Source organism: Rhododendron vialii, chromosome 5a, assembly GCF_030253575.1.
Source record: "Rhododendron vialii isolate Sample 1 chromosome 5a, ASM3025357v1".
Taxonomy (NCBI): Eukaryota; Viridiplantae; Streptophyta; class Magnoliopsida; order Ericales; family Ericaceae; genus Rhododendron; species Rhododendron vialii.
The window spans coordinates 26,930,711-27,074,889 of NC_080561.1; the positions used below are offsets into that span (position 1 = coordinate 26,930,711).

Sequence of the window (144,179 nt, forward strand, 5' to 3'; positions counted from 1 at the left end):
ATGTAGTGATGTGTTTAGATTTACTGGACTTATATTTACTCTAATATGTGGAATAGAGCTCAATTCTTGGATTGGTATTTTGACTAATAATTTGGTATTTTGTGATTGAAGAGTGAGTAGATAATCAAATTAGCACATATTATGCAGCTTGTTAACAAGATAATTTGCAGGATTGACAAGTTCTGAATCTATGTAGGGAAGAAGCTTTTATATTTGATTAAAGCTAACATGTTTTAAATCGAAATTCGTAAGTCTTAGTTGGTAAAAGAGGACATCATGGCATAGATATTAACAAAGATACTTAGAACGCACTCTAGGATTTAGACTCCGTTGTTGTGGTAGGATCCATATGATTTGATTTCACTCCAGCTGCTAGATAAACAACATTAGATATGTAGAAATCAGAACTATTTTGCTTTAATTTCTTACCAACCAAATGGAAGTTTAGTTTTTGGATACACTTTCTTATTTCTCCGCTTTCCAGTCTAAAGTGGGTCAAGCCTATTGGATTTTTGTAGTTTATTGAGTGATTTTGAAAGTTGAAGCTGAAGTGGAGCTCCGAAGTTTTTTGGAAGGATTTTGGGTATGTTTTCTGTTCACTTTTCCAGGTTTCGAAAGAAAATTTATTAAATATTAGCCATGATCTTTATTAAGTGTTTTTTTGGAATCCTGGTTATTATGAATCACTAAGCATATTAAAAAGTTATTAGCCCCATTTGGACATAATCGCATTTTGTTGGGTTACTTAGTAGGAATGGTTGATGGTGTTGATTATCCCTTATTAGTTCAATACATTCTCGTCGGTATCATTCCTTTTGCAAGGCTGATTAGGAACTCATGAGTTGTCGTCATGAGATCCATCCGTTGTTTGGTGTGACTGATTGTAAGCATGTATTCCCTAATTCCTTCTTAGAATTTGGAGTAGGAGATGCTTGCTTTTGAGTTTTGACTGGTTGTACGAAATTTTTACTTGGTGTATGTGTTTTGGTTGAATTTGAATTCTTATAATGTGATTGGTGACGGGGTTTTCCTTGCAAAGATGGGTTTTTGAACTGCATTGTCAATTTCGGATTGTATCTCTGTTGATGTACCAGTTTCTCAAGAAAGTATGAAGCCAACAATGGCTCATTTTCTGGGGACACACATTGATACAACTACTTCCAATGGGCCTTTTTAAAAAAAGTTTTACTCATTAGTTGGGTTAATCTTTATCATGTCTATTCTTTCTGTTTCTTTGAAAGATATGTTCATTGTGCAGTGATCAATAGGATTAATGGGAATATTGAATTGTGGAATTGAAACTCCATTCTAGAATGAGAAGATCTATGCATTTACGGAGATTATAGTGCTTGAATAGACTGAATGAAAACTATTTCCAACCTTGCAGGTACCTATAGTGTTGTCAACCTATAGTGTCGTCAACTGTGCACATGTGATTGGCACTGTAAGTTCCATTAATTAACGAACTTAAATTGCTTATAGTAATGATCAGTTTTATGGGGAAGATTACTCATAGTTTATTAGTGATGTTCTTCTAAAAAGAAGAAAATTTTGTTGGACAATGATCTGTAATTGTATGGTTTTGCAAGGGTTAGAGTCTGATGTATCATCAGTTTTGTAGATACATGGGTGTCTTATCCTTTACCTTTAAACATCAATTCTCATCTTGATCCATCAGACTCTAACCCTTCTACTAATATATTTTATAGAAATGTATCTAATGCATGTCTTGCTCATTTATTTCATGAATCTCTTCTTGCTAGCAACCTACTTTTGGAAATCTAGAAACATGTGTCTTTTAAAAGAGACTAATATTTTGGATTTGGAATATCCCAAAATGGAAAATGAGGCTAATAATAAGCGGAAGGTGTACAAGAATGATATCATAATCCTCTCTGGCTTTTGAAGATTGAAGTTAGTTGCATTCTTCTATAGTCATTGATATTTTCAGTCATTTTCAATCTCAACTAGGTACTCAACAATGCTAGCAGAAAACCTGGTGAACTCTCCATTACTTGCAAGTTGATAAATTCATGCATAGCAGCTGCTCAGGAACAATTGAGTACTCAGCATGGAGAAGATGAAAATAGTACATGTATTTCTGTTGGGTTAGAAGTCGAAAAGCATAAACTGCAGTTTCTTAACCCAAAATATTTTTTTCCTTTGACACGAAGAACTTGCAATCCAAAGACTTTTTCTCTGTCTAACTTGCACAAACTCTACTTTGATGCTAGCCCTTTTGCATTTGTATAGATAAACCTCAGACTAGGACTGATTGGTGTTAACTTGGATCCCACGGGCCAGCTGGGCTTTATTCCCACTGGCCCTGTGTGAGAAGTTGGTGTTCATATGCATTATTTGCTTAGTTTTTTTTTTTTTTTTTTGCAATAAAAATTAAGTCTGTAGTTGAGCCCTCATATACAAACTAGGGATCAATTTTTTTAGTTTCATTTTCATATTTGGATGTGATTGAGATGCGGCTAGAATGTGCTCATCTTTTCTACAGTTTGCATTGTTTAACCTTAGGCAATATGTAGCGCTTCTGTTGGGGTTAGATTACGCCATATTTGGATGACTTCTAAAGATTTGAGCTTGCTAATGTAGTTTGGAATGGTCAAAGTTGCTAACTCTGCATATTGGTGATGGTATGTGGGCAAGATATTCCTGTGTTTATTGGAATCAAGTAAAGTAACATGGGTGCATCTATAGTCTGGTTGCTCCATGTTGGACGCATCCATTAATCTAGGTTATTGACAATCGTAAGCAAACAACAGCAAGTTCAATAACAAGATTAAAAGATGTGGTTGTGGTGCTACCCTTTCACGCCGATCTTTGTTGTATGATTATAACAACTATTGAATTTCTACATTGTGCACCTGAAGGGGAGTATGCTTTGTCCGTGTTGTACATATTTTTTCCCGGTTGTTAACTCATGATGTGGAAATGTAATGTTTTAGGATTTCCATTGATGTTGGTTGTGTGTATCTCTCTGAAGGTTAGTCAAGGGCTTTGTTAGGAGTGTACATAGCATTGTTGTAAGCTTAATATAGGCAATTGTACTTTTAGTAATCTAAGCCAGATTGATACTTATGAACACTATGTTTGGAGGAAATAGACAGAAAGTTGTCTTGGTTTCTTCTTGATTCTCTATTTCTTGATATTTATGCACCATAGATACATTATACAGGGGATTATTTCAGTTTTCCCATTCCTTTTCTTTCTTGTATTTGGAATTTAGACTCATGTTTGCAATCCAAAGACTTATGCTTTGTCTAACTTGCACAAACTCTACTTTGATGCTAGCCAAAGTCGTGCAGTTAGTCATAAATCGTAGCTACTTATGTAGAACAAAACTATTGCAAACAGTTAGTTATGATCAAACCCATGATCAAACTTATGCGCACAACTTTTGTCATGCTCATACACATCTAAAATTGCTATGCTCATACACGTCTAAAATTTCAGAAACAATCAAAACCAATCTTCACAACAGGCATGACAAACGTGCCTTGCACGTAGCAAAGCACCTAGTATTCATCAAGAAAATAATCTCACCTCTCCGCCTCCGCAGCGCCACCACCAGTTCACGTAGGATCAGGCTCCAGGTCAGTTTTCATATCTCTCTCCAGTGCCCTCCTCAATCATTTCGATACTCCTATGTCCTTCATTCTCTCAAAATCCTTGTGCATAATCGAAAGTTTAAGCTTCAATCTCTCTTTAATTGCATTTTTCGCTTTACAATATACGGTTATTTCGTCAGTGGCTCATAATTGATTTCGTTAGAACTGTCTCGAATTGCATCTAATCTCGACTTTCTCGGTTTAGATGCAAGCGATTTTTCGAGTTGAGACTGTTACTGAATTTTCCGGTGTTTCGTGCTCTCATCAAATAGCATCAAAACCAAATGGAATTTTCTGGTATTTCTAGATTTTTTGGTTGAAGAAATAGTCGATGTATCAAAAAATCCATTTCATCAGCCGATTATTTGATTTGTTATGAATTTGTTAGTATGTTATGCGTAACTGCCTAACGTGTATGTCTATAATGTTCAAATTTCCACGTATGTTATGTATATTGGTTGTATCCAAACTACCCCGCACAATTTTCTTATGAAAGCTATATTTTTCACTTGATCGTCCCCATAGCTGTCAAAATCCATAGTTCTCCCAACACAAATCAACCTTAACTCTTGCTCTTTGTTAGGCTAAACTGTGGATGTTTGATCAGGTTAGCTAAACACAGCTCAAACTTAGAATAGAACCAGGTATATACCACCCTTTAAATGTAGATTGGAGAATGGAGAGGTGTTGGTTGCCGATGAAGGGGAGGTAGGGAGCTGGGGCAGTGGAGTGGGAATTAGGATGGTGGGCATAGGAAGGAACTTTTTCTTTTTTTTCCTAATGGTGTACATTTATGTTGTGTGTGGCAATAGGGACTAAGCCCAAGCTGGAAATTATAGCTCATTCATGTGCCCCGATCACTATCCATCCCCTAGCATACTTCCTGTATGTCGTGTACAAATTCTTACCTCCTCAATTGTCTCTCTCGGTGTTAGGGTCAACCATGGCAGGAGGGAAGATCAAGAAAGAGAAGCCCCATCGTGGTGGTAGTGGCACTGCCGCCTCGGCAAACCCGCACTACCAAGGGGGCATACCGTTCCACAAGTCAAAGGGTCAGCACATCCTTAAAAACCCCCTGTTGATCGACACAATCATCGAGAAATCCGGAATCAAGAGCACAGATATTATCCTTGAGATCGGTCCTGGTACCGGAAACCTGACAAAGAAGCTTCTGAAAGCCGGAAAATCTGTCATTGCAGTTGAGCTTGACCCCCGTATGGTCCTCGAGCTCCAGCGCCGCTTCCAGGGCACTGCCTTCTCCAACCGCCTCAAGGTAAGTTTTGCTATGTTTAGATTTTGAGCTTTGTTTGTTGTTTTGATGTGTGTGTATATGTATGCTTGCATAGTTGAGGTGTGGATTTCTTTAGTCCCATTTAGTTCTGTTTCTGCAATGGCTCTTATATAATTATATCACACTGGAGGATGTGTGCACACATATGCAGGGAATGTTGCATCTCTGTTATTCCTGATTCTTCCCTTATTTACTGTGTTTCCTATTTGTTGCCGCCCTCCTCATTTTTTTTAAATAAAAGTGAAAATTTGCAAGTAGTTAGCAGAAATTCTAAAAGTGGAAGTAGTTTGGGCAAAATTTGGAATAAAAGAATCGTTGATTACCTTAAAAAAGGTTGGAACGCCAAATTGTTAACGAAATACAGCTATTTTGTTACCAAATAGCTTCCAAATTCTAAAAGTGGAGCTTTTTTTTTTTTTTTTTTTTTCCCTTCAAGTTATTGTTTGTTTACTAAATTGTAAACCGCATTCTCGGCTGATTTTGGTTTGCTTCCGTTCCACTAATTGCTCGTTTTTGTTATTTGGTGAATAGTTTCTTTGTTTGCTTTGCGGATTTGGGATATATATTTGCTCTAGTAATATCAACAAGAATTGAAAACTGGTTGCTCTAGACCATGTTGGGTCTTGGGGGAGGATTTTGTTTGGCTGATCTACGAGTGGCACTGGTAATATGATTTGCAAAGTGTGAATTTTTTTTGAAATTGAAATTTTGGTATCTATTCTGAATCTATAGGCTGCATATCTTGTGGTTGGATTGTATTTAGTATCTTAATTTGTGAAGCAATCTGACAGACATAGCATTCACTCACATCAGTGGCGACTCTAGGAAATAGTCTTCGCGGGTCATTCATGAACTCAAATTGCAGGTGTTCTACAAAAATCGTTCTTTTACACTCAGTTTATGTATCGTAGATTCGCACGTCGGTATGTATGGTGTGCCGTTAAGGTATACAGTAGAAGGAGTTAATGTAATGTAAAGCAGTAATTTTACCCAATTGAATGTGCCAATTTATATTTCATGTACTAGAAATATAGTTTATGATACAAAATTACCTCTCCTGTTTCCATCCCCCGGTGAGAAGGCAGAGAGCAAAACCAACCCAGCAAACCACTATTATGATGCCCCTACATGGAGTCGTGGACTTCTTGCAAAGCTTGCTAAGCTTCTTCATGTGACAGACATTGCAAAAGTAGCCCTTTACATCTTCAATCATATAACATGGTCTGGTAACAAAATCGCATATGAAACCATGGATCTTCGGGTGTTGCAAGCATATTTAGTCAATGCATAAGATATAGTTAGAGTTACGTTTTGATTTTACCTTTAAACATGCCGAATTGTATTACCTCCGTCCCAAAATGTTTGTCCAGTCTGCAAAACGAGGACTAAAAAATAATGCATTTCTTTCAAGAAAAAATTCAAACTTTTTTCATAAATTAAAAGAACTCATCGATATCTAGTAAATTGTTGAAAAAAATTTAGGTTTTTCTTGCAAAATTTGTATTATTTTTACGTCATTGTTTTGCGGACTGGACAAACATTATGGGACGGAGGGAGTAATATATGTATTGCATTGCATGTGTATCACAGTGTTCTAAAAGGCAGCCTAGGCGGCGGGTTGCCTCCACGATTTTTCCTAGGCGGTTTGTTGAGGTGCTCGGCTGGCGTAGGCGGATAGGCACTCGGTGGGCGCCTAGGGTTTGGACTCTCCCAAAAAAAAAAAAAAAAACCCTTAATTGCAAGGCAGCCTAGGCGCTAGGCAGTGGGTTGCCGCCCGACTAGCGCCTAGTGCCTTTTAGAACACTGGCGTATCGTAAGTTTTTTGACGCATAAGTTGTGTTTAGAGATATTTATCAACTTTAGTCTTTAGCCCTAAACGCACTGAATCGTGGAATACCTATCATAAAACCCAAGATTTTGACGACACTGTTAATTACTACTACTAATCTAGTTTCAACAAATTGTAAACTGAGAGTTAAAAAGTCCCTACCTAAAAAGTGGTATGTGATTGAGAAGTCAGAGCACATACTTCTCCAAATCATATGTTCGCCATTAATGTCATAAAGCCTTGTTTTTTTTTTTAATAGTTGTGATCCTAAATCAATATCTATCTTTGATCCTGATTGATACTTCTTTGAAGTAGACATAATACTTTGTGCCATAGCTATAGCTATGTTACTTGGAACGCGGATCGTACCGGTACGAGGAATGGGAACGTGGTACGCCACATATCTAAATTGTGGAACGCTAGGGATAGGCTTATGTAGATATCAAATTCAAAACTTACCCTTCCAAGGGATAAAACATTTAGTGAAATAAGTATCATTTTCCAAATTATTAGTGCAAAATATATTTCTAGGAACATAGTGACCGAATTTGGCCATTTCTCTCACCAAAATTCCAGCCTCTCTAGATTTTCCACATTAATAAGTTAATTCTTTTAGAAAAAAATTTGGGGATCGCTTTGGGTCGCTATATTTACTGTTTTGGAACGGAAGTGTACCATGTTTCTGGATGTTCATATTGGTATGCAATTTGCTAGGGTAGTACCCAGGTAACATAGTGCCATAGTATCTTGCAAGAGAGCGACAGGAGAGGTGCAAGGGCGGCTGTTTCTTCTTAGACTGAGACTGTAGAATGAGAGAAGTTCGTGAATTGTGAAATACGTTTTGGAGGAAAATTTATTTGGTGCTACTGCTTCATGTGATGGGGTCGTACTTTTTTTTTTTTTCATTGTGTCAATTATTGCAAGAAGAGAATGGGACAACAATAACAAAATCCATCTCATCCCCAATTATTTGGGGTATGGTCAGAGGAGGATTGGAGACATGCCTAACCTTTAGCAATATATGCACAAAGTGGTTGCTCTCAGAATACCACTGGAACAATGGCTCCCCTATACCTCCAAGTACAAAGGAGCTAAAGGGATGTTTTGTTGTAGAACGATGCCAGTATCAGATGCCAGAATCAAAGTCAAAAGGCATCAAAGAGGGCAGGCCTAGAGACTCAAATCAATTTTTGTGTGCATTTTCTTCTCCATGGGGTCAAATGACCCCACTTCTTCACAAGTGGTGCTGCCCCTGATTCACACTTAAACATTGTTTAGTTTTTCATCACATTCTCTCATATCCTATTGAAGTACATCATTTTGATAATCTTCGTTCTAGTAAGATATCTGGGCATTCTATGAAGCTTGTTCATTTCAGTGGCACTTTAAGAATGGTGGAGATGAGTATATATATTTATACACACACACACACACACACATATATATATTTGTGTGCATGTGTGTGCGTGCATATTCATTGTGTCTCACAACGACAATGTGATGCAGGTTATCCAAGGAGATGTGCTCAAGTGTGATCTCCCGTACTTCGATATCTGTGTGGCAAACATACCTTACCAAATATCCTCTCCTCTCACTTTCAAATTGTTAGCCCATCGACCATTATTCAGGTGCGCGGTTATAATGTTCCAGAGGGAATTCGCCATGAGACTTGTTGCCAAGCCTGGCGACACTCTCTACTGCCGCCTTTCAGTGAACACCCAACTCTTGTCTCGCGTTTCCCATTTGCTAAAAGTAGGAAGGAACAACTTCCGGCCTCCACCAAAGGTTGATTCTTTTGTAGTTAGAATCGAGCCAAGAAAACCGCAGCCTTCAGTCAGTTTCAAAGAATGGGATGGTTTAGTCCGCATTTGCTTCAACCGGAAGAACAAGACCCTAGGTTCCATATTTAGACAGAAATCAGTATTGTCAATTCTAGAGAAGAACTATAAAACGTTGCAAGCATTGCAACTCTCTCAGAATGGATCATTGGAGGATACAGAGATTGCAGTAGATGTATCCACTTTGGCAGACACGGCTGAGGATTTAAGTATGGAGATTGATGATGAAAGAGATGACGATGATATGGAGGTAGAGGTGGGGGACACGAGGGCGTCTGATTTTAAGGACAAGATTCTGGGTTTGTTGAAGCGAGGAGGTTTTGAAGATAAGAGGTCATCAAAGCTCTCACAAGAAGATTTCATGCACCTGCTCTCTGTGTTTAACAAAGCTGGAATACATTTCTCTTGATTGCATTGGTAACTAGTTACTTATCCTTGTTTTTGTTTTTGTGTGTGTGTGTGTGTGGCTAATTTAGTTATTTTTGTTGAGTTTTTTTTTTTATCCAATTTTGTGTAACGGTGGAAGGATACTAAGATACAGTGATGAGGCTTTCGAGTTACCTGTCGAAGAATACTCGTGTGTTTGTGCACATGAGTTGTCTCTGTTATTGATTTGCAATTCGATATTGTTCTTGTGGAGCAAATGCATACTAATCACATTTCTGGAGTATTTTCCTCATAAGGGTTTTGTTCTTAAGTTAAGCCACGCAATGAACTTGCATGTTGTGATCTAAAAAACACTAATAATCAGGGATATCAACATGAATTATGACTCGTGGGGGTGTAACAACATGTTAGGCTTGCACTGAGTTTATGATAGTTTCCTGAGATTTTGTTTGCACAATGCCAATCTTTAACAAACTTCTTGACTGTCAAGGCACTCATTTCTGAAACTCTGCTATATCATTTCTCAAGTTGCGCATAAGAGAACAAGAACTTCTACAGCCCCAGAAGGAAGAAAGGGCAGCACAATGTATGAAGTCTGAACTCAGCTGCACAAATATGCTTCTGCAGCTGGCCACCTAAGTAGCAGATTTATTTTCAGAATTGATGGAAAATAGTAGAGAGCATTTGACCAATTTGAACTCTAGGATCCTCAACAAATTGGCTCAGGCCAGGATTGCTATTGCAGGATCAAATAAAGTTACAGAAACTTCCACAATTGGCTTGCTATTTTGTACTCCAGTCAACACACTCGAGTGGGTCTCACACTCTCACGCTCTGTTAAATACGGTAGTGTATTTGAAACAACAAATACACAATTTTGTTACTCATTAAACTAATAGTACATAATTATCGAGTAAAAATTATGTTAGAATTTACTCCAAGGGGTTAACTAAGTGATAGCCATGATTAGAGCATGTACACCAGTGTGGAGGTAAATTACCTATGAACAGTTGACAATATTAGTTTAGCTATTAACTTTTTTATTCATAACTACACCAACATTATCGATTTTACCTAACCTCAATTAAAATATTTTTTTTTCTCACTTCACCCCTTCTACGGTCCCTCCTCTTTCCCGTCCCCGAAAACCCACCGCTCCATGGCCATGGGCCGCTCCCTCCACACCATCCGCTCCAACCACTACCACACCCACTCCTTCCCGGCGACCAACCACCCCTTAATCAACCAGTTTCTATCTCGAAATCGAGTTTGTTCGTGATTTTAGGAGCCCAATCGAGTGTGTTCAAGTTCAATTTGTTGCTGCGAGCTTCGATTTGTCGATTGTTGTTGTTGGGTGTTGTTTGTATCTACCTGAAATCAAACCCAATAATTACACCCCGCAAATGATCAATCATCAAACAAGAACTTGAAAACCCAGAACCAAAAAAGAGCAAATAAAAAAAACTCACAACTTACTTTAACCTGGTACCGAATGATTCTTGAAAACCCTTGAGCTTTTCGTTGAAAACATTATGGGTTTTGAGCGATTTCTTCATACTCAACTTCAGCAGGAGGATAAGATTTCTTGTATTCGTGATTGGAGGAGTTGGGTTGCCCGCAAATGAAAGAGAGAAGTGAAGAACGGGAGAGAGAGGAGGAGAGAGAATCAATAATTGTTTAAAGGATGGCTAGCTATGAACAGTTCCTCGGTAATAATACCGAACCATTCTATCAAAGCTATTTTACCTTCGGTTTTTGCTATTCTGCTGCAAGTCACTTTTGTAGCTTTCATTCTCTATTTTACCTAATATGCCCCATATAATTAGATTGGTGTACATGCTCTTAGTGCCGAAGTGCTTGGGTCTCAGGTTTTAGACTCCTCGGGATTATTTATAAGGTAAGTTCATAGGGGACTTTATCTTGACTCTAACCAGCTCCTCTCTAGTGGACGGTAAGATGCTCTCCCCTTCAGGTTTGGTACATTAAATTTGATGTAATTGATGCAAGAAACAAAGAAGTGAGTTGAGTCGAATAAGCACTCGTAAAATGTAAGTCATGAGTTCAATTCTCGCAAAATGAATCAGACAACCACTTTGGAACCCCTTTTGAGACTTATGTCTGGCCATTACCCTGTAATTTGTTTAGGGCGGCCAATGAATCAAGCTACTTGGTGAGCTCAGTTTGGCTCGACCTAGTTTGATTCGTTGAGTTAACAAACAAGTTCGAATCAGAATTTCAAGCTTGTTTGGTAAAGGAGTTGAGCTCAAGTAAGCCGAAGCTCGACTCGGCACGGCACAATAAGAACTCGATAAAAGGCTCTATAATGGATTAAGGGGTTACCAAGGGCTCGAATTACTAGAATTATTGTATCGATGTACAATCTTAGAAAAAATTATTAAACTTTATGAATTTCTCTACAACATAGACTTCTTTTAATAACATGTGTAGGAATAAAATTATATTTACATAAGGAAAACATTATTTGTATCTCTAGACCCGTTTGCAAGCATAATTGTATAATTTGTTTTTACTTGTGAACAAGTTCGACTTGTCAAATTTTCACTGGAAATGACTCGAGCTCGCAATATGCTTAATAAACAAGTTTGAACATGATAAAACAAGCTCGGCTCATTTGTTGTCCTAATTCCTAAAGTTGTTCTGCATTCGCTCACACAAAAAAGTAAAACATACACATTAGTGGAAAATAAAAAGAAGTAAAAGCAATAAAATTAGGTCCAATTTGGATTTAAGTCGTTCACTTCCAATGCAACGACCGGAGTTCGAGTTGAGCAAGGTGCTGAGTGAATTTACATAAATTTTTACCTTTCACATGTGCTCTCAATTCTCATTCTATGTTTCCGCTCTCACTAATTTTAGTACTCGTTTAAGATGTTTCGGACGTCGTTTTAATGCTCCAAAAATGCTAGCACCACAAACACACTCGCATATACTGTGAATGTGTTTGCATATGTAATTGTGTAAGTTTTTTGTGATTCTAGAATAATTATTAATTGAAAATGATATAGGTACAAATCACCGCCGTAGGGAAATCGTACCAACGGCCGCGCCGGGCCGTCTCCGGCTACCGGACGGCCGATCCGAGCTGTCCAAAAATTTTATAAAAAAAAACCGAGGGGCCTTCGCGGGTATCAACGGCATTTGATATGTGTAGGGTGCTTGATCTAAACACTTTATTTTTCGTATATATATGTACAACGGATAGGCCGTCAGGTGGCCGGAGACGGCCCGGCGTGGCCGTCGGTATGATTTCCCTACGGCGGTTGTCGGTACTCATAGCAATTATTAATGCTGGCGAACCCGCTTCCACCCCTGCTCGCCCTCACGAACGCGCATTATGTAACTAAGGTGACGTGAGCTTCTGACTTCGGAGGCTTCAAATCTCTCGGGCTCGATGGGTTCAAGATGCAACTGCTAGAGACTCTCAAGGATTGAATGACTATATTGCCCCCCACCTTCCATTTCCCCTCGGCACTTCTTCGCTTCCCTTCTCCTTCCCTCTTCACAAACCCTATGTTTATCTCCATGGCGGCCCAAACTCACTGCGATTCTCAGGAAACCAATCTCCCAAACGCCCCTAATTGTACGATAAATTACCCAGTGCCACTGTCCCCGCCGCTGCCGGCCATCTCCAAGCAAATGGAGCTGGCCAGAGCCATGTCGGCTTCTTCCAAATCGAGCTTATTTTCTCTCTCTAGAACTGACGTGGTCTTCGAGGACGATTGGCTCATTGCTGTGAATAAGCCCCGGGGTGTGTATTGTGAAAGCGTCTTGTCTTCGATCCCCAGTCTGCTCAACGATTCAAATGACTCAGTTGAACTCGGTGAGGCTTATTTTTAGTCTTAGTGTTCAGTTTATGCACCCAATTAGCTCATTTTTGCTGTTTCATGGGTATATTCGATTGTTTGCTTTTAAAGATTGGTTTTTTTTTTTTGGGTTGGTCCCACTTGAAGGGCGATACATACAAGTAAGCTTTAGTCATGTAAACTCAAAACATGAAACTTAGAAAGGTATTAAAGCATCAAATTCAATACCATTTGGCATTGGCAAGTTGGCAACGACCACGAGTAGAGAGGTTGTCCAGGCTGATTTACGAATTTTTTTCGAACATGGCTCAGGTACCAATTTTGGAGGTGATAGTTAACTAATTGCAGATGAGCTCTAAAACGCCCCGCATGTGTGACTCTTTACTTGAAGGCGAAGAGGTAAACAAACGGATCTTATATCATATGGATCACAGTTACTTAAGACACGAATAACAAGGCAATTATCCAAGATAGTCTTGTCCAAAAGTTGTAATAAGCAAGTTGTGATCAGTGCCGGCCCCGATATTTGAGTTGCCTAAGCACAATCTCATGCTTTGTTGCCCATCTACTATTAAGTCATACAACTACAAAAAAAACAAACATCAATACATGTTGTTCCTTTAGCTTGAATAATATAAACAAAATCAACATCAAAATATAACCTTGTTATAGTGCTTTATAATTAGGATGATTCGATACAAATAAAATAATTTTTCCTTGCATTTTTTAAAGCAAAATTTTTCAATTGAGTCATCGTATTTTATTTATCCAAGAACTCGGGGTCCATTCATCTAACTTTTGATTATTTGAATTTTTGTGCTTTTTAGTTAATATATGTGACAAGAATGGTCTGTCTCGAAAAACATAAAAAGTTTAAAAGTCCCAAAATGCTTTTAATGGAATGATGCCTCAAATTATTTTTTTTAACGGCAAAGAAAATTTTTTTAACCGGAGGTTAAAGGGATAGAAAGTACAACCATCATAATGACGCCTCAATTCAATTGAGATCATAGCTAATCTATTTAATCTCTCTTGTGAAATGGTAGTTCGAAGGTAAAAAAAAATCGTCTTAACTCTCTTGATTTTATTTTAACTATGACTTTTGTTTTTAATCAAATTTAAGAACCTATCACATATACATTACTCCACTATTGTGTTTGTTAAGTTGAAAATTTCCAAAAAAGTAATTTAGTATATTGTTTTTTGTAAAATTGTGGGTTGGGAGAAAAACAAAAAGAGGTAGAACAAAAATGGAAAAATAATTCGTGGATTGGGAGAAAAACAAAGAATAAAGGGAAAAAAGGGGAAGGAGATGACGCGCCAAGGGATCGAACGTGGATCACTAGAACTCTTATTAGAGTGCGGTGCCATAACGCAGTTGCCTTGCGCCAGATATGGGAAACTTGTTAATATTTATATCTAACTTAAGTTTTTTTATTTTTTGGGATGCCCTAGCCCAGGGGTTGCCCAAGTCCGAGGGCTTACCCCGGGGCCGGCCCTGGCTGTGATGTCATGTTAAAGTATCCAACTCAAAACCAATTGGAGATGAGTGGAGAGGCCGTCCTGCGTCTATACTATTCTTGGAGGGGATGATTAACCAATGTCAGACAAGCTCTAGCAAAGTCGTAGTATTAATTTTCTGATAGATACAACATAGTTAAAATCGTGTGATTGAGTGGAGACTACAATGAGAAGGGTGTGATACAAGAAATGAAGAACTAGAGATGGGTTGGGTTGCTATTTGGAAGGTTTGATAATGTAGAGTGCATGGGTATTGAAGCCTTGAAGAAGTTATTGCACATAATGCTATATTGGAAATTGAGGTTGCCTGCTCAGAGTCTTGAGTTGCTTCGTAAGAGCTTTGTGAATGCATATCCTGTGGTTTACCAGCTACCAGATTTCATTTTTGTCATTTTGTGTAATTTGCTTTTTGTAGCAATATGTTTTACCATGTGATAATAAGGCGTACTTCCCTTGAGTTGAGGTCTATGTTACCTAGAACGTAGATCGTTCCGGTATGAGGAACGGGAATGGGAACGCAGTACGCCACATGCTTAAATTGTGGTATGCTAGGGGTAGGCTTCTATAGATAACAAATTCCAAGCGATAAACATCTAGTGAAACTAAATATTGTTTGTCAAATTATTCATACAAAACACATTTCTAGGAGCATAACGACTAAACTTTTTACAATATCTCCCACCGAAATTCCATTTTCTCTCTGTTGACCATAATAAGTGGACATTTCGGGGAAAACTAAGGGGATCACTTCGGGTCGCTAAATTTACCGTTTTGGAAAGGTAGTGAACCATGTTTTGGAACGTTCGTACCAAAACGTAATTCGCTAGGGTAGTACCGTTTTTTGGTAACATAGGTTGAGGTGATTGATATGGAGCTTCTCCTCTTTTTGGCTACGCGTTCAAGTTGTCCTTCCCTGTAGTTTGCTCTTAATTTGTGAAGTTTTCCTTGTGATAGTTTAATGGCAATCTACCAGTGAACTGGTTATGAAAATAAGAAATGAATTTTAACACTGCTAAACCAACGACTAATTTCCTTCAATCAGCATCTTACGGTAGGTGGATTGTGTGTTAGGTTGACTTTCTGCTTCAGGTTTATGCCGTTTAGCTTCTAACTCAATGTAAAAGTAAAAAAAAAAATCTCGTGAACCAATTACTTTTCCTTCAGGGTATTAGGTTTCATTATTTGTTTTTTGCTTTGCTGATACGGGACATCAGAAACGGAGGAGTGAATTTTGAAGTTTGCCAATCTTAAAGTTCACTTGATGTATGGGTTTCTTCATAGTTGTAGTTGTGACTGATGAACATGTGTGACATGGCCTAGACAAATCCCCTTGGCATAACAGTTGTTAGTTGCGAAGAAGAAATATGAACAACTTAATTTATCCGTGGTAGGAAGGAATGCTTTTTTTATTTTGTGTTATTTGTTCTTGTTGATCTGTGCGCGCGTGTGTGTTTTCAAGTGGGGGTGGGGTGGCTTCAGTGGTATATTTGTAGTTCTCCTTGGATTAGTGAAACTTCATTTATATGGGTTGGAGTCTTATTTCTTGAAAGCCTAAGCCATGTGATGCTTGATCTACTATTTACCACAATTTTTGACGGTGTTGAACCACTCTCCAACAGATTTTTTATGCAGATACTGTAGTAAGTTGGCTGAATTAATGTATTCTGAATCTCAGGAACCCAAGTTGACCTCCCAGAGCTCCATCTCGCTAACAGACTCGATCGCGACACCAGTGGGGTAATGTTAATCACTAAATCACACAAAGTGGCTGCTAAGTTAGTGAGGGCTTTTACAGACCACAAGGTTAGGAAAACATACATTGCCTTTTGTGTTGGCCAAGCTCCAGAATGGAGACAAATCACAATTAAGTCAGGTCATGGTCGATCAAAGTTTGGAGCATGGCGCGTTTACGCTGCGTCAGATGTTGGTCGAAAATTACCAGGCGGATCAGTTGTTAGAGATATGCGAACTCTTTTTGAAGTATTATCAGTGAATGGGCATGGGTGCTCCAAAGAGTTATCTGCTGAAGAAAAAATTGTCGTTAATGAGGAAAAATCTGTAGTGGATACTAAAAATGTGGAGGACGAGATTTTGGTGCGAGCGTATCCGCAAAGTGGAAGAACTCATCAAATTCGCTTGCACTGCCAGTATCTTGGAATTCCCATAAGAGGAGATGTGAAATATGAGGGTGTCTATGAGTGGAAAGGGATAAAATATGACGGCCATGAACTTCACGCAGAGAGCTTGTCCTTTGAGCACCCTATTACAGGGCTTCCAGTTGTGTTAGATGCACCTTTGCCGATGTGGGCAATCCAAGCGCTGCAGCCGTTACCGTGTTAAGCGGAGTTCACTTATCATCTATCCCAATGTTGGACGCTTCTTCTCACGAACATGGTAAGAGAACACGTGCTTTTTTTTTGTTCTTTTGTGTAAAAATTGCAATTGTATTCGCATTTCTTTCTAGCTTTTTTTGTGCAAAAAGGACATTTTTAACAACACAACGGAATTTGTCAAAAACTCTTTGGTTATCAACAGAAATAGAATTCCTAAGTGATTATTTGCATCCATCTGATACACGACGTCGCGACCATTTAGCTATCAAAAAAAAAAAACTCTAATACATGACCAGTTTCTAAAGTGATGCATTACTAATTTGTTGCACATAAGTTGCAACAAAATTTCATGCCTTCTGTGCATTTTTCTGTAGTTGAGTGGTCGCATTATAGTTTTTTTTGTAATTACCTCTTGCTGGAGGCTTCGTCGTAATTAATTCTGTTATGACTAAAACGTCTCATAGCTACAGTCTTTTCGTCTTTCAAACATCACATGGTTTTGTGGTTTTCAAGTTATATATGTGTTTTTGTATATGTATTTTATGACATGCTTGATTAGGTACTAATACTTTTATGGGGGACTACCATGTGTCTTTCAAGAGTAAGTGATGTGAATGCCCACTCTTGAAGATGTTAGCTTGTATAACATGTACTTGTAAGATGACCTATGGCACTCTTAATTTAGTTTTATAAATTACATACTGAATCATTAAGCTATAACTTATTTGAAGGATCAACATAAGAAAGGATACAGTTTTTTACCCCCTTTTCTATTCCCCCTCTTGAAATGAAAATTTCGCGAGGGTAAGTCCCATTACCTACCACGAGGTTCCTTCATAGATGTAGTGACCACATCTTAGGTTTTTGAAATTCTGTCTCTCTCGTAGTCTCATCGACTAATTCTTACATTGATGGAGCTCAGTGTTGAAAGATACGATGCCCAAATCTCTACCCCCAAGTGTAGCTCTATACAAAATTTGGTAGTTGTTTGCAATATGATTTAAACGTCTTCTCTTCCTTCCATCCCACTAGTGCCCAACGGTTTAATGATGTAGGTGGCAAGAATTTTCTGGTAATATTTACTTGTGGTAAGAATGTAGAAGGCATTTGAAAAACTTGCCCATGAGGGTGTCATAAATTCTTCAGGCCAGCTCATAAATTTGAGAATTCGTTAGAGACAGGCAAACCATAATGGAGTGCAACGTAGATTCGAAAGGCTTATGACAGATCATAAAGGTTTGCTCCCTCCTAAGGTCTCAGGTTCGGAATCTCTCAAGTGCTATCAATTCCTTTGGGGCTAGTCCATATGAAGCTTTGCTCTGGTTTTAAATGGGGCCCCCGCTAATAGACGGTGGGATTGGTCTTTCAAGATTAGTCTAGATGCGCGTAAGTTGGCCTGGACACCTACTTATTAGAAAGGGAAAAAAGGGTCATAGTAATGATTCAGAATATTCTGAGCTGTATATAATTTACCCATTTTTTTTGCTGCTGATTAATATTTGGCTTGAGTGGCTTCAATCTTTTTAAGGAATTACCATCACAAATTGAATGCAGAATACATTGTTTTAGTTTCGGAATATGCAGATGGCTAGAAAATATTATTTCTCTTGAAACATATTTCAGTAGACTTTTAGTGACAATTTTTTTAAGGAAAATCTTATGAGGTGTCTCATTGGCAGAATATAGTTGGATATTTAAATCCACCTATCTATTAAGGTTAGCTAGTGGATGGTGAATTGGTCCCCTAAGGTGAGTCGTAGTGGGTGTAAGCTAGCCCGGACATCTGAGTTATCAAAAAAAGAAAATCTAGGAAGGTTAGCCGCTTGCCGAAAAAGAAGACTGATTGGTTCATTTTATTTTGCCTGCCTTTTCTTTTTCCACAGGTTGGTTGACACAGCTTTCCTTGAGCTAGCTACTGGAATTTTTTTAAGTGACCTCTCAAGTAAAGATACCCATCCAAAAGTTGTTATGCTGATTCTAGATATTGAGCTTAGCGTTTGAAGTCAAGGAGCAAGGAATTTTTATGAGTAGAGGTCCCCTGCCCTCCCGAGTGGTGAAATTGGAGTCGTGTAAAAGTATCCTGTAGTGAGGCACGCTTGACCTCAGGGGAGTTTAATTGACCCATGCCCCAATCAGCACGTGAGTACCCAAGAAAGTGTGCGACCCGAGAAAGTACTCAAACCAGCAGATAAGAATGCCAGGAAGTGAGCCAGCAACTCCGGCTACACATTAGCAAGCGTGATGTGCCAGACTGAGCCAGCACGTTTTCTCTCCGCTAACGTAACATTGCACAAACAATACAAGTGGTTTCAGTACCGAGTTCGCATCGACTGTTTTTTAACCAGGGGAATCAATTGGCTTGAAGTTGTTCCCTTCAGTAAATTCCTGTCAAGAGACCCTGGAATTATTTCAGCTGGCCGGATTTTTGAAGCAAACTACTGGGTAAGCAAAGTACTAGTAGTCACCTCCTTTACAGGAAAACCTCCGTCAGCTGGTATGTTTACAACACATCCACATGTGACAACCAATCATCAGTTATGTCTCTGATGATTGCTGGCAACCAACCGATCGAGTTTCTGAAATGTTTTCTTAATGCCCATGAGCAAGACGTGGGGATTTAGGCATTGACTTTCAATGATATCGATAACAGCCGTTTGCCCGTAGATGCTTGGCCGTAGCAGCATGGTTCCAATCCACCACATCGTGAGACCATGACCACCTTCATGTTTTGGGCTGCCAATAATATTCCAAATATTCGCTCTCTTTTTGGGTTTTTTAAAAAATAAATAAATTTGAGTTTCGATCATAGTTTATTACCTTCCCGATTCCTCTCGTTGAGGAGAATCGATAATTCACAAAATTTAACGCCAAACCAACAAACGCGAACAAAATTTGAATAAAGACAAAAACAAAAAGCCAAGTTTATTTTTTCAGGAAAACTTCCCCTCAGTATCGGTCTCTTTTTAAGCCTTTCCGTGAGCCCATGTTGTTGTAAATTGACTAAAATTCAGTAAAACCCCTCAAAACTTATGGTACTATTTATTAAGCATGGTTTTAGTGTCAATGGGACCAATCTGCCGTAAATACGGATTTGATTTTGGTTTTCCCTGAAAATATTATTAGTATTGGACCCCGCATGGTGATGGACGGTGGTGGTGACCCGGAAACACTGAATAATTTCTCCCAATATAACCTGGCGCGATAGGTTTTGACCCCAATTTGAGGTACTTTAGAGCATCTCCAATACACCCTCCATTCCTCTATTTCTCCATTTGAGAGGATCATTTTTGGAGGAAATACCATTCCAACCCATCCTCTATTTTCTCCTCCATTTGAGAGGATCAAGTTTGGTACTCCAAATATGGAGGATGGAGAAAAAAATGGAAGATGTCTTTCATTTCACTATTCACCCTCACCAAATCCCATTTTGTTCATCAAATTAGTTTTGATACACTAATTCTTTATAAAATTGGTACCAATCAAAAGACATGTACAATATCTTCAAAATAAGACCCATATTGAGTATTTTTTTAATGAAGTTAGAAAAATGAAAATTTGAGTTTTGGAGGGAAAGTGAGAAAGTTTGAGACTTGGGATGAGTTTTTAAAGAAATAGAAGTAGAAATAGAGTATTGGGTTGGAGTTAGATTTCCTCCAAAATCACTTTTCCAATAAAATATATTATTTTGATACTCTCAAATGAAGAAATGAAGGCAAAAATGGAGTATTGGATTGGAGATGCTCAGCCGAAGGAACCTTTGCTTGTATATTGTAATAGTGAGTACGATATTGAGAATCTTGTTTGTTAAGAAAAGAATGAGCACTTAAACAAATTCGAGTATGCCGAAATCGTCAATTTCTTTGTTTTTTTTTATTAAGTAACGGTTCAAAGAATCTATATTTACGGGCTTTTTTCACAAAGATTTTTGGATTTTTTTGAACGTTATCTTAGATATTTTCAAAAATATTTCGGTACACGTAATTTTTTACTTTTTTGATTTTTCTTGGCGAGACGAATTAATAATCCATAAAAATTAAGCGCAAAACTAGCTAACGCGATAAAAATTTAAATAAAAACAAAATAAAAATAAAAAACTCAAAAATCTCGAAGAAAAGCCTTAGCGGAACTTTAACTTAAAAAATAGCAACTATCATGTGGACCATAAATTCTCGAAGTTTTGTGTCCAACTACTACCGTACCACTACCACAAATCCACAATTACTTCCTCCATATCAGTGGGTGACCCGATACAACGAACTGTTATTAAAAATATAATTTTCCCGAAGACTCTGCTTCGTTCACTTGGGTTCCCAGAACCCACCCCTCTCTCTCTCTCTCTCTCTCTCTCTCTCTCTTTCAAAACATGATTTTTAATAAAAAAAAAATCATTTATTACTTTCATCTTTCTCTTAGAACACGATTTTCAATAAATTCTCTACTTATTTTTCTTCATATATTACCTCAAAAACCTCACGCGGAACCTTTACCAAATGGACTAATTGAATGTAGATCTGTAGTTCTTGGGAGCTCATTGGTGTATTCATAATTGGTTGGAGTGTATCCATTGTCTAGGTATTTGATGTCTTTTGTAATTTTGTACTTTTTTCTTGTTTGAGACTTCTAATTGGATGTTAGGCAATTTTTTTTTTTTTTTTGCCACGGCGATATACATCAGCGGGGGTTAGTGGGGGTGTTAGAGTTAGCACGGGGAGACCAGAAGCTATCCATAGCCTTGGTCCCCTAAAGGGCCTGCCTTTTGTGGGGCTCGAACCCAAGACCTTCCACGAAGGAGAGGCAATGACTGACCAACTGCACTAAGCAGTGGTTGTCGATGTTAGGCAATTTAAAAGTGTCATTATTGTGTCAGGCCATGCTTGGTTTATGATGATAGAGATCTGATTTACTCATTTTGTCTTTGTTAAAGTTTTTTTTTTGTAATGATTTCTTTTTTGTAAGTGTCGCTGGGTGTTTATTAATACAATCTTCTCACTTTTGAAAAAAAAAATGTAGAATAGCCAAGCAAAAAGGGTTTTTATTACTTGTATTTTGATTACTCAACAAACAAAAATGAAATTCCACCAGCCTCAACCAAAGACTAATTTCTTTAGCATTGGTACAGTAACTCACTAAATTTTTGTTTAGTCACAATTCACTAGGCATCCATATTAAAATGAGAAAATCTTGTTTACAGAGTATTAACAAATATTTACGGAGCTTAAAAACTATTTGCGCGAATAGTTTTTTTTAAAATTCGGACCATCGATTGCTGAAACAGACGGCTGATATTACACGGCTCCGTAAATAGACTGTTTGCGGCTGCTCCGGAAATAAATTTCTCTCTATAAAAATATGTCTTCGTTACAAAAAGTAACTTCTTAAAGGAGAATAAATTCTTTACACCGCCGGTGTAAACATTTGTTTCCTCCAAATCAATTGCATCGCGACACGTGTCAAAACAGTGGTCCCAATTAATAAAACATGGCGACGTGGCGCAATGCAATTGATTTGAAGGAAACAAATATTTACACCGGCGGTGTAAAGAATTTATTCTCTTCTTAAAGTTCTCTGTCCTCACTTTGACATGCATGCATACATACGTACATATAATTAAATTGCTAGTCAAAAGACTACTTAAAATAAAGAAAATTACAATTTCATTAGCAATTATTTAATTAGGTGTTGCCGATCAAAAAAATTTTAAATTCGGTGGTATTGTAAGCCCGCCATCGGCCATACTTTATGGCTCAAACACCAATAACAGTTGAAAGAGAAAAAATATTAATTATTTGACTTTGCCTTATTTCTTGTGTGCTAAGGAATGGCCTTCAAGGGCAGTTCTCTCTCATTTTGATTAGAGTTTAATTATTTGACTTTGCCTTATTTCTTGTGTGCTAAGGAATGGCCTTCAAGGGCAGTTCTCTCTCATTTTGATTAGAGTTTACTACTACTCTATTGGATCAACTTTTTACACTCGCGTTGCTTTAGGCTTTTTCACTATTTATTTACTCCATTTATTTTCCTTTTAGCCTTTAACTGTTGGAAAAGAAAGATACACTCAATAAATCCTACAGTATTATTATTAAAATAAAACATGTTGGATTTTACCTAAAACAAGGGATAGAAAATCATAAGAGTTTAATTATGAAAACAAAAACAGATTCTGACAACATATCTCCGTTCCGTTAAGGTTCTTATTTTTTAACTATTTATTTTTCTTTTTACGAGACAAGTCCTTCCTTCACAATACATGACCTTTAATTCAAAAAATAAGTACTTATTTTCTTTAGCGGAACGAACTTATTTATTTACTGCAATCTTCGTATGCTCCATAATGTTTATTTACTTGGGTTTATGATTGCAAGACCTGAAATCAAGAAAGGTACATCCACTATATTTTGTCACTATTTCTCCACACAATTTCTTGCTTGAAATGAAAAAGAGGCTGGAACATATGGTTAGTAAATTTAAGGGGAAAAAAAGACAAATGAAATCGGGTTCACTTTAATTAATTGGTGATCAAACAAAAGAAACTGAAATTTATTGAGATATGCGTATTGGTAATCTTCTAATTTTCTTATTATAACAAAAATCTAAAAATCTTCTGTCCAACAATTGATTTTGGTTTCAGTTTTCCTTTCTTGAACAAAATCCTAAAATAAATCTAATTAAGATCGAGTTGCCGTCTTCATTATTATTAATTGCATGTAATGGTAGCTACTTTTTTATGAGTATATTAAAAAAAACCATTAAAGCCTTATATGCAATAAATCTTCATTAAATAGTAGGAAAATTTGTGATATCATGAAAAGGAATATTGTAGGACCACATTAATTCAATATTGAGAATGACCAAAGCGAATTGGAATTTTTTTTTTAGCAGAGAATTTACACTAGTTAGTAATTGTCAATCAATCTATTAAACTGAAAGGTCCCCTTTGGTGTAAACGGTGGGACCAAAACTCATCCAAGTCTCACAATCTTGATTTCAATGAACTTAGGATTGTTTTTTTTTTTTCCCAAAATGTTAGGAGTTTCCATTGATAGGAGAAACAGTACATCAAGAAGAACAAGATCCCCATAGCACAACGGGCAAATCAAGCCACAAGGGAGAGGCCAGCAAGAAAACACCTCACTCCCACACACAAACCTTCTAGGCACAACATTTGCCGCAGAAAAAACACAACCAAACCAAAGGAAAACTCTGAAGGGGAGGAAACGGCCCCATCAGGGGTAGGAAACCAAAAAAAACAAATGCAACAGAGAAAAATAAGTCAAAACCTACAGAAACAGATCTACACTCCTAAATCCGGTCACCGGGATCGCAGATCACCGCAGCAACCACACCCCACCATTCAGCAACACCAACAACTATCTCTGTCCCACAACAACAACCTTGTCAGGGCTCCAACAAGCGACACCCAAACGATAAGGCCGAGCTGGTCTGATAACGCCGATAAAACTCGCACGGTGAGGAAGATTGGAAAAGAGAGCATATAGGCGGATTGCACGCCGTAATCATGTCACCGGACAAACCGCCGCTTCGATTCCGGAGGCTTATTCGCCGGAGGATCTCACCAAGTACTCAAAATTATCTGAAAGATGAGATAAACTCTGTTGAATATGAAAAATATCTTATTTTTTTATGACAAAAAGTGATGCAGTTTTTTTTAAAAAGTGCAAAAAAATATGAGGTACTTTATTAAACTATGTAAATAAAAGGAAATGGTTTTGATAAAAAAAAATCGAAGAAATGGTTGTGTTTTTTCAGGTGTCCGGCCCAGGTTACGCATATTTTGACTAATTTTGGAGAACTAATCTCATCGTCGATCGACTGGTGGGAGCCCCAATAAAAGCTTTGCTACAAGAGAGTTTGAACTTGAGATTTGTAAGAGGAAGCAAACCCTAAAGTCCTAGATTTTGATCACTAGGCTAACCCGGTTGAAGAAATGGTTGTGTTGATAAACAAAAAGTCCTGCAAGACCAGCTTATGAGGGAGATTTTTCTTTTCTCAATTGTCAAAACCTGCAGTATGTTGAAAAAGTCAGTTTCCATTCTAACAATTAATTTTCTCTATTTCTCTGCCAAAAGAAATATATATAGGAGTAACTATTAACCTGTTCGTGTGGCTGGATCGGCTGTTCGGTACCGCTGCTAAAGATGGCATCTCTCCCATTCCCCCGTTTTTCAGGAAACAAAAGAAAAATAACCAAAGACAACACACTAAATTTCCTTTGGTCAACTAGCTGCCACCTCTTTAGCTGAAGCTCCATGTGTGTCCATTACTTCGACGTTAAGTTGTAAAACTGGAAAGGTCTCACGTTCGAAACCTCCTCGGTGTTATTAACTCCTTTGGGGTCTGTTCAAGCTGAGCTTTGCTTCGACTTTAATTAGCCTCGTCGATCACATGTAGCCGTAGGCAGGGAGATTAAGCTCTCAAGCTAGATTAGTCGAGACACAACTATACTGATCCGAACACCTGATCAATTGTTGAAAAAATTGTAAGATTGGATCATATATAGGTAAGAGATTTTCAATGTTGGATTCTCCTTCTTGTCTTTTTAGTCTTTGTACCATCTTCAAAGATTAATGAAATTTCTTTTTTGCCATTCGATAAAAAGAAATTGTTTGACATTCAGAAAATGAAACTTGCTTTCAATCATAGTCTAGAGAACTAAGTCTCAACAGCCAGCCGAGGAAATTAAGACACGGAATTTAATCATTAGTTGATTGATGGTTTATAAAGTGGTGAGATCCACATTCTTACATTTCTCCTATAGCTTTTATTTTCTCTCAACACTTTTTCTACGATAATCAGATATTCGGGCCAATTTGTGCGCACCTCAACTTAATTCGAGATTATGAGGTTAACGACCTGGCAAATCCTCCAGTAGCTCTAAGATTTGAAATATTTAGCCTCCATGAATTTTTTTTTCTTCCTCTTAAAACTTAAAAAAGAGAAACATGGAAGGATGTTGCGGCCGGAATCTCAATTCAGAATTGTACAACCGTGATAAAAAGAAGCAGCAAATGAATGGAATTTAATTATTCGATCTGAAAATAAAAAATCATCACAACAAATGCAAACTCTCATTTAAATTAAGGTGCCGTTCCGCTATGGTTCTTATTTTTTAAGTACTTATTTTCTGCTTTACAAGACAAATTATTTTTCTCACAATACATTACCATTTGTTCAAAAAATAAGTAATTATTTTAGTATAGTGGAACGGACCCTTAATCCGCTCTAAATGACACCTCATTCTCAAGTGGATAAATACAAAATGGCTATCTGATAATCAAACCTACCAGGAAAAATAGAATAAACTAATATTTCCCCCCATCCGTCAATCAAACCAACCTTCCTTAGCAAATTCCTATAAACCCATGCAAAGGAAAGCCACTAATCATATATACATTTGGGATATTTAGATAAATATAGTCCTCTGCTCTGTGGTCTGCAGTTTCAGATCCTATATATCTAACCTGTTAGTATTATGTGGTAGATTTGCCAAAAAAAGATAAGAAACAGAATTGTAAAAGAGAAATAGATTTGTGAGTGCTCTTTCTCTCTCTCTCTCTCTGAAATGGCTGTAATGGATGAGGGGCTTACACAGGCTCTGATACCTCTGGCTGCTTTGGTGGGAATTGGGTTTGCTTTGTTTCAGTGGTTTTTGGTGTCAAGGGTGAAGGTTTCAGGTTGGCATGGTTTGGACAATGGGTACAAGGACAAGTTGATTGAAGATGCTGTTGAGCCAGAGGTGGGGCTTGACTCTGATGAAGCTATTGCCAAGTGTGCTGAGATCCAAAATGCCATATCTGTTGGTGATTACTCTCTCTCTCTCTCTCTCTCTCTCTCTCTCTCTCTCTCTCTCTCTCCTATGTTCATGTTGGTATCTTCTTTGTTAGTATGCCATTGCATTGTGATCATTGGCAACAACGGTCTGGTGATTCGGCTTTGAATTTGCCACTTTGCCGACCACGTCGGGCTCGATGTAATTTGTGTTCTCCTTCTCATTCAATATACTCAGGAAAGTGAATGAAACTGGTATGAGCGGTGGGTGTACCTAATTACACAACTGAGAACCACATAAAAATCTCCGTGTCATTTCTTCTGTTATTTGTGGATCCTTTTTTTCGGGTAGAAGGGCTTTCAATTTGGGATACTTATATCAACTTGGAAATTTTCACATATTGCATAAATGGGAAAAAATAACAATACACACCACCAAATACGAATTTTGAGGCTAATCATTTTTACAAGTTTTTGTGGCTCGCTTTATGAGTTTTTGTGGCTCATTTTACGAAAGTGTGTACGGTACACCCTTATGAATTTTGTGCTTACTTTTATGAATTTTTGTGGCCCAATATATGAGATTTTATGGTTGTTTATAAATGAATTTTTGTGGTGTTGTATATGAATTTGTGTGGTGTTGGAAATGAATTATTTTGGTGTTCTATATGAATTTTTGGTCAAAAATGGCGGCTCAAATATATGAGGATTTGTGGTATTGTTTATGAGATTTGGTGGTGTTATTTACGAATTTTTGTGGTGGTGTTTATGAATTTTGTGGTTCAACATACGAATTTTTTTGTAATCAATAATGAGATTTTGTGGTGATATATGAGTTTTTGTGGCTCAAAATACAAATTGCATATCTTATGCTATTTTTTAGGGGTGTTTATTGCAGTCGTTCTCACTTCTCATGTTCTTTTACCAAAGAGATACTAGCTAGTTTTTTAAACCTATTGTTTGTTGCCATTTTTTTTTTATTGGAAAAAGATTTTTTGTTTCTCTAACAATGACTGTTTTCCCATGCTTTTGTTTTGTTGTTCTTGGTTTACATGTATGAATATCTTTTGGGTCTTTTCTTCTGGAGAATCTCTTTGTAAAGAAATTTCATTTGTAGGTCCATTGAAAATAAAGAGAGAATTTTCAACACTAGAAGTTTGTTGTCACTGAGTTTCATCATTCTTTCCCTTTTGTTGCATAATTTTGTCTCCTTTGCTAGCAGAAGGTATATAGGATTAACTACCAGGATGCCTTTTATGTAACAAGTGTTTATGTGTCAACATAGATACTTTTACTGATGATGTGTTTTTTCGTCTTTTCGATCTACCGATTTTTGCTTGATCTGATTCTTATTAGGTCCCCCTGTAACTAATTTGTTCATAACTCAACCTCTGAAAATTATCAAGGTTTCCTTTCCTTTCTTAACTCAATCAATTCTACAAAAAAATATATATATATGATGGTCAATATTGTAGAATGTAGAGAAGGTAAAACCATTGACTACAGATCTTCAATTGCTAAGATGCCTTAATCTGTTTTCGTACTTTTACACATTTCCCTGTTTGATTGAAAGATTTGGAAAGAAAAGGGCGAGAAAATGAGGAAACGGGAAAATGGAGACAAAGAAACAGTAAAATCTACGGATCCTTGCTAGTTATCGGCATATTTTAATTTTTGGAATCAAAGTCTAATTCACAAGTGCTTCTTATGGGGATTAACAAAAGACTGTTAATTGTTCGTTACATTTCAGTTTCTACGTTCAGATGCCATTTTGAACATTTTTCTTTGGTACTGATCCTTTTTTGTAATTCCTATCTCTTCTTTCTATTAATATATATGAATTCCTTTTGCCGATCAAAAACAAAAAAAATGCTCTTAGAAACATCAAGATAGTTACATAGGCATGTACCTTTAAGTGTGCAAGTATGTGCTATTAGACACTTTTCTGCATATCAGCATAAACAATTTTGCGATTGGAATTTTCTGTTTCCGTAAAATCAACTTCTTCTTTGAATGAAATGGATGATTGGTGATGCGTAAAAAGCACTGTTATCTTACTTAGACTGATTTGACGCGTCACAATTTCCCAGGGGCAACATCGTTTCTGTTTACCGAATACAAGTACCTTGGCATCTTCACACTTGCATTTGGCGCTATCATTTTCCTTTTCCTCGGATCAGTTAACGGCTTCAGCACCAAAAGCCAACCGTGCACGTACGACAAGGGTAACCAATGCAAACCAGCCCTAGCCAATGCCTTCTTTACCACAGTAGCCTTCTTTCTTGGCTCTCTTACTTCAGTTCTCTCTGGTTTTCTTGGGATGAAAATCGCAACCTATGCCAATGCCAGAACAACTCTAGAAGCAAGAAAGGGTGTCGGAAAGGCATTTATAGCAGCTTTTCGATCTGGCGCTGTGATGGGGTTTCTTCTAGCTGCCAATGGCCTTTTGGTGCTGTATGTGTCTATTAATGTGTTTAAGTCATACTATGGGGATGATTGGGAGGGACTTTATGAATCTATTACTGGTTATGGTCTTGGGGGTTCTTCCATGGCATTATTTGGAAGAGTTGGAGGGGGTATATACACGAAAGCAGCTGATGTTGGTGCTGATCTTGTCGGAAAAGTTGAACGGAATATTCCAGAGGATGATCCCCGTAACCCAGCTGTAAGTTTTTTTTTATGGATAATCACCCAGCTATAAGTTGTTGAAACTTGAAACCATGGTGGTGAATTGTATTGAGAACCTTAATTTATAAGCTACATATACTCTCCTAAATGTATTAAGTACCTGTATCAGATATGTGACATGAGTAACCGAACTTTCAAATCAATCATGGTATATGTGTGACATGGGTGGTTTGACATCCGCCCATAACAGATTTCCAGCGATTTGAGGTAATCCAATATCTATGCATAGAACTTGCACATTATCCATGAATGCACTTTTTCACCATTGTTTACTCTATAGATAAAAATCGCATGTACAAATGAATATTTTGCTGCTTCCACGTGCCTCTAGATGGGATTAGATGACTCTGTACCACGTCCAATAAACATAGCTTAAATATATCATTTTTTTTTGGTATCATTTCATCCTAATGGGTTGCTGTAAATGTTATCGTACTTTTGCAGGTTATTGCAGATAACGTGGGAGACAACGTAGGAGACATTGCTGGAATGGGTTCAGATCTTTTCGGCTCTTATGCTGAATCATCATGTGCCGCGCTCTTTGTTGCTTCAATATCGTCCATTGGTATCAGTCATGATTACTCAGCCATGTCTTATCCTCTCCTTATAAGCTCAATGGGAATTGTCGTTTGCTTGATAACAACCCTTTTTGCAACCGATTTCTTTAAGATCAAGAATGTGACTCATATCGAACCCACTTTGAAGCGACAACTTGTTATCTCAACCATTCTGATGACTGCTGGGATTGCCATGGTCAGCTTTTTTGCTTTGCCATCAGAGTTTACCCTATACAACTTTGGGACCGAGAAAGCTGTAAAGAACTGGTATATATACCCGTGGTTTATCCCTGATCCCAGTGTTGCTTTTTTTGGGAAATTATGTGATGTTGACTTAAAGATTCTAATGCAGGCACCTCTTTTTCTGCGTGTCCATTGGGTTGTGGGCTGGCCTTGTCATTGGATATACAACTGAGTATTATACCAGCAATGCTTATAGGTGAGTTAGCATCAATCTTTTGACAAATGCCCTTTCTTATGGACCATCGTATGATGTGGTTGGAAATCAAATAGTGTCTTCCTCACAGCAATATATTGATGGTCTGCAGCCCACAAGATTGAGAGACTTGTCTATAAAACAACCAGATCAAAAGGGATTAGGATTTTGGTTCAGCGATAAGTTACAATGTTTTCCTGTTTCTACATTCAGGGAAAAACATAACGTAGTAGTTTGGGAACGTGAAATACGGATTTTAATAACATGATTTTTTGACAGATGAGGTTCTTGTCTCAAATTTGAGCAAAATCAAAAGGTAAAATGACTCATACTTTTATGGACATATCCTGATGACGATAACTTCTTGGTGAATAAAATTGAAGTCTAGTTGTTTATGTGATAAGTTACGCCTTATATTTCTTTCTACTGTATGTGTGTCGCCAAATAAGTTTGACGTGGATCATGAATATTGCATTTGCTAGCATTTTATGAAACCTTTAGATTTATACCCCATAGAGGATACACAGTGGGTACAAACACGAAGTAGGATAGGATCACAAAAGAGAGAGAATATTATTAACTTGCACTATCATGTGACTAACTTGGTTTACAACGGAGAGAGGCCTGGCTATTTATAGGCAGCCAAGACATCTACTTACATCACTACGTGCATCAGCATACAGTATTACAACATAGTTGGCAAATACTATTTAAGCCAGGAAAGTAAAAACCTATAAAGCTAAACCTAAAAAGCCTACAGCAAACATACGGACAATAAAGTAAGATTACACTATTACACCATTGACAAGTAAACATAAATACAAACATCTGCATAGTAAACACTAATAATTTCACCCTTGCCGAAAAAGGCTGAAACTTTATTGTACGCAAAGGGACAGCTGGCTTGAACACATTGGTGTTATTCTGATTCACTCTTTCCAGAAGAGTCTTCAGTCCTGTCTGTGAGGTGATACTGATCTAAAAGATAGCGGATATTTTGGCGCCATTCTTCCGGATAAGTGTCATTGAATTTCCAATTTGCAGACTCATAATGGAGAAGAGATGAGGGGACCTCTATTAGTGCCAATCCATTAAGAGAACACATTGTTTGGGTCATGACAAGATAATTTCCACTGTTGATCCACAATCCTTGAGTCACTGGATATGTTGAAAGAAATATAGTGTGATACTCCTTTCGCCAAGTGATAGAACCATCTGGATTAGGATGACTCCTGTTGTTACGACTTGTCCAGAAAGCAAACTGGAGATCTTCATCTGGATTGCAGGGGGTGCTTCTGAATTTCTGTTGCCAGAATGATATGCTTCCAAAGAGCAGGAGAAATTTCAGGAAGTAATCTTCAGGAGGACGGATCTGACTGAACGCTGCATGTGCCAAGTATACCAAGACGGCTGACTTATTAAAACAGACGCTTATAGTATAGACATCAACTAAGTACCATAAGAGAAGATACGCTTCTTTCTTAAAATGAAAGACATTATGGTAAGAGATCTCAAACGGGGTAAGGAAAGGATAGACGGGATGAAAAGGTAGACCTTTTATGGGACACTCATCAAGACCATATTTAAATATACATAGATGTTGAAGGTTTTGACACATTTGGACACAACGAGAAAGAAGGGTTAACTCTAAAAGATAACACTGGAGGTGGACAGGAAAATTTACTGGATGGAAACAGGAAATCATGGGAAAACAACCAGGGACAAAGAAATGTGATTTTGATTTTGAAAACTGGTTGATTTCTTTTTTGAGTCTAGACAAAAAGTCTGGGAGGACATTTGTTTTTCCTTTTATGTGAATAGCATCAAAACTCCAATTGGAAAACCAATTTGCCCATCTGAGTAACTGTGCCTTTGGAAGGTGTTTCTGTTTGAACTTGAGCATGTTGGGAAAGCTCATCATATCAGTCTCAATGAGGAAATGATGACCGATTAGATGAAACTCAAACTTTTCAATACTCTTCTTGATTGCCAGAATTTCTTTGTAAGTGGAGTGGTAATGAAGTTCTGCTGTGGAGAAAGCACCACTCTTGTAACCACAAATTCTGCGCTTTTGTTCTGTATCTTCTTCCAAAAGAATTGCTCCCCAATACAGATCAGAGGCATCTGTCTGAAGTACTCTCTTCCCATTTGAAGGTATAGTTAATGGTGGAAGGGTTTTGGCTAAGGTTTTGAGGTCTTTGATGGCTTTAGTGCAGTGGGTTGACCAGGGAGGAGGAATTTTCTTTAGTAGAGCTGAGAGTGGGGTACGGTATTGAGCAAGGTTGGGGATGAAATCAGCCATATAGTGAACAATTCCTAGAAATTGCTGAACCTGTTTGACTGTGAGGTTTTCATCTGAAAAGTGGTCAAGCTGGGAGGCTATATGAGGTTGGAGAGTATATTGACCTTTAGAGATATGCATCCCTAAAAAATCAATTTCTGGTTGGGCCAAAAGCATCTTCTTTTCTGAGAGCATAATGCCATGGGTTTGGACAAGGGAATGGAAAGTTTGTAGTAGGACAGCATGGGATTCAATATCTGGGGAAAAGAGTAAGATATCATCAATGTAGACAAGAGCTGTGGATAATATAGGAGCAAATACCCGAATCATGGCCTTTTGAAATAAAGATGGAGCTGTTTTAAGACCAAAGGGCATGACTGTCCACTGAAAGTGGTGATCTGGAATGCAAAATCCAGTTTTGGGACGATCATCGGGATGAATGCCAAGTTGCCAAAAACCTGCTTTCAAATCAAATTTTGAGAAAATCTGAGCTTTAGGCAAGTTTGCAAAAAGAACACTTCTTCGAGGAAGAGGGAACTTATTATCCTACAAAAAATGATTAAGAGGCTGGTAATTGATAACCAGTCGGAGTTTTCCTCTTATCTGCTCTGTCCTTTTGTTTACATAGAATGCTTCACATGCCCACTGAGAGGTTGTGGGTTCAATCAAACTTTCTGACTGAAGTTGCTGGAGCTCCTGAAGAGCAAGTTGGTAATGTTCTGGGTTCATTCCATGATGTGTGGCCTTGGTGGGGTTAATATCTTCATTTTTCTTGAAAGGAAGGGAAATGAAGAAATCTGGGTTTTTCCAAAGCGGGTTGGAACATTTGGTAAGGAACTGGGAATGGGTTTCAGCACAAGAGGTTTGGATTATGGCTTCTTTTATGGAGGAAAAGGTTTTTATGCTGAAAAGGTTTGGTTGAGTGGTCCAAGGTAACAAGTAGTTTTTGTATTTCAATCCTTTTTTGAGCCATGAAACTTTGCTGAGATTTTGGAGGATATCAAAGCCTAACAGTAAATCTTTTCCTGGGAGATCAGAACCATAGACTTGGTGTTTTATGGTGTATCCAGGGAAAAGTTGAATGATAATAGGCTTACTGATTAGAGAGATGACAAAAGTTTCTCCATTGGCTGCTGTAAAGGGTCGGAAACATGACTGCCAGTAGGACCTGGGAAGAATTGCTGGGTTGAGGATAGAGGCTGCTGCACCAGTATCAAAGAAAGCGATAACTGGTATGGGTTTTTCATATTTTCCAAGTAAGATCTGGACCTTGGCTAAAGGTTGAGCTAGCATGATATTTGGAAAACAGAGTGTTTGGATTTCATAGGGGAAGGAATCAGACTCATCAGGGAGATCATCTGATTCTGAAGAGGAATCATCAAAAGTGAATGCCAGGACGGCATCATCTGTTGCTTCATCTTCAATGGAAAATAGGGACTCGACATCAGCATCTTCGAGATCACCATTAATGAGAGCCAAAGAGTTCATCATCTTGTCTCTAGCTGCTTTGTTGGGACACTGTTTCGCATAGTGCCCTTTCTTTCCACATATGTAGCAGCGATCAGACTTTCGCTGTCCTCTGAACTTTTTCTTCTTAAAGAATTTCCATTTCTTCTTTCGTGAGAACTTACGGGACTTGAAAGACTTGGGGAACCTGCCAAGAGATTGAAACTTCCATTTCTGAAAGTGTTTAGACTTCCGGTGTGAAGGACGGCAAGTGCACTTCTTGTCTTTACACTTTATGGATAAGTCTGGCCGATCACAAGCTTTGCCAAGAAGTTTTCCTTGTTCTTCAAGAGTTCTGAGGAATTTCTGATGATTGCACAGTTTCTCTAAAGCAATCAAAGAGTGTTGATAAATACCGCCAAGAGAAATTGAGTTTAGCGTTAATCCTTTTGTCTGGAGGAGCCTTGTTGTCTCATTTCCCAATGGTTCAGGAAGGGAATTGAGAAAAGCTTGCTTGAGATTAACATCATCCATTCCGTTGAGAAGATAAAATCTCTGAGACATACGGTCATAGTGAGTCTCAAGATCTTTCCGTTTGAATGAACAGCATCTCATGCTGAGGTATTCTTCTCGAACGAATTCCTTGGTGTTGTTGTGGTCTCCAAGAAACTCAGTATGGAGGACTGAAATGAATTGGTCAAGTGTTGGCAGCTGCTTGAGTTGTAGTTGTCGGTATTCACCGAGAGCTAAAAACCATTGACGGAGACGGCCAAGAAATTTTGCTGTACACTTAGTAATGACATTACTTAGTGTAGCATTTGGAGAAAGCATAGCTGCAGTACACCAGGCATGAATCTCATAGAGTTTATCCAACCATTTTGAGGGGGGAATGGTATCAAAAGAGAAACCTTGGGTATGGATATTGGCATGGGAGAAGGAATCAAAGGTTGGAATTTCTGGAGGTGTTTCAAACTCAGGATCCTCTTCAATGATAGGAGGGTCCTCAACATCCTCTTCTGGGTTTTCAGGATTCATCATGAAAACATGAGGAGTCGGTATAGAATCAGTAGATTCAATATCTGAATCAGATTCGATGGTTGGTTCGGGAGATGGGGTTTCAGGCATGGTGGCTAAGGTATGTAGCAAGGTGGAGATTGGATTGTTAGAAGGACTAACAACCGGCTGGACCATTAATTGAGGTGCTTTGGAATTTGGGTTAGATGGTGGATCTGTTGGTCTAGAAGAAGTGGAGGTAACCGGTGCTGTAGTAGAGGTGGATGGTGGAGATATGACAACTGGAGGTTGGGTAGGTTTTATCTGGGGCTTTGGGAAAGGAAGTTTTGGTGGAGATGGTCTTTTTGGTGGAGGAAGGAAAGCCGACGGGCTTCCAAAGAGACTGGAGCTTGAATCACCAAATATTGAGGTAGGGTTTAAAGGTAAGGGTTGAGACATTTGAGGATACCCAGAGAAACTTTGTTGGGGATAAGTTGAGAACATATCAAATGGATTTTTCTGTTGAGAATACTGCTGAGCCTGGAGTGAGTGAAGCTGGTTCTTGAGATGCTTCATTTCAGCATCCTTTTGGGAAAAAGCTGCTGAAAATGCTTGGTTGGCATAAGCCATCTGAAGGAGTTCCTGGTGAACATGTTGGATTTTCTGCTGCAAATCTCTGATAAGAAGTTCTAATGTTGACAACTTCTTATGGACAACATTTTCCAAATTTTGCTGAGAGTTAGCAATTCTTTGGAGAATTTGATTTTGTGCTAGAGAATTTGCTGATTGCCAATTTATGGCTGCTTCTGCTGCTGATACTGCTTTGGTACTACCATCAGGGTGAATGGTAGTTGAATCAAGAATCTTATGACGGTGAGTGGTTCTTTCTTGAGGGTTATGATATTCCAATGGAGGAAAGTCTGCATCAGTGAAAGATGGGGATGGGGTGAACATGAAACAACCACTGGGTTGAGCTGAAGGGTCATTTTTGGATGGTAACTTTGGAAAAGGTGGAGATTTACAAGGTATAGGAGTTGATTGGGGTGACTGAGGACAAATGGGACAAGGATTGTCAGACTCATCATCGTCATCTAGAAAACTTTCTTCGGAACATTCATCACAGTTACAGGCATCAAAGTAACAATGACCTGTTTCTGGGTGCTTGAAATAGAAGACTGGAAGACCACTAGATTGAAAATATTTAATTGGAGGTTCTGGTTTAGAACCATCAACAAACATGTCAATCCTTGAGGGAAAGATGACTGGATGGGTTGCAGGTGAGGCAGACGCTTCTCTTGGGAAAGAAATTTCTACCGTGCCATCGGGTTTGGTTTCAAAAAGTGGGTTTGAAGATTGGACAGGTATGGGCTGGTGTTGGTTATTCTCAAAAGCTGTAACCCATTTTTCTGGGAGAAGCTTAAGAAGTTCAGATCTGGAAATTTGTCGGGGTACATGAACACACGAAGCTTGGTGAGGTGCGTTGACAGTTAGGAAAAGGGCTTCATCTGTAGAGGAGGGTAAGGACATGTCAAAGGCATGGTTTTGAAGTCGGTAGGCCATTTGGTAGTGAAGGGTTGCAGCATATGTAGTGGAGATTTGGGAGGCACTACCAATTTGGACTTGAACTTTTAGAGCTGAGAGCAGATGAGGATCTGCTAGTGGCATGTTGAAGTTGGGGTAAAAGGTAAAGATGACAGTTCCAGCATTTAAAGTGGTTTGGACCGTGGCAATACACGCATGCTGATACTTCATAAACCTAGTATCAACCAGAGCAATTCTGGAAGTAATAGGTAAACCTTTTCTGCCATGGAAAGTAACGGCCAATCTGATTGCTCCAAAGTGAAGATGGGTAAATCCTTGTTGTTGCCAAATGCGAGGCAAATCAACTGGGATTTCTAGGGGTAAAAGTTGTTCAGCTTCTGTAGCTGCTATGAAGCACTGATCAAACTTAGAGGCTTGGACATACTCTTTTACTGAGGTTGGACGCTTTGTAGAGAAGAGTTGGGTGACTGTCTTTTTTACAGAGGTTTGTGGACGGACAAAAGCATTATATGGGTTGAGGAAAGGAAGATCAGTAAGAGGAACCTTACTGTCGTCAGGGAGATACTCAAACTCATAGAGGTACTCAAGATTAGAAGAAGAAGTAGAATTTCTACTGGTAGATGAACTTGAAGAGACTAGAGAAGATGTGGTAGGGGAATTGGGTGAAAGCCAACGGTTCATTTAAGATAAAGGCTCTGGGTCCTTCACTTCCGCATACAATAAATTTTTTCTTTTAACTGTAAAATCTTCAACTAATTTTGATTAACAAAATTTCTGTATACTAGGGTAGATAAACCGAGACAAACTGCTTTCTCTGAAGCCAAACGTCTCAAGGTACTTTAACCCACTGATACAAGAATTCTTTCAATCAAAACAGTTAGTGAAGTTTCTGGTGTGGAAGATCCTTAGAAGGCAACCACAGAGCATACGCTTCAATTTCTTTTTTAGGAAAAATTTACCGTAGTATTGGAAAAGAAGTTCCCAGAGGAGGGGGTTTAAGCTAGAATGAAAGACATGGCTCTGATACCAAGTTTTCAGACACACAGTGGGTACAAACACGAAGTAGGATAGGATCACAAAAGAGAGAGAATATTATTAACTTGCACTATCATGTGACTAACTTGGTTTACAACGGAGAGAGGCCTGGCTATTTATAGGCAGCCAAGACATCTACTTACATCACTACGTGCATCAGCATACAGTATTACAACATAGTTGGCAAATACTATTTAAGCCAGGAAAGTAAAAACCTATAAAGCTAAACCTAAAAAGCCTACAGCAAACATACGGACAATAAAGTAAGATTACACTATTACACCATTGACAAGTAAACATAAATACAAACATCTGCATAGTAAACACTAATAATTTGACCTAATCATGCAGTCCAGTGCAAGATGTGGCGGATTCTTGCAGGACTGGAGCCGCAACGAATGTGATATTTGGTTTGGCACTGGGATACAAATCAGTCATCATTCCCATATTTGCTATAGCCGTAGCTATCTATGTGAGCTTCAGTTTGGCTGCTATGTATGGAATTGCAGTGGCCGCTCTTGGGATGCTCAGCACCATTGCTACCGGCCTGGCAATTGATGCTTATGGCCCCATTAGTGATAATGCTGGTGGTATTGCTGAAATGGCCGGAATGAGCCACAAAATACGAAAAATAACAGATGCTTTGGATGCTGCTGGAAATACCACTGCTGCCATTGGCAAGGTAGGCTGCTATTTATATTTAGTTTTCATGAACATGATGTGGCAGTTTCCTTTATTGAGGAAATTAAAGTGTGCTTTGGTGCAATATCGGAGGTGCTAGAAGTATTATTTTTCTGGTGTGTTGGTCATTCATTGTGGCTGGATTTAACAAGGGAAAGGAAAATAACATGGAACCAAATAGATTTAGCTTCTCTAATCCAGTGTCTTCGTATGTGTTCCTAATACATTTCCTTTTCCTCCACAAATACCACTACAAATCCATGATCCAAACATGGCCTTGAAGTATGCATTGGTTATGATGACCTTGGTGTAGGTCGGAACCACCGAGGATTTTGTAAATCAACCTATCCTAGATACCCTACAAAGTTGGTATGATGAGTTAAAAACTAAAATGGCAGTTTTTGGTTCACTGGAAGCTGGAATAGAATGGTCATTTCCTTGGGACGCTCACTCTGACGTTCTGTTATATAGAACAGCTGTAAACAAGAGATGGAATTATCATTCACCCATTAGGTGAATGGCCATTCCATTCCTCTCCAAAATCATTCAGCAAATCAAACACTGTCTAACTGTGGAATTCTAATGAAACTTTTCTCATCTAACCTATATATATAATCTTTGAGGCTACTGATTTATCCGGGAATATAGATAGGTTGCATTTACAAACCATAATTGCTCTCCTGTTGTTCCTTTCTGGTGGTTGACTGAAAGTTCACTCGGATGCACAAATTTACATTCACACAGAGGTTAAGCTGTGATGTGTAATTAGAAATCTCGAAACTTAGAATACAATTTTCACAGTGAGCAACAAATTGCTGATATGTTGACCCTGTTCTTCTCAGGGATTTGCAATTGGATCAGCTGCTCTCGTTTCTCTTGCTTTGTTCGGTGCTTTTGTGAGCAGAGCAGGAATCAATTCCGTTGATGTGTTGACTCCAAAGGTCTTCATCGGGTTGCTTGTCGGTGCAATGCTTCCATACTGGTTTTCAGCAATGACGATGAAGAGTGTGGGAAGTGCAGCCTTGAAAATGGTTGAAGAGGTTCGCCGACAATTCAATGATATTCCAGGGCTTATGGAAGGAACAGCGAAGCCGGACTATGCATCTTGTGTCAAAATTTCAACCGATGCTTCACTCAAGGCAATGATCCCACCTGGTGCTTTGGTTATGCTTACCCCTCTGATAACTGGAACCTTTTTTGGGGTGGAAACACTCGCTGGTGTGCTTGCTGGCTCCCTTGTTTCTGGTGTGCAGGTAGATTTTTGGTTGAAGATCCTTATTTTTGGTATTTTTATCTGGAGTCATTCTTCCATTTCCAATTTTTTATGATTTTTTTTTTCCAGAAATTCTGCTTTGGTTTTTCATATTTTTTGTTGAAATCCATCAACAAAAAAGTTGAGAAATTCTTCTCTGTTTTTCATAAATTTTTCTTTTGGGTTTTTGCTGAAATCCCATCAAGCAACCTATTTTTTTGGTTGATGTTGTAGCTCTGAGGTGATTCTCAAACATTTCCATGATTCCTTTATATTCTCAAGCTTGTTTTTAATTTGCATATCAGTACATGTATTCCATAGTGATGCTCAAAATGATTCTTTGATCAATGGTGAACCTTAAACTTTTCTTTTTCCCTCTCTCTAGGTTGCTATCTCAGCTTCTAACACTGGCGGGGCATGGGATAATGCAAAGAAGTACATCGAGGTATCGTTTTTCTTTTTGGTAATTGATTCATTTCATAGCAACAAAACCAGGCCGACGGCATACAACTCAAAGGGTAGGACTGCACTCCGGCACACCCTAATACAACAAAAGCAACCCAACCTACTAAACCAAAAGAACTAGAAATAAAAACAGTCACAGCAATGAATCATTAGATTTTCCTAAATGCTATCTACTCTTGCAAATGCTACGGATACCAAATTTATATACTTCATAAAGTACCGAATAGACAGCAATAGTCGTGGATCCACTATGTCTATCAGATACTCTATGCTGTATCCAAACCCGGCACCTGTTGTAATGCCATTAGTTTTTTTAGTGCCACTTATTCCATAATTCGAGTTCTCCATTTCGTTCTTGCTTTTGAGTTGAAACCCTCCATTTTTCTTTTCCCTATCTGTAAAATTGAATTGTGATTTTGCTATTTTGATGCGATTCCTCCAGGCTGGTGCTACTGAACATGCTCGTACGCTAGGACCCAAGGGGTCAGACGCTCATAAAGCTGCTGTTATTGGTGACACGGTTGGAGACCCCCTCAAGGACACTTCTGGTCCATCCCTCAATATCCTTATCAAGCTCATGGCAGTTGAATCACTGGTGTTCGCTCCGTTCTTTGCTGCACACGGGGGATTGCTGTTCAAGCTGTTCTAAGATAATGAAGGCACATTGCCTGTTAACTTTGTGGAGACAGTGCCAATAACTGAGCTTGCCCTGTATATGGTAGTTGAAAACGGATTAATTAATTTTTGGTGTAATTCAGGAATAAATGTTACGGCCTTCTGATGTAAATTTAGTTTTGTAATTTTCGGATGTTTGTATCAAATGTGCTGGTTTTCTGATGTTTATTGCGGAAGCAAGGTGTAATCAAATGTTATAAAAACGAAAAAGCTCACTAGTTTGGCGTTCTTGGTTCTATCTAGCCCATGAAGAATATTGTAGATTGGTGCTCATGCCTTGTCAGTAGCGGCTCAAGATATATTTTTCTTTTTCTATTTTTATACGAATGGCCAAATATCTAGAACAAGTATAATGTTTTGAGTTGACACGTAGAGGTCACGGAGCCATGCCCCGTCATGGGTGACATGTGGGCTCAAACGTAAGACATGTCTCCACCCCTCGTCGAAGAACCTTTTTCTTGACCTTGGCATCGAGGACGCAGGCATCCTCGATCCAAATGGCACCTCGATATCTCAAGATAGAAGATGGCCCTCGGAATACTGGGGTAAACTCAAGGGCATAGTACCCGGTTTTGGGCTAACAATTAGGGCCGTAGCACCCTGTGTGAGACATCCGGAGGGTATGTGCATAGGTGACTTCCCCTCCTCGAGGCGGATTCCCTTGATTTGACTACCTAGAAACTGAGACAAAGATACAAGACGACCAGAACGAACAGATTCTATCACCGAAATCAGGTCAGATCATAGCCTAGCCGTGCAGGGTGACCATCATAGGGCCTCGGAGTGGTGTTGCCGCTGTACATCCGTAAACAACGATCTCCTCTAAGTGGAACTAAACTACCCCTTTTCGTGTTTCAAACACAAACATTCTATAGATTTTTGTCTTTGCTTACCTATTAAAACTTCTATACGATGTTTATTTGGTCGGAATACGAATGGTATGTTCAATGATGGTATGCACGAGTGATTCAACTGAACTTATGCCGAAGCTTAATTTGTAATACCACACTTTTCAAGTTATGGGCAGAGGGGAAGGAACCTTGGGTCGAAATCCTATTAATTGCAGCTTTCTTAAGACATTCTTAAGACATTCGGGAAAAGCATGAAAAAATAAGGCTCAAATGGTACGACTCCTCTTTCATCCCAAAATAAAATGGTGATCTCGTAGTTCTTGACACGCGAAAGATGTCTTTGTAGGTGCTCCATTTTTTTCCATTGAGGCCAAGGCATTTCACAATTTTAACCTATTATCACAAATTTGACCCCTTAAAATTCTTAAATTCTCCGTAATACCCCTCTAAAATTGGGTACCATCCACGTATTTTCTGCAGAAATTATTCTTTCATTCGGTCTTTCTTTACCCTGACCCCCACCATGCCAAAATCCCCTCCCCGAAGTTGTTCATTGTCTAATGTTTTGTGACCTACTATGGCTATGTAATACGCCGAACAACTATCCTTCTCTCTTTTCTTTTTTCTTTTTTTCCAATTGGTAGCTTTCTTTATTCGTTGAACAACTATCCTTCAAATGCCGGTATTGTAACAAGATCTGGTCCGACTGAATTTATAATCTAATCTCCTGTCTAATCTAATAATTCGAACAAGCTGTCTATCAGCTCAATTTCTCCTTATCAGAATGCCCTCATATCCTTCCTTCTGCAAATTATAGGCAGGCTGAGTGATCATTACGTACCCTTTATTTAAATTATGAGTTTTCAACAGCTTCCAAACCAAGCATCCAAAAAACAAAAAAACACAATGAGTGCCGGCCCACTACCAAGTTGAGTATATTTTATGCTATCGATTCTTCTCTGCATTTATTTGCCTTTAGTTTATTAAGTTTCCACTATGAGAAATTGTTTACAACCCATTTGTAAGAGTATGTATACCCACAGTCAACGATTCTTCCTCCTCTTTTTTTTTTTTGCCCCATTTGTGCCAATTAAGCAATATTATTTTGCCTTCATCATGTAAAAAGCTGCGGGTACCGACAGCTATTGCACAATCGGTAATCATCCATCGGTGGCTGTAGAAAGACTCTTACTACAAGGAGCTTTGAACTTCTTTTTTGTCACCGTATCACCGGGTTAAGGGTGCTCCTTTCCTAACGAACTCACCCATTACATTAAGCACAAACGTTCCGGTACTCAAGGGGTGGCTGCATTCAAATTGGATATGGCAAAAGCATACGATCGAATAGAGTGGAGCTATTTGGAGATGGTGATGACACAGTTAGGTTTCTATCAAAAATGGATTGGATGGGTTATGGAGTGTGTGAAGGCGGTCTCTTTTTCCATCACAGTTAATGGGGAAGCAGGGGATACTTTCTATCCAAGCCGAGGGATCCGCCAAGGGTGCCCTCTCTCCATATTTATTCCTCATGTGTAGAGAAGGCTTCACAGCCCTGTTTCACGACTTTTTTAGCAGAAGACTTATGCATGGATTCGGATTAATAGCCATTGTCCTATTATCTCTCATTTATTATTTGTGGATGATTCTATTGTATTTTGTCGTGCCACAGATCAGGATTTCGAGGCTTTGTCTCAGATCCTTGGTTCCTATGAAGCTGCCTCCAGTCAAAAAGTAAACAAAGAAAAATCTTCAGTGTTTTTCAGTCCTAACACTCCTATCCAGTCTCGGTATCTTTTATCAGCAAAGGTGGGCATATCGATGGAGGCATACGGGGCAAAACACTTGGGACTTCCAGTGTTCCTTGGGAGCTCTAAGCGCGATCTCTTTCAATACATCAAAGATAGAACAATAAAGCGTCTGCGGAGCTACAAGGAGTCCAAGGTTAATCAAGCGGGGCGTGAAGTTTTGTTGAAATCAGTTCTTTTGACGCACCCTAATTATGCTATGTCGTGCTTTCGGTTGCCTAAAACTCTCTTGCAGCAAATTTCATCCAAAATAGCGAGATTCTGGTGGGGTTCTAAGGAGGGAGAATGGAAAATTCACTGGTTCAAGTGGGAAAAACTGAGTAGGTGTAAAGGTGATGGCGGCTTGGGGCTACGAGATTTGGAGACTTTTAATCAAGCTCTGTTAGCTAAACAAGGTTGGAGACTAATTTCTGGTGCATCCTCTCTATTTAGAATTTTTTTTAAAGGAAGGTATTTACCCCATACATCATTCTGGCATGCCAATGCTAGTAACACTGCTTCATGGGCTTGGAAGAGCATAGTCTGGGCTCTGGAATTGATTGACAAGGGATGGAGATGGCAAGTGCGTTCCGGGAAAGATATACATGTTTGGGAGGACTCTTGGTTATCCAAGAATACATAGTTCAGAATTGATAGAACCACACCAAGAAGAAAGGGCATTGAGAAAGTTGCAGATCTTATTGATCCTGATACAAAGTCTTGGAAGGTTTTTCTGATACGTGAGACCTTCAATCATGAGGATGCATATGTGATTCTTTCCATCCCTATCAGTTATACCAGCCAGCGAGACCGTAAAATTTGGCACCCATCCCGGAATGGAACTTTCTCAGTCAAGACAGCTTACTGTTTAACAAAAGAAGGTTTTTCTGATACGTGAGACCTTCAATCATGAGGATGCATATGCGATTCTTTCCATCTCTATCAGTTATACCAGCCAGCGAGACCGTAAAATTTGGCACCCATCCCGGAATGGAACTTTCTCAGTCAAGACAGCTTACTGTTTAGCAAAAGAAGGCTTAAGTTCTCGTCGCGACCTTCAAGTAGGGCAAACAAGCTCTTCGAATGTATTACCTACAGTATGGAAGAAGCTATGGGGACTATCACTCCACCCAAAGGTGAAGATGTTTATCTGGAAGTGTTTTAATAATGCGGTGGCAACAAATTCAGCACTGGTGACACACAAAATCAGACTTCACCCAATTTGTCCTCGTTGTGGTATAGTGGAAGAATCAATTGTGCATGTCCTTTAGTGTGAGGCTGCAATCAAAGTATGGATTCACTCTCCATTTTGGCTAAGACCTGAGGAGCTACTCGAGTGCAGGCACATGGTTGATTGGTGGGAATGCATCTACGATCATATCACATAGTTTTGTCTGCCTTCTCCTTTTTTAGGTATGGCTTTACTTTACTGTGGGTGGATTTGGCGAGCAAGGAACGACTTTATTTTCAATGGAAAAATTTGGGCAACGGATGCTGTTAGTAGGAAAGCGCAAGGGGATTTTTATGAATTCAAGGACGCAAATATTAGGGTCCCCCATCCTCCTTCGAGTCCCTTACCCCTGGGAACCTTGGTATGGTAGCGACCTGAGAGGAATGTGCTGAAGATAAACGTCGATGCGGCGGTTTGCAGGAGCTCAAGTACTATTGGCATAGGGGCAGTGGCTCGAAGAGACGATGGTCGAGTTATTGGTATTTTTCTAGCTCTTCATGCTGGGATCAACTCGTCCAGAATTGCGGAGGCTTTGGCCATTCAGGATGGGTTGAATTTGGGGATTGCTCTAAAATGTCCTAAGGTGCTTATTGAATCGGACGCAGAGGCGATTGTGAGGAAATGCGATGATGATCAAGACCGTCCCTCCGATATTGCAGTAGTTATTCATGATTGCTTAGTCTTAAAGAACTCATTCAGTTCATGAGATTTTGGTTTTGTTAAACGTGATTGTAACAGGGCTGCACATTGTTGTGCTCAGAAAGCCCTTTCCAATGGCATGTCCGGTCTGTGGACGTCCATTTTACCCTCATGGGCTTTGCATCTCTCTGATGTTTAGGCTTTGCCTATCAAATGAATAAAATTCTTCTCACCTTTTGTCAAAAAAAAAAAGGGTGCTCATTCCCACTAGGTTAAACGTACCAAACTCGGGTTTTATATTTTTGAATCATAGAAAGTATAAGAATCATATTGTTACCAAAATATACAAGTAATCTCTACCTACTAATTTCTTTCACCAATAGTCGAGTATTTTTTTTTTTTGATAACCAGGTGTTCGAACCAGCTTACGCTCACTTCGTCGAGTGGTTTTAAGAATAATTATTTCTTATGTATCAAAATTGCTATTTTTATTGTAAAATAGTTTTCATAGTACTTTGACCCTCCTCAGAGCATTGTAGGTTGGGGTTCTGCGTGAGGGGTGCTTACGTGTAAATCTACGAGAGATGAAGAGGTGCGATTGGTTGATGATTAGAGGAAGGAATAGAGAAGTGATCCAGTGGGGTGAAGGAAGGAACAGGAGGACAGAAGAGACAAAGGCAGTAAGTCCCTCATCTTTCCGCGGTAGGCAGTGATTAACTTTCTCTAAATAGACCGGATGAGATCACCTTTTCTTTGGGGAAGAATGTTCTATTTCCTCAAATTTAGTGCTCACCACTTTCTCTCTCTAGGAAAAGTTAGTTTTGTCAAATCAGGGGGAATGTCAGGGGTATTTATAAGGCACCTGGGCTTAGGTAAGACCCATGATGGCGCTCCTATAAAATCCTGACACGTGTCCCTCTGTACCTCCAGGTTGTGGGGGGGTCACTGCAAACGAGCGAGGTCGTAACCCACGACGATCGTTTTGTCTCTGGGTTCTTCGGGGTCCTACCTTTTGACCTAGAAGGGAACCCTTGACTATCTAATAACAACATCTTTCCATCTGTCTTTGAAGGGTCCACGACCCGACCACAATGGCTTTTGTGGGTTATTTAGTGACAATGTTCTCCTTCTACAGCGGGACCTCGCGTGCTTCCCGCGTGGCCCGGCTCGCATGGGTCCCTGCGCCGCGTGGCTTTCTACCACATGGACTCTTATGATTGCCCATTCAACAAGTTTTCTCCTAAGTCAACGGGTCAAATGGTCAACCCTTTGCCCCCAAGTCCCTGCCACGTGTCGGTCAATGGTAGGCCGGTCAATCAGTCTTCTCAGGTCAACGATGGATGATTTGACTGCACCTACAAGCATCCACAGTGGAATAACCAAAATCATAGAGTTGCTAAAGTTAGCAATGTTTTTTCAAAAAAGTGCTCACATTGACACAGTGGCATAACCAAATTTCACAATCTTTTAGCAACTCATCAAATTTGGCTCTTGAATAATCAAAACTAAAAACTTTTTGACATTAACCAAACCTTCCATGTAACGACCCAAATTTTCACGTCAATTTTTTTTTAAACATTTTATTATAATTCTTTTACTAAAAACCATTTTAACATTTATTAAATTGATTATATTATAATTTAACCTTAGGAGCTAGCCATTAAAAACCCTTCGATATCATAGGATTTTTATTTTTATTCTTTTCATATCTTGAACCTTGATATTCTTGTACCCAACTATTATAGAACCCTAGCTCTACTTCATAATCCTAAAAAATCTGGGATAAGATTAGATTGGATTTTATTAGATATGATTAAGATAAGATTTTATTGGATTTTATTAGATATTATATATATTTTGTTGGATATTAGATGGATTTTGTTGGATATTATAAGATTATATAAGATTTGATTAGATATTATTAGATAATGGTAGATTTCTTTGAATATGATCAAGATACACCAAGATTTTATTAGCCTCCTATAAATAAGTCTTTCCCCCACTCTACACACCGCACCTCACTTCACTTCTCTTCTCATTCCAATGGTTAGCTTAGAGAGAGAGAGAAAGAGAAGAGGAAAAAAAATAGCTTGAGAGTTTAGTTTATAAATAGTTAGTGATGTTTTGAATGGTGGATATTGGCAGGCTAGTGGTGAATATTTTAAGGCATTGATTCATAGATAAAACGGCCAGGCATATTTGAGGTAATCCGAGGAGTATACGATATGCTTTCTACTTCCGGAATCCTTTCTTCACTCTCATCTTTGTACTCCTTTTGATTATCTCGTGGTTTTTATTCAATCCTATGGAATATTGTTGAAAGTGGAATAATTGGTTTCGAATATGATGTTGTTGAATGAGTACTATAGAATTGTTTAGTACAGGGATCGAGTGAACTCATGCACCAATAGCCTATCCAATAGCCAGAATGGGTCGAGGATGACTCGGTGAGAAATGTATTGGGGGAGTGTCACTGGTCATGTACTAAGGAGGACATGGTATGAGGTCCCTTGTGATTGTTGCTTGGACACGGTGGTCGATTATCGTTTTTTGATTCCACTTATGAGCTTTGCTATTATGTTGTATCGTATACTTCCCGGATAATTTCTTTTTCAGGTGTGGAGCTAGATTAGTGGAAATTAAATCGGAGCATATAAGAATTAATTTGGAGAGGTATTGGAAGAGTTGATATATTTGGAGCATCTAGAAGATTATTTAGAAGGCGGCTTAAGTTTATTTTTGGTGATGTCATTTACTTATGGAGAAAATAGGGGCCTAGAAGTGTTTGAAATACAATATATTTTGGAGTTTATTTTTAGAAAATAACGGGGCGTTACATTCTCTCTCTTCATCTCTCTCTCTCTCTCTCTCTCATATTTTTAATCTCTCTCATATTTTTAAAAGAAGTTTTTTTTTGCAAAAACTGTAAAATTATTTTTTATTAGATTTTTTTTTAAAACTGTATTTTTTTCAAAAACTTTTATTTAAAAAAATGCATTTTTTTCAAAAACTATTTTTTAAAACTATTTTCTAAAAGTATTTTTTTCAAAATAAAAGTTTTAAAAAATTATTTTCTATTTCTAATAACCTGTTTTTATTTGTTTGAAAACTATTTAAATTTTTTTTTTTTGCGTTTTATATGGTGACAATTTTTAAATTTTTATAGGCTAAAAATGTTGCGTGACAAGTTTTGATTATTCAATTTTGATTATGCTATTGTGGACATCTACATTGCTAACCTTAGCAACCTTTTAAATGGATAATCAAAAGATGATGTGACAACTTTTGATTATTCCACTATGGATGCTCTTAGAGCATCTGCATGTGCCTCGCTACTGTCCTCGTGCCACTAGAGTAGCGAGTAATTGTGCAAGAATCCTTCATGCTTCAGCCTCGCTGTTCATTGGATCAAATTACAAAAGCTACAGTCACTTGTTTGTAGAGACGAGGCACTGTTCAAGGGTTAAACTAGTATTTTATTAATTTTTTACACCAAATCCATTCCCAACAGCACTCTGCCAAAGGCCCTGTTTGAACCACAACAAATGGGCAATAAATTGATAATATTTGCGGAACTCATTTGTGGGCTATATGCTCGGCAAAATTCCCCGTCTGTATTTTTTTATTTTTAGTTTACAGAAAGGGGAAAAATGGTTGGTTCATTTGAGAGTCGCCACCCGGATTTTGAAAAGGATTAACCCTGAGAAACCGTTTATTTGAAAAAATGTAACTCTTTTGCCCTTTGAAAAGGTTTTGGTCGAAAAACAGAGAGTTTTGGGTTCGGGAGCCAGGTTACGAGGGGGGAAGGTTTTGTTTGGAAAAGCACCCCCCTTGCCCGATAAAATCGGTCTCTACTAATATTTGTGGGATTTTGAAAATCATTTTATTGCCCAACTTTTAATGCCACATAAAGCAATTTATAGCACGTAAGCAATTTAATTGCAGAAGCATAAACAAGCAGTAAATATAAACAGATAGGCAGGCACGTTAGGAATATGCTAATAAGAGAGAGCTAATAGGCATACTTTGAATCAAAATATTTAATTACAGAAAATAACTAAGACAACATTCTATACCACAAAAAACTCCACCGCACGGTAGAAGTAGGTGTCGTACGGTACTAATCTTTGTGGCCAATTTTGCACTCAAATCAATTACAGCATGTGAAAGTTTTTAACAGATAGAAATACTAATAAGCAGGCTTTAATTGATCACATAACAGCAAAAAGCAAATAACGACTTTGTTCCACATGATACACCACCGTACGATAGATGTATGAACCGTACGGTACATGCTCTTGTGGCCAGCAGCTTAAAGCGAACTACAGGGCATTTAGAGACCTAAACAGGCATGTAAGCACATGCATGAAGTAAACTATACTCACGTTGAAAACATGGCATGTGACTGATTCATTCCATGAATTTAACTAGCATGACACGTGTTGCTTTAAACAAAACATGAAATAGCATGGCATATTATACTAAAACAGAAGAATGAAAGAAGCTGCAAATGAAACTGTTCCCCTGAAAACCCTCCACCGTGCGGCAGTCATGTGTGCCGTACGGTAGAGATAGGTGGGATACCAACTTTGATTTTCATGCAGTATTTGAACCATTCAAACCCGAGGCTGGTATAAGGAACCAATTAAGGCCATTTGGTCCCACTTAGAATACAAAAACAAAAAGTTTATACCTTCGGAATGAAAACCTTCCTTCGGAGAGTTGCGATTGATGTGGTGGCCCTTCTTGTGAATTTGGATGAGCGGGGGAAGCTTAGGTACACCGTAGTGACAAGGTATGAGACTTGGCTTTCGATTTGGTCACTTTTGAAGCGGCTTTGGACTTGGCTTTGAGGTTTTTCGGTGTTTTTGAAAGTGAAAAGGAGTAAAAATGACTTGTGCTCCGAAATGGGAATAGGCAAGGGTATTTATAGAGTGAAAATGGCTTGAAAAGGAAGCAAACTTGGTCTGCACGCATTTTTAACCGACTTTATGTCCACCGTACGGCACATAAACTCTACCGTACGGCACTACGCTTCCACCGTACGGCACATCCCAACCGACTTAAGTTTAGGCGGTTAAAAACTCTACCGTACGGTAGAAATATGTCCACCGTACGGCACAATTGACCGCCGTACGGTACAGTTGATTGCTCAACAGGCCGAACTTCAAATGGCCGCCCCGGACACTCTCGAACTCGGTTTTGGGTGTTCTTCGAAGCGTTGGAAAGCTTGTCAAGTCTACTTTCTAACCCAAGTAGTTTGGATCAAAGAAAATTTGTACATCAAAAGATATGACGATTCTACCCTCAGGTGGTCAAAAAAGAAGTCGTTTATGCAAAATCCTTGTATCTCCCTCATTTCAAATCAAATTAAGGCTTATTATATATCGATAAAGAGGGTTTTGAATGTACTAGAAGATGGTGGAATCCAAACATAAAAATAAGGAAGTTTGGTTTATGAAAAATGGGCTGAAAGCAGACTAAACCGAAGACCGTTGGTGCCACGATGGCCAAAACACGTACTCACTCATTTTTAGTGTTACTTGGCACTCTCATACCAACTTATAAGGTGTTTTCTCACTCCTTTGAGTACAAAGAGCATTGTTTAAAACTTTCAAGGCACGTTTTAATCATTGGAAAGCATATCGGCCACTTGTCTACGGTTTTCGAAAGGTAGCGCTCCAAAAGGTTTAGATCAATCCAAAGGTTTAAATCATGCTATGTTTATCATCATCGGGGACTTAAAAGATATTCGGAATTTCCAAATTGGGGTGTCTACATCATTATGGATTCTACAAAAATAATTCAAACTGCAAGTCATCCTTGAAATGTTTTTTCATGGGTTCCTAAAAAAAAAAAATAGCTCAATCCAATATCGGTAGGAGCTATTTCTGAATTCGTAGAGCGTCCTACGAATTCGCCCTACGAATTTTGAAATACTGTATCTCTTACCAATATCGGATTGAGCTAATTGTTTTTAGGAACCCATAAAAAAACATTTCAGGAATGATTTGCGGTTTGTATCATCTTTATAAAATTCGTAACAGGCTCCGCAAAATTTTTACCCATTTGTCGTGCCCCAAACAGGGCCATTGGCAAGAAATATTTAATTGAGAAGAAAGTGAGAGTAAATAATATTTTTAATGAGATAACTTTAATATAAAGAGTCTGATGCAGTAGACATTTTAAAAGTGAGTAGCTAAAGTAATAAGGTGGGCTTTTGAGGTGTAATTTGGTCCAAACTCTAAAGAGCCTAATGCGGATGCTCTTAAAAGAGAAAGACGAAGGGGCTGTTTGATAAAACTGAAAAATTAAAATTGAAAGCTGAAAAATTAAGTACTAAACACTGAATGCTGAATTTTTTGAGCTAAAAAAGCTTGATAAACATATTAAACATTGAATTAAAAAAATGATGAATTAATTTTAGTTCTGTTTCTCTCTTAATTTACTAACGATCACAGTGTATTTATAGTAGTGGTGGAGTGGTGGTGATGGAACGAAGGTGGTGGTGGTGGTGGTAGTGGAGTGGTGAGGGTGGGGATGGAGTGAGAGTGGTGGTGGTGTTGAAGTGGTGGCGGTGTAATGGTGGAGTGGCGATGGAGTGATGGTGGTGTATTGGTGGCGGTGGAGTGATAGTTGTGCAATGGTGGCGTTATGGTGGTGGTGATGGAGTGGTGGTTGTGCAATGGTGGCGTTGTGGTGGTGATGGCGGCGGTGGCGTGGTAGTGGTGGTGGAGGTGGTGGTGAGTGGTGGCGATGGAGTGGTGGTTGTGCAATGGTGGCATTGGGGTGGTGGCGGCGGCAATAGCGTAGTAGTGGTGGTGGTGGCGGTATGGTCGTTGAATGCAAGTAAACAAAAATTCAGCCATAATTAAATAACACTTATTTCTTAATTGATTCAATTTTAAGTATTGAATTTAGGTTATCAAACTAGCCCAAAGTTAAATCTGAAAGGCTTAAATAAGATTTTGTAAATCATTTCCCAAATTGATTGCCCTTTTTTAGCTGGCATAGGGCTGGTTTGGCAAAAAAGTAAAAACTTTATATATATATATATATATATATATATATATATATATATATATATATATGGGCGGATCCGTAGACAACCAAACAAACACCCCATCTCAGCCCTCCATTTCAAGGGCTGAGATTAAATCTCAACCCATCCTTAAAACAAATTACACGCTCCCCCTTCTCCTCCCATATCTCACGTTCTGAAATTCCACCATCCCGGCAGCCCCTCCAGGGCCTCCACCTCCCTCCACTCCGACTCCACCTCCCTTCACTCCGACCGACGAGCTCAGCCCCCGCCGCCGACGACCCTTTCTCTCCACCAACGACCCACCACCAAACTGCCGTAGACCCACCTGCCGATTTACATTTAAACTGGGACACACCAAGGTTTCTCTCTCTCTCTCTCTTTGACGACGACGACGACAACAACAACAACAACAACCGAAATCAATACAAGAAGCAGAAACCACAACAGAAATCAACCTTCTTGCCGAGAACCGGAAGTATCTTCTCGCTGGACTAATCTTTCAGGTTCTTAATTTGCCCTAGATTCTCCATCTTCAAACCCCAAAAAATTAGGGTTTCAAAATTTGGGGAAATTGCAGATTTTTCGCATTCAATTTGATTGCTAGTTGAACTTGTTTCACGTGGGTTGCAAAATCCATCTTTGGAATGGCGTGGTGAATTGGGAATGGGATCTTTGGAAAATCAACAGTGCTATTTAAATTGTTTTTGGTATATATATCTAGTGGTAAGATCCAATTCCTGAATTGGTGCTATGTCTGCATTTGCCTGTATAATTCACAGTGTATCATATTTATGAGTTGCTGATTAATAAAGAGTAGCCTATGCTTAGTTAGGTTTCTGAATCCTTAGGTGAAAGGTTGATGAAACAGAAAACGTGAACCACCAGAAGGAAAAGATCATTCTTTTTCTTCTTTTTCTTTTGTAGATTTGATTTTTGCTTTGGTCTTCATCTATTTAACCTAGTGGTGGGAGCAAGAGACTCTAATCAATGAGCTACACCAAGGGTATGAGCTAACAAAGCAGCTCAAATGCCCCATTGACATCCCTCGAATCGTGTGAATTTCTGGTTGACAAGATAATCTCCACTTATGACAAAGCCCTTTCTTTTTTCCTGTTGATTGCAGTTTGTGATTCTAGTTACCTATTTAACCACACTGTATACACCATGAGTTTCTTGTTGTTAATTGTGTTTGGCCTGCAATAAGAATGAGATAAGAATGCTAACAACTTTACTGTTTTGCAGCTTTGTTTAGATGGGGTGTGGCATTGCAGCAAAGATCACGACAACGACCAAGAAATGGTAAAGAGAATGTGAAGTTACTGCAGCAAGCAAAGAGGCTATTCGGGTTAAAAAAAGAGAGCAAAGAGGCTGTTTAAAGATGCAGCAACCAAAGAGGACTGCCTGTTGTTTTGGGATTTTTTTAATTTTTTTTTGTAATCTGGATAGATAGAGCTGTCTGAATTGGATTTGGATGGAGCTAGTTTTTTGTTGGGGCTTATAATAGAGCTATGTCTTTTGTTGGCTGTATTTTGTAGCCTTAATTTGAATAGAAGCTCCAGTTGAACTAATTTAAACATTTGACAAGCTTATAGTAGTGGGCAATGGATTATTTTTTGATCAATGTGTTTCGATTGTTATACCATAGCTTGTGCAAATTGAATGGTTGAGACATGGCTGCTTGATAACTTGGCAATGGATTTTATGGTTTTTGTTGTGAAAGGTGATTAACCACTTATGAGAAATGCTCGGCATGGACTTATGCGTAACTTGATGCTATTCCTCCTGTTTTTATTGTACTGATTGAGACGCAAGACGTCGGGCTAGGACCAAAAACAAGGGAAACTCTGCCAAAATTTTTCATGAATGCATTGCTATAAAATTAAAACCATGAAACTACCAGCTGTGCAGCAGCAAGCATGGTCCAACAACAAACATGATTAATGAAATTCCCATGGCTCATCACCAGTTGTGCAACAACAAGCTACCAATGCAGCAGCAGACCAGAATCTAGAGAAGCCAGAGAAATCACAGCTTTGGAAATACAACCTGGAAAAAGAGGAAATACAACCTGGAAAAAGAGACTCACAAATCCAATTCACCCAAATGAAGCAAAACAGCACAAATGTAATTGAAATAGCTACAACAATTGAACTACCAAGTAATAGCCAAAACAAGGACTTCACATATGACTTCCAACGCATACAAATGCCCAACATAAAATGGCAAAAGTTTCAGAAAAACAGATGAATTACTGCCCAGAGTATAGGGATACTATGATTGAGCAGTTAAGTATGTTCAAGCACAGATTCAAGAACTGGTCCATAAAAAGAACTTTCTTACAATTGACCTAAAAACTGGTCCATCCCATTACATTCAATTTCAAATTGAAAGCACAATTACTACATTAGTATTCTATAAAGAACTTTCACTTAACCTGATCCATACAATTACTACATTAGTATCATTCGGAGCAATCTTTCTTGCATTCAATTACATCCCAAAAACTGATCCATACAAAGAACTTTCACTTAACCTAAGAATAGATCATTACAAAACAAAGCCAACAAGCCAAAATATTCCAAGATCATTCGGAGCAATCTGAGCCGTCCTCGCCGTCCTCTTGGTCACTATCTGAGCCTTCCGCATCCTCTTCAAAGCCTATTGAATAAAATTGACAATTAAAAAAATAAGATTAATAAATAAGAAAATCTATGTCAATAAGAAGAATATGATTACTAATTGAGTTACCTTTGTTAGTTTTACTCGTTGGATTTGAAGGACAAGTTCTCTTATCATGTCCAAATTGAAAGCACATGTGACACTTTCTTTTCTTCTTATTTAATGACATCTCAATACCGCTTTTCAATCTTTCGGATTGTGTAGAAGCGGCTTTGCCCTTGACATCCTTTTTTCTACCCTTGCAAATTGAGATATTCGGATCCAAAAGCAATATCTGAGACGGCGACGGCTCGGTAAATTTCTCATTATCTTTTTCAGCACAAATTTCAATTGGAGACACCTTAGAAACTTCTTGGATCTTCTCGAATAAATCATTCATACCTTCAATAAAAATTGTGTATGCCTCATTTGATGGGGCGGCCAAACAAGCCAATTTTGTAGCTTCTTGACACATATGACTAAGCCTTAACGCCTCAGATTCTTCTTTGCCGTCGTCATGCACCAATCCTTGGGAATCAATTATCCTAAATTTGTTGGCCTTTTGCCTCTATCGTGGAAGAATAAAGTGTTCTGGTATTTCATCAATGTCTAGTCGGACAAACACTTTCAAAATGTGCGCACACAATATCCCAACAAACTCAAATTGTTGGCATTCACACTTACCCTCATAGGTTTGCGAATCCAATGTCACCTCAAACTTTTCAAGTTCATCATCTTTTGACTTCACTACGAAAGATTGAAAACCATTGCCATTTCTCACATTTTCAACTTTGTAGTTAAAGACTTGACTCCATGATTCCTTGAACTTGTTGAAGACGTTTCTAGTATACACTTTTCCCGCATGCTTCAACAAAAATTCATGGTCATTAACAATCCGAAACTTATGTTCGGACTCAAAATCTTCATCATTTTCCCTTTTCACAATCCTATTCAAGGCTTTCTCATACTTTACCACAAATTCTTTGAGATTTGATGCGTGAGTTACAAAACCATCAAAAAATGAGTTGATACCCTCACTATGTCCGGTTGTATTCATACCGGCAAAGAATGTACCACGATTATAAACAGGTACCCATGATTCACGAATTTCAAACAACCCTTGAAGCCATTTGTTGCTTTCTAACTCGTTTTCCTTCATCAATAACATCCATCTCCATTCAAAGTCCTCTTTCTTGTATGTCTCCTTAATACATTTTTTCATATCCTTCTTGAATTTCGATCTCTTGTAGTACACTTGAGACAACTTTTCAACAAATTTCTTCTTAATATGCCAAAGACAGAGACGATGACGGGTGTTGGGAAAGACTGTTGCAATAGCTCCTTTCATTCCCAAGTCTTGGTCAGTGATGATAGAAGTTGGAGGACGTCCACCCATAGCGTCAAGCCATGTCCGAAACAACCATTCAAATGTCACCTCTGTCTCGTCTTGTAAAAGTGCACATCCAAACTGTATCGATTGCATGTGATGGTTTACTCCCGTAAATGGTGCAAAAGGCATATCATACTTATTTGTTCGATATGTTGTGTCAAATGTGACCACATGTCCAAAATAATGGTACGCCATGCGAGATCGAGAATCCACCCAAAAAAAATTAACTGCCCTCCCACTTTCATCACATTGAATCGCATAAAAAAATTGTGGATTCTGTGCTTGTTTGTTCTTAAAGTAGTCAAGAACTAATTGTGCATCCCCACAATCTAGGTCTCTATGCCTCACATTTCTTAAGTGATTGTAGTAGTCCCTATTATCAAAGCCAATGTACTCCCCACCAAAAATTGAAGGAACTTTTGAAATTCCTATATTTTCTTTATGAAATACCTCAGTCAAATCCTTAACTGCATTGGGCATGTTTCGATTTGACTTCATTTTCATCCTCTTAGATGGAGTCACTAGTTGGTGGTTGTGACGTTCATCGAAACCTGTTACTTTCCATTTGTAATTCCATTTGTAATTCCATTTGTCAAGCATAATCCGCATATGAGCCTCGCATCCACATTTAACGGTTGAACAACTTTTAATTCTTTTCTTTGATATCACTTTCCCTTCTCTGACTGTCTCATCATTCACCTCCACGATACCCTCCTGCTGTTTTCTTGCAACATACTTTCCTTCTTTTCCACAAACAAATAGCACCTTAGTGACTTCATTTGACTGGTTTCGTCCTTTGCCTGAAGCCCGAGTACGAATCCAAAACCCATTTTCTTGACCATAACGTTCATAATATTTTCGTGCTTCTTCAATTGTCTCAAAATACATCCCAATTGTCGGTGTTGCTAAACCTTCCACAATATTATCTACAGTCTCGGTATCATCTACTTCGACATCATCTAAACCCATTAACTCCATTGTTCAACCTTTAGTTGCCTGCAAGAAAAATAAAAGAGATCCATAGCTATTGTGCAATAGTTTGGCAAGTCAAATTCACAAAATTATATCTCCAAGTAGTGCTAAGCAAATGAAAACTGGGAAAACATAAAATAAAATAAAAACCCAATTGGATCCATTACACAAATTATCTTCACCCAAATATTTACAAGGCAGATGATACTTTTTTGCTTCTTTGTAAAGTAATTAAGATGTGTATTGTTTCTTTTAAGGTCTCACGTTCGATACCTCTCATGTATCATCAACTCTTATGAGTTCATCTATACAGGGCATTGACCTAATTTTAAACGGGCTATGTGTCAACGAACGGTGAAATTGAGTCCCTAGAAAATAGTCAATGTATGCATAAACTAGCACGAATACACTTAGTTATTGAAAAAAGGTACAGTAGTGTATTGTTTTAACAAATGAATTGTTTAATACTCTGCCGTTGGATACAAGTGGGGTCATAAACAATCTTTAATGGGTTCAATCTTCGTTAATTTAATAGACATTTTTGGTATAATTGCAGTAGCATTTTAATTTCTCCCCATGGGGTCGACCCCATTAATTTTGCTGTAGCGTCGCCAGTGTACCCTACGAAAGTGCATAATTCGCTAAAACATTATAATAGAAAAGTGCACCCTAAAACCCCTATGAAAATGCGTAAACCTAAACCATAGGGTACCCTAAACCCTAAAAATAAAAAATGCTACAGTACGGGTCCACCCATGGGCCCAAAAACCCAGCTTGGCCTGGTTCGAAAGAGGCAGCTGTCAAGGAAAAAGTTGGGCCCATGTTCATATATAGCCAGTTAGTTGATAGATTTTCCTTCAGAAGGTTCGTCTTCCACATTTGAAGGAAGATGCATGCAATTTATGGAAACGGTAAATAAATAGTTGCAGGTCATTTAATTTTGGCCCATTCATCATATCAAATAAAGGGAGAGACCTTGGTGCGTCCTGATTTGAATGCCAAACGACAGGTGGGTTTGCGGGCAACGTGGTGGTGGGTCGTCGGTGGAGAGAGAGGGTCGTCGGCGGCGGGGGCTGAGCTCGCCGGTCGGAGTGGAGGGAGGTGGAGTCGGAGTGGAGGGAGGTGGAGGGGCTGCCGGGATGGTGGAATTTCAGAAGACGTGAGAGATGGAAGGAGAAGGGGGAGCGTGTAATTTGTTTTAAGGATGGGTTAAGATTTAATCTCAGCCCTTGAAATAGAGGGCTGAGATGAGGTGTTTGTTTGGGTGTTTGTTTGATTGTCTACGGATCCGCCCCGTATATATGTATATATATATATATATATATATATATATATATATATATATATATATATATATATATATTTGTCTATATTCAATTTTTTTTTCAAACTTGTAAGTTTTGCGTTAAATTTGTATGAATTATTGTACGTTTGGATAAGAGAAATTGAAAAAGTAAAAATTATGATTTGAACTCAAATTTTTTTTAGCTTAATTTTGTCTTTATTCAAATAATTATGAGTTTTGATTATAATATTTTAATTTTTCGATTTCTCTTGTCGAGATATTATCATTTTTTAATTTTCTGATTTCTCTCGTCGAAATTAATCAATAATCAACGAAAATTTGAAATAAACCTAAAAAATATGAAAAAAGACTTGAATAAAGACAGAAAAAAATCAAAATAGCTTATTTTACTAATCCAGTCCATAGTAACATGTATTTGATTGATTATTTAAGATTCACATAGAAAAGCAGTGCCATTGTTTTAGGGCGCCGCTGTTCGCAGCCCATTTCCTGCTATCCGCAGTCGATTAAAACTTTTACCAATTACGGACAAAAATGTCATCGTGTAGTTTGACCATTATACCCCTAAGACCTCATGTTATTTGACCATTTTACCCCCTAACAATATTACATACAACCACATACTCCTCATTTCCCTGATTTTCCCTCATTTTAAGGATGTCTCCTCCCTCCCCCCCAGTCAAACTCCTCCATTTTCATCCCTACCCAGCTCCCACCACTCACCAGCAGCCAACCTGCCTGTCTTCCTCCCCTCCTCTTCCTCCTAAATTGTCAATGGAAAGCTCAATTGTTTCATCTCCCTCCATTGATAAACAAGAAATAGTTGACCCATCAATACACTACGATTTGGAGTTGGAAGATCACACAATGGAAATTGAGAAACAAGTTGATAGCACAGATGTTGAAGTGACAAAGCAAAAACTACTGCAAAATGTAAGCCCGCCCTCCATTTTCAATTTCAGAAGCCCGACCGCCATTTTCAATTTCAGTTCTGGCCTGACACAATCGGACACACAATGCTGAAACTTTATTAACTTTTCGGACTCTAATGTCTGAATTATGTACAACTATTCAGATATTAATATCTGAATATTGTCAACATTTTCGGACTCTTATATCCGAATTTGGTGCCAGTTTTCAAATATTAATATCCGAATGAAACTGTAGAGAATCCTGCACTTACCTGGTTTGTCTTTGGGTGTTACAGGGTGACACTTCAACACTTGGTAGTTATGTTGGGTCATCGACTATACCTACTTTCACTCGTCTTCCATACGATTATACAGAGCATTTTACAACGGAGACGGTGGGTGTTTTTTGATGGAGTATTTATCATGTGCAATCTTATATTACAGGCTATAATTTATTTTTTTATGTGTGTATAGGTTTTTCCATCCGATGGAGCGTTGATAGATTGGATAAGATGCACTGGTAAACAACACGGGTTTATCATTGTGATTAGGGGTTTTGAGAAATGTATTAAGAACTGCACACCTAGGATGAGGTTTTCATGTGAAAGGAGCGGTAAATATAGGCTGTTTGTGAAGAAGGTTGATGGGAAGGAGGTAGCTGTGAAGAAGAGAGTGCGGTTCACGAGCACCAAAAACTGTGAATGCTCATTCGAATTGAAAGCTGTAAAGGGCAATGATGGTTGGACTGTCTTTGTCCATAATGGTACCCACAACCATCCTCCAACGATGTACTTGGATCGGTTAGAAAAGTACAAGTACGTTCATTGGACTCGTGGGAACGAGACTGAGAATGTCACAGATTTGTTTTGGTCTCCCCCATCTGCCGAGGAGATGTTACGTGTTTTTTCTCGAGTGTTAATGATGGATTGCACATGCAAGACAAATAAGTACAAGTTTCCTTTACTTCAAATTGTTGGTGTAACATCGACGGAGATGACTTATTGTGCAGCGTTTGCTTTCATGGAGTGTGAAAAACGGAAAACTAAACTTGGGTCTTGGAGAAGCTAAAAGGCATGATGGATTCCAATGTGCTTACGTCCGTTATTGTCACGGATAGGGAGTTAGCGCTTATGAATGCCATCACAAATGTTTTTCCTCATGCTACCAACCTCCTATGTAGGTGGCATAATGGCACGAACGTATTAGCCAAGTGTAGAAAGATGTTTGATGACAAGATGTGGGAGGAGTTTATTTGCAGTTGGGGCCTAGTCGTCCTTTCAACGAATGTTGCACAGTACGAGGAGCGCCTTTTGTGTTTTCAAGTGTGATTTTGAAATGGTTCCTGCAGCACTTGAGTACGTCGAGAAAAATTAGTTGGTACCCTACAAAGAGAGGTTTGTATGAGCTTGGACGGACAAAGTCACGCATTTCGGAAACCTAACAAGTAACAGGTAAACGCTTCATTCGCAACTCCGCTTTCCTTAATATTCATGTTATTCATGCATTTTTTAAAAAAATTCATATATTCATGTTATTTGCTATGGCTAATATCTTGCCATACATATTCGTAAGGCGGAGAGTTCACATTCGAAGTTTAAAATTCATATTGAAAACTCGCAATGCAATTTTGATACTATATGGGAGAAGATTCACAGATTAATGTTGTTACAAGTTACTGAAGTCAAAGCTTCTTTTGAGAAGAGCCTTAATTCTGTGCAACATGATTTTAGGACAACTCTATTTGATAGGCTAAGGGGAGCTGTTTCGTCGAATGCCATGACAGTTGTTTTAGCGGCTTCCCATCAAGTTGAATGGTTTGTGGAATCGAAGCGTGAGTGCGAGTGTTCTTTGTGGCACACCGATGGTTTACCTTGCACTCATGAGATTGCTTTACAAGATGGCAAATATACCCCTATCGATTGAGTTAATCTACAACCATTGGAAGAGGCTTTCTTTGCTTCCACCCTAGAATGAGGGTTCGATGGAAGAGGCGCTTTCAGCTTACTTTGATTGTTTTTACAATAAGTTCTTGAATGAAGATCAATATGATGTAAAGGTAAATTATGTTAAGAAGCTGCAAAAGCTTACTCATCCGAAAAGAAGTACCCTCCTTGAACCCAAAGTGAATGCAGAACCACGCTGTTAGAAAGTCAATGAAAGAAAAAAATATAGCCAAAGAACAAAATTTGATGCGTAGGGATCCCTCGGAGTTTGAGCACGTTCTGGTCTCCCTTCAAACCTCTAAGCCCATCAAAGAGAAACCGTGGCGCAATCTGAAAGGGAAAGCAAAAGTTCTAGCGCAACTTTCGATATGCCCCTTCATCAATCAATTCCCGGAAGCAATAAAACCTTATATAGAATTGATCAAGGATGTTGAAGATGATGGGAATTGTGGGTTTCGGACAGTGTTGGGCTTCATGAAAGACGACGTTCATGAGTGGTTAATGGTAAGAAGTGATTTGCTTAGGGAGTTGAAAACACATTTACACCTTTACGAACAAGTGGTAGGGGGGACCCAGAGGGTTCGGGAATTACTTCACATCTTGTCATGGTATGAAAGTCTAGCACCCCAGGAATATTGGATGACAATGCCAGACATGAGTCACATCATAGCATCTGCTTATAATTGTGTCCTTGTCCATTTCATATAATGTTGCTTGAAAGAAACAACATAATTTCAATACTGCTGCTTGACTTGGTGATTAATTCGTCAACTTGGGGATTAACTGGTTCATTGAACTGTCAAGCTCAACAACGGACGAACCATTGATTCATTCTGCAGCTCTTGTATCTTTATTTTACTGGCATAGATCTGAAGGGGAATCAGGGACAAACAAAATTATTCAGCTTCCAACCCATGTTTTTTGCAGGTAGAACTCTCTAATTGGTGTGTTGTCCATGTTCTTCTTGATCTAACCAAATTAAACAAAGGGGGTGTGTCCTCTCGATAAGGGAAAATCCTAAACCTCATGAAGACCAGACTCATCCTCGAGTAATGTAGGATTAACAATAAAAACATACTAGCTAGGACGAGGGCAGAGGCTTAAGATATTAACATTCGAATAGAGGGGATATAATCAGACTTTAATATCCGAAAATTTGTCAATCATTCCTGGACAACGTCAATGGTTCGTGTCATTGTCTAATCGGTTCACATTATATGATGAAAACGTCTAAAGTGGGAAATTTATAGAGACCCATCAAATAATTGGGGTAAAATACATACACGACTGGGGTAAAATTTAATGTGCGAATGGGGTCAACTATTTCGAATATTATAATTCGAATGAGGCAAAAAATTTCATATATTACATTTCGAATGAGCTATGCTAACAAATTCAACAGCTGTTGTAGTACATAGGGGCCAATCGGATACTAAAATCTGAATGATGTAATAAATTTCAAATCTTAAAATCTGAATAGGGGCAAATAATCAGACTTTAATATCTAAAATTGTGTCAAACAATCGAACTCTGATGTTTGATTATATTCGAAATACATGAAATAGATACATGAAATAACAGTATGCTCGTGGGTTTCCCAAGAAAAAAATCAAACAAAACCGCTGATGAACGCGTAAATGTTCACATTAACGCCTCCTAATTTATCATTGTTAAGTCTTTTTATTTTATTACTTGGTGTTTTAATGCTTCATTTTTGTGTCGTAGGTATTTGAAGAATTTGATAAAAAATTATGCAAAATAAAAATATTAAACGGTGTTTGATACTCGGCCATTCAGATCAATCAAGTGGAATTGTTGTACGAAGTAACGATTCACAAGTCAAATTGGCCGTGGGATTAGACCTTCACTGAAGGTGAAAATATGAGTTTGACTTGTCCTTATATCTTTTATGAGGGCCCAAGGATTCACAATTAGATGGACCAAAGGTGGGGCCCATGGTCTCTACATTTGGCATAACTAGGCCATTTGGGTTTTTATTATTAGGAAGAGGCAGCAGCTTATGAAAGGAAGAAAAGAAAGGACAGGGGCGGTAGCATTATTGTTTTCAACAAGTTTTATAAGAACGGACCAAGAAAAGTACGGAGGTCTACCGTTCTTTGACTCAAATATTGTTTAGCTTCTTTCAAGTTCTTCTTTCCTTCAAGTTATTTAAAGTTTCGTTCCACTACTCGCACTCCGGTAACTCATTTTAATTTTTTGTTTTTAATAAAAGTTATTTGCTGATATTTGATTAGTTGATATTTATTGTTTATTTTTCATTTCGCGTAATAAAAGTATGTTTCAAATTAGGGTTTCTTTCAATTTTGCTTGATAATGAATGAGTAGTTGTATAGGTAGGGTCGCGGGGTGATTAGCACGCCGTGACCGGTTCGGATGAGTTCTGCTCCTATTTTGAAATAAAAAATGTAAGAAAAAATAATTCAGATTGATAAAATACTTCTCGTACACGAACTTGAGCATTGTTGAAGCCCATGTGAACGGGGGAATGGGGGTCCAAAACTCATTCTCCGCTACGCATGGGTAAACGACGACCATAAGAGTTCGCATCTTGCGGGGTATCTTTTTCAGTCTAAAATCAAACGTTTTAAAGAACACCGATTGGAGTAGATAAGTTCGGGCCAGTTGCGAGTGCTATGAATCTTACGACCGAAGTACAATTAATTTTTAGGTTTTAGTTAATCTTAATCAATCGACAAGGGGTGGCTCTCTAAGAGCCAGTTTAATCGGTAACACCCAGAGTTTTTAGTCAGCACACGTCATTGTCTCTGTGGATTTGACTCTGGACTTACCGGATATTATGCTACGTCGGTCTCCACCCTACGCTTGGGGCAATCCATTAATTTAGGACTAGGAAATCGTCAAGCAATCGCGTAACAAGTGTAAATTTTTTACCGATGTTGAACTTCGAAATCATTGGTGATACCGGCGTGTTGTGCTCTTCTCTTACATCTCCTTCGCCTCAAAGCTATGCTGCTGTTGTGGTGTGGTGGGAGTGATGTTGTGGTGGTGACTAGGGAGAAGAAGAAATGGGAGAAGACAAAGAGAGAGAGACGGGGTGGGTTTGGTGCTAGGAGTGATGACTAGTGAGAGGGGGTGGGTTTGGTGTGGTGGGTGGTGGCGGTAATGAGGGCTAGTGGCAGACTGATGAATGGCAGAGAGAGAGGGCCTGAGGTAGAGAAAAACGGGGGGGGGGGAAGGAGGGTTTGTAGGTATAGAAGTGTTGTGGGGTGTATATATTTCGTGGGTTGTAGGTATAGAAGGGTAAAATGGGAAGATTAGGGATATTTTGTTGGTTGTAGGTAGCAAATTCTTATAAGGTAATAGGTTGTAAGTAGCAATCAACTGTGGATAGTAAGGGCTGCGAATAGCAATGACTTTGTTTTATGATGGAAAAAAAAATCCCACGGCCAAATGACGTGAAATCCCCAACCAAGCCAGGCCAGATGTCGTGCAGTACGAATCCCTCCAATTCGAGCATTCATCCAATTAACCTCCGCCACGTCAAATCCATGACACTCAAACACACGTGTCATTTTCTGATTCGTATATTCTCAGCACTATAGATGCACTGTTAAAAAAATCCCCACGCAAAAACGGATCTTCCTATATATTAGCACAGTCTCCTCTCTCTCTCTCTCTCACTCCAACAGTTCTCTCTCTCTCTCTCTAGAGCCATGGCGACGGAGAGACGAAACCCTACTCTTCTCTCTCTCATTGCCCTCTCTCTCCTAGCGATCGCGTCGGCCGAAGTCTTCTTCGAAGAACGTTTTACCGGTACTCTCTCTTTCTCTAAATCATGTTTTTATCCTTGCTTGCTTATTTTCTTTCACTTGCATTTCTATTGTATAGATGTTGAGTTCGATCTTCCTTGTTGATGATCGGCATTGTAGTTACATTCATCTTGTGGATCTGATTAGGTCGAATTGGTAACTTGCAATTCGTGTGATAGATCTGTTTTTAATTCAGGATATACTCGCGGTTCCGAATGAGATGTTTCTGTTGTGTATTTCGTGATGCAAATTACGTGGAAGTTATAGAAATCACTTGTAGACAATCTTTATTCATTTTTGTTCCTTTTGACTTGTGGGCATGTGTAATTGATTAATGGAGTGCTTGGTTATTTGTTCTAATCTGGGTGTTTAAACAGCGAGGAACCCAGTGCAGTGTAGTGTAGGCATCTCCAGACGTTATGTAGTAGTAATTCCAATTTGGACGTCGCTCCCGTCAGTTGCAGTATCCAGAGTGTTTTTAGATTAGCCAAATTTTGGGTGGAAATTGGAATGTTTTTTGAGAATATGAAAAATATTTGTGATGGTTTCTGCAAAAGAGATTTGGAAACAAGTATTGAAACCCATGAACCAAATAAGATTTCCTTGTTTTCTGGAAAATGAATTTCGGAAAGAGAATTGAAGAACTGAAATAATTAAACGTAATTGTGGATTTTGTTCACTTATCTTTGTAAGTGACGGACTGCTTAGTCCTCTGTATTTATGTACCTGAATAACTGTACAAGTAAGAAATCCACAGCTGTGTGGACTACACTTATTGGAATGCTATTTTAAACTCTAAACAATTTCATTCCATCTAGTTTCTTTTGGCTTGTAGGATTAGACTGTGATCTAGGTGTGCATATGCTCTCTAAGCACCCCAATAACAATATGTATACTTGTGTGTACGCATTTACTGATATCGCCCAGCTGATATCGACACATATCGATATACGAGAAAAGTGCGATCAATAACCAAAAAGTTCATCATGCAGAAACAGGAGATAGGTTCTTGTAGCCTTTCGCTTTTACGGTTGAGTTACTTTCTTCTTCTTTTTTCTTTTGGGGTAAATTAGCTTGAAATATAAAAAAGAGGTTAAACGAATGTAGTTGTTTACAAGAGGCATATCCCAGGAAACAAAGAAGGAAAAGAAAATAAGAAAAGAAAAGTGCGTGCTCCCCTGCACAACTGATGGGATAATGAGGAAAACCGTGCACAACCCGCATGGCAAGGTATAGTAAAGCAGTATGCCTTGCACAACCCGCAAAGCTAGGAAGCATATCAACAGAAGTATCATATAAGTAGAACAAATGTCTCCCGTAACACAACGTAAATAGTGCAAAACATCAAAAGATAAAGTGGAGGAGATAATTTCTTTGAACGATCCTTTTTTCTGCCCATTCTTTCTTTGAAACTAGTGTTTACTGTCAGATGCTAAATAGTTATTTGTTGCTGCTATGTGATAATTACTCTCTGGTTTACTGTCAAGATGGTTGGGAAAGTCGGTGGGTGAAATCTGACTGGAAGAAAGATGAGAACATTGCTGGGGAGTGGAACTACACTTCTGGTAAATGGCATGGAGATGCTGATGATAAAGGTACCTTCTAACTTGTAGTAATCTCTCTGTCACACTGTAGAAATCTTTTTATGGTCGTTTTATAAAGAGAGGCGGGTCTCTCTCTCTCTCTCTCTCTCTCTCTCTCTCTCTCTCTCTCTCTCTCTCTCTCTCTCTCTCTCTCTGAGTTTCAGATGTTTACTTGATTTGTCTCTTCAATTCCTGATGCAGGCATCCAGACCAGTGAAGACTACAGGTTCTACGCTATATCTGCTGAGTACCCTGAATTCAGTAACAAGGATAAGACCTTAGTTTTCCAGTTTTCTGTTAAGCATGAACAGAAGCTTGACTGCGGTGGTGGCTACATGAAGTTGATTAGCAGTGGAATTGATCAAAAGAAATTCGGTGGTGATACCCCATATAGGTAACACACTTTTTCAGTTTACTTTCTAGAATATTGTTATCTCTGTTAAATGTCTGACTTCTTATATCATACGGTTGTATGCAGCATCATGTTTGGTCCAGATATCTGTGGCTACAGCACCAAGAAAGTCCATGCCATTCTTACGTACAATGAAACAAATCACTTGATCAAGAAGGATGTTCCTTGTGAGACAGACCAGCTGACTCATGTCTATACATTTATCCTCCGCCCGGATGCCACCTACAGCATCCTTATTGACAATGAGGAGAAGCGAACTGGTAGCTTATACTCTGATTGGGACCTTCTACCGCCAAAGGAAATCAAGGACCCAGAGGCCAAGAAGGTAATTTGTTACGCCTGGATACTTGTGAGTTTAACATTTTATAAATTCAATGTTTTTTTATTTGCCACATCTTTAATGATGGCAGCCTGAAGATTGGGATGACAAGGAATATATTCCTGATCCTGAAGATACGAAGCCAGAGGTAATAAACAATTTAATACCAGCTCGTCCTTGTTTATCCCTAAGTTTATTTGACAGCTTAGAAACTTAGTTGTACTGTTTTATTGTCTTCACAGGGATACGATGACATCCCAAAGGAGATACCAGATCCTGATGCCAAAAAGGTATGTGTTTACAATTTCCTGTCGAATATTATATACCAGGAATTAGGAAAATTTTACTGAGTGGACATGGCTTGCAATTTCAGCCTGAGGACTGGGATGATGAGGAAGATGGCGAGTGGACAGCCCCCACAATGGCTAATCCTGAGTACAAGGGTCCATGGAAACAAAAGGTTTGTCGAGTTCTTGATTTAAGTAATTTCATATGATTGAGTACCCATCTTATGTCAATTTCATTTTTGCAGAAAATTAAGAATCCCAACTACAAGGGAAAGTGGAAGGCACCTATGATTGCCAACCCAGGTGGTTGTCTGTCTTTTGAAGGCTTTCCATGTTATCTCAACTCTCATCTTTATGTTTCGTGTTAACTGACTTCTGCAATTACTGCGACATGCAGATTTTAAGGATGATCCTAATATCTACGTTTTCCCAAGCTTGAAATATGTGGGCATTGAGTTGTGGCAGGTATTTCGATTTTTGCCCTTCCAAGTTTTATTTGTATAGGAAAATTTGGACTATGGCTGAGTAAGGTGCATGTTCTTTTGTCAGGTTAAATCTGGAACCTTGTTTGACAATGTCTTGATTTGTGATGATCCGGAATATGCCAAAACACTGGCAGAGGAAACATGGGGCAAACACAAGGATGTATGTTGACCTTTTTTCCCTTAAAAGCACATTTTTGAAAGTTCCCCCTATATGTCAGTTTTTGAGATTATTATATTATTCTGCAGGCCGAGAAGACGGCATTTGATGAGGCAGAGAAGAAGAACGAGGCAGAGGTACATTTTTTTGGTTGTACATGACTAATATTCATGATATTTGAGGGCCAATTTCCCCAAAAAAAAAAACCTTACTTTTTGGACATTTTGGGATTTTCTTGGATTCTTTCAAAAAGAAATTGGGTACAAGTCATAATTTTTTACTTTTCTGATTCCTCTAATCGAGATAAACCAATAATCCACAAAAGTTTGACACAAAAATAACAAATGCGATTTTTTTTTTAATAAGGACTAAACAAAAAGCCAATTTGGCTTTTTTTGGGAAACTGGCCCCGAGAAATGGTAATGCTCATTGGTAGTGTTTGGTTTGGTGGAATGATTTTTTAGGGTCATTCCTTGGCCTCCCAATGGGATGGGTATTCACCTAAAATTGGTGAATGGTTAGCAAATGGTTAGCAAATCTAAGGTGGACTTCCAAGGGAATGACCTTTGGATCTTCATTCTAGTGAACGAGACACTGCCCTAATATATTTTGGTTACAAAATGGAATGATTTTAGAAAGGCTATTCCTTGGCATCCTAGTGGAATGGGCATACCACTAAATTGGTGAATGGGTGATTCTATTTGCAATATAGAGCTTTGTAAATATTTTTAGCATGTCAAAGGTCAGAATGATCCAGTGGACCAAACACTACCCTAGTATTTCGAGGTCTGAAGATGCATTACTGCATATTCAAGATGTAGTACCTGAGGGGAAATATAACTAGCTTATATGAGTCTGAACATTTTACTGGGTGAATATTAATTCTGCATTTTCTGTCTTTTGTTTACTTCTGGATTTGATTTTCTCAGGAATCGAAGGATGACCCTATAGATTCTGATGTAAGCTTATGGACTTGTCACCTTAGTGTATCTTTTTTAATTTGTTTGTTTCAATGCTTATTATGTGGTAAACTGTTTTCCAGGCTGAGGATGCCGATGATGACGCCGATGCCGATGACGATGATGATGTCGATGACACAAAGGATGCCGATGAGGCTGCACATGTAAGGATTCTCTCTACTTTAAGTTGTTTTGATTCAATTCTGTATTAAAGATCAATCATTTTAATTTTTCTCATTCTGTCCGGTTTGTATTTCCAGGATGAACTGTAGGGAGAGGTACAATGTTCCGGTGACAAATCGGCGTTTGAATTTTTGTTTTTCTCTTGTTTGTTTGCAGTTGTAGTTTTTTATCTTTAGGGAAAAGACAGTAGAGGCCTGCTTGCAAAAAAACTGCGGCTAATTATAAATCCCATTCGCTCCCGATTATCAGAATAATAGAGAGATGCACATTCATGATGGTAGTTTGGATTTGGAAATCATGTATAATGGCCCCTTTTGGCATTCTTGGTTAGGGAATGGCTGCACCACTTTCCATTTTGTTACTATTTCGTGATTACCTAGATTTCTGGATTTCTATACCAAGAGTTGTTATTTAGCTCATCGCTTATCTGAAGGTACCATGGAATTTCTGGGTCAACATAGATGTGTTTTTTTGGTAGACCTTGTTGAGACTTTTTAATTATGTAAAAGCATGATTGATTTGACTATTTTGTTATTAATTTTTACAAAATGAATAATTTTGATCATCAAAGGTGGACAAGAATTAGCACACAAATGCAAAACTGGCCCAATTAGTTATTTCTCTCAATGCTCTTGGGGCACCACTTGGTGGTTCTCTAAGCTTCTTCCCACCACACATTTTTGGGGTACATACATTTAGGAGATCGAGATAGAGTCATTTAGCAAATCAGAATAGAATAGTATCTTTTTGTGAGAGTACGGATTTCATTTGGCGGTTCCCTAAACTTCTTTCCATCACACATTTTTGGGGTTACATACATTTAGTCGAGGATAGAGAGAGATAGAGAGACTCATTCAGTAAATCAGAACAAAATAGTATCTTTTGTGAGAATATGGATCTCTTTTTTTTTTTTTGAACTGTTTGCCATTCTCATTAACTCAAAGCCTCAACAGAGGCATCTTCTTTACAAATAACGGAAAGAGCAAAAGGAAAAATTGAGACCTAGTCTAAGCGGATAAAACCCTTGAAAGCGTGGGAGGCAACCCAGTGAGAAGCCTTGTTACAGGCCCTAGGCACCCAAGAAAACTTCCTAGCAAAATTAGAAGAAAGTAGTCGAATATACCTAACCAAAGCAGCGCACTCCCGGGGGGGAACATTTTCTGTAGAACATAACTTGATGACCATTTTGTTGTCGCTTTCAATGATAGCTTGGGGAATCTGATTCGATGTGATAAGATGACGAGCTAACCGAATTGCTAAAGCCTCTCCTTGGATGGCTGAGGAGGCATTCACCAAGGAGGAACAGCCATCCAGCACTGCGCCTTTACACTTCCTAAGCACCACTGCAATTGCTGCCTTGGGAGATCCCTTCTTCAGAGCCACATCGCAATTTGCCATAACCCACCCCTCCTCTGGGCACTCCCAATGTGTGACAGTAGAAGCTTGCTCCATATGCTGCCTTGTGATCTATTGATTCCCCAAACTTCCTTGGAATTCGGACCATCCGAAATTTGCTCTAGCCATGGTTTCCCATGGATCTATTGGTACATGATTAAAGACCCAGTCATTCCGCGATTTCCATAATTGCCATGCCGGAAAAATGATTTTACCCATGCAAGTAGGCCCATCTATAGTTGAATCCAAGTGGTCCATGACAGAGATAGTCCACTTCATGACAGACAAGATTGCCAAAGAATCCACTTTGTAATTTAAGCTGCTTCCAAACCAAACTGCATTGGTCCAGTCGCACTAGAAAAGAAGGTGCTCAGCGCTCTCAGGCTCCCGAAGACAAATTGGGTAAATTGGGGAGGGATTGCATCTTCTCCTGTGTAAGTTTTCCTTCGTAGCCAAGAAGTTACAGCAAGCTTTCCACCAAAAATGCTTGAGTTTTGGAGGGATATTCAGATTCCAAATAAACTTCCAAACTTTGTCAGGTGGTTGGAATGAGGTGGACAGTCTATTAGAGCACTGTCTTGTGTCGGCTTCCATAGCAATATGATACCCAGTCTTAACAGAATAGGACCCTTTTGAGTTGTAATGCCATACCAGAGAGTCAATGTTGCCCAATTGAGAAATAGGAATGCTCAGGATTAAATCTGCCTCCTCCCTCTAGACCAGAGACCGAATCCCATCTTCCTTCCAAGCCTTTGTGTTGCTGTCAATCAGATCACCAACCACTTCCACAATACAGTCAGGAGGTCTGGTAGAGTGAATATTGAAATCCTTCTCCATATGAATCCAATTATCATTCCAGAAGGAAATATTTGACCCATTTCCCACCTGCCACCTGATTCCCTTATGGAGGAATTCCCTACCTTGGATAAGACTGGACCAAGCCCAGGAGGCACGCTTCCCTTTTGAGGCATGTAAGAAGTCAGTGTTTGGGAAATACAGTGTAGAGACCCGTATTTTTGGAAATCGTTGAAAGGTTTTATAATGTTAGAATTTGGAATAAATGGGGGATTTATTGAATTATTTGATTTGGGATCAATGTGAGAAGGTTGTTTGTAGAGGGTTACATATGCAATTTGTGATTGTATGAGTATATATATGTGTGGTTGTGTGTGTAGGGGAGAAAAATTCCCCAATCCCCTCTCTCTCATCTCCCAACCTCTCTCTCGGCTCCCTCTCGGCTCTCTCTCACTCTCTCGCTCTATCACCCAAAATTCCACTAGGAAAACCACCAAGATCCACCTCCATTCCACCCCTCAATCGTAGTCTTGAGCTTCAATTTCGTGGGTTTTGCTCAGAGGAGGAGTATTCGGTTGGTTTTGAAGTTTGGAGAACTAGGGCTTGCTAAAATCGCGTGGGTTTCGATCCTCGACTTGAGGTAGGGATTTCTTGCTCTTGTTATGAGTTTATATGATGATTAAGTGCCTAAATCGTGCTTTAGTTCATTAGGTTTCGACTTTGTGCTCATTCTCGATTTTCTGCAAAATTGCCCACTGTAATGTAGTGGTACTGATACCACTTTTTTGAGGTACTGGTACCTTTGGTACCGATACCTACTTTTTAAGGTATCGATACCTTGACTCTGATTGCTCACTGGATTGGTCTGGTACCGATACCTACTTTTTGAGGTATTGGTACCAATGGCTCAGAAAATTGTTTTGAACTTTGTTGATTATTCGTCGACTGTATTGACCCCCAATCACTTCTAACACACTCTAAACATTGTTAAACCATCCCTAAACTTGATTATTTGGGTTCCAATGATTCGTTGATCGTTCCCATCTCTCGATACTTGTTAAGCGTAATCTTAGCACCGTTGTATTTGGAAAATATACCGTAAGGATGTTTAGGTGAACTATAGGTTATACGAGGCGTTGTGGTGAGTATGATGGGTAGTCGTGAGTTTGGCTAGTGATCCGAAATGTACCGTTGTAACTCGTATCCTTGTGATTCATCCCGTAGATCTTCCTAAACTTCTTGGGCTCTCGTTTTATGAGGTACTAGTATAGAGGCTAGTGGTTAGAGTGTCGTAAAGTTACTTATGAGTTCAGTATGCTGTGTAGGGTGTGGCGATATACACAGGGGAAATGTGTATACTTATCTACTAGTTGATTCTATGGTATGGTTGATTGTTTCGGAGTGCTTTGAAACATTAATGATCAATTGGTAAGTGGATATAATGAGATCATGTGCCATGTTGTATGGATGATATCGATTGGTTATAAGTTGAGAATGAGGTCATTCAGGAATATGAAATGGGAAACAAGAAACAGAACAACACCACGAATATGAAGAAAGCCACGGATCCACTGAATGGTGCAATGCCGGAATGAACATGGGACACACGGGGTCCCAAACGCCCGGACAAGAATGAAAGGTTTCTAGTGGACGCACGGGGTCCCAAACGCCTGGACAAGAATGAAAGGATTCTAGTGGACGCACGGGGTCCCAAATGCCCGGACAAGAATGAAAGGTTTTTAGTGGACGCATGGGGTCCCAAATGCCCTTAATTGTACTGAAACAGAAAATGGCTAATACTTGAGAAATACAAGACAAATTGATTATGTTCAAAAAGGGAATTTAGTGAATGTTCGTACTATTCTGCCGAGAGGTGTACTCGTTGTCATTAACATCTTGGTATTCGTCGTACACATATATTGTTGTTCACATATTACTGTTGGTGTGTGATCATTACATATACATATAGATAGAGGCAGAATGGAGTATTTGTGTAGCCATGGACAAGTGACGGGTGGGGACAAATTGTGGTCTAATTAGGGTAATTTGAATCAGCTTATGCTTCTAGTTTGGCGTATGAGATGTTAGGAATACCCCTATGAAATCATGATCCACTGGTTGTAGTATGCTCGTTTGTGACAGAAGTCTCATGTTTCTTTGTGGTATCTTGTCGTATTCACTCACTCTAGGTGCATGACTCATTATATTTTCTTATAACTTGCGTATAGATTTCTCTACTGGGCTAGTGTAGCTCAACCTATCATTTTCAGGTACATCACAGGGGTGCAGTCATGGAAAGTATGGAGTGCATGCAGACATCATAGACTAAAGTTATTTTCGAAAGTATTTGTCTATCTTCGTAAAATAAATTGCATTGTATTATTTTCTCTGTTTTTTGGGAATACTGTATCGATTGGACAAACTTGTGGATTCAGACACTGTAATGTATTTTGGGGGTATTGTATGTACTATTGTGAGGATTTGTATTTAAAATGGTATTGTTACTTATGTTAAAAATCGAGGGCGTGACATATAGCCCCTTCATCATCCTACCCAAGAAAGAATAAGGGTTGATGGTAAGTCTCCAGCCCTGTTTTGCTAACATAGCCATATTGAAAGCTCGAAAATCATGAAATCCAAGGCCTCCCTTTAGTTTGGACTCGGTAGCTCGAGTCCAACTTGCCCAATGCACTCCTTTACTCTCTGGATTACCACCCCACCAGAAATTAGCAATGTACGAGTTTGGCTTAGCACAAAACTTTTTGGGTAGGACAAAGCAAGCCATGGCATAGGCTGGAATGGCTTGGACCACATGCTTTATCATAACCTCCTTCCCTGCCACTGTAAGTTGCTTTTGTTTCCATCCTTGGAGCTTAAGCAGGACATGCACTAACAGGAAATCATATGCTTCTGCTTTTGGTCTTCCCTAGAAAGCTGGAAGACCTAGATACTTAGCATTTTTTCTCAACTGAGGCGTGGATCAGATTACAAATTTCTTCTTTTAACGCAATGGGGGAGTTGGTCGAGAAAGTAACCCCAGATTTGTCGAAGTTGACCAGCTGCCCAGAGGCCACATTGTATAGGTCCAAGATGGCCAAAATTTTTGCACATTCATCCTTATCGGCTTTGAGGAAAAGAATTGCATCATCCCCAATGAAAAGATGGGAAAGAATAGGGTAGGTTGATTTCAACTTGATTCCAGCTAGTCTGTGGTTAGAAATTCCTAGGTTCAGCATCTTTGAAAGCACATCAATAACACGGAGAAATAAATAAGGGGATAGGGGATCCCCCAGCCTAAGTCCCTTGGATGGTGTCACAGAACCTCTCTTTTCCCCATTGGCAAAAATAGAAAACTGTGGAAACACACTGCATAACCCAATGGATCCAGATTTTGTCAAAGCCCATCCTCTCCATAACGAGTTCAAGGAAGTCTCATTCCACTCTATCATAGGCTTTGTTGAAATCCAAGCTGATGGCCATACTAAAATTTTTCCCTTTTCGGTTAATTTTTTATTGGTGAAAGGCTTCATGGGCTAAAATGATGTTGTCCTGAATCAGATGCCCAGGAACGAAGGCTGATTGCTGGGGAGAGATGATTTGGTTGAGGAAAAGTTTCATTCTGTTTGCAAGGATTTTGGTAATGATCTTTAGGCTTAGATTTCACAGAGAGATGGGGCGAAATTGGGTGAGCTTTTCAGGAGCAGGAATTTTTGGTATGAGGATCAGGTTAGGAAGATTCAGCTCTTTCAGGATATAGCCATTGTTGAAAAAACTCTTGACTGCCGAAAAGGTGGTTTCATTGACAGTACCCAATAGGTTTGATAGAAAAACCCGGATATCCATCAGTGCCAGGAGCCTTTAGGGCCCCTAACTGCCCTAACTGGAACATAGTCCTCTTAATTTCCCCATCTGTAATCGCTACAGTAAGGGAAGAGTTCATGGAAGGGGAGATCACTTGAGGGATGGTGGAGAGAACATCCTCCATGTTCCTGCTGCCTTTACCCTGGAAAAGATTGTTGAAATACTCTTGGAGAAGTAGGTTGATATCCCCCTCAGAAGTAGCCCAGTCCCCATTATCATCCTTTAATCTCAGAAGTTGGTTGCGTTACCTCCTTCGGATTACAGAAGCATGGAAAAAGGAAGTATTCCTATCTCCATATCTTAGCCAGTTAACTCGTGATCTCTGGTGATAATACATCTCCTCCCTATCAAGGAGAGTTTCAATCTCCTTGATCTGGTGCATATCCCCCATGTAAAATCATAAGGGTAGCCAGCTTGGATAACTGTTAGCTGGGATTTGATAGCCTCAAGTTTGCATTTATTATTACCAAATTCCTTCGCACTCCAGTCCTTCAGGCTTTGATTGCAGTTACGAAGCTTTTGGGCGAGTCTAAATATAGAGGACCCATGAACATGTGAATTCCAAGATTCAGAAATGACTCCTTCACAGGAGCGGTGGGTGGACCACATGGATTCAAACTTGAAAAGTTTAGGGACTCTTATTAGAGGAAGGGTGCAATTTAGAATCAGGGGGTAATGGTCAGAACACAAAACCACTTCATGGAAAACCCGCGCTTTAGGAAAATGTTGTCTCTACTCAACATTGGCCATAGCTCTATCAATCCTTTCACAAATGTTAGCCTCCCCCATTTGATTGTTCATCCAAGTAAAAACATTCCCCTTGAATTCTAAATCCATAAGGGCACATTCAGACATAGTGGCCTAAAAATTCTCCACACGGTTGCCATGCCCCAGAGTAGCCCCCTTTTCTCCCCAACTGGCTCCAATTTCATTAAAGTCACCAACACATAACCAAGGAAAGAACTTTTTTTGCCCATTTTCACAAATTCTTTCCAGAACAAAGTCATGTCACTCCGTTTAGGAGGAGCATAAATAAAAGTAGAAACAAAAGAAAAATTATGGGATAAACAAGTAACGACAGCCCTAATAATGTTTTTTAATTTTTTGCGAACATCTAAATCTACCTCATTTGTCCACCATAAGGCTAGTCCCCCAGATGTGCCCTTCGGATCAACGTAGCATTTATTCTGGAAATGAGGCTCCTCCAAAAAATTTCAAGTAGAGCTTGCTTATTCTTTGTTTCCATGATAAAGACCACCATGGGACGATGGGTAGAGCACAACCCTCGTAAGATCTGGAACGTCAGCGGTCGCCCCAACCCCTGCACATTCCAATTGATCATCAACATTGAGTTGGTGGCTGCTTTGGGTCAGCCACTACAACCCTTTCTGTTGATGGGTTGCAGTGAGGCACCGACGGAGCTTCCGATTCCATATCCGAGACTCTAGAAACTAGGACTTCAACCAGCATCGAATCAAGATCAGCCATGCCTTTATTCTTGAAACCGCTAGGACTTTTGCGGCTCCTCGACCAGGTAATGTAGCGATTGCTATTTTGGGAAGGCCTGCAGGGGAAGAAGGGTTGGGGGCATTGTAGGGATGAGAAGGTTTTGGGTCAATCTCTGGGTTTGGAGCACAGAGGCGAAGTAACTTTGGGTGAGAAGGATCGTCTAGGTTAGAGGTTGGTTGTCTTTTAAGGGAGAGAGAGTTTGAAAATTGAGAAAATGGGTACATCAAAATTGGGGGGCCTCGAAGATTTGGGTCGGATAAGGTTCGGGTTGGGCAGTGTGAGTTGGGGAGTTTGAGAAGGTTTAAAGACAGTTGGGCCAGCATGAGAGCATTTTGGGCTGTCAGAAGGCTCCGTAACAAAGTAAGGTTTGTTAGATGGGCTGGATGGTGAAGAGTCTGGGCCGGGAAAAGAGGTGGTGATAGGTTTGGTTAAAATGGTAATTTTGGGACTCCTAATTAAATCAATGGGTCTAGCACCGGGAGATAACAGTCACGGAAATCCCAAGGGAGTGTATGTGGATATAGACGACAAAGGTATTGAGGTTGTTGTACACGGAATACCTTGCGGCACGCAGGGCTGGCCCAAGGATTTTTAGTGCCCAAGACCAATAAAAAAAATGTGCACTTAAAGAGTTAATACTTAACATTTTTTATAGATACAATCACGAGAAAGCCAAATCAATATAAAGTTCTACTAATCATTATATACAAACACAAAATACACTAATCGGTAATCAGATAAATCAGATATTTTTAAATTTAAGCACACCAACCAATGTCAACTAAATCAGCACAAAACTAAGCACCACCAGCTAGGGTTCTGCATTTAACAAAAGTACAAATCTAAGCACCACCAACCAAGACTCTGCATATTTAGAGAATACTTACGGATTTGAAGCCTCGCAAGTCACAAGCGAATGGGAGAGAGATACTCTAAGACTCTGGAGTGTGTAGTATACTAATATTGTGGGCTCCCCGGCCTGGCGTGATTGAAGAGTCGCCACCCGGATTTTTGAGATGGATGATCCGAGAAACCGAGAGTTTGTTTGAGAGAAAAAGGCTTTTGATCTAGCGAAAACATTAAGACTTTGGGTTCGAAAACCACGTTACGAACGGGGAAGGTTTTGTTGAAAAGTACCCCGCTCGCCCGGTAAAGACCGGTCTCTACTAAACATTTTTAATGGGGGATTTAATATCGTTTGAAAAACTTAACTTTGATTAAAACACGTACGGGAAAGGGACATGGGATTTAATATAACACATTGACGTGTTTGTGGTGTGAACTGTACAGTATGAAATAGATGAGTAATGTACAAAAAATGAAATAACAACATTACAGCAGTCTGCCAATATCATATGGAATACCGCGCGACGGACCGGATATATCGCACGGTGTGACTAAACCACTGTGCGGTGTACCTGTCAACGCTTTTCAGAATCAGTTCGCTTTTACATGACAAAACAAACATAGGTCCGCAAAATACTTTTTTATACTTTTTTTTTGAATCTCTGAAAAATGATTTACGAGGCCATTTTGTTCATCTTATCATGTAAAACAATGTTAAAAGCTTTTTGAAATGTTGAAAGATTTAATAAAACAAAAAAGATGACTTTTAACATGAAACTTGATTCTGGAATGTACTCGCATAGAAAAGCAGTAAACGGAATAACATAAGAAGGAATATGTACAAGAAATAAAATATTGCACGGTGTAACACACTACACCGTGCGGAGTTGTAAAACGCCGCACGGTGCAACATATCCAGTACAGAAACTATTTTTTTTTATTTTTTAAATATAAAGCTTGTTTGAGACCAAAACTCAGTATAGAAAGACCGAGAAGGGCCCGATCGGCTCCCCCACAAAGCTAAACGTGGTTTAACTCAAGGAATTTGTTTATACTTTTTGATCGAAGCTTGGATGTGCTTGAAGATAGAGAAATGAAAGTTGATTTGGACTTGAAATACTTGAATGAGGATTGAAGGATGTGAGGTTGTTTGGATGCTTTGAGGTGGAGGTCCTCCTAAGTCAGTAGTTTACTGAACTTAAGAGGAGAAGAAGAATAAGGGTATTTTGAGAGAGAGAGAGAGTGTGTGAGAGTCTAGAAAATGGCAGAGTAACTTTATTTGGAGTTGAAGGGGGTGTCCTTCTCAACTAGAGGGGGGGTGTATTTATAGGCAAAAATATGCTTGGAGTGCACCCAAAGGCAAACAAATGTGAAAAATATACTCTGGCCAAGCGCTTTTTCAATTATTGCATCTGCAGGCGTGGCCGACAACTTTTTGCAACTGTTAGAACTTTTTCCCGAAACGCGGCGCGACATAAAGAGAAATGTCGTGCTGTATATTGAAATCTCGTGCAGTGGAGTGATTTTTTTGAAATTTTTTGAAATGCCGCGTGGCATTTCTGAAATGCCGCGCAACGCTTTGAAACGTCGCACGGTATTGTGTGTTAGCACAGCACACCAAACTTCGCGGGGGCGCCCTAGACACTCCAAAACTCGGATTTGAGCACTATTTGAAGCGTTGGAAAGCTTGTTGAGTTCTCTTTCTAACCCAATTGGGTTTACTCAAAGACGTTTTATACATTGAAATGTGTGCCCATTTTACCATCAGTGTATTATAGAAAAAAGTTGTTTTTGACTAAGCAAACACATTTTTCTCTTTGCAATTGTACCGGGGGCCACCCTACATGTTTAGAAAAGAGGTTTTCTTGAGGTTTAGAGAAGGAGTAATAAAGGAGCAACAATCCAAGTCTTGAAGGTACATTTTTTCTTATTTCATCATTGGGAAACTTAAAGATTATTTGGAGGCTCGAATTGAGGTGTCTACAAATATATACTGGTCTTGCATTTCAATTTCCAATAAGCTTAAACATAAATCAAGTGGAGAATAAAAAAAGCCCTAATATCACTATCACTACTCAACTGAACTTAGAAATAAAAAAGAAGCCTATAAAATTATTAATTAAAGAGAGTCTCACATGGTATTAAATTATAGACTTCAACATTTAAGCAACATAAAATCACCAACAGACCAACTGTTGAAAGCTCTGAATCCTCCGATCAAAAAAAAAAAAACCCTCAAATACAACAAGCTGCAGATACAAACATAGATTAATAGATACGTACGTGTGTGTGTGTGTGTGTGTGTATATATAATACGTAAACAGTTAGTGATGATCCAGTCCCCTGCTTCGAAGCTGTTGATTCCCATCAAGCCTGTAGGGCGAAGGAAGATTGGCTGCTAGAGGAATGCAAACAAAAGATTAATTGGAGTTAGAGATTATTTCGAATCTTTCGTTCTTTGTTCTTCTTTTCTTCGTTTTTATTTTTTGTTTTGGGCAAAATGTCTTATGTAAGAAGAAGCTGAGAAGGGTTTGAATGAAATGGACCATTCAGATATCTTAATTACAAAAATGCCACCGTGTGTTTTTTGGGCCTCATTGGATTTGTGTGGGTCACAACAAGTTTTTAAGTTGGAATGGGCCCTTCTTCTTCTTTTTCTTCTTTTGGGTCAAAAAAGACTTCTACTCAAGCCCAAATAAAAAAATTAGTAGAGTGCCCCTAAAATTTGACCTTTTTGGGATGCCCAAGGCCCAAGCCTCTTGGGCCTTGGGGTTGGGTTGGCCCTGGCGGCACGGTCTATCCGCCACCTGGCATAATCAAGACTCCAGCTCGGTCAAGGGAATGTGGCTGTCTCAAATCCTCCACCTCAGTATGGATATTCTCTTTAGCTATACTTGGCATGCGTTCATTCCGATCAGCAGTTCCATGTGCCTCCACAGAGTGAAACACAGGGCGGTGATGGAGAAGCTCATCCACCTTCAATGCAGCATCATCGACTTGCTGTTTTAGGGGTGCTCTAGGGAGAAAGGGTTTCCTGTCTCTACTCGTTCTCATTTTAGGGCCGTAGCCTGACTGAGCTACTTCTTCGTGAGAAACAAACTTGCAAACTTTGTTCTCATGGCCAATCCTCCCACAGGCGTAACAAAAGTCAAAGAGTTTTTCTTATTTATACGAGATCCACTGATCCAAGCTGGCTACCGACGTACGGTGAAGCCAAAACCCCCTCAGAAGAGGTAGAGATAGGTTTACCTCCACTCTAACTCGAAGGAAGCTCCTATTCAGCAGTAGCTCACCCTAGCCAGCCTCCACACCCAAGAGGGATCCAAAACGGCGCTTCAGAAGTTCTGCAGTAGAATGGGTCATCTTCTCGATCAGTAACCCATGAACCTGAACCTAGAACGGATACTTTGAGAACTCCAAAATCGAAACCGCCATTCTTTCTTCCAGAGGTTGAAGAACCAGAAGACTGTTCATAACCGACCAGGGGCTGTCTAAGAGAATAGTATTCTTATCCTCTGGGTCTTCAAAACGGAAGAGAAAGAGGTTATTGGGGGTATTGCTCTAGGGTACGATGGAAAACTTAGATCTCATTTTCCAAGCAATTTTGAGGATATTGGAGACAACAGAAATATTTAGGGCTTTTGGGTGGAGGATTTTTCCAGCAAGACAGAGCTGGTGGAGATCGTCAGTACCCCCAAAGCCCTCTTTAAGGTCGAAAATTTCTTGTTCCGCCATAAGACAAGAAATTAGGCAAACAGGGGAGACGAAGCCCGGTGATAAAAAAGAGAGGGGAAAAGGTTAGGGCAGGATGAGGAGAGAGAAGTGAGATGAGGAGAATGGTAGGAAGAAGGAGATGAGGATAAGGTAGAGAGAGGAGAAAAGAGGATAAGGGTGGGAGACGGAAGGGGTAGCAGAGAGGTGGAATTAAGAGACACGGAGGCCAGGCTCCCACAAGGGAATAGAGACTCTCATTTTAGAGAGAGAGAAAAAAATGTTTGTCAAATATGGATCTCATTTGCTTCTTGGGAACCTTCTGCCTGTTGAATGGTCATTCATTGTTGCTAAGACAAAAAGGGTATGAGAGCGTTCATCTCTAGGTGTAATAATCTACAATCCCGACTCGTGGTGGCTAATGCTGAAAAAACCATTGCAACTACTGCTCCACCCGAGACCCGATAGGCAGGAATCGGAAGACAGGCAGTGGCGGAGGCATATGAGGCCCAGTGGGGGCACAGGCCCCCACTGAATGGATTTGTTTTTTTTTTTTTTTTTTTTTGCATTTGTAAAAAAAAACCTTAGAAGTTTTAGTGTATCACGTTCGAAAAAAGAAAAATCATTGAGGGCATCACCATATGGTATCTCAATATGTTCTTTTCCAACACATATTCGTGTGAGACTCAAGAATAAATATTATGAATCCAATATAAATATGTGATGGAGAAGGGTGTTGGAACACAACCTAGTAAGGTCCCTTAATCACTAAATAACTAAATTACTCATAAGGAAGCCTCCATTCACTGAACATTCGCCTCCAAACCACCACGTGTTCAAGGAATTATAAGTATGGATTATTGTCATATCAGAAAATGCAAATCAAGCGACGCTCCTTTTCGCCCTTTCCCTTATTTCTTTATTTTTCTTCTTAAACCTTTTAATAAGACCTCTCTCTTTTGTATTTGAAGATGATTCATTTAGACCACTAGGGAACTTATAAATTTATCTGCAAGATATGATATTTTTATTTTTTTTCCTTGTTATTTTAATATTATCTAATAGCTAAACACTTTTTAAATAGAAATAAGTCTTGAATAAATAGTGAAAAAGAAAAATCAAGGCATGTTAAGTCGTAAAAAGGAGATAGATAATTTTCTGTTTTTCACAATAAAGTCGCGTGTATGAATTGTGCCCCCATTGGTGCGATTTTCTGGCTACGCCACTGAAGACAGGGTCAAGGGACACAACTCGCGACTCCAAATCTCCAATCCTTTCAGGTGTTTGAATTGATAAATAAGCTTTCAGGAAATATTTTATTTCCCTTTTTTCTATTGAGTGAAGTTAGCTTTGTCTTCCAATTTTGGATCTTACCAGGCTTCAATCTTATTTTATCTTTGCCAATTTATTAACAAATTAAAAGGACAATCTTCATTTGCTTTACAACTCCTTGGTTTTCAGTCCAGAAACAAATCAACCCAAAGAACCAACAACTATTTTTTACTTAGGACTGCATGTAATCAAATCACAAATCAGTCACAATATAGAACTAATTCAACGAATTTTACAGTAAGAATTATTCCTCCTTAAACTTAAAAACCTGTGTAATCCAGATCATACTGGAAGTGGAAATGAGGAGAATCACACGGCATGGTATATGGATTAAATTTGCAAGAAAAATAAAGAAAGAACATACCATTCACTTAGTTACAACCCCATATATTCCACATTTTAGTTGTGAATATGCTACTATTACGGTAATAATTGAGTCCTAAAGCATGCTGATGTGGTAATCATTCAAATGGTTCGACACACGTTTTAACGTTGCTAAAAGAGATACGTTCCTTTCTTACTACGAGAGAGATTCATTCCTTAGGTCACGTTTAAATGGTTCGAGAAATGTAGTCGAAGTGCAAAGAGGCGGTAAGTTGTCCCACATTGTGAAGTCAATATTTCCCTTAAGGCATGCTAAGGAAGTGGTTGGACACACTTTTAGGAGTCTCAATGTTTGACACCATACACCTCCAAAGTGTCACAGCTTCTTTAGCTGTGGAAACTTGAAGAGATTAATTTCTCTCTTTCGCACACAAGATAAATTCTAAAAGCTCATTACTCGAACTGAAATGTAAAACACCTCATAGATTCATGACTATTCCATGTACTACTTGCCTCTAGCAAACTCAGTTCAGGTATTTCTTTTTGGTACAAAAAGTGTATACAGGTACACGTTACTCTGCAGAGTCTCTAGGGCATCCTGCCCCATTATCACCTAGGCATCTGCAGACAATCTCACGGAACATTTGTCAAGTTGAAGCTTATGTCCTGCTATGTGCTACAAGCGCTAGTATGTGAGGTCCCACGAAGCGATTATAAAACTTGAACGTAATCATTGAACGAAGAACTCCAAATATTGACCCATTGAAACAACTACGTACTTGGGTCTAAGTTCATCTATTTCATAGCTATAAAGTTTGCTTACCGCAAAGCCAACTCTGATGTTGTCCAACCATCTGAATATTTGCAGCAGTTCTATAAGAGTTAATGGTTCTACCCTTTAACGTATTAGAAGACATACTGTATCAGCTTTACTTAGAGTAATTCCCCCTGTTCAGCAAAACAAGAAACATGATGATATAATATAGGTCACAAAGGCACAAGACAATGTGGAGGTCAAAGAATTAACTGCTTTGATGATCAAAGCGAAAATACCAAGGAGAATGAACATAGAACTGTACAAAAAATTTAGATTTTCTACGAAGAATTTCTGAACCAATCTAATGGACAAAGTAGGTCTTGAATGTCGTCAATCTATTTCACTTCATCTCAATGCATCGGATCGCATCTAACAACGTGTCTTCTCACAATTAATGGTTTCGTTAAGTGAAAGTCCATTCCAGCGCGCATGGTCTTGCTAGCTTCTTCTGCCATGGCATGAGCCGTCAATGCAATGATTGGAATGTGGATGCCATAGTGTTGCTCCTCCATTTTTATAAGTTTTGTTGCTTCATAGCCATTCATTATCAGCATCTGTTCATAAAAATATGTGCGAACTTTGTAAGGATTAAAAAAAAAAATTGCCTAACACATATGATTATCACCAAGGGAAATAATAAAAATCAAAGATCTTAGATCTTTAAAGAAAAGTAGCTATTTGTTAGCAACTTTAGTTCAGGAAGCTGATCAAAAAGAAAGAAAGAAACTTTAGTTCAGTAAACTTCATCATGATTACAAAACCCCAAATCAAGTTATACATTTTCTCATAATAAACGTAAAAAATGAAATTTGTATCTTTTTATGTGGAATCCATGGGACTAGAGTAGTTATATACCAATTAGTGCAGTCAACTTCCCAGAGATCATGTATTGAATTGGTTCTCAACCTTGCGGTAAGCAATAACCTCCAAACACTCTTTCACAAGCGTCTGACACTAACACTTTTTTTTTGAGTAAGTTAAAGATTTATTGAACAAACTTGGGAATACATGATCTAAGGGGCATACCCCTAAAAAACAAGAACCAACAACTACCAAACAAGCTCCCTAGTAAACAGAAAGCACAACTGTAACGCCCCAATTTTCGGACACGTTAATTAAATCATTTTCAACTGATTTAAAAATTCATAAAACTGAGATATAAGAAATAAAATTTTATTAAATAGAGTTTGGCAGCGGAAACCTCAAATACTAAATTCAAACCTACTTAATAGTCTTACAAACCAGCAAAATGAAATAGAGTTTGACAAAAATGATAACACTTATGAAAAATTTAAATAAAAATACTTCAAATTAACAGAGCTTCTAAAGGTATGGCCTCCAAGGCTCAACAAACTCCCCTTCCTCAGTTGAGAGGTCCTCATTTTGGTACGGATCATCTTGCAGCGGATTCTGCTCTTCGGTCTCCTGATTACCTGGCATGAAACGCCAGCCCAACGACACTATAATGAGTTTTGAAACTCAGTAGATAATCCCAACCCTACTACCCCCTTACCTTATAATTAGCAGATCAACAATATAATAATTCATAATATACAGAAAGTACAGAACAATAGCACATCGTCTTTTTCTTTATTATCCATCATCTTACATGAAATCTAAGGATCATCTCCACGAGATCCTCCTCCCACATCCACTAACTACAATTGTCTCATGTGCCCACCCTTCCTCTTGCTTATCCTGCACCAGGGTCCTAGGTGAGCGCACCTAAGTTATGTACCGAGCATGTTCTCACTTAAGACCATAACACAAGGATCGAGTCATCCCATGACGTATCGTACATTAAGGTCAGACATCCACTACCCCATGCTAACTATAACTGTCTCATGGGACCCATTCTCTTTCTCCAAGAGAAACTTCCCATGACGTATCATGCATTAACGTCTCACTAACTATAACCGTCTCATGGGACCTATTCCCTTCCTCGAAGAGAAACTTCTCATGACGTATCATACATTAGCGTCACAACATTTCTCAACACTGGGCCCCGTAGGTAACCCATTTCAACACAGGGCCGCATTGGTTACCCTTGCCATCACCATGGCTCAAATCACAATTCGCATACTCACACTTCCAACACTTTACCAATTTCTATTTACTTAATATCATCTATATGAGTCACTACTCGTACCACCCCGTGAACCTAAGTCCAATCTAGCAATTACAACAATAATACTTCATAATAGCTTAATCAACAAACAACATGTATCTCAAAATGAAGGCAAGCATAGCAATTGGTATTGTGCAAGTATGTAAACACATAATATTTTATGATTGGTCGATGCCCTTAAGGTTCGTTGACAAGTAAATTGATAATAGTTTTTATTAATTTCTTTTTAGGGTCGTTAACAATAAAAATAATAATACCAAAAATAATTTTATTCTTTTCTAAACCTAATACTTTTAGTTACTAAATCCTTTCGAGGTAGAAAATAAATCACAAATCCCAAAAAAAAAATAGTCATAGATGTATCCTAAAAGTTTAAAATTTTAGCACAGGAGGTAAAATAATAATTTCACATAGTTTGGGATTAAATTTTAGTACAAACCAAAACACAAAGGATAAACTGTAATTTCTGACGAATGGCTTCATGATGACGTCAGTCATCATCAACCCAGAGCACTGTACGCACTCCTATGCAGGTATACATATATATCATATATATATGGTTTAATCCGGAACTTTGACCGGGTCGTGTGATCAATCCCTACATCGAAAATGGGCTTATTATACCTTTCCGGAATCGTCTCGACAAGACGAACAAGATGAACGGATCAGATTTTCCATATGAATAGTTTCACAAAAAAAAAACAGATCTGAACCGAAAACGGGAATTTTCGATTTTCTCAACTTACAATACACGGGTTTGTTTCTTTTCAATTCCTATCATTACAACTAATATAATAGCACATTTATATACTTAGGAGAAAGTAGAGAAGAGATTAATCTACCTTGAATTCGGTTACAAGCGAAAAACGAATTCTGGATGGTTTCAGAAAAAGGAAAAAGACGGTGGCGGCGGAGAACTCGGGGCTGACTTTAGTCGAGCAGTGGATGTTTCTCTCCACAATTATGCAGCTACGAAAATGATTTGACTATCAATTTTCGGATTATAAGAGGTGTGGGTTTTGTATAGAGAAGTGAGAGAGAGGGGGTGCAAGTGTAGAGATAGTAGAAGTGTAGGGGATAAGTGTGGAGGTGATGGAGTGTGAGAGGGAACTAAGAGAAGGAGAGAGAGTGGGAGAGAGGGCTGCCGAGAGTGGTGAGAGGAAATCCCATAAATTATGGGATGGAAAATGTTAGGGTGTGGGTGAGTTAGTTAGGAGAGGATACAAGATAAGTGTGGATGCATATATATATATATATATATATATATATATATATATATATATATATGTAAGGTTTAGAATTATCTTATGACTAATTCTAATTATACATTTAATCAAGTAGTCATATTAATGAATCTAATTAATTAACGAATTAAAAATTAACATTTCAAATTTTTATTTATCTAAAATTTAGGAATGTTACAACCAACCCCCCTAAAAAAAAATTTCGTCCTCGAAATTAAAGATATACCTTCTGGTGGAAACAGATACGGGTAGTTGATGCGCATAGTATCAGCTCTCTCCCAAGTTGACTCCTCTGTACCTCGATGTCGCCATAAGATCCTGACAAGTTTGATCGTCTTACCCCTGATATTCTTCTCACTATAATCTTGGATCTCGACGGGTTGTTCGTCAAAAGTCGTGTCTTCGTTAAGTGTGACCTCCTCCCAGTTGAGTATGTGGGAGGGATGTGACATATACTTGCGAATCATAGACACATGAAAAATGTTGTGAACTCTGTCAATTTGAGGTGGCAGGGCTAAGCGGTAGGCCACCTCTCCAATCTTCTCCAAAATCTCAAATGGTCCGATATACCGGGGTGTAGCTTCCCCTTCTTTCCAAACCGGATCACTCCTCGTCGTGGTTTGATTTTAACAAATACATGCTCCCCAGCTTGAAAGGATAGTGGTCAAGTCCTCTTGTCAGTGTAGCTTTTCTATAGGCTCTGAGTAGTCAAAAGTCGTTGGCGGATGATTCTGACTTTTTCTGTTGTCTCTCTAACAAGTTCTGGTCCCAATAGGCTTGCTTCTCCTAGCTCAGTCCAACAGATAGGGGATCGGCAAGGTCGTCCGTATAGGGCTTCGTACGGAGCCATCTCAATGCTGGCCTGATAACTATTGTTATAGGCAAATTCGACTAACGGTAAATGACGTTCCCAATTTCCCGTAAAGTCCAGGGTACAGGCACGAAGCATATCCTTTAAAGTCTGAATCGTCCTTTCAGTTTGTCCGTCTGTTTGAGGGTGAAAGGCTGTACTCAAACGAAGATCTGTTCCCAATGCTTTCTGCAGACTTTGCCAGAAATTTGACGTGAAGCGAGGTCACGATCGGATACAATTGATACCAGTACCCCATGCAGTCGTACAATCTCTTGAATATAAAGTCTACTGAATGACTCCATAGTATCTGTCATGCGTACAGGGAGGAAGTGTGCTGACTTAGTCAATCGGTCCACAATTACCCAGATGGCAGTGTTGGATTTGGGTGATCGTGGTAGTCCTGTGACAAAGTCCATAGTAATGTGCTCCCACTTCCATCCAGGTATCAGTAATGGTTGAAGAGTTCCTCCAGGTTTCTAGTGTTCAACTTTAACTTGCTGACAAGTGAGACATGTGGACACATAAGCTGCTACATCCTTCTTGATTCCGCTCCACCAGTACTGACGACGAAGATCTTGGTACATCTTTGTACTTCCTGGATGTACGGCAAAGTTGGAACGGTGAAACTCCTTCAGTACGGCTTCTCAAAGCGTACCAATGTCAGGTACAAAAATTCGTTCTTGGAAACGGAGACTCTTGTCTGAGTGAATTGCCCATTCGGCTGATGCTTTTCCAATTGACAGTTGGTATCTGATGAAATCGCACTCCTGTTCAAAGGTTTGGGCCAACAGAATTTCTCGATGTAAAGCGGGGGTGGCAAACAAAGCAAAAAGGCAGGCTTCTTCTGCACTTATGGTAGGTTGAAGTCTAAACTCATTAATGGCTTTCATCATTTTCCATTCCTTGATAGCCATACTTGCCATCTGTCCTCGAGTTTTGCGACTGAGTGCGTCGGCAACTACATTGGCCTTCCCAGGGTGATAAGACAATGTGAAACTGTAGTCCTCCATGTATTCCATCCACCTTCTTTGCCTCATGTTCAGCTCCTTCTGAGTGAATAGATACTTCAAACTTTTGTGATCAATGAACACTTCGAACTGTTCTCCGTATAGATAGTAACGCCAGGACTTAAGGGAAAATACTACCACCGCAAGTTCCAAATTGTGAGTCGGATAATTCTTCTCATGTGGCCTCAGTTGTCGGGAACCATAAGCGATGACCTTTCCTTTTTGCATGAGCACAGCTCCTAATCCATCTTTGGATGCGTCACAATATACTGCATATCCCACGTTTTGCTCGGGAATGATTAATATAGGGGCGCTAGTTAATCTTTTCTTGAGTTCTTGGAACGATTTTTCACATCCTTCGTTCCATTCAACTTAACCCCTTTCTGGGTCAGTCGCGTCATTGGTTTTCCCAAAATTGAGAAATCTTGAATGAACCTTCTGTAGTAGCCAGCTAGTCCCAAGAAACTTCTAATCTCAAACACGGTTGAGGGTCGTTTCCAGTCTATGACAGCTTCTACCTTGCTGTTATCCACAGAGATTCCTTTCTCAGACACTACGTGTCCTAGGAATTTGACTTATTTCATCCAAAATTCGCACTTGCTAGCTTTTGCGTACAATTGATTATCCCGAAGTACTTGCAGTACAATTCTCAAATGCTCCTCGTGTTCCTTCTCTGTTGGCGAATACACAAGAATGTCGTCAATGAACACTACCACAAACTTGTCCAAATATGGCGTGAAAAGTTTGTTCATCAGACACATGAAAACAGCAGGAGCGTTGGTTAATCCAAATGGCATCACTACAAATTCATAGTGGCCATAACGGGTTTGAAAAGCTGTCTTGGGTATGTCACTGTCTCTAACTCGCAACTGATGGTATCCAGACCGTAAATCGATCTTCGAGAAGCAAGTTGACCCTCTCAGTTGATCAAATAAGTCATCGATTCTAGGTAATGGGTAACGGTTCTTGATTGTGACCCTATTGAGTTGGCGGTAGTCGATACAGAGTCTGAGTGTTCCCTCTTTCTTTTTGACGAATAAAGCAGGGGCTCCCCATGGTGATGTACAGGGTCGGATAAAACCCTTATTCATTAGTTCTTGTAACTGGGTCTTCAACTTTCGTAGTTCCGCCGGTGCCATTCTATATGGTGCCATGGATATTGGTGCCATGCCTGGTTGCAACTCGATCGTGAAATCTAAGTCCCGACGTGGTGGTAGTCCAGGTAACTCCTCAAGAAACACGTCTTCGTACTCACACACAATGTGAGGAAGATCGAGTTCTATATGATCTGTCTCCTTTAGCTTGAGGCTTGCAAGCCACCCTGAAAGCTTACCATGCCACCTCGATCGGTGTGGGGTTGTTGCGGAGGGATCTTGTCTATCCCCCTTAAATTTGAACCACGTACCGTCTAATGAATACGCTGTCACCATCTTTCGATGGCAGTCTACGACAGCGTGATGTGCAGATTGCCAGTCCATTTCAAGTATGACATCAAAGTCTGTCATGTCGATTACTCATAGGTCGACAATTAATCTCAGGTTAGATACTTCTAATTCGCACCCCTTACAGATTAATCCCACAGAAATCTTACCTCTTAATGGTGAGGTTACATGCATTGTCATCCCTAGAGGTTCTGTTTCTAGTCCAAGAGCAGACACACATGCAATAGATATGAAAGAGTGCGAAGCTCCTGAATCGAATAATGCTTGAACACAAGTACTATATAGAATAAGAGTACCTTGTATCATCGACGAGTCATACTCCTCCTCAGTATCTTGCTCAGTGCCTTGCAGAGCAAAGACCCTACCTCCTATTGGCTTGTTCTGTCCACCTGTATTGTTCTGAAAAGGATGGGATTGCTGCTGATTCCACCCAATCTTCTGTTGGTTCGGATTAATCGGATTTTGGTTCCCAAACCCTGACAGTTAGACCTGAAACTGCTATTGTCCCCCTTGCCCAAAATTTCCAGACCCAGCAAGCTTTGGACAATTGTTCCTGAAATGGCCTTCTTGGTTGCAGTTGAAACACCTGCGGTTCTGGTTCTGGTACTGATTTTCTGCCTGAAGTGAAGTTTGGTTCTGATTTGGGTTAGGGTTGGAGTTTTTCCAGGACTGAGTAGTTTGCTGCAGAGGGCGAGGGTTGCTCTGGTAATAGGGTGTTTAAGCGATGGAAGTCCTATTGTTGTTCGTTCGGATTGGTCCTCCAAACGAGGGGTCATTCTTCTTTTGCGCCTCCCACGTTGACCTTGAGTCAGAGTTCTCGCGCTCCATCATGAGTGCACATCTCACTACCTTTTCATAGGTGGGGTACTCATGAGAAACCACACTAGTACGAATCGAGCAGGACAGACCCCATTCAAACTTCCTAGCTTTTGCGTCATCAGTGGGTACTATGGTAGTCCCATGACGTGCCAGTTCTTCAAAACGGGCAGCATATTGGGTTACTGTCAAGGAATGCTGCTTCAAGTCTATAAATTCTTGAGCCATGGCTTGTTTCACAGGTGCTGGAAAGTATTTTTCGAGGAAAAGGTTTTCGAACATCTGCCAGGTCATAGTTGTCAAATTATGAGTGGTCTTAATCAAATCCCACCAATGATCTGCTTCCCCTTGCATCTGGAATGTTGCTAAGGCAATGCGATCGCCCGCATTGGTCACATTAAGTACTTCCAAGTACTTGGAGATTTGTTTGATCCACGCTTCTGCAGTGCTAGGGTTTGCTTCCCCATAAAAGATCGGAGGACGACGTTTGCAAAATGCATCTAGAAGTTGATCTTTACTCCTGGTTAATGGCCCACGTTGTTGTTGTGGTGGTTGTTGAGGGTTGGCAGCAGCAGCAGCAACAACAAATGCCTGCATCAGTTGAACTAAGTTTGGTTGTGCTCCTTGCCCATTGGGTTGTGGTCCGCCATTCTGATCATTGCTCGATTGGGCTCCGTTTCGTGTTCCCACCATCTATATACAAAAAATTTATTTATTTTTTTATTTAGTCAGGGGGTTTTCCATTTTTATACTTAAATAGCGTAATATAGTGACGAACACAATAATACTGATGTGACGAAGTCATTTTTATTGATAATAATGAGACAAAACACATTGGGTCCTAACAGAACAAACGAGTACCATGAACACACGAGAAAAGAAAACGATACTACTATAAAAAAAATGATACTAATAATAAAGAACAATAAAGTCAAACTATTAGGTCATATTACACAATCGTTCTAGACTACTTATTCCTTACTACCCTACTCTTCGACTCTAAGACTACCATATTCTATTCATCGAATGGTGGTTCTTCTGGATCTTCGTCCTCCGAATCCGAGGATATGTCAATGTACACTGGGGGTGGTGCTGATGGTCCAAGGTAATGAGATGTCACGCTCTTGGGTGAAGCTTGGCGGTAGGAAACATATGGCTGAGCCAAAACCTCTGCCCTCAATTCGTTGTACTTCACATCATCCTTCAGAATACGATATGCTTCCTCGTACTTTTGGATATGATTCCTTATGCGGTGGAGCACCAATTGCTTCTGTTTCCCTTCATCGAAAACCGCGGAACTCGATCACCTTCTTCATGTCGTATTTGATACTTTTTTCGGCTTGCCATGTCAGTCTCCCTTGGTGTTCACGTTCATCCCAGGGTTTGATATGACGTCCTCGCTGAGTATAACGTCCATAAGTATCGAAACTTATACCATATGGTTCTGGAGAAGAAGAGCTCGACATCCTACATTTTAAAATTTAATATTTAAATGATATAATCTTCATATATAAAAAAAAATATGACAATAATAATTTGGTGCATGAGAGGGCAGTATATTTACTATACAATTAAATACATATACTTATGAAACCTAGTGCTACCCAGTCTACCCAAGGCCGAAGGTTTGAACCTAAAGCTCTGATACCAAGTTGTAACGCCCCGATTTTCGGACACGTTAATTAAATCATTTTCAACTGATTTAAAAATTCATAAAACTGAGATATAAGAAATGAAATTTTATTAAATAGAGTTTAGCAGCGGAAACCTCAAATACCAAATTCAAACCTACTTAATAGTCTTACAAACCAGCAAAATGAAATAGAGTTTGACAAAAGTGATAACACTTATGAAAAATTTAAATAAAAATACTTCAAATTAACAGAGCTTCTAAGGGTATATAGCCTCCAAGGCTCAACAAACTCCCCTTCCTTAGTTGAGAGGTCCTCATTCTGGTACGGATCATCTTGCAGCGGATTCTGCTCTTCGGTCTCCTGATTACCTGGCATGAAACGCCAACCCAACGACACTATAATGAGTTTTGAAACTCAGTAGATAATCCCAACCCTACTACCCCCTTACCTTATAATTAGCAGATCAACAATATAATAATTCATAATATACAGAAAGTACAGAACAATAGCACATCGTCTTTTTCTTTACTATCCATCATCTTACATGAAATCTAAGGATCATCTCCACGAGATCCTTTCCTCCCACATCCACTAACTACAATCTTCTCATGTGCCCACCCTTCCTCTTGCTTATCCTGCACCAGGGTCCTAGGTGAGCGCACCTAAGTTATGTACCGAGCATGTTCTCACTTAAGACCATAACTCGAGGATCGAGTCATCCCATGATGTATCGTACATTAGGGTCAGACATTCACTACCCCACGCTAACTATAACCGTCTCATGGGACCCATTCTCTTTCTCCAAGAGAAACTTCCCATGATGTATCATACATTAACGTCTCACTAACTATAACCGTCTCATGGGACCTATTCCCTTCCTCGAAGAGAAACTTCCCATGACGTATCATACATTAGCGTCACAACATTTCTCAACACTGGGCCCCGTAGGTAACCCATTTCAACACAGGGCCCCATTGGTTACCCTTGCCATCACCATGGCTCAAATCACAATTCACATACTCACACTTCCAACACTTTACCAATTTCCATTTACTTAATATCGTCTATATGAGTCACTACTCGTACCACCCCGTGAACCTAAGTCCAATCTAGCAATTACAACAATAATACTTCATAATAGCTTAATCAACAAACAACATGTATCTCAAAATGAAGGCAAGCATAGCAATTGGTATTGTGCAAGTAAGTAAACACGTAATATTTTATGATCGGTCGATGCCCTTAAGGTTCGTTGACAAGTAAATTGATAATAGCTTTTATTAATTTCTTTTTAGGGTCGTTAACAATAAAAATAATAATACCAAAAATAATTTTATTCTTTTCGAAACCTAATACTTTTAGTTACTAAATCCTTTCGAGGTAGAAAATAAATCACAAATCCCAAAAAAAAATAGTCATAGATGTAGGGTCGTGTGATCAATCCCTACATCAAAAATGGGCTTATTATACCTTTCCGGAATCGTCTCGACAAGACGAACAAGATGAACGGATCAAATTTTCCATATGAATAGTTTCACACAAAAAAAACAGATCTGAACCGAAAACGAGAATTTTCGATTTTCTCAACTTACAATACACGGGTTTGTTTCTTTTCAATTCCTATTATTACAACTAATATAATAGCACATTTATATACTCAGGACAAAGTAGAGAAGAGATTAATCTACCTCGAATTCGGTTACAAGCGAAAAACGGATTCTGGATGGTTTCAGAAAAAGGAAAAAGACGGTGGCGGCGGAGAACTTGAGGCTGACTTTAGTCGAACGGTGGGTGTTTCTCTCCACAATTATGCAGCTACGAAAATGATCTGACTATCAATTTTTGGATTATAAGAGGTGTGGGGTTTGTATAGAGAAGTGAGAGAGAGGGGGTGCAAGTGTAGAGATAGTAGGAGTGTGGGGGATAAGTGTGGAGGTGATGGAGTGTGAGGGGAAACTAAGAGAAGGAGAGAGAGGGCTGCCGAGAGCAATGTTATTAATCCCGTACCGTACCGGCCGGTACGTATCGGATTTCAAAGAAACCGGTACCGTAACGCCCCAATACTGTTCCGGACCAAATACCGGCCAATACCGGTCATCTCGGAAAATACCGGCCGGTACCGGCGTACCGGAAATTCCGGCCGAGATTTTGCAGCGTTTTTTTTTTTTTTTTCCGGTCATGTTATCATTTTTGGTCAAAAAAAGGAAAAAAAAAAACGTTTCAGATTTTTTTCTTTAGGTTATCTTAACCCAAAAAAAAAAAAAAAACATTTTTCAGAATTTTAGCAAAACGTGGGCTTAATCGTATTACGTGCGCGAGGCTCAAATCCTGGATTTGCACCCCCCTGCGCGCGAATAACCCGTGACGCGCACCCGGTTAATTGGTTTCCGAATTAATTTTTCCAAATTGTCTTCGGCCACGGCCCATTTTTCCGAGCGCGCGAGGCCTCTCCTTAGGTCCTCATTTACAAGTCCACTAGTGTGCAAAATCATTTAAAGTGGAAAAGAGTTTTGTAACTAAGCAATGTGGGACTAGAGAATCTCTAGTAGAGATATTTTATGATGAATTGTATGATATGGGGGATTTTTTTGAATTATAATTATTATATATATTGTAGTTGCGGTAAATCCGAAACGGTACCCGGTACCTGACCGGTATCGGTACGTACCGTACAAGTAGAAAAATCGGTACCCTGTCCGAAACGGTATTCAGAACTATGGCCGAGAGTGGTGAAAGGAAATTTATGGAAAATGTTAGGGTGTGGGTGAGTTAGTTAGGAGAGAATACAAGATAAGTGTGGATGCATATATAGATATATATATATATATATATATATATATATATATATATATATATATATAATAGAGAGAGAGAGAGAGAGAGAGAGAGAGAGAGAGAATTAGGTTCCGGTGAGGGATCCCTCATTTTATTAAAATGCGGGACTCCCCTTTTCGATTGAATTTCGATGATCCGAGCCGTTCAAAGTGATCAAAACGTGATTTTAAGGGTCCCCGAGAGAAATCAGCAAAAAAAATGACCGGGAAGGGCTTCATCCGAGCAGTTTTCATTGAATAGTTCAAAAAAACTGCTCGGATGACGCCCTTCCCGGTTATTTTTTTTGCTGATTTCTCGCTAGGACCCTTAAAATTACGTTCTGCACACATTGAACGGTTCGGATTTTCAAAATTTGATCGGAAAATGAAAGTCCCTCATTTTAACAAAATGAGGGATCCCTCACTTGAAAATTATATATATATGTATGTAAGGTTTAGAATTATCTTATGACTAATTCTAATTATACATTTAATTAAGTAGTCATATTAATGAATCTAATTAATTAACGAATTAAAAATTAACAATTCAAATTTTTATTTATCTAAAATTTAGGAATGTTACAACAACAAAGAGCAACATCAGAACAAAGCCTAACCCCTTGGACCAAAGACTCTACTACAAACGGCAAAGAACTACAAATTATTCTACTAGCATCAATTCTTCTTATAGATCTCCAGGAGCTAATGACAACACTTATGTCAGAAGTGTTCTGTTTTTTCTAGCCCTTTTTCCCCTTTCTTTTGAATACTCCTTCGACATTCTAAAATACACTAGAGACATGCTAGGATACCCTCAAGATACTATGTAGGCATTTTCTTAAACACTTCGAGGAGTCAAACAGAATACTCCAATAGACTTTAGAAAAGCTCAGAAAAGTGTTTTTTTTAGGTGATCTAGAATATGATGACACATGTGAATGTGAGACATATAAGACATTTTTGTTATAATAAGTTGGAATGGCAATGGGGCGGGGCGGGGCGGATTTTTGCATACCCAGACCCGAAAATCATTTTCCGACACTGACCGGCTTTTTTGGGGGTACCCCCGTTCCCGCCCCGATCGGGAAATGGGTTTACCCGCCCCGCCCCGCCCCCTAAAATTAAAAAAATTAAAGTATAAGTAAAAAAGTAAAAATAAATGCTAAATTAGAATAAAAATGATCTAGAAAATAAAACTTTTGAAATTATTTTTGTGTCTTTTGGTATCGCGATTTTATCTAAACTTTTAATTGCAATCAATATTTTAGATATTTCATTCCATTTCTTTATGTGTAGAATTTATTATAAATATTTGAAGAAAACTTTTTAAAAAATCCACTAAACACCAATAAATATCAACTTTTATTTCTTTTGTAAATTTAATTAGGCTACGTGACATTAATAAAGAGACATTGTTTTTTGGATTAATGCTAAAAAAATGAAAGGACATGTATATAAGTATATATAAATACGCCGGGGCGGGTATTTCGGGGCGGGTTTAAGGGTGGGGCACTTTCGCCCCGAACCCAGGCGGGTTTGAAAATTTTTACCCTGACCCGATACCCGAAAATGGAGTGGAAAACCCACCCCATTCGGGACGGGGTGGAACGGGTACGATTGCCATCCCTAATTAATAAGGACCATATATTCTATATTTTCTACATGTAATTGAACCATATAAATATATCTTCTTAACAAGTTTCCAACGGGTTGCATGCTTTTTCGTTTCAAAATATAAATATCCTATCTAATGTTTTGTGTCCGACGACTATATAAATTCAACAAACAACTATCCTTCACATGTCCGTATTGCAACATTTTGCCTATAACCAAATTTATTATGTGGGCAGCATGCCCGAAAAAGGGTGGATCGATGAGCGCGCTTTCTTTTGGTAGACGAGCGCTCAATTCAGAGTCGCCACTTGAGTTTGAAGGTCCGACACCCAAGGAATTGAACTTGAAACGCTCGCTGCGCTGTTTAATTTGAAAAAGGTAAAGGCACCAGTCCGTCATAACCATGTCTAGGTTCGGGAGCCAGGTTACGAGAGAGGAAAGGTTTTATGGCACCCCTCTCGCCCAATCCGGAAATCGATCTCTACTTAGGCATTTGTGAAAACGTTTGCGATTCTGTTTGATTAATCAATTCTTTAGCCAATTAGGGCGGGGGAACAGTTTAATGGGGATTTAAAGCTGTAACATGTTTGCAAGATGTGAATGATAGCATAGATGAGTAGTTAGTATAGGATGAGAACAGACTGCTGTGAGAGTTTAAACAAATTGGGAGGCTCCTGTTTTGGAGTGACTTGGGTAGGAAGAAACCAGCATGCACTGAACAAATCACTGCATGCTGTTGACCCCTGTGCGCGTAACTCCAAAACACGTGCGTGCCAGTGAGCTCAAACTCATAGCTCTTATTCTCAAATCCTCTGGGCTATGGAAGGACCAGTGCACACCCAAGACAAACCACGCAGTTATAAGTAGCATAATATACAATTTAAAGGCTGTAAAGCCCTACAAATTAATAAAACACCCCATAAACAGTGTGGGGACAAAATAATGGCCCAAGGCCGAGCTACCCGTGCAAGGCCACTCACTGGTCGGAGGTAGTCTGGCGCGTGATAGAGCCAGTCTGTCGCACGAGGGTGCACCCTGGCGCGCGATGGTCGCACCCTAGCGCGCGATAGTCTGAGCCCTTTTAACTAGTGTTTGATTTACACGTTTTTGGGTTCTGATACATGTCCAAAATGATCCCAGAGGTACTCCAAAACAGCAGAAACACAAATTAACTTCAAACAAACTAGCAGTTTCTAAAGAATGAAAGTAGTAAACTGGTTTTTAACATGCTTAACAGTGATTTATATATAAATAAATACACAAAAACAGCAAGAAACCAATCCCTACGCGGTCCATCGCGCGATGAAGTGAGAGTGTTGCGCGCGTGTATGGGACCGTCGCGCGCTGGTTCTTGCCTCTACGGTTTTTGAAACCTTGCCAGCTTCAGGACCAGGACTGGTATTGATTACCAGCCTTGGCTCTGTCGGCCCCCCTCAGAGATCAGAACAAGAAAACAGTAGGTATGCTATACCTAGATTGAGTTTGAACGGATGATTGAGGTTTGAAACTTGAATGAGGTGTTTGAATGGTTATGTGATGGAAGAACAAGTTATGTTCTTGGTTGAGCTGTGAAAATGGTGTGTAATCCTTCTTGAAATTTTTGAACCCTTTTTATGGAAAAAGAAGAGGGGTATTTATAGGGAAAGAGGGAGGTGAATCTGGTTGGTGCAAGGAGAGGAGCTCAGCCAGTCCATGAGGCTGGCTGAGGTTTGCTTGGTGTCTAAGCTTCCCAGCTGATAAAGGTGATGGGGACAGCTTGGACCATCGCACGATGGAATCAGTTTGGCACGCGATGGTGCGCCCTGGCGCGCGATGGTCAATGGTCAAGCTTTGACTGTTGACCACCACCTGGCAGTTTGACCATCGCGCGATGGAGTCAGACAGTCGCGCGACGGTGCACCCTGGCGCGGGATGGTTGCGCCCTGGCGCGCGTGTACCACCTACTCAGGTGTTGGTCAACGGTCAAGCTTTGACCATTGATCAACACTTGTCAAGTTGATCTACCCGCGCAGGCTTTAAATCAGCGCGAGTCAGTAGGGTTTTTGGCCTTTAGGAGTGACTTAGGATTAGGTTAGGTTCAAAGGGTTTTGTAAACACTCAAAACTCAAATACTTATCATTTTCGGGGTGTTCTTGATCCGTTTCATCATTGGGGAATCAGAAACCGTAAGTAAACTAATCTGAAAGCCCAGATTGGGATGTCTACATATTGGTTCTCACATTTTCTTAATCAAGTACACCCATCATTACACAAAAACATTCTCTCTCTCTCTCTCAACAATGTTTCTAAGAAAAATATTTTTAAAAGAAATATTTTTTTGGCAAAAATAGTGAAATTGTTTTTCAAAAACTATTTTTTATTAAAAACTATTTTTTAAAAATTTTCTTTTTTTTCAAGAACAGTTATTTAAAAAAAAACTTTCTTTTTTTCAAAAACTGTTTTTTAACTTTTTCCGAAAAGTGTTTTTTTCAAAATAAAAGTTTTCAAAAAATTATTTTTTATTTCTAATAATCAGTTTTTATTAGTTTGAAAACTATTTTTAAAAGAATTGTTTTATATGGTGACAATTTTTAGATTTTTATAAGTTAAAAAGGTGATGTGGCAAGTTTTGATTATTTATTTTTGATTATGCCATTGTGGACATCTACATTACTAACATTAAAAATCTCTTAAATGGATAATCAAAAGATGATGTGACAATTTTTTATTATTCCACTACGGACGCTCTTAGTACTTACAACGATTCGAATAAAACCAGAGTTTGGAATGCCCAATAGTACAGTACAAAAACAATTTCAAACCTAGCTCCTTGTTAGAGTCTTTCTACCGACAACCGCCACCAACGGATGGCTACCGATTCTGCATTAGCCGCCGGTGGCCATAGCTTTTTACGTGATGAAGGCAAAATATTATTGCTTAATTGGCACAAATGGGGCAAAAAAAAAGGAGGAAGAATAGTTTACTGTGGATGCATACTCTTACAAATGGGTTTTAAACAATTTCTCTTAGTGGAAGCTTGATAAGCTAAAGGCAAATAAATGCAGAGAAGAATCGATAGCATAAAATATACTCAACTTGGTAGTGGGCCGGCACTCATTTTGTTGTTTTTGTTTTTTGGATGCTTGGTTTGGAAGCTGTTGAAAACTCATAATTTAAATGAAGGGTCATAATCACTCAGCCTGCCTATACTTTGCAGAAGGAAGGATATGAGGGCATTTTGATAATTAAGGAGAAATTAAGCTGATCGACAGCTTGTTTGAATAAGAACAAATTAAATAGACATCCTATTTACAAGACTTATTTAGGTGTCCATCCTAGTGAGTTTGAATACTTATGTTGCCATCCTCAAATTGTCATATTACCCCATTATACCCCTATCTATGTATTACTAATATATATAACAGCTCAGTATTTGAATCCTATGTACATAAATCTAACAGCTCAAACTTATATATAAAAAAATAAAACAGCTCAGTATTTGAATCCTATGTACATAAATCTAACAACTCAAACTTATCTTTCATAAATCCTACGGCTGAGAAGAGTCTTGGGGGGTGAATGGGGAAGAAGAGAAAAACTCCGAGATCTAAGATCAGGAGATGGAAAAACCCCACGAGGGGGAGAAATCCCTCCCCTCCTGTCACCCATTGGGGCGTAAAACCCTGGGGGGAGGGGAAGGAGGAGATGCAGGGCGACAACTTCTTCAGGGTTAGAGAGGGAGAGAGAGAGAGATGGAAGTTGATAAAATGTGAGAACCACTAAATTTGGTTATTGGCAAAATATTACTAGTTTTGATTATCCAATGCCAAAATTTGATGAGTTACTAAGACGTTTTAAGTTTGGTTGTGTCACTGTGAACACTTTTTTAAGGAAACATTACTAACTTTAACAACCCTATGATTTTGGTTATTCCATTGTGGAAGCTCTAAGAATCATATGTTATCGTTACCAAAATATACAAGTAATCTCTACTAATTTCTTTCAACAATTTAGTCGACTACTTTTTTTTAATAACTAGATGTTCGGACTAGCTTACGCTCACTTCTTCGAGCAGTTTAAAGAATAATTTTTTCTTATGTATCAAAATTCCTATTTTGATTGTAAAATAGTTTCCATTGTACTTTAACTAGGGGTGATACCAATCCGGTTTCGACTGGTTTTGACATATTTTTCGGTCGAAATCGGTTATCCAGTTTGAGATTTTTAGAAACCGAAACAGGTTCAGATAATACGGTCTAGTTTCGACTGGCTCAACCGATTTCAGTCCAGTTTATCCGATTTTCATTCATGGGCCATATTTTGGGCCCAACACATCAAAAAATCCACAATTCAACCCACAAAATATCAACCAAAAACCCATAATTCAACCCCTTTTTTTGGATCCAACAAAAAAGGATCAATTTTGAGCCCAATACATAAAAAAAAACTCATAAAAACATAATTAAGCTCATAAAAACAATATATATATATATATATATATATATTTGATTGATTTTATATAATAAATATATTTATTAGACCAATATACACCAAAAGGGTGAGTAGCCTAGTGGCAAAGAGAGTAGAGATCCTTCTGGTCTTTAAAACACATAAACCAGATCGAAATTATTTGACCGGTTTGAAAAATTCGGTCTGATCTGATTTTTTCGGTTACGATTGATTTTTCGGTCTTGGCTAATAGCCCTAACTTTAACCCTCCTTATAAGAGAAAGACAAAGTTAAATCTGAAAGGCTTAAATAAGATTTTGTAAATCATTTTCCTAATTGATTGCCCTTTTTTGCCTAGCATAGGACTGGTTTGGCAAAAAAAAAGACTTATTCAAATTTGTTAGTTTTGTGTTAATTTTTATGAATTATTGATTTATTTCGATGAGAGTAATCAAAAAAGTAAAAAATTATAATTTGAATGCAAAATTTTGTCTTTATTCAAACAATTATGAGTTTCGATTATAATTTTTAAAATTTCTATTTCTCTCGTTGATAGATTATAATTTTTTAATTTTTCGATTTCTCACGTCAAGATTAATCAATAGTGGAGTAATTCACAAAAATTTAACTTAACACTATAAAATCCAGAAAAAAAAAACTTAAAATAAAGACAAAAAAAATAGTGAGTCAAAATAGATTATTTTGCCAATCCAGCCCATAGTTATTTGATTGATTATACTCCATTTAACATTCACATGGAAAAGCACTGCCATTGTTTTATGCAAAAATCCCAACGCCAAATCTCGTGAAATCCCCAACCAAGCCAGGCCAGGCCAGATGTCGTGCAGTACGAATCCCTCCAATTCGTGCCATCATACAATTAACCTCCGCCACGTCAAATCCATGACACTCAAACACACGTGTCATTTTCTGATTCGTATATTCTCATCAATATAGGATGCACTGTAAAAAAAATCTCCACGCAAAAAGGGGTCTTCCTATATAGTAGCACAGTCTCGTCTCTCTCTCCCTCCAACAGTTCTCTCTCTGTCTCTCTCTAGAGCCATGGCGACGGAGAGACGAAACCCTACTCTTCTCTCTCTCATTGCCCTCTCTCTCCTCGCGATCGCGTCGGCCGAAGTCTTTTTCGAAGAACGTTTTACCGGTACTCTCTCTTTCTCTAGATCGTGTTTTTATCATTGGTTGCTTATTTTCTTTCACTTGCATTTCTATTGTATAGATGTTGAGTTCGATCTTCCTTCTTGATGATTGGCATTGTAGTTACATTCATCTTGTGGATCTGATTAGGTCAAATTGGTAACTTGCAACTCGTGTGATAGATCTGTTTTTAATTCAGGATATACTCGCGGTTCCGAATGAGATGTTTCTGTTGTGTATTTCGTGATTCAAATTACGTGGAAGTTATAGAAATCACTTGTAGACAATCTTTATTCATTTTTGTTCCTTTTGACTTGTGGGCATATGTAATTGATTAATGGAGTGCTTGGTTATTTGTTCTGATCTGGGTGTTTAAACAGCGAGGAACCCAGTACAGTGTAGTGTAGGCATCTCCAGACGTTATGTGGTAGTAATTCCAATTTGGACGTCGCTGCCGTCAGTTGCAGTATCCAGAGTGTTTTTAGATTAGCCAAATTTTGGGTGGAAATTGGAATGGTTTTTGAGAATATGAAAAATATTTGTGATGGTTTCTGCAAAAGAGATTTGGAAACAAGTATTGAAACCCATGAACCAAACAAGTTTTCCTTGTTTTCTGGAAAATGAATTTCGGAAAGAGAATTGAAGAACTGAAATAATTAAACGTAATTGTGGATTTTGTTCACTTATCTTTGTAAGTGACGGACTGCTTAGTCCTCTGTATTAATGTACCTGAATAACTGTACAAGTAAGAAATCCACAGCTGTGTGGACTACACTTATTGGAATGCTATTTTAAACTCTAAACAATTTCATTCCATCTAGTTTCTTTTGGCTTGTAGGATTAGACTGTGATCTAGGTGTGCATATGCTCTCTAAGCACCCCAATAACAATATGTATACTTGTGTGTACGCATTTACCGATATCGCCCAGCTGATATCGACACATATCGATATACAGGAAAAGTGCGATCAAATAACCAAAAAGTTCATCGCGCAGAAACAGGAGATAGGTTGTTGTAGCCTTTCGCTTTTACGGTTGAGTTACTTTCTTTTTTTTTCTTTTGGGGTAAATTAGCTTGAAATATAAAAAAGAGGTTAAACGAATGTAGTTGTTTACAAGAGGCATATCCTAGGAAACAAAGAAGGAAAAGAAAATAAGAAAAGAAAAGTGTGTGCTCCCCTGCACAACTGATGGGATAATGAGGAAAACCGAGCACAACCCGCATGGCAAGGTATAGTAAAGCAGTATGCCTTGCACAACCCGCAAAGCTAGGAAGCATATCAACAGAAGTATCATATAAGTAGAACAAATGTCTCCCGTAACACAATGTAAATAGTGCGAAACATCAAAAGATAAAGTGGAGGAGATAATTTCTTTGAACGATCCTTTATTCCTGCCCATTCTTTCTTTGAAACTAGTGTTTACTGTCAGACGCTAAATAGTTATTTGTTGCTGCTATGTGATAATTACTCTCTGGTTCACTGTCAAGATGGTTGGGAAAGTCGGTGGGTGAAATCAGACTGGAAGAAAGATGAGAACATGGCTGGGGAGTGGAACTACACTTCTGGTAAATGGCATGGAGATGCTGATGATAAAGGTACCTTCTAACTTGTAGTAATCTCTCTGTCACACTGTAGAAATCTTTTTATGGTCGTTTTATAAAGAGAGGCGGGTTTCTCTCTCTCTCTCTCTCTCTCTCTCTCTCTCTCTCTCTGAGTTTCAGATGTTTACTTGATTTGTAACTTCAATTCCTGATGCAGGCATCCAGACCAGTGAAGACTACAGGTTCTACGCTATATCAGCTGAGTACCCTGAATTCAGTAACAAGGATAAGACCTTAGTTTTCCAGTTTTCTGTTAAGCATGAACAGAAGCTTGACTGCGGTGGTGGCTACATGAAGTTGCTTAGCAGTGGAATTGATCAAAAGAAATTTGGTGGTGATACCCCGTATAGGTAACACACTTTTTCAGTTTACTTTCTAGAATATTGTTATCTCTTTGTTAAATGTCTGACTTCTGATATCATACGGTTGTATGCAGCATCATGTTTGGTCCAGATATCTGTGGTTACAGCACCAAGAAAGTCCATGCCATTCTTACGTACAACGAAACAAATCACTTGATCAAGAAGGATGTTCCTTGTGAGACAGACCAGCTGACTCATGTCTATACATTTATCCTCCACCCGGATGCCACCTACAGCATCCTTATTGACAATGAGGAGAAGCGAACTGGTAGCTTATACTCTGATTGGGACCTTCTACCGCCAAAGGAAATCAAGGACCCAGAGGCCAAGAAGGTTATTTGTTACGCCAGGATACTTTTGAGTTTAACATTTTATAAATTCAATGTTTTTTTATTTGCCACATCTTCTCAACTACTTAATGATGGCAGCCTGAAGATTGGGATGACAAGGAATATATTCCTGATCCTGAAGACACGAAGCCAGAGGTAATAAACAATTTAATACCAGCTCGTCCATTTTTATCCCTAAGTTTATTTGACAGCTTAGAAACTTAGTTGTACTGTTTTATTGTCTTCACAGGGATACGATGACATCCCAAAGGAGATACCAGATCCTGATGCCAAAAAGGTATGTGTTTACAATTTCCTGTCGAATATTATATACGAGGAATTAGGAAAATTTTACCGAGTGGACATGGCTTGCAATTTCAGCCTGAGGACTGGGATGATGAGGAAGATGGCGAGTGGACAGCCCCCACAAGGGCTAATCCTGAGTACAAGGGTCCATGGAAACAAAAGGTTTGTCGAGTTCTTGATTTAAGTAATTTCATATGATTGAATACCCGTCTTATGTCAATTTCATTTTCGCAGAAAATTAAGAATCCCAACTACAAGGGAAAGTGGAAGGCACCTATGATTGCCAACCCAGGTGGTTGTCTGTCTTTTGAAGGCTTTCCATGTTATCCCAACTCTCATCTTTATGTTTCATGTTAACTGACTTCTGCAATTACTATGACATGCAGATTTTAAGGATGATCCTAATATCTACGTTTTCCCGAGTTTGAAATATGTGGGCATTGAGTTGTGGCAGGTATTTCGATTTTTGCCCTTCCAAGTTTTATTTGTATAGGAAAATTTGGACTATGACTGAGTACGGTGCATGTTCTTTTGTCAGGTTAAATCTGGAACCTTGTTTGACAATGTCTTGATTTGTGATGATCCGGAATATGCCAAAAAGCTGGCAGAGGAAACATGGCGCAAACACAAGGATGTATGTTGACCTTTTGTCCCTTAAAAGCACGTTGTTGAAAGTTCCTCCTATGTCAGTTTTTGAGATTATTATATTATTCTGCAGGCCGAGAAGACGGCATTTGATGAGGCAGAGAAGAAGAACGAGGCAGAGGTACTTTTTTTTTGTTGTACACATAGTTTTAAATATCGGCCAGTTCATACGTTTCGGGGGAAAAAACAGGGCAAAAAAAAAAAAAGTTTCGGAATTTTAGCAAAACGTGGGCTTATTGCAGTGTGTAAAAAAAAAAAGTTTCGGAATTTTAGCAAAACGTGGACTTATTGCAGTGTGTGCGCGAGGCTCAAATCCCGGATTTGCACCCCCTATGCGCGAATAACTCGTGACGCGCACCCGGTTAATTGGTTTCTGAATCAATTTTCCAAATTGCCGCCCATTTTCCTGAGCGTGCGAGACCTCTCCTTAAGTCCTCATTCACAAACCCACTAAAGTGCAAATTCATTTAAAGTAGATAGAAGTTTTGTAACTTGCCAATGTGGGACTAGAGAAAAGTAAGCCAACTTTGGGGGCAAAAGCCGCAAAAGTATATTTTTCAAGTTTTATACATGTTGCTGATGATTTTTAAAAATTTACGACCGCGACACCCGACTCCCGCGACGTATCACCGATACGTCCCGATACCGATATACCGCGACCGATACCGCGATGGCGACCGATACCGCGATTTAAAACTATGGTTGTACATGACTAATATTCATGATATTTGAGGGACAGTTTCCCCAAAAAAAAATAAACTTACTTTTTGGACATTTTGGGATTTTTCTTGGATTCTTTCAAAAAAACAATTGGGTGCAAGTCATAATTTTTTACTTTTCTGATTCCTCTCATCAAGATAAACCAATAATCAACAAAAATAACGAATTCGATTTTTTTTTAATAAGGACTAAACAAAAAGCCAAGTTGGCTTTTTTTGGGAAACTGGCCCCGAGAAATGGTAATGCTCATTCGTAGTGTTTGGTTTGGTGGAATGATTTTTTAGGGTCATTCCTTCGCCTCCCAATGGGATTGGTATTCATTCACCTAAAATTGGTGACTGCCTAGGAAATCTAAGGTGGATTTCCAAGGGAATGACCTTTGGATCTTCATTCTAGTGAACGAGACACTGCCCTAATATATTTAGGTCACAAAATGGATTGATTTTAGAAAGGCTATTCCTTGGCATCCCAGTGGAATGGGCATACCACTAAATTGGTGAATGGGTGATTCTATTTTCAATATAGATCTTTGTAAATATTTTTAGCATGTCAAAGGTCAGAATGATCCAGTGGACCAAACACTACCCTAGTATTTCGAGATCTGAAAATGCATTACTGCATATTCAAGATGTAGTACCTGTGGGGAAATATAACTAGCTTATAAGAGTCTGAACATTTTACTGGGTGAATATTAATTCTGCATTTTCTGTCTTTTGTTAACTTCTGGATTTGATTTTCTCAGGAATCAAAGGATGACCCTATAGATTCTGATGTAAGCTTATGGACTTATCACCTTAGTGTATCTTTTTTAATTTGTTTGTTTCAGCTGAGTGCTTATTATGTGGTAAACTGTTTTCCAGGCTGAGGATGCCGATGATGACGCCGATGCCGATGCTGATGATGATGTCGATGACACAAAGGATGCCGATGAGGCTGCACATGTAAGGATTCTCTCTACTTTAAGTTGTTTTGATTCAGTTCTGTATTAAAGATCAATCAATTTAATTTTTCTCATTCTGTCTGGTTTGTATTTCCAGGATGAACTGTAGGGAGAGGTACAATGTTCCGGTGACAAATCGGCGTTTGAATTTTTGTTTTTCTCATGTTTTTTTTCAGTTGTAGTTTTTTATCTTTAGGGAAAAGACTGTAGAGGCCTGCTTGCAAAAAAACTGCGGGTAATTTATAAATCCCATTCGCTCCCGATTATCAGAATAATAGAGAGATGCACATTTATGATGTTAGTTTGGATTTGGAAATCATGTATAATGGCCCCTTTTGGCATTCTTGGTTGGGGAATGGCTGCACCACTTTCCATTTTGTTACTATTTCGTGATAACCAAGATTTCCGGATTTCTATACCAAAAGTTGTTATTTAGCTCATCGCTTATCTGAAGGTACCATGGATTTTGTGGGTCAACATAGATGTGTTGATTTTGTAGACCTTGTGGAGACTTTTTAATTATGTAAAAGCATGATTGATTTTGATCTACTATTTTGTTAATGATTTTTACAAAATGAATAATTTTGATCATCAAAAGTGGACAAGAATTAGCACACAAATGCAAAATTGGCCCAGTTAGTTATTTCTCTCAATGCTCTTAGGGCACCACTTGGCAGTTCCCTAAGCTTTTTTCCACCACACATTTTTTAGGGTACATACGTTTGGTCGAGAGAGAGAGAGAGACTCATTCAGTAAATCAGAATAAAATAGTATCTTTTGTGAGAATATGGATCTCATTTGGTGGTTTCCTAATCTTTTTCTCACCACACATTTCTGGGGGTACATATATTTAGTCGATTGAGAGAGAGAGTGACTCATTCAGTAAATCATAATAGAATAGTATCTTTTGTGAGAATATGGATCTCATTTGCTTCTTGGGAACCTTCTGCCTGTTGGGAGCGTTATGCTCTTGGTGTAATAATCTGCAATCCTAACTCGTGGTGGCTAATGCTGAAAAAACCATTACAACTACTACTCCACCCGAGACCCGATAGGCGGGAATCGGAAGACGGTGTCACGGGACAAAACTCGCGACTCCAAATCTCCAATCCTTTCAAGTGTTTGAATTGATAAATAAGATTTCTGGATATATTTTATTTCCTTTTTTTCTATTGACCGCAGTTAGCTTTGTCTTCCAACTTTGGATCTTACCCGGCTTCAAATCTTATTTTATCTTTTCCAATTTATTTAACAAATAAAAAGGAAAATCTTCATCGGATCAAAAAAATAAAGGGACAATCTTCATTTGCTTTACAACTCCTTGGTTTTCAGTCCAAAAACAAATCAACCCAAAGAACCAACAACCATTTTTTACTTAGGACTGCAGGTAATCAAATCACAAATCAGTCACAGTATAGAACTAATTCAACGAATTTTACAATAAGAACTATTCCTCCTTTCAAATCACAAATCAATCACAGTGTAGAACTCATTCAACCAATTTTACAGATTTCTCCTTAAACTTAAAAAGATCATACTGGAAGTGGAATAGAGGCCTAGAGGGTATCACACGACATGGTATATGGATTAAATTTGCAAGAAAAATAAAGAAAGAAAATACAATTAACTTAGTTACAACGCCATATATTCCACATATTAGCCGTGAATATACTACTATTACGGTAACAATTGAGTCCTAAAGCATGCTGATGTGGTAATCATTCAAATGGTTCGACACACGTTTTCATGTTGCTAAAAGAGATACGTTCCTTTCTTACTATGAGAGAGATTCGTTCCTTAGGTCACATTTAAATGGTTCGAGAAGTGTAGTCGAAGTGCAAAGATGCGGTAAGGTGTCAATGGTTGGACACGCTTTTAGGAGTGTCTCGATGTTTGATACCATACACCTCCAACGTGTCACAGCTTCGTTAGCTATGGAAACTTGAAGAGATTAATTTCTCTCTTTTGCACACACGATAATTTCTAAAAGCTCATTACTTGAACTGAATTGTAAAACACCTCATAGATTCATGACTACTCCATCAGTACTACTTGCCTCTAGCAAACTCAGTTCAAGTATTTCTTTTTGGAGCAAAAAGTGTATGCAAGTTCACGTTACTCTACATAGCCTCTAGGGCATCCTGCCCCCATTATCACCTAGCCATGTGCAGACAATCTCACTAAACATTTGTCAAGTTGAAACTTATGTCCTGCTATGTGCTACGATCGCTAGTATGTGAGGTCCCATGAAGCGATTATAAAAACTTGAACCTAATCATTGAACGAAGAACTCCAAATATTGACCCATTGAAACAACTACGAACTTGGGTCTAAGTTCATCTATTTCAAAGCTATACAGTTTGCTTACCGCGAAGCCAACTCTGATGTTGTCCAACTATCTTAATATGTGCAACAGTTCTATAAGAGTTGATGGTTCTACCCCTTAACGTATTAGAAGACATATTGTATCAGCTTTACCTTAGAGTAGTTTCCCCTATTGAGCAAAACAAGAAACATGTTGAAATAATATAGGTCACAAAGGCACAAGACAATGTGGAGGTCAAAGAATTAACTGCTTTGATGATCAAAGCAAAAATACCAAGGAGAATGAACATAGAACTGTACAAAAAATTTGGATTTTCTACAAAGAATTTCTGAACCAATCTAATTAACAAAGTAGGTCTTGAATGTTGTCAATCTATTTCACTTCATCTCAATGCATCGAATCGCATCTAACAACGTGTCTTCTCGCAATGGTTTCGTTAAGTGAAAGTCCATTCCAGCGCGCATGGTCTTGCTAGCTTCTTTTGCCATGGTATGAGCCGTCAATGCAATGATTGGAATGTGGATGCCATAGTGTTGCTCCTCCATTCTTATGAGTTTTGTTGCTTCATAACCATTCATTATCGGCATCTGTTCATAAAAATAGGTGCAAACTTTGTAAGGATTAAAAAAAAAATTGCCTAACACATATGATTATCACCAAGGGGAATAATAAAAATCAAAGAACTTAGATCTTTAAAGAAAAGTAGCTATTTGTTAGCAACTTTAGTTCAGGAAGCCGATCAAAAAGAAAGAAAGAAACTTTAGTCCAGTAAACTTCATTAAGATTACAAAAACCTAAATCAAGTTATACATTTTCTCATAATAAACGTAAAAAATGAAATTTGTATCTTTTTGTGTGGAATCCACGGGACTAGAGTAGTTATACACCAATTAGTGCAGTCACCTTCCCAGAGGTCATGTATCGAATTGGTTCTCAAACTTGCAGTAAACGACAACCTCCAAACACTCTTTCACAAGCGTCTAACACTAACACTTTTTTTTTTTTTTTGAGTTAAAAATTTATTGAACAAACTTGGGAATACAAGATCTAAGGGGCATACCCCTGAAAAACAAGAACCAACAACTACCAAACAGGCCCCTAACAAACAGAGAGCACAACAAAGAGCACCATCAGAACAAAGTCTAACCCCTTGGACCAAAGACTATACTCCAAATGGCTAAGAACTACAAATTATTGCATTAGCATCAGCTCCTCTTATAGATCTCCATGGGCAAATGACAACACTTAGGTCAGAAGTGTCCGGTTTTTTCTAGCCCTTTTTTACCCCTTTCTTTTGAATACTCTGTGGACATTCTAAAACACACTAGACATGCTAGGACACCGTCAAGATACTATGTAGGCATTTTCTTGACACTTCAAGGAGTCAAACAGAATACTCCAATAGACTTTTAGAAAAGCTCAGAAAAAGTCCTTTTTTTTTTTTAAGGTGATCTAGAATGTGATGACACATGTGAATGTGAGGCATATAAGACATTTTTATTATAATAAGGACCGTATATTCTATATTTCCTGCATGTAATTGAACCATATAAATATATCTTCTTAACAAGTTTTCAACGGGTTGTGTGCTCTATCATTTCAAAATATAAGTATTGGAGTGTCAGTGAAGTGTTGGTGCTATAGGGTAATAACAATCAAGAAAATACCTCACAATCCATGAAAATATAGTCATAGGGGAGAGCTTCGAACTGTCCTTCGCTCCTTTGATCACAAAGAACTTTGCAAACTCGATCAAAAGCCTCTTTCCCATTCACACAAACATCGACAATTGATCCAAGTTTACGAAGACTGGTAGTTGCTAGCTTGCATAATATCTCAACGTCTTCGACGACCAAAACTCTTTTCCCACTCAAGGTACTTTCACTCATAGTACTCGAGTGGACAGCGCGTTGCGTTTCTTGAGTTGCTTCAGTTGATATAGGAGAACTGCATTGGTAAATTCCTCCATATTCCGGCAAGAGTCCTAAGACTCGACGTATGCTCGATCCATGAAATGGCTTTGACAAAGTGTGATCACATGGAAGACTTGGGCTATTTTTTTCAGGGCTTTTGGCATGAATGAATGGATTATCCAACCAAACAACCTTGCATTGGATATTCTGAGTCTCTTTCTTAAGATTAGCCAGCACTGAGTTTAGTTTAGAGAAAGGTCCAGCACAAGCATCAACAACAATAAGTATAAAGGTTGGTAAGTGTTTAGAATTACTTTTCCTGGAGGAAGGATCATGGATTCCCGAAAACCCATCAATGCCTGTTGAATTAGAATTACTGGAGGCAGATTTGCTCAGGTAATCAAGCATACATAACTCATTCTTTTCTAAAGAATTGAATCGAGAACAGTCCAACTTGCGCTTTAACCTTTGAAGAAGTTGACAAATCTCTCTCTCTTGCTTAGCAATTGAAACTTTTATGCCTAAGTTTTCAATAAACTTCTTTGAGATTTTTCTTCGTTCTTCGCCGGTAATTAGAAGCACAACATGGGACCCCTCTAATTTACGAGTAGGGGACCAGCGATTCAACCCCAATTTGTGATGAAAATCAGTTGAAATACGATCACTAGTATTGCAGTCTTCCGAGTCTTGCATGTTAACTGCAAGAAAAATATTGAACTGGAAGCAAGTTCCCCTTTCACTGTGCTCTTTATCCATGATTTTGATCTCTCCCCCCATCAAACGCACCTGACATATAATTTATAGGAGCATTAAATCATATTTTCACTAAAAGCTATAACACCAATTTGTGAAATATAAACAACTTAAACGGATTTTAAGTTTGAATGTGAAAGTTTGCTATTATAAATTTGACTGCGAAGTTTACACTTGTAAATTTTAGGGGGAGTATTTTTTTCCTTTACCTCTTCATTCTCTCCATAATCTATACGCGGAGAAGTGTAATTAAAGAAAAAGTTCAGCAGATACATTTTTACTTACCAGTGATTGGACAATACCCAGTCCCAAACCACAACCTTCATGTCTATGGGGTGATTCTTTAACCTGCACAAAGTTTTCAAAAACAGATTTCTGGTTTTCTTTGGGAACTCCCTTGCCAGTATCATCCACCTCAAATACAAACTCCATACAATTGGGATTCTGCCTTAGTGTTTGAATCTCTTCCAAGCCACTGAAACGTCCATTATTTCTGTCACACAACCTTGAGAAACATTTCAAAATGTCATTGCGGTTGGAAGCAATTATGGCGTCTTCTTTACTAGGTTTCTTGACTATGGCACGGACTGAGACATGACCTTCTGATGTAAACTTAACAGCATTGTGAATTAAATTGCACAAGATCTGTTTGAGCTTCCCTCTATCTCCTTTAACAAGACAGAATTTGAAGATTGAGCCATCGCAAGGATCAAGCACAACATCCACACCTTTATTCATGCCATCGGGATAATACATATCGACCACATCCTCGAGAAGTTTGGTCAAGTCGAATTCTTCTTCTTCAAGTTGCATTTTCCCAGCTTCAATTTTACTGATATCAAGCACAGAATTCAATATGCCTGCAACAAGAAAAATTAATTGAAGTATAGAACTAATCAGTATTCTGATTCTAATGTTTATAGCCCTACACAGTTCAATCTTTAGTAAGATATTATTATTGTAGGTAGCATCTCGTCATCTACTATTGAAAAAGGCAACAAAATTACATTGGATAGAATTGAAACAAATAAACTAAAAAGTTGGAAGGAAATTCTCTGCTTTAGTGTACATTCAAGTTCATTGATATTTAAAGCACATTTTCGGCCCATTTGGGGAACTTGAATAAACTCAAAGTTGGCATGATAGACAGAGATTGTTTGCCACTCATCCTTCTTTGGGGATAAGTAGAAGTTCATGGATTCTACATTTAAATTCATTGATTTACTTTTTTGGAAGATAAAATGGATATCCCAAATTTGACGGCAGGGGAAAAAAAAGAGTTCAATTTGATAATACCATGTTAGCTCAATTTGATGAATTCACAGAATTCACAGGATAATCATAAAACCACCTTCGTCCTATGTTTTGTTGATAGATTCTTAAACTCGCTTTCTTGAATGGAAATTATATTCATTCAAAGTACTTGAGTATAAGTAATTTTCGTTTCAAAAATAGTATTCTACAGGGAAAATACGTACGAAACTTTTTTCTCGAACAATAATTGAATGAGGTTTTTGCTTTGTTAAGATAATTTTGTAGAAGTCATGGGAAAACAAGGATAGTACCATGAAGATCCGCAGCACAAGTCTTCATGAGACTTAAGTTATTCGCTAGATCAGAATGAGGAGTGGCTTGTTCAAGACAGGGGTCAATCCAACCAGTTATGCCTGCCAAACAAGAGCGAATATCATGGCTTGATGTAGCAAAGGCACGACTCTTGTTCATACTCTTACGCTCAGCTTGTTGAGTCGCTTCCATTTGCTTTATAAGCGCGGCACACAAGAACATTTCCCTTCTTGCAGCCCTTATGATCAAGGTCATGAAAATGCAAAGGGAGATAAGTACTACAACAAACATCAGCACAAGAAGTGTGAGGGCAAGATTGCTCTTTTCATGAACTAGACTTTCCAATCCTTTAGTGGGGAAGGACAGTACATATACCTGAAAAACAAAAAATAAAAACATTACTATCAACGTAACTAAAACACATAACCAACATATGTTATTTTTTCACATCTTGTGTTTACTTTTGTCCTTTTGGTATTTTCACAACAATCAAACGGGTATGGCACACATAAGAAAGTGAAGATTGTTAAAAAGAAAAGCGGGAAAAATGAGATATTTGACATGAATCGCATCGGTGGAAGCCAATTGGAGGAGGGAACTAATTTATTTTGCCAGGATTTTTTTTATGCCATGTCAAAATGATTAACCTTTTACTTTAGCAATACATGCATTCTACTGAAGATTAATTTTAAGACTAATAGATACTACGGCAAATAGAATATCAAAGATGGCTGCAACATTTTATCTCTTACTTGACTTGCCAATTTAGCATAATTTTAGTATTAATAGTGTACTGAAATGACAGCATATTGATAAGAGGTACTAAAACTTGTCAAATAGCACTAGTTTCAAGCTTTAATCAAGGCGTACCGATGGAACTCCTGCAATTTCAACAGGTGAGCAGTAAAATACGTACTTAATTCCTCTAATCTTCGCATTGAAATGGCAGCCTTCACTGTCAAACAACTTGCACAATTTGTTACGATCTGTAATCACACCATCCATATTCTTCCCATATAATGACACCGTGCTATTTTGTACGAAAATTTTAATGTCAGGGAGCTTGGTTTCCACAATAACATGGCCATCGTTTGCAGCCAAATGAAAATCAGAGCCACGAAAATCTATCCCGGTGAAAAAATCAGTGAATACATTTACCGGGACTCCTATGGAAATCATGCCTCTCCCATCCATAGCCGCGGTGCTAGAAAATAAAAGATCTCGAGCTTTATTCCACCCGATTCCAAAAGAAGTATGCCCGGTTCTTAGATTTGAGAAATTCTGATACCAACTTGTGTTGAACTTGGACATAAATTTTGAACTGATTGCTGCTCCATATAGTTTTCCGGTGTCGCGATTAACCGATTGAGTGTAGTATGTGGAGGAAAATGAATTGTTGGAAAATACTGCAAGTGTCTGATCCTCATCATTGTAGAATGTGAACATTCGTCCATCTGGTCCTATGTAAGAAACCTGTGATAGATTGGGGATTGTTGACAGTGCTAGGAACATAGTTGGTGCAATCTGAGGAACATCAAAACATCAATTCATGAGAAAATATATACTCAACAGTACGTCTCAACCCGTCCAATGAAAAATTAAGTTGATGTTGCATTTTTCTTTTGCATCAAATTAAAAATCTCAACTAGTTCTTTAAATTTGGTGCGAAATGTTCAACAAATTTTTATCTTAAAAAATGACAAGTCTTATTGTAGCAGACTAAAATTATGAGATAGAGGAAGTATATGTTATCATACGCAAAAAAAGCTGTTAAAAATGCTATATAGGATGACATGCCAGATTTGACTCTTGTCGTTTTAACCTACAAGATCCACTAGAGTGGCTTATTATTTCTAAGGGTTGTAGGAAAGGTGCAGCAATGGCGGATCAAGAATTCAATATACAAGGCGCAGTTCTTAGTCATAAGCTTGACAATATTTTTTCCATGTCAAACACAACATTAAATTAAGTCCTAGTTTTTAGAGATGGACTTTCTTACTTACTAAATTGAAAGGCACGTGACCCCACTGAAGTCAAAGTAAATCCACCTCTGGGTGCAACAAATGCTAAACGAGTTTAAATTCTTCCCACCTAAAGGGGAAATTTTTGGGTATCGGGTGAGTACTATGTGGCTATGCCTGTTCGGCGTATCTGAATCGTCCAAAAGTGTGTTGGACTGCCTAGATTGAAACCCTTTCTCTCCTCTCATTCCACCACTCTCTCTCCTCTTTCTCTCTCCAAATCCAAGCCGTCCAAAGCCGAAATGGATGGCCCGAATACACCGAGAACGCGGTATCCACCCGGCACCCAAAAATTTCTCCACCTGAGGAGAAAACCGTGGGGTTTCTACCACCCATTGTGAGTCCCATTGCACATTCATTACAGTAATATGATCTTGTAGGACCTCCAGAGTGGTATATTCACACAAAAAATCAGCTTGATTACACATTAATAGATATATCAAAAGTTGAATTTTGGTTGATGAAATTGACGATCAAGTAAGTTTAACTTTTGACTTATGGACTGTCCATTATATAATTAAAAAATTAAATTTTTTATATATCTATTGATATTAGATCAAGCAGATTTTTCTAGGGATATAATGTTTTGTGAGCTCTACGAAATGAACGCTTTAGATTACTGTGATAAATGCATGATAGATCCTACAAATGTCAGTGGTGGAAACTTAAGGTGGACAAAATTTAAACTCATGCTAAATAAGTCATAACTTCAACACAGAGTTGACCTATTTTTTGGATATCAATGTTATACACATTTTTAGTTGCTTTCGTACACTTTTGACAATATCAATACATTTTTAACACATACCAAGTTTATACAAAGTCCATTTGATGGACTTTGGCACTGTCCAATATAAAAATATCATCACAACATCTTTCTGTTATGCACACATATATTCGAGAAGAATAACACTTTCTTAATATATTGTATAGCCATTTGGATAGGGAATGTTCTACAAACAAGATTTAATTTTTTTGTGAAAATAAAAGTTAGAAGTTAAGAAAATTTGCATTGGGAATCTCTAGAAGATACCCAGCTTCCTCGTGAATGGAGCACACACTCTACCTTTATAAACCAACTGCAACATGAAAATACTGTGAACTTTTTCACTTAATTTTAGCGATGAAATCTAAAGTTCGATGGTATTTCGTTGCCAAATTGGACCTATTTGGCAATGAAATGGGATTTCGTTGTCAAATGACACATTTTTGTGAGAAAACCCATATTTCGTCTCCAAAAGGTACCTCTTGGTGATGAAATACCATTTCTTGAGTTGAGTTTATAGCATAATTTCTAAAAGATTGAAGTTGCCCCCACAATGTCACTTATTTACCTCCATTCCCTGAAAATGAAAAAAAAACAAAAAAACTACCAAATCATTTTGAATAAACTTTTTTTGAAGTTAAATAAACATTCTCGAAAAACTTGCCTTGGTTTGAATAGCATCGAAAGATAGCTGAGTTCCATTCAGGTATGAACTAAGAGCTCTCGCCAAATTTGATGCTGAAGAATTTAGTGGGAGTAGAAGCCTTGCAGTGTTTTCTATTTCTGAAAATGATTTGTTGCGAAGTTGATTGGACTGCAGTGTCACCCCATGCTCAATTTGCTTGATCGTAAAATATAATTTCGATATCACAAAACTTGAAATTCCCTGTGTCATGCATGAAGTTGTTAATAAATCACGGGCCATTTATGGAAATCATTACTCCGTGTAAGAGAAAAATCAAAAACAGCTTCGTATGAATCAAGTAGTTTGTTTTGTTAATTAATTGTAATTGGTTAAAATAGTGAGTGAGTCCCATTCAAATTAAGTATGGGACTTTTACCATTTTAACTAGTTAAATTTCGGGATTAACTAGTGGGTGACGAAAAGTGAACTACCATGATATTTTGACATACATACAATAAACTTAAATGGAAGTTTGTAAAGAATCGCACCAATTAGAATTTTGGGCGCTGACATTCTAATAAGTGTCATTAACATATCATTTTTATTCGATATTTTGAACAAAGATCTTAAAATAATTTGCTTTTTTTCTTGCTATAAATAAACAAAGAGAAGATTCAGAAAAATTACAAGGAGGACAAGAAACCCCAGAGGCCGCAGAATAATGTTATAGCAGGGCTTCATTGAGTTTTTAGTTTTCCAACAGCCGAAACTTTGTGTTTTGATATCTGCATTTACCATAAAATAAGAATATAAGATTCTGGGTTAGTGAAAGAAAGGAACAATTTCGGAAGTTATGAACTAACTAGCTAGATAGAATGTGGGGGTAAAAACAGCTAAATGGATTTTTTTTTCTGATACACCTAAATGTAACTTTTATACTAAATTTTATTACCAAAAATCATAGCCTTTGTAGTCATTTCTCTCTCTAATTTTTTTTTGTGAATCAGTAGAAGATAATTAACTACACATATCGCTAGGATATATAATTTCGACATTCTAATAAGCGAGTCTCATTTATAATTCAACTTGCACAGGTTTTTATGTTCTCATTCGAGATGTCAATGAAAATGAAGGTAAGTATATATATCAAAAAAAGAAATTAAGAAAAGTATCAAATGGCTCAGCATAAATAGGAAGCACACAACATGTAATCATAGTCATGATTTCGCTCTTTACTTGGAAATAAAAAATAAGATTTAATAAATGCTAATGATTATCTCCCCATATATTCCAACACTATAAAACATTAAAAAAATTGCACTCCAAGCCTTTGTAGTCATTTCTCTCTCTAATTTTTTTTTGTGAATCAGTAGAAGAGTGAATCGGTAGAAGATAATTAACTACACATATCGCTAGGATATATAATTTTGACATTCTAATAAGCAAGTCTCATTTATAATTCAACTTGCACAGGTTTTTATGTTCTAATTCGAGATGTCAATGAAAATGAAGGTAAGTATATATATCAAAAAAGAAATTAAGAAAAGTATCAAATGGCTCAGCATAAATAGGAAGCACACAACGTGTAATCATAGTCATGATTTCGCTCTTTACTTGGAAATAAAAAATAAGATTTAATAAATGCTAATGATTATCTCCCCATATATTCCAACACTATAAAACATTAAAAAAATTGCACTCCAAGTATATAATTAGGTATATACGTGTTACTTCAAATATTGATTGGAGTAAACTACAATGCGATAGTTACTTCAAATATTAATTGGATCATAAGAAATACAATCAAAACAACAATAAGACCGACGACATCAAAAAGATTGACTTGGGAACTGATCAAGAGAATTTTATCAATGTATCATGAAGCATCCAAAGTTTTGATTTCTTATCAGATTTGTATATATTCTCGGGCGATATAAATGAAGCATTCCAAAAACAATGGCTGAATCCATCAGAATGTTAGGAATGCCAGCGAGAAAGAGATTGAGAACTAGAGGTAAGAATGAAAATGTAAAAATATATTTAGTCTAACTCATCCCTCTTATCTGATAACCTCCTATCTCATATTAGGGAGAGAACCAAGGAGTGGTTGACTTCACCATTTCATTTTACCACCTCAAACTGTTTCTATAGAATAGATGGAAAGTTTACTAAAATGCTTATACACTAATCATTTTTTCAATTATATAGATTGTATCGAGATACATATCGCATATTAAGATACGATTATTGGAAGAGTAGGAGTTTCTATTGTGTAATAGATAAGATTTTTGAAAGAGAGAGAATACTAGAGACAATAGTGGGAAAGAGAACTCAAACTTTTTTTTGGCTTAGTACAAAATGGTTAAAATCTATTCCTATTTATACTACTCTATGGAAAACTCTAGTACAAAGATATTTAATTTCATATAAAATAAACTTTACGGTAATTCTAAAATTGCACATGTGACTAATTCTCACAATAAATTCTAGATATTTCACAAGAATATTCTAAAGCTTCTAGATATTTATATATTTTTCAATAATATCTTCCATCTTTGGGTTTGGTCAATTGAAATTTTGTCAATTAGACTTGTTTGGACTTAACTTTATTAGAAAAATACTAAATTTAATTTATATTTCAACAACCTTAATCATAATTAATATATAATTAAAAAGTAGATACACCTAAATCAATGACACCAACAAGTCTATTAAATTAAGGCTTTATACAATTAAAAAGTAGATACAACTAAATTAATGACACCAACAAATTTGTTACATTAAAGCTTTATGTTTCCTCTGTTAAGGAAAGAAAAGTTAGGCAAAACACAATCGAAATATTGTTCTTTCTTCTATACAAGTCATACATTGAGATAGAATTTCTATCAAATGGTTCGAAAGATGCCATAATTAGTCAAACGGTTTAGATTAATGCATTTAGGGTTCCACTTCTTAAAATAAGGTCTGACTTCTTTCCAATAAGTAATCGTAGGATACATACCGAATTAGGATATGTCTATAAATTACAGAATACGTGGTCGTATTAGAATTTTTATACAAAAATGATACGAGGGGGATACGTATCGTTCTCCAAATGATACGATACAAATTGTAGGATACGTATCATGTATTTTAGGTTTTTAACAACCATGGCCAAGATTATATTTGTGTTGGCAAAAAAATCTACACTTTTATTATCGATTAGGTTTGCGTTGCTTTGCTTTGCCTTGCTAATCATCAACAGAGGCGGAGCCTCAGACCTCCTAATTTTACATATTCTTTAGTGCAATACACTTACATTTAAATACCATACCTATGATGTAAATAGAAAATTGGTCTCTAAAATTGTACATTAAGTTAATTTTTTGGTCCTCGATTCAAATACTTTTAATTACCTTGTCTCTCGAAATACTTTTAAAATAATTGGTATATATTGTACTATTATACACGGAATGAAGGAACATAAATACCTAATAAGGATGCATTTTGGAAAATAAAAATGTATATCTATCCGTTTGCTCCAAAATGAAGATATTGCGTTGTGGCTCGCCTCTGATCATTGGTTGTACAATCCAACTAATTATTACTAGGCCTGCCTACACCTAAGGAATTCATATACTCATCATCGCTAATCTGATTTTTAATCTAGGAAAGAGATGTTGATTACTGTAAAATTTTGTGCAATTTGTTTTAGCTAATTAAACATTTATCCGAAAACTAATGGATTTATCGTAAGAATTAATTAGATGTTCATAACCATAAACCATTTTAAAACTTCTGCGTTGCATTATTATGTAAAAACAAGAGTACTTCTGTTGTATGTATGAAGAGGGCCCATCTCGTAGATGAGTTAGGCACTTGCTAAGAGCTAGAGATTAGTATGGGCCACAACTCCATGTGAATTCCGCACACTGCAGGGCCGGACCTTAGATTTGTGGGGTCTTGGGCAAACTTGGAAACATAAGGCTCATATGTATTTTCTGCATATATTTAGAAAAATAAAGTTAACTCCAAAATAAAATTTCCATAAGTATTACTCCGTACGAAACACCAAGTAACTAGGGGTGAATACGGACTAGATTGGTTCGGTTTTATAGTAAACCAAGAATCAAACCACTACATATGAATTACGAATTTGGGGAACCAAACCAATCCACAAAAAGTATAAGACCAAACCAATCCAAACCATTAGATTACAGTTCGATTTCGAACCTCGGCTTACTTTAAAGTTTAAACTAAAGTACTCAAAATTGAGGAGATAACTAAGAATTGATTTTCATTTATAGAAATATAGGAGAATTTAGGAATTAATTGAACCGTGGAACCACTATTCACTGAATGAAGCATTATATATTTATATTCCATACTTTTGGTGTACCAAAATTATAGGAATAAGTTTTTTTTTTTTTGATAACATCACTAGATTACAAGAAGCAAAACTAGGAAAATCAAAATAGAATTAAGCGCGGGCGGAATACAAACCGTAAAATGAAAATTTTAATTATAGGAATAAGTTGTGATATATAGAAGTTTATGCTAAATAATTTTGGCAGTAAATAAATACTGAAAAGGACGGTAGATTAAAAAGATTATTAATTTAGGAAATTAGTTGGCTATATATAACTCTCATGTATACTTGGTGTATTTAAATTAAATAAAAATGAGATATATAATTATACGGTTCGAATTGGTTTGGAACCAAAACCATTAACGTAAATCCACAAACCAAACCATTTAACGAGGTTTTTAATTTTTTTAAACTAGAACCAAACCACCCTACTAAAAAACCAAACCAAATCATTCGGATTAGACTGAATTCGCAGTTCGACGGATTTTTTGCTCACCCGTAACTCCAACCATGTTTTTGTTGTTTCAGATCTAACCAATTATTAACTTAAGACTTGGTACTAAAAGTTGGACCTAAGAAATTCTTGTAATTTTGTTAAAAGTAGTAAGACTCCCAAAATAATTTTCAATTTTGTGCAACGTTTATATTGTATCGCGACGATGTGAATTTTGAGCATTGATATTTTACCAAGTGTCACTAACATATCATTATTAGGATTGCATTTTTCTTTCTGTAAATAAAAATGAAAGAGAAGGTTCAGAAAAATTACAAGTAGGATAAGAAATCCTTGAGGCCGCAGAATGATGCTATTGCAGTGCTTCATTTAGTTTTTAAATTTTCCAGGAACCCGAGCTTTGTGTTTTGATATCTGCATGTAGCATAAAACATGAATATGAGATTCTGGGTTAGTGAAAGAAAGAAACAATTTTGAAAGTTGTGAACTAGCTAAATAGAATTGTGGCAAAAAAGCGCTAGAAGAAATTTTTATACTGAATTTTATTTCCAAAAATCATAGCCTTTGTAGTCGTTTCTCTCCCTATAATTTTTTTCATGAATCGGTAGAAGATAACTACACATATCATCAGAATACATCAAACTAGACGCCTGTGTTGCTGATTGTGGATCTAAATCCAATGGCTAGAATATCAATTTCGACATTCTATTTAGTGAGTCTCTTTGTTCTAAATCCGAGATTTCAATGAAAAAATGTTGGTATGTCTAATTGTCTATACATCAAAAAAGCAATTAAGAGAAGTATCAAATGACTCAGCATAAAGAGGAAACACACAACATGTAATCATAGTCGTGATTTTGCTCTTTACTTGGAAATAAAAATCAAGAATTAATAAATGCCAATGATTATCTCTCCACATATTCCGGCACTATAAAACATTAAAAATAATTGGTAATATACACCAAGTAATTAGGTATATACTAATTAATATACATTTATATGTATGTATCGCAAAATATATACTTCAATTCCTGTAACCCAATTTAGGGTTAGTCCTTTGAAATTGAAGAGAAATACCATTGATTAAAGCAAAGAGAGAAATACTTGTATTGATGAAAAAGAACCTCTCAAACTACTGAAACATGTTTTAGACAATCCTCAACCATTTTGACTTCGAAATCAAGACTGTTATAGTACTTCGATCATTTTCCAAATGAAATGACAAAGCAAACTACAATCCGATTAGTTACTTCAAATCGTAAAAAATATATTCGAAACAATGATACAATCGACAACATCAAAACAAAAAGAAGATTGAGTTGGGATCAACAGAAATATCAATGTACCATGAAGCATCCAAAGTTTTGATTTCTTACCAGAGATGTTCTCGAGCGGTATAAATGAAGTATCGCAAAAACAATGGGGCGAATGCATTAGGATGTGAGGAATACAGGAATAATGAGGAGGAAGAGTTCGATCGAGAACTAGAGATAAAAATGAAAACCTAGAAAGATAGTATTTATTTAGTCTAACACATCCAGCTAGCCTTCCAGCAGCCTCTTATGTGATAAGTTGATAACTCATATCTCGTAGGAGAGAATCTAGGAGGATATCACCTCAAAACAAAACTGTTTCTGCAGAATAGATGGGAAGTTTACTAAAATGCATATATACTCACCCTAACAAAAATAAGAAAATTTCTGGTTTTTATAAGAAAGAAGATATTCTGTTAATTAATATTATAGAATAGTTAGTTTCCTTATCTGAAATTTCCTAAATAAAAGTTCCATTTCCATGGGATGCCAAAATTACGTAAACCACAATATGTGTATGCCAATATCTTATTTGAGTCAACATTGCATCCAACTTTTGATCCAAAATAAAAAAAACAATACAACCCCAACTCGATATTTCCGTTTCCGTTCTCTTAACTCCTATTTTAATGAAATCTAGTTAATATAGAAGCAGATTAAAAGTGTGGTTAATTATAAGACTCCATTTTGAGAAGGAAAAAAATGAAGAAAAAAACTAGAAGCGGAACAACGATTACATCTTCATGATAGTGCAGAGTGGGAATATTAGTCCAATATTACGGATCCCACACAAATGATTCGAGCCGTTCATTAAATATAAAATATTTTTTCGACGGTCTTTGCAAAAAAATCTACTCAATCCGATAACTATATGTGCTCAATTCAATCATCTAACTTTTTGAAATGTTCATGACAAGAGCTAGCGCATTAGTAGAATCCTTGGGTTTTGGGTTTGAACCCCACCAGGACACTTGAAGTTGAATTTTTTATGAAGATAAAAACTGCTACTTGAGTATTAAAAAAATAAAGGGACGAGGAATCGAATTAATGTGGGTATTTTAGCCGGGGCCTCCCAAGTTCCCAACCACGATTTTTAAACACGAAAATTGATCTAGAAAATATTTGACTCTTATACCTATTTGGGGACCATAATATTAGACTAAAAGCCGGAGACCTTAGGCAGCGGCCTGATAGGATTGTGCTCAAGGCCAACCCTGCTCGCACATACTTTTACAAGAGGAAGGACGTTTCTCCTAAAGCACATAGTAATTTTCCGTACAAGCCTCCAATCATTTTAAGTCAAATAATGCCATAGTAAAAAAAGGAACTAATTAAAGATTATTACGTAAAAAGGGACTCATTTTACTATAAGTCTAGGTGTACTTCTACTGATCACTCATCTCTGACATATGTGTGGAGCTCATCCCATAATTAAATGTGTGGAGCCGATACATATGTGATAGGGGAGTGGTAGCTCATTTATAGTTCACCAAAGACTCCAATCCAAATGAGAAGAAGAGAAGTAAAGTGACGCCTATCAAAAAAAAAAAGAGAAGTAGAGTGACAAGAATTCTGAAATAACGCGATTCGAACACAATACGACATGACAAAATGTCGTTGTGTTCAGCCCACTATAAATAGGTCAGTCATGTTCAGCCCACTACAAATAGGTCAGTCCTATTACTTGAAGTTACTTGCATATATCTCACAATCGTAAAACTTTGCTCTGTCATTTTCATTTTTTTTTTTACAAAAAAAAAAATTCTATTTTTTCTCCTTATATTTTAATTTCTCCAAAATATATTTGAAGCAATTTTGAAAAACTCACTAATCAACTTGATAAATTCCACTTACCCAAAAAAGAATATTTAGCCAAAGAAAACTTGATTAAATCCCTAATGCATATCGTACATAAATTTTATGAATCCGCACCGGTGTTCCTTTTTTTTTATTAAAGGGCGATAATTTTGTAACATAATAGAAAATCTATAATGAAAAAGGGCATTACAAAATCTAGGATAACTTCCATCTAAACACCAAGATCATCAACGAATGCAACATTTTTTAATGAGAATTGATATTCACATTCTTTTTTTTTGTGTTATGCATGCACACTCTCTCTCTTTTTGTTTTTTAGTGTTGAAAGTGGATAGTCTCTGAGCCATCCACTAACTAAGAGCATCTCCAACGGGAGATGTCAAATCTGATGTGGAGCTTGTAACGGTAATATTTGACACTAATTGATAAACCAACCCAGATGCCTTTTTTAGGCCAAATCCTACGTGGCTTTTTACATAGATGAAGGGGGAGGAAGCATGCCAACTTTGACTACCTATACATTGCCTGCCAAATTTTAAAAAATGACTATTTGTATTTTGACATAAGGGTTGGAAAGGGATAATTTGATGTCAAATAAATAGAATTTGACATACATAAGGGTTGAAGAGGAGGTTTTGATGTCAAATTGGAGATGCCAAAATGCCACATCAGTCTTCAAAAAAAATTTGACATCCCCAATTTGAAGTCAAGGGTTGGAGATGCTCTAACACACTAAACATCACACTAACACCCACTCATATATATATGCAAAAAAAAAAAAAGAAGAACGTAACGGAATAGGAATGTAATTCAAATTGGAGAAGGGGTGCCAATTGAGAGAATTAAGTGCCGTTTTTGGCAAATTCAAAATCCGCCCCTTATTAAGTGCTTGTTCGGATGGAAAACCCATTAATAGATTAGATTAATGATTTAGATTTGAGAATAATCAGCGGTTTGAATTTTGTGGATCTGAAATGAACCCCACAAAAAATTAATAAACCATTAATCTGGATTTAAATGTGCTCCGCCCACAAATTCTGAAAAAACTCTTATCGATATGGGATTGAGCTACTATTTTGCAGAGACTCATAAACAATTATTTTAAGAATGTTAAGCGGTTTGAGTCATCTTTGTTGGACCCGAAATGGACCCCATAAAGATCAAGAAATCATTAATCTAGAATTATAAGTGTTTTGCGCTTTGAATTCTGAAAAAACTGTTACTGATAGCGGATTGAGCAAATTTTTGATAGCGGATTGAGCAAATTTTTGCATGATTCCCCAATCCCTGTGATTCCATCTAACATATTCGATTAGGAATGATATTATCAAACTATGTAGGAATCTTATACCTCTCTTACTCCATGGTTATAATCTCGTATTCCTGTCTCAATCTATAAAAAAAAGAAATATCAATGCCAATAAATGTTTCCTATTATGATTACTGAAATAATTCAAATACTACAATGAAATTATTTCAGGTATTGAATTAATAAAATTAAATTCCTGATGTCCATATTATTCCTGATGTCCATATTATCATTCCTCTTCCTGATTGGAGAAATCCCCAACATGGGAATAGCGCTTTTGATGGGAACAAGAAAAAGGAAAAGGAAAAGGACACATTTGCAAAATAAAGTGATTTTCACACTTCCCAAATGGTTAACCGCACTTTCAAATAAGCCCGGCCCTAAAATTTTAAAGACCCCAGACGAGATATGAAAATGAGCCATCTCATGTTTTTCTATATAAATTAATTGTTCAATATGAGAAGCAAGATTGCCTCGTGGCTTGGTGGCATGTTGATTTGAGCATGTTTTCGGTATCTTAGATCGCAAGTCCGACTGTCAACGCCATCAATTTGAATGATTTTTTGCACAGTTTGAATGATTTTTTGCACATATTCCAAAAATTGCACAACTTTAAAAAATATACGCAAAAAAATGAGAAAATGTTTGACATACATAATATTTAGGGAAAATGACGGCTCAAGACGTGTTTTGATAATTAATACCCGCTAAGGGCATGCTGAGAACATTTGTTAATGCTGAAAATGTCGTTGGCATGTATTAATTATCAAAACATGTTCTTGGCCGTCATTTCCTAATATTTATCAAATTCTGATATTTTAGTGCCCAATAATTGGGCTCAAAACTGGAGAGGACGGTTGCCTGATGGGCCTACTATGCCTAGGGCCTATTATGCCTAGGGCCAGGGCTGCTCCCAAGGAGAGTGCGATTAATAATTTAGAGAGTATGAAAATCACCCTCATTTGCAAAAGAGACAGTAAAATTACTCTGTGCAGCAAATTGAAATGCAAAGTAAGAAATAAACTCTACAGAGTACATGTAGTCTACTCCACATCAAACACAAGCGTCTGTACAACACAGGAACAAGAATTGACGAAAATTTCCACAACAAACAAAACAGAGACGAAAAGGAAAACTGGAAAAAAAAAAAAAAAAAAGATGTTAGATTATTATGTGCTGGGAGCAGCTGATTTGGGCCTCTTCACAATCAAAACAGGGCACTTCACATTCTGTGCACAGTGGTTACTCACACTCCCCAGAAAAGCCCTGCCATTCAAATAAGAAAGGGGGGGAAAAATAAATATTAGGTTTTTTATTTATTTGGGAATTAACTTTATCATTTTCCTTATACCCGCCTGCACTATTTTTGTTCTTACCCATGAAAAAATGGAAATTTTACCTTTTTATGAGTTGAAAAAGTGTTGAAAAGTAACTAAAAATCAACGAAATTAAGAATTTTTGTACAATTTTACATGAATAGGTACATGAACCCCGCGTCAAAAAAGGGAGTGATAGAGCCGATATCTTGTTATATTATATAAATGGGAGAGTAAGGTGAAATTTGGACTACCTTAACTTATTTTATTATTTTGCGATTTGTTAGTGAACTTTGATTCTTCAGATTTGTTACAAGAAAATAAAAAGTATGAATGAAACTTGAAAAAAGTTCAAAAAAGACAAAAATAAATTTAGAAAGTTTTTCTGTTTTGAATTAATATTGGTTTAAGTGATTTTTTTAAAAGATTTTCATCATAATTTGTACCTTTTAATTTTCTTCTGTCAAGACGAATACTTAATTAAAAAAATACTTGATCGTAAAAATATCAAAATTCAAAAAAGACAAACAAAAACATTAGACCAAACTTAGAATGAATGAACTTGGATACAGCAAATAGGCAGATCAAACGGCGGAGACAGTATAGGACCAGTAGGGGCCTAAGCTTGCATTGCAATTTCCAATAATTTCACTTTTTTTTATTAACTCAGGTGTCCGGACCAGTTTTTGCACATCTCGATTAATTCTGGAGGACCAATTCCACCATTCACTTGTGGGGTCTGTTTGTGTGGCCGTTAATTTAATGGCCTTAGAATTAGTCGATGTGCGCACAAGTTGGTCTGAATATCAAGTTATCAAAAGGAAAAACAAGATAAGAAATTTCTAAGATCATGTTTAATAGTACCCCAACCGAGTGAAATTCCTGGTTACGCCACAGATCTATCTATGCTACCTAATAAGGGATTTATTTCCCTTCCATTGTTGTTGGTTTGTTGCTTCTCCTTCCTTTGTAGAGTTTTATCCTTCTTTGTGAAACTTTTCCATCCGTCTAGAGTTTGTTCTTAACAAAATTTGGATGAGTATCAACTAGTCAAAATGAAAAAAGTCAAAAGGTTGACCTACCTCTTGATCATGCCATAGCCGTGGCTTCCCATCACCACCATATCGACGCCCAACTTCTCCGCCGTCTTACAGATCACGTCCCTCGGATCTCCACACTCCACCCTCGGCTCCACCTTAACCTGCAACGCAAGCGCACACAAAATCACTACAATTTTTACGTGACCAATTTACCCTTCGCAAACTCGTAAAATCGCGAATGTACCCACATCGTAAACCTCCTTGCAAAGCTTCTTCGCCTTCTCCATCACTGACTCAGCCACCTCGTTGCCGTACTTCTCCATGGACGCTATTACATCCGTCGAGAACAAGTACCCTGAAAATCAAACACAATTACCACATTTGACGAATAACAAGTGCATGTAACTTCGTTCACCCTCACCTTTTAACTTTAACATTTAAGTGAGTTACATTGCAGGTATTATCTCTTTTTTTGAACCGCTAAGAAAACTTCATTAATTTTAAAGATCAAAAGATGAAATCAGTACAATAAGGAAAAATATGCATTGATCGAAAAGTATCCTCCTACTAATATTGCTACTCGCAAAAGCTTAATTAACCTATTTGCAGGTCCTGTCTCGATGACCAAAATATTCATTTTCTAAGAATTGTTCTATTAAAAGAGACTTTCTATACAACAACTTAGCTAAAGCAAATACATCAACAAATTCCCAAATTCAATCCTATCAAATCTAGTTCCAATTTTTTGTCAAGTATATATTCAACTAAGCTGAATTTATAGATAGTCTCATGACAGATCAATTCCTATTTTCGGACTGTTTTCGCAGTATGTCCTAAAAGCAATTGGTATTAGAGATGGTTTCAATTAACAGTGTTGCACTAACTAAAAGTATTTATTATTTTTTGAATTAAAGATTTGTATTGTGCGAGGATGACATGTATTTAAAAAATAAAAACTTTAGCGAAATGGATCCTAAACATTCAAGTCTATTTTTATGGTGGTTACAAGAAGTGCTATTATGTTACCAAATCCATGGGCACCCGGAGCGCAACACCTACAATAGAAACGATTCTTAGAAATTACCTGTTCCGTCCATGGCAGGGTAGAGGGGTGGAGGTTGTTTGGAGTAGAGGAGGATGAGGGTATCTTTGGAATTTTCAGCGACTATGTTCTTCAGGCACCATGAGAGGGCGTAGCTGCTCTCTTCGCCTTCATCCACGGCCACCAGGACCTTGCGCTCTTTCGCTTCACTGCCAGCCATTTGATTCGAAATCTGATCGGTCGGACGGTTGCAAAAGCTTGAAAAGAAGGATAAAGCCTTTTGGTTTGCGATGTTCCATTGAAGGTGGATTTTATATAGTGAAATCACTGATGATATGGATGGAATTAGAGTTGGCGATGGTAGGCTGGGCTAGCTAAGCTTCATAAGGTGGAATCTGTTGGCGGTTTGTCGGTATCAGTAAGTCTATTGACACAGACTTTTGAACACAGAAGTGCACAGATTATTGTGTGAGATTTACTGTGGGTCCCATGAAAACGATTTGAACCATACATTAAATACAAAATATTTTTTCAAGGGTTTCCGCAAAAATACAGCTCAATCCGATACCTAGAAGTACTAGATTCAACCATCTAACTTTTCATTGTCCTAAAATCTGAATAAAAACTTAGATGATTCGATCGAGCAATTATAGGTATCGAAATTAGCTTATTTCTTGCGAAGACCCTTGAAAAAATGTATTACAATTAATGAACGGCTCAAATTATTTGTGTAGAATCCGTAATAATTAGCCCCACGCTGAATCTATGCACACAATCTATGTATATGTGCTGTGTGAGTAGCAGCGTTCGGGTCATTGTTGTGTTTTAAAAAACCGGGGCTTCCGTTTGTCTGTTTTCAGTACGTCTATAGTTTATCCACAACCCGGTTTTGTTTTGGCCCGCACTTGGTTTTCACACAAATTATTTTATTAAGAGTGAGCTTTTCCCAAGGAAAGCAGCTCCTCTCCGTGGGGTTGTATCCTGCCCAATTTCTTTCACCCAGTCGAGTCTAGATTCAACCATTTGTAGAACCTTCCCAGCTTACAACAATGATCAAAACCGTTTACTTTTTAGAGCTCGTCGAAAATATCAACCACACAATAAATCACGTTGATTGGATATCGTTTGATATAATCTCGAAATGTATTAAGTTTGTACGAAAAAAATGTGCAAGACTGATTGCAACACATTAGACACAATTATCTGAAAATCAATGCATTTCGAAATCATATCAAACGATATACGATCAATGTCATTTTTGGTATAATCAATGTTCTCAACGAGTTTTAAAAAATAAACAGTTTCGATCATTATTGTGGACCCGGAAAGGGCCCACAAATAGTCCAACAGTGGACCGGACCGGTTGAAAGTGAAACCCAAGATTGGACGGATGCTCTCCCCTCTCTGTGTGCATGAAAAGGATTGGACCGTCCAGTTTTTAAAGTTTTTGGACTCACACTAGGTGTGGGCCCATTTTGATAATCGAAACTGTTCACATTTTAGATCTCATCCCACATACTGACCATGTCAAAACTCAAGTTGATCGGATACCGGTTGATATGATTTCAAAATGCATTTTATTAAGAGATAAATGAGTTGAATGGGTTTTGATCCAATGTTGTAAACTCCCTTTTTTTATTTTCAAGATAAATGCTTTTTGAAACCATATTCACCGGCATTCAATCAACTTGATTTTTGGTATAGTCAATGTGCTCAATGAGGCCTAAAATGAACAACTTGATCATTAAAATGGATCCAGAAATATCCCGAAAAGGGGGCCAAAACTGGAACATACAGTCGATGAAATGGATTGCAGAGGATCTGGATGTGTTTCCTTAAGTTTTTAGTCTGCTATGCTTTTTAGTAGGAGTACTATTTTTTATTTTTTTGTAATTTTTTGTTCGTTGAATTTTTTTTGAATTAATCACTTGATTACGATGAGGAGAATCGAAAAAGTATGAAAATTAGTCTCAAGGTGATATTATAGAAAAAAATATCTGCTGTTGCATCTTTAGTGATTTTTTTATTTTTTGCTTCTATTTATAGTTTTTAACATTTTAGATTCTCGTCTCTGAGACTCTTCTAGTATTGATCATTCACTCTATAGCTCTTGTTGCTACACTGTTTGTTATCTCTATCCCTTCAATTATAATTCTAAAGAACCCTCAACAGTACGGATTAACTATAATAAGGCCCCCGTTCCCGAAAGAGAAATAAGTATTTATTTTTTAAGAATACAATTTCAAGCTCAAAAATTATGTGTTTATGCAAATAATTTTTCTATCAATATAGATCTTGTTTGATAGATCTCATTGAGATCTCTTATACGGTGCAAAAAAAATTGAAAAATTATTTTCATTTACATTATTTTTGAGTTTGAAAATATGAAATAAATACTTATTTTGTAAGAAGGTGTTCTGGAACGGAGCTTAAGTTTTTTATTCCAATTTAAAAGATAAAAAGAAGTTCAGAAACAAAAAATAGGAAGGAGAAAAAAGAAGTTGCATAACAAAGAAGGAAACTGATTTTCGCGCTCCACTTTTTACTGATGGCACTTCATTTTTAACACACCATCCGTAAAAAATAGAGCGCAAAATTCAAAATCCAACAAAGTAATGCCTAATGGGGTCTACTAATAAAGGTCTAGTCGAACTGGGGTTGGGCCTTCATATCAGTGAGCTCGTCCCCGCCCTTTTACCCATGCCCAACTATCTCACGGCTCATAAATGAGACCCAACCCATAAAAAATAATAATAATAATAATAAAATAAAATCCTTGAAGACTTCGGCAAATTACGGATTGCTTCCTCACGCTTGAGAAATTGCAAAATACCCTTTATCTCTTTTGTCGTGATGCACTCACTAGAAAATTTGACAAAATTTGTATGACATTATCAAATCCTTATTACTCCTTTTGTCCCAATTTAATAGCCCTTTTCAGAGTTCGTGTCACTTTTTAATTGATTATACATTATAATTTATAAATTTTTATGTGATTTTCAAAATATTGTATTATTATAGAACTAATTAAAATCTATCAAACAAAATTCATATTGGATATAAAATTCATTACCAATTTAAAGATATAACTAATTTTTTTATCCAGTTAGAATAGAACGATGAACTATTAAATTGAGACGGAATAAGTATCACAGTGGTTAAGTTCACATGCTACAAAAGGACATTTTGATCCATTGTGATTAGGATTTGATGATATCAGACAAATTCCGTCAAATTTTATAGCCGCTACATCATGACAATGGAGTAGTTTGTTATGAGAGAGGGCATATTTTGTTATTTCTCAAATGTAAGGTGGCAATCTATGATATTTAGATGCCTTGGTGGTGGTTTTAGTAATTTCCCCAAAAACAAATAAATAAATAAAAACAGCATTGGTACTTTTGTTTTTTCAACATTTTTTATAGCAGGTTAGTAGAGTATTAGAGTTAACATCGAAAGTTTTTGAAGGCTATTAAAGTTTCAATCCGTGAGACTCGAGCCCTGATCACCACTGGAAGTATTTGAACAACTAACTTACTATTAGTACAGTAGTAGAAAAAATTGGCAGAAGTTCGTTGATCAAATCATCAAACAGTTCACAAGTCACACTCTCTTCGTTACCTCCGCCCCTCCTTCCATCCCAACGGACCTCTCGAAGCTCTCTCTCCTCACTTCAAAATCCCCTCTTCTCTATCCTCCTCAAACAATCTCATTCCAAAACCCTGACCTCTCTCTCACTAAAAATGCAATCCTCAATCTCTCTTTCTCTCTCCTCGGCTTCCCCCACCGCCAGATCCCACCCCCGTTCCTTCGTCGCCAGCAACGGCTCGCTCGTACCTCGGTCTCTCCGCTTCTGCGGCCTCAGACGGGAAGTTTATAATCTCCAGTCTTCCAATTCATCTCGGCTTGCTGCGGCATGGCCGTCGAACAGGGTGACGGCCTCATTGTCGAGCAATGGCGCTCCGTCGACGGAATTCGACTACGATTTGGTAATTATCGGGGCCGGCGTCGGCGGCCACGGCGCTGCACTGCACGCGGTTGAGAAGGTATGAATGATGCGATCTAATTATGATTCGTAATTTTAAGTTGATCCTTTGAACCAAAAAAATGTTACTCTCTACCATCCGTGCCTAAGTAAGTGTCTGGCCTGCAAATCTAGGCATTCAAAAAGATTTTTTTTTTCACAAATCAATAGATTGATATAGATATCAATGAGTTTTTTAAGTTGCGACAAAATTATGAATTTTGTTAATCCAAAAAATGCATCAATCGGTTTGCGGACCGGACAGATTTATTTAGGGACGGATACAGTAATCTGTTGGGTTAATTCAAGTTTCGTTGCAAGAATATATGTGAATTTTATTTGCTTGGCTTTGATTGGCTGCTATGAAGTTAACTTTTGCTTGTTACTGATCTTTTTTACATTTTAGTTTATTTCCTTTTAGCTAGGAATAGGAAAAGAGACAAAATATGAGTCAACTTTGATAAAAATTCACTAGAAAGTTTTGTTTTTTCGTAATTTATATATGAAAGTGCAAATCTTTTTTTTTTTTTTTTTTACAGTCAATAAATCGGAAGGAAAAAAGGAAACTAATCAGAAGAGTGAAAATATACTCCATGGCCTAATTCTTTTCTGAAGTTTTGGTAGTATTTTGTGTGGATTATTAATTCATGTTGACAAGATGATCTAAAAGTAAAAACTTATGACCCTAACTTAAAAGATTACTGAACAAAGCAAATAGATTTTTCAGATTCTTTTTGGCCTTTCCAATTTTTTTTTCCAGTTTGATCTATATTTATTGGATTTTATGATTTCTTGTCATAACCTATAAATAGTCCAAAAAATTATTCATGCAAATTTAATAAAACTTAAAATTTAAAAAGTTAGGCATTAATTTTTTTTTTTTCCAGTTTGATTTGGAAATGAAGCTTGATTTAATGAGTGTACTTTGTTGGAAACAACTAAATAGGACCGCAAACGAGCTGAGCCAAGTTTTAGAATGTTCAAGTACATTTGTTTAGTTCTTAGCGAACTCGAGCTCGAAACCAATGAAAATTTGACGAGCCGCGTTGGCCTATGCTTGATTCGAGCTCGAGCTTGTTCACGAGCCTTGACACGTCAAATAAATAATATATTTATGCTCGCATGCAGGTCTAATATTTTTGATTTGTACATAAATAAGGTCATAAATATATGAAACTATTAAAAAATGTACATATATAAGTTTATAGTAGTTAGAAGTTTATTCAAATACTTGTTAGAAAATTTTCATTATGTCCATTTACAAGTTTATTTGTATACGAGTATGAAATGTTCACTGTATATAAATATTCCAGATCCATAAGCCTAACTGAGCCGAATACATTGAGCTCATTTATTAAACGAGTCTAAAATTGAGGCTCAAATTTGGTTTGTTTAATGTAGGAGTCGAACTCAAACAAGCCTTTACTGAGTCGAGCCTCGAACAATTTGCGTACGGCTTGGTTCATTTGTAGCCCTTGCACTACGTTAGGCATTGTCCTCGTACAGAATCTTTAAGCTTAAAACCAGCCAATGAGTATTGTGACAGTTTCTGAATCAATTTTGAGCAAATGTATGTGATCTTGCACGACATAAGCAGAATATGGAGTTTTTTTTCCCCTGTTCTTCTTTTGTTTCTAAACCAAATTGGTGTGTGAGAATCGGTCCCCAATCTTGATTATTGGGAGGTTGAGCAATTTTATGTAAAACATCTCAATTGTGTGTTTTCAGAATGCAAATGCATAACCCACTGGTAACACAGACAGTCTACAACATCAAGAATTTGGGAGTTGATCATGTTTTGTTCTGTTTGTTTGTAGCTGACCTCTTACATGAGCTAAGATGGAGAAAACTGAAAACTCCTCAATTTGCTCAAACATGTTCTGATTTGCATTGACTCAAAATTAAGCAATACAGAACATCTAGTACTAGATATTAGCCAGGTAGTCTTTTCGTGTTGAACTCCAAAAAACTAAGACTCTACTGCTTGTTGGTCTATTCTAAATCTTTTCTTAGAAGATGTTTATTCTAAATCTTTTCTTAGCAGGTGTTTCAAACTTACCTGTTTTGTTGCACTTATCTGTGTTCTGTTTTGGGATAAGTGAACATTTACCTGTTTCTTATTAATATTTTCGTCCAGTGTGCATGATGTATATAATTGCAGATTTAATTGCATGTATATAATATCAGTGGTATATCAAAATAAAACTTTGCCAATAGAGCTATCTTTTGAGAAAAGGAAACGATAGGTACTATATGTTGCCTACATAAGGCGACTGGGTGAATGAATTCCTGTATTATTTCTCTAACTTATGTTCTTGTCAGAATTGACATAACTTTTTTAATAAACTGACCTCTGCAGGGCCTAAAAACTGCCATCATTGAGGGGGATGTGATTGGAGGAACATGTGTAAATCGTGGTTGTGTTCCTTCCAAGGCCCTCCTTGCTGTAAGTGGCCGCATGCGGGAGCTTCAGAATGAACACCACATGAAGGCGTTTGGTTTACAGGTGAAGTAAAGCCCCTAATCTCTTGTTCTTACGATGCTTGAAGCATTTTTACTCTTGTTCGTATTCCATGTCATTTCCTTATTGCATAGCTCTACTTTGGTTTTCCTCCTTGTAGTTTTGTTTCAGTTACCGTTTTGATGATGAAATCCCTTTTTTTGCTTTGTCAAAACACTGATCAAGTTTGCAGTTGCTTGTGTTGAGTGTCAAACACCCTCGCTCGTTAAATGGTTTCCAGTCAAAATGTGGTAAATGACACCATGTTGCAGCAGATGGTCTACGGTAGCTGCTAAAACTCGGTGCACATTAATGGGTTTATTTTCTTTTTGACAAAGTGCGCAATTGTGCTTCGCCGGCCAAAAAATTGCTTTTGTTTTACCTGGAAAGTTAGAGAAACTCATCTCCATTTTCAATCCTCATGCAATCCTAAGCCATTACTACTTAGTTGAAGCACACTCACACTTAGTTCTCACAAATGCACCAATAATACCTACCGGAGTATGTTTAAAACACCACGATTTATTATTGTTTTAGATTGGCTACCACGAGTAATTATTGCTCAGTGATCAGTGGATAATCACTGGGTAGGAGAGTTGCCTACACATTAACCACACAAATCATGATGATGGAGGTAGTGGATGACTTTCATCTGAAAGAGGGATGTTGAATCTCAAATTCACAGCCATCGATTTTTCTATGCTTGACGAGGCAGAACATGAAAACCTAATTCATGTAATGACCCAATTGTTTAAGATTCATGTCTTATGCTTTCTTTCACACCAAATTCATACAACACAATTGCTTCAAAACGATAATAATCATCACGCCGGTAACTGAATGCATTTTCAAGAGATGCAGACTGTAAGAGCATGAACACCAGCTTAGCTAAAAGAGCATTTTAGGTATTTTACCTAAGCAAAAACCCAAAATGGGCACTGAGTAAAGAGCAAGCCATTTTCCCTTTTTGAAAAATGCTCGGTACTTATACAGTTATACAGAGGTCCTATTCACAAGGTATCCATTAAAATACTGTTTATTTTCTCTCTCCTCCCTACCACTCCCTCAATCTCTCTTGTCCTTCCTCGCTGATGTACTGCGACTCCCTCATACACACTCCACTACATCTCTCTCTCTCTCTTGAACTCAGAATGGACAACTAGAACCAGGTCCTTCTTCCACTGCCCAAAGGAGATCGAGAAGACCGAGAGCATCCCCGACAGTTGCACCAGAGACAGGCGGCAGGTTTGAGGAGGAGACAGAGGAGCCGTCGTCGATCGGGTCGGGTTGGTGGGATTTGGGATTTAGGTCTTTGAGTTCGGAGTTCAGTTCTGATTGTCGTTGATCGGTTCTGATTGTCGTTGATCGAGTTTGGTGGTGGGTCGAGGATCTGGTCGTTGTGGATTGAGGATTGACGACGGCGGTGGCGGTGGTTGAGGTTCTCGGAGGAGTATTATATCTTATTTAATGGGAATAGAGAAATAGTAGAGAAACTGGTGTAGTGCGAGACAGCGAGAGGAAAATAAGGGTAGGTAAAGTAAAAAAGGTACTTTTTGGGTAGGTATTTCACCTATTGTTGGTGTACATGCTCTAAATCTGTTACATGAAGTGGATGTGTAGTTCAGTTGAATGTTAACATGATAAATTGGATCAAACATTTCTAGAAATTTGTATGATTATTGTGTAACTGAGGAATTTCTTCACTATATTCCTAAGCAACCCCTTGGAACATCAGCGGTGAAGGTTATCCTCTGTGTTCGTGATCATTGTGGATAAAAAATTCATGTTTCTTTGAATGTGGTTTTATATGACGTAGTAATCAACTGCACTTAGTGCTTAAGCTTGTTGGGTAGACCAGTACAAACAAATCTATTAAAAGTACTCATTGCTTCTTCACTAGACATAGTCATAGCTTAAACCCTCTCCTTTCTACAGTAGCAACATTTTACCTGAGCATAAGATTTCGTAGAGATTAATTATCTGGTAGACGTCTTATTACAACTTTAGAAAACCTGAAAATCCATTGTCTATGTGTTTCTCCAGTTTTAGTAACTCTTGAAGTTTCTAAAGATGTATACTGCTATTCTGTGAGCACCCCTTCTCCAATTATTTTGTGATCTATTTTCTCATGTGGTTCTTACATGTTCAGATCCCCAATCACTTTAGAATTTCCCTCGCTGAAGCTTGAAGTCGTGTGCGCTAGTCTGGCAATTGATTACATACCATGTAGCTTATCACTCGAGTTAAATTTATGCTGTTTTTTAACTTGATGACAGGTTGCAGCTGCTGGCTATGACAGACAGGCAGTTGCTGATCATGCTAGTAATCTTGCCTTGAAGATCCGAAGTAACTTGACCAATTCTCTAAAAGCTCTTGGTGTTGACATATTGACTGGTGTTGGTACAATTTTGGTATGTTGGATTTTCTGGCAGTTCACTTTATTGGAAAGGTGCTAGAAATTCCGTAGAATTAGTTTTATTCAATTTACAGCTATCATGTGACCACTAGAGCTTGAAAGGAGTACTCCCTATCACTCATTGTTTATCTTCCATGGATACATTCAGGGTCCACAAAAAGTGAAATATGGGACGGACAATGTTATAACAGCAAAAGACGTGATCATTGCTACTGGTTCTGTACCCTTCGTCCCTAAGGGAATTGAAGTTGATGGTAAGTTATTATTTCTTTGACCATCTACTATCAGCAGTTCAGTTCTAGAGAAAACAATGTTCAAACTTGTAAAATAGTTCTGGGAGGTAACACATTCTTCAACTCTCTCTCTCTCTCTCTTAACGAATTGTAAACTACTGTAGAAAAGTATGGTATTGCTGTCATAATATAGTGTATTTTCATTTCTTTGGCAATCACATTCGAATGCATAGGTGGATATTTTGGCACGCTTCTGAGCATGCTTAGTATTACATGATACAAATACTAAAGGGGTCTGCTAAATTAGCTTAGAGAGCCCGAGGAATTGTGCCATTTTTGATGATGTAGGTGTATAAACTACAGACTGTTAATAAAAACTTTCATACGAGGAAGAAAATTTTGGGAATTACATTTCACTTGCTACTGGACCATTTGGTCACAAAAAATGACCATGTTGGCTCAGAACTCGTGGTGTCTGTTTAGAACATTTTCTTTCTACTTCGTTATGTAATTTACTAGTGTCCTCGCGGTTCATCATCATGAAATTCTGATTGGTTTTCAGGTAAGACTGTAATAACTAGTGATCATGCACTCAAACTGGAATTTGTTCCTGACTGGATAGCCATAGTAGGAAGTGGTTATATTGGTCTTGAATTCAGCGATGTGTATACAGCACTTGGAAGCGAGGTAAGCATGGTTTATATTTTCTGATGAACTTCTTGTGAAGCTAATTTGAGGAATACTGTATCCACTCTGAAGTAGCTTCTGATGACTGGAGGATGAACCTGTAGTCCAATGCAGATCAACAACTGTATTAGGAGTGAAGAAGATAGCTAACTGAAATTAGGTGCTTTCCCATCATATTCCTCAGATCCCATTAGTACTCAGTCCACCTCTATCCAGTAAAGTGCACTACTCTAGGAAGCATTTAAGTACTTAAGGCAGGATAGATGAGTTTGTACTCAGTGCCATAGCTCCCCTGTAAGCAGCAATGGCTGGCCCAAGACTGCGTGGTCGCCTTTTGCTTTTTTATATAGTCATGTTTCGATGTCTGGCCCTATCCGGGTTCAAGTTTTTTGTTCGATAACATTTAGCCGTGCTCTCTTCCTTTATAAATCAAGGTGGTTCACTCTCCTTTTGACCTTGATTGCTGCAATCTCAGTATGAGTCTTTTTTTTATCTGCTACCTGATGATCACTTTATTAAAACTCTTGTCATTTTTCTGTTGCTTGCATGGAGAGGTGAAAAGAATATTTCATCCTGCCAAGTGTGATGAACTAAAGTAGAATAAATCAAAACCTTTTGTGGGAAGGAAGATCTTGCAAGAAAGCTTATTATCTTTAGCCTCAAGTTTAAAGCATAAATTTGTGGGATGACTCATTGTGTGCAATTGCTATTTTCCATATCTTCTGAGGTTCTTAATTTGAGGTCCGTACTCCGTTCAACCACTACAAGCATGTCGATGTCTTCCGCTTGATTCCTCCACATTCCACCCAAAGTTTTTTCTTAGTTGCGTGATGATGGGAGGAGGGGAGTGGGGTATATTGAAGTTCTAAGGTTGGAAGGGCCTATAAGAGAGCATAAATATTCTATGATCTGAAGATTATAGTTTTTAGTTGTAGTATGTGTTAAAATAGGAATAAGTATTGGAGATTCATTGAGTAGGAGATTAACTTGTACAAAAATAAGTAGAAGTCATGTAAATGCTAAGTGCTAAAGTTACTTTAAGTGATTCTTTTTCTCTTATCTTATAGTTGCTGACTTTTGCTTGAAATTTTCTCTTCATTGGTATCTCTCCCGTTGTTTCATATGGGATTCATATGTCCAGAGGTTCTAACCCAGTTGGGAATCCGATTCACTCGATGGGAGCAAGGTTCTTGGGAGATTTTTGCTTTGAAGAGCGGGAGCAAGGTTCCAGAGCATAATTCGTCATCTGCAGTATATGGATCCTGCAACTAACCTTTTTTACCCCTTTGGTTTGAGATTCAATCCAGAGTTCAGCAACCACTTTGGATTGCCTTCTTAGGTTCTGTAACACAAAGTTCATAGTATTAGCTCTAACCATGATTGATCGTAGAACTTTTTGTCCTCAGAGTTTAAGGACTGAGCAGTCAGGATTGTTAGTCCTGGACACCCAATACCGATGATACTAAAGTCTGTCTTGCTCTTTTACTGTTTAAATGTTGTGACATCTACCCAAGTCACCAGTCTAATTACCAGAGTCTTTGCAGGTCACCTTTGTTGAAGCTCTAGATCAGCTTATGCCCGGCTTTGATCCTGAGATAGGGAAATTGGCTCAGCGGGTTCTCATAAATCCTCGAAAAATTGATTATCACACTGGTGTATTTGCAAGCAAGGTTCTTTGTCGCCCAATATCCACTCCCTGTTTTTATTTTGTGTGGCAATATCCCACTGGATATTTTTCAATTTTTTTCACTTGTTTTGTTTCATATGGTTTTTCCTTTTTCCCTCCTGTTTGATACATGTTAACAGATTACACCAGCAAAAGATGGAAAGCCTGTAACGATTGAGCTTATTGATGCCAAGACAAAGGAACTAAAGGATACTCTGGAGGTAAGTCACAAGCATCTAATCTAGGCAAATATAAACTCCAGTAATCTTTTTGCAATCAAACTTTTCCTTTCATTTGCTTATTGCTCCTGCCCAAATAATTTATGATTGAGCTATATTTTGTGTACCTTCAATTGGAGTCCGGGGCTGCAAATAAGAACTCCATGCTTGAGCTTTGAGATTTTATTTACTATTAGTTTCAGAACAAATTTGAGGGGAAGTGGCTCTTAAATTCGCTCACCGCTGCTTAAGTATTTGCTCTTTATTTATTTAGAATAGCTTTTGCATTTTACGAATTCTGTTATTGTCATTGCTCGTTTATTATACTGCTTTACAAGCAAGGAAATGAATTGCATCATTAACACACAATTAAGGATTTGATTTCTTCCTATTTGTACTACTATCCTATAGAGTCCTTCATGTTTCTTTGAATTGCTTTTCTTAATCATATTGTTGCCATTCTAGCATAACTAAGAACTATGCTATGTGCTGCAGGTAGATGCTGCTCTCATTGCGACTGGAAGGGCTCCGCATACCAAAGGACTTGGTTTAGAAAATGTAATAGGGATTTGACACTAAAACATCTCAATCTACCAATTGTTATGTCACTTTCCAAGTGGTAATTAGTGTAAGCCAATACTTGGTTCATTTGCAGATTAATGTAGAAACTCAACGCGGATTTGTTCCTGTTGATGATCGCATGCGCGTAATTGATGCAACTGGAAAGCTGGTCAGTCATGAGTTTCCCCTCATTTGTCTATGGTGTTTGGTTATATATTTTTTTCCACTGACGTGACTTTATAAGTAGGTTCCTCACTTATATTGCATCGGTGATGCTAATGGGAAAATGATGCTTGCTCATGCTGCAAGTGCACAAGGGATCTCTGGTAACAACTTTATATTATACTTTATCAACCATCTAGTATTTGTTCATCACTATTAGAATTTCATGAGTTGACTCCTAACATTGCTTTATTAATAGTTGTTGAACAAGTTTCTGGAAAGGATCATGTGCTGAATCATCTTAGCATCCCAGCAGCTTGCTTCACTCATCCTGAAATTAGTTTTGTTGGACTAACAGAGGTAAGGTTTTTTTTTTTTTTTTTTTTTATCATTGATTAACAGAGTTATAAGTTGTGACTCAACAAATTTCTTTGTTCTTCAGCCTGGGTATCATTCCTCACATATTCCTTTCCTTTTTTTTGGGTACACATATAGTTTGCATTATGCCTTACGATGTACATTCTTTACAACCTCAAATGTGCAACTAAGGTGACATTCTTTTAACCAGTTGTCTCAAAACCGAGGAGTCTATGTTAATCTTTTTATGTTTCTGTGTAGATCCATCCTGTGTTTACAGCTGGATCAGCTAATGTGGGTGATATAGCTAGTGCGGAGAATATTTGTTGTGAGCATTTTTATGCTGATATACAAAGTAAAAACCTTATATTATGTATTTACCCTGAAGTAAATTGGTTCTTTCTAGAAGTGTTAACCTACTGTGGCCTAGAAATAAGAAGTTTGCAAAATCCCATTCTCCCATTGCCTGCCAATTTTGGAGGAATGAGAAGCAGCTCCATTTTCCCTCTAATTACCTTCCTTTATCTTGTATACATGGAGCTAAACTGAAGACGAGACTTTGTAAGTTCATATTCTTCCTCTTTGATGAAAACAAAAGCTCCATGTGATTTTTCATTATGCTTAAGCAACGTTTCTTGGTTGAGCTTAGGAAACAATTTTGAAGCATTGTTAATCTTCCTGGCATGGTTTTTACATGGAAAGGCTTTGTTTCAACATGCCTGTGAAAA

General features: G+C 38.0%; 9 protein-coding genes across 24 annotated transcripts in view; 5 read left to right on the forward strand and 4 right to left on the reverse strand.

Annotated features, from left to right (window-relative positions):
- LOC131325627 (ribosomal RNA small subunit methyltransferase-like) overlaps nt 1–9,221 on the forward strand; it is a 10,417-nt gene extending 1,196 nt beyond the window's left edge. Inside the window, exons 2-4 of one of the 2 annotated variants that reach the window (XM_058357961.1) lie at nt 3,532–3,605; nt 4,556–4,893; nt 8,246–9,221. In XM_058357961.1, coding sequence (XP_058213944.1) covers nt 4,564–4,893; nt 8,246–8,986 — 1,071 coding nt within the window. In that variant the 5' untranslated portion in view covers nt 3,532–3,605; nt 4,556–4,563 and the 3' untranslated portion in view covers nt 8,987–9,221. Of the gene's footprint in view, nt 1–518; nt 584–3,531; nt 3,606–4,555; nt 4,894–8,245 lie in introns of both variants that reach the window. The other variant, XM_058357962.1, reaches the window with a different exon arrangement.
- Nucleotides 9,222–12,344: 3,123 nt separating this feature from the next.
- LOC131325629 (RNA pseudouridine synthase 1-like) lies at nt 12,345–19,448 on the forward strand. 4 transcript variants are annotated; one of them, XR_009199765.1, is made up of 4 exons: nt 12,345–12,805; nt 15,985–16,703; nt 17,789–17,902; nt 18,526–19,448. XR_009199765.1 is itself a non-coding variant. In XM_058357965.1 (2 exons), the coding sequence occupies exons 1-2, from the start codon at nt 12,418–12,420 to the stop codon at nt 16,647–16,649; spliced, it is 1,053 nt and encodes a 350-aa protein (XP_058213948.1). In that variant the 5' UTR covers nt 12,345–12,417; the 3' UTR covers nt 16,650–19,448. The 4 variants fall into 4 exon arrangements, 1 of the variants encoding a protein (XP_058213948.1); XR_009199764.1 differs by lacking the exon at nt 17,789–17,902; XR_009199766.1 differs by lacking the exon at nt 17,789–17,902 and having other exon boundaries at nt 18,988–19,448.
- Nucleotides 19,449–25,993: 6,545 nt separating this feature from the next.
- On the forward strand, nt 25,994–40,715 carry LOC131325628 (pyrophosphate-energized vacuolar membrane proton pump 1-like). The gene is made up of 8 exons (XM_058357964.1): nt 25,994–26,460; nt 28,519–29,093; nt 29,561–29,940; nt 30,026–30,112; nt 37,758–38,088; nt 38,930–39,340; nt 39,725–39,784; nt 40,247–40,715. Exons 1-8 carry the CDS (start codon nt 26,223–26,225, stop codon nt 40,451–40,453), a joined length of 2,289 nt encoding a protein of 762 aa, XP_058213947.1. The 5' UTR covers nt 25,994–26,222; the 3' UTR covers nt 40,454–40,715.
- A 13,776-nt stretch (nt 40,716–54,491) lies between these two features.
- LOC131325630 (uncharacterized) lies at nt 54,492–55,675 on the reverse strand. The gene is made up of 2 exons (XM_058357966.1): nt 54,778–55,675; nt 54,492–54,687 (listed from the first exon to the last, which is right to left on the reverse strand). The coding sequence occupies exons 1-2, from the start codon at nt 55,160–55,162 to the stop codon at nt 54,614–54,616; spliced, it is 459 nt and encodes a 152-aa protein (XP_058213949.1). The 5' UTR covers nt 55,163–55,675; the 3' UTR covers nt 54,492–54,613.
- On the reverse strand, nt 55,256–57,055 carry LOC131327756 (protein FAR1-RELATED SEQUENCE 5-like). Its single transcript, XM_058360891.1, has one exon. The coding sequence runs from the start codon at nt 57,053–57,055 to the stop codon at nt 55,256–55,258; it is 1,800 nt and encodes a 599-aa protein (XP_058216874.1).
- Nucleotides 57,056–64,824: 7,769 nt separating this feature from the next.
- LOC131325631 (calreticulin) lies at nt 64,825–108,457 on the forward strand. 8 transcript variants are annotated; one of them, XM_058357968.1, is made up of 14 exons: nt 64,825–65,004; nt 66,488–66,595; nt 66,785–66,977; nt 67,062–67,320; nt 67,406–67,462; nt 67,557–67,604; nt 67,688–67,774; nt 67,847–67,904; nt 67,999–68,066; nt 68,151–68,246; nt 68,333–68,380; nt 69,173–69,202; nt 69,286–69,366; nt 69,463–69,804. In XM_058357968.1, the coding sequence occupies exons 1-14, from the start codon at nt 64,905–64,907 to the stop codon at nt 69,472–69,474; spliced, it is 1,245 nt and encodes a 414-aa protein (XP_058213951.1). In that variant the 5' UTR covers nt 64,825–64,904; the 3' UTR covers nt 69,475–69,804. The 8 variants fall into 8 exon arrangements, with proteins under 8 accessions (XP_058213951.1, XP_058213954.1, XP_058213952.1 ...); XM_058357971.1 differs by having other exon boundaries at nt 69,292–69,366; XM_058357969.1 differs by lacking the exons at nt 69,173–69,202; nt 69,286–69,366; nt 69,463–69,804 and adding exons at nt 107,820–107,849; nt 107,938–108,018; nt 108,115–108,457 and having other exon boundaries at nt 64,840–65,004.
- Nucleotides 108,458–110,585: 2,128 nt separating this feature from the next.
- On the reverse strand, nt 110,586–118,287 carry LOC131327757 (histidine kinase CKI1-like). The gene is made up of 6 exons (XM_058360892.1): nt 118,027–118,287; nt 115,446–116,099; nt 114,575–114,950; nt 113,295–113,869; nt 112,011–113,042; nt 110,586–110,930 (listed from the first exon to the last, which is right to left on the reverse strand). Exons 1-6 carry the CDS (start codon nt 118,285–118,287, stop codon nt 110,721–110,723), a joined length of 3,108 nt encoding a protein of 1,035 aa, XP_058216875.1. The 3' UTR covers nt 110,586–110,720.
- A 9,924-nt stretch (nt 118,288–128,211) lies between these two features.
- On the reverse strand, nt 128,212–131,022 carry LOC131325633 (universal stress protein A-like protein). The gene is made up of 4 exons (XM_058357975.1): nt 130,670–131,022; nt 129,834–129,940; nt 129,628–129,746; nt 128,212–128,495 (listed from the first exon to the last, which is right to left on the reverse strand). Exons 1-4 carry the CDS (start codon nt 130,845–130,847, stop codon nt 128,399–128,401), a joined length of 501 nt encoding a protein of 166 aa, XP_058213958.1. The 5' UTR covers nt 130,848–131,022; the 3' UTR covers nt 128,212–128,398.
- Nucleotides 131,023–134,150: 3,128 nt separating this feature from the next.
- LOC131325634 (dihydrolipoyl dehydrogenase 1, chloroplastic-like) overlaps nt 134,151–144,179 on the forward strand; it is a 97,326-nt gene continuing 87,297 nt past the window's right edge. For all 5 annotated transcript variants that reach the window (XR_009199768.1, XR_009199769.1, XR_009199771.1 and 2 more), the window contains exons 1-11: nt 134,151–134,673; nt 137,011–137,157; nt 139,428–139,562; nt 139,716–139,821; nt 140,363–140,487; nt 142,032–142,157; nt 142,294–142,374; nt 142,867–142,929; nt 143,027–143,101; nt 143,180–143,258; nt 143,354–143,454. Coding sequence is in view for 1 of the 5 variants with exons in the window: in XM_058357976.1 (XP_058213959.1) it covers nt 134,371–134,673; nt 137,011–137,157; nt 139,428–139,562; nt 139,716–139,821; nt 140,363–140,487; nt 142,032–142,157; nt 142,294–142,374; nt 142,867–142,929; nt 143,027–143,101; nt 143,180–143,258; nt 143,354–143,454 (1,341 nt within the window). In the remaining 4 variants the exon portion in view is untranslated. The remainder of the gene's footprint in view (nt 134,674–137,010; nt 137,158–139,427; nt 139,563–139,715; nt 139,822–140,362; nt 140,488–142,031; nt 142,158–142,293; nt 142,375–142,866; nt 142,930–143,026; nt 143,102–143,179; nt 143,259–143,353; nt 143,455–144,179) is intronic.

Excerpts from the sequence above, each read along its gene's own strand:
- LOC131325630 (XM_058357966.1), bottom strand. The coding sequence starts at position 55,162 with ATGTGTCAAGAAGCTACAAAATTGGCTTGTTTGGCCGCCCCATCAAAT. Across the intron at positions 54,688-54,777 it reads AACGAGTAAAACTAACAAAG|GCTTTGAAGAGGATGCGGAA; the intron begins GTAACTCAATTA and ends TTTATTCAATAG.
- LOC131325631 (XM_058357967.1), top strand. The coding sequence starts at position 103,020 with ATGGCGACGGAGAGACGAAACCCTACTCTTCTCTCTCTCATTGCCCTC. Across the intron at positions 105,411-105,505 it reads AGGACCCAGAGGCCAAGAAG|CCTGAAGATTGGGATGACAA; the intron begins GTTATTTGTTAC and ends TAATGATGGCAG. Across the intron at positions 106,347-106,430 it reads CATGGCGCAAACACAAGGAT|GCCGAGAAGACGGCATTTGA; the intron begins GTATGTTGACCT and ends ATTATTCTGCAG.
- LOC131325628 (XM_058357964.1), top strand. The coding sequence starts at position 26,223 with ATGGCTGTAATGGATGAGGGGCTTACACAGGCTCTGATACCTCTGGCT. Across the intron at positions 38,089-38,929 it reads CCACTGCTGCCATTGGCAAG|GGATTTGCAATTGGATCAGC; the intron begins GTAGGCTGCTAT and ends TGTTCTTCTCAG. Across the intron at positions 39,341-39,724 it reads CCCTTGTTTCTGGTGTGCAG|GTTGCTATCTCAGCTTCTAA; the intron begins GTAGATTTTTGG and ends CCCTCTCTCTAG.
- LOC131325633 (XM_058357975.1), bottom strand. The coding sequence starts at position 130,847 with ATGGCTGGCAGTGAAGCGAAAGAGCGCAAGGTCCTGGTGGCCGTGGAT. Across the intron at positions 129,941-130,669 it reads CCCTGCCATGGACGGAACAG|GGTACTTGTTCTCGACGGAT; the intron begins GTAATTTCTAAG and ends TTTGATTTTCAG. Across the intron at positions 129,747-129,833 it reads TTTGCAAGGAGGTTTACGAT|GTTAAGGTGGAGCCGAGGGT; the intron begins GTGGGTACATTC and ends CTTGCGTTGCAG.
- LOC131327756 (XM_058360891.1), bottom strand. The coding sequence starts at position 57,055 with ATGGAGTTAATGGGTTTAGATGATGTCGAAGTAGATGATACCGAGACT.
- LOC131325629 (XM_058357965.1), top strand. The coding sequence starts at position 12,418 with ATGACTATATTGCCCCCCACCTTCCATTTCCCCTCGGCACTTCTTCGC. Across the intron at positions 12,806-15,984 it reads AAATGACTCAGTTGAACTCG|GAACCCAAGTTGACCTCCCA; the intron begins GTGAGGCTTATT and ends TCTGAATCTCAG.
- LOC131327757 (XM_058360892.1), bottom strand. The coding sequence starts at position 118,287 with ATGGCCCGTGATTTATTAACAACTTCATGCATGACACAGGGAATTTCA. Across the intron at positions 116,100-118,026 it reads TCGATGCTATTCAAACCAAG|ATTGCACCAACTATGTTCCT; the intron begins GCAAGTTTTTCG and ends GATGTTCCTCAG. Across the intron at positions 110,931-112,010 it reads ATATTTTCATGGATTGTGAG|ATGCCGATAATGAATGGTTA; the intron begins GTATTTTCTTGA and ends TTTTATGAACAG.